Source organism: Phyllostomus discolor, chromosome 3 (genome assembly GCF_004126475.2).
Source record: "Phyllostomus discolor isolate MPI-MPIP mPhyDis1 chromosome 3, mPhyDis1.pri.v3, whole genome shotgun sequence".
In the NCBI taxonomy this organism is placed as follows: Eukaryota; Metazoa; Chordata; class Mammalia; order Chiroptera; family Phyllostomidae; genus Phyllostomus; species Phyllostomus discolor.
The window spans coordinates 63170349-63314527 of NC_040905.2; the positions used below are offsets into that span (position 1 = coordinate 63170349).

The following is a 144179-nucleotide window of genomic DNA, read 5'->3' on the forward strand; positions in this document are numbered from 1 at the left end:
TGTTTGCTTGGACTATCTCTTTCCATCTTTTCATTTTCACTCTGTGCAGATGTTTTTTTTTTCTGAGGTAGGTCTCTTGGAGACAGCATATATGCAGGTCATGTTTTCTTATCCATTCAACTACCCTATGTTTTTTGATTGGAGTATTTAACATTTACATTTAAGGTTTTTATGCATAGGTACTTATTCACTACCATTTTTCCCTTTGTATCTGTGTTTCTCTCTCCCTCCCTCCCCCCCACTGCTCTCTCTCTCTCTCCCCATCTCATCCAAGTACTAACCAGGCCCAACCTGCTTAGCTTGCGAAATTGGGCAAGTTCAGGGCGGTATGGCAGTAGACATCTCTGTCAATTTCTCTTTCTTTTTCTTCATCTTCTTAAAGCAGTCCATTTAGCATCTCTTGCAATGCTGGTTTGGTGAAGACATATTCTTTCAGCCTTTTTTCTTTTGCCTGGGAAGCTCCTTATTTCAACTTCTGTTTTAAATAAGAGTCCTTCTGGGTAGAGTAGCTGGTTGCAGGCTTTTGCTTTTCATCACTTGGAATATTTCTTGCCATTGTCCTCTGACTTATAGTGTTTCTGCTGAGTAATCAGCTATAGCCTTGTCAGGACTCCCTTTATGTTACTAGTTGTTTCTCCTTTGCTGCCTTTAATATTCTTTCCTTGTCTTTAAATTCTGCCATTTGTACTATGATCTCTCTTAAAGTGTGCCTCTTTGGATTTATCTTGATTGAGACACTCTGTGCTTCCTGGACTTGCATGACATTTTCTCTCATCATGATAAGGAAGTTTTCTGTCATTACTTTTTCAAACAAGTTTTATATGCCTTGCTCCTATTCTTCTTTTGGTAGTCCTATGATATGAATATTGTTACATTTCATTTTGTCCAGCAGTGCCCTTAAACCCTCTTCATTCTTTTTGAGTCATTTTTGTTTTTGTGGCTTTGTCTGGGAATTTTTTCTTCCTTGTGTTCCACCTTGCTGATTTAATCCTCTGCTTCATCTAGCCTGCTTTTAATTCTTTCTACTGTGTTCTTCACTTCAGAAATTGTTTTCTTCATTTCCTCCTGGTTTTTATTGATAGTGTCTACATCCTTTTTCATGCTGATGTGTTCTCAGTAATTTCTTTGTAGCTTGCCTGTAATTCTTTGCAGTTCTCACTTAACTCATTGAGTTTCCTTATAACCATTATTTTGAACTCAATGTCTGATAGTTTACTTTCCTCTATTTCATTTAGCACTCTTTCTGTGATTCCTCCTTTTCTTTCAATTGAGGGGTATTTCTGTCTTCCCATTTTCAATGACTTTTCTTGTTTGTTTCTGCCTCTTAGATTGATGTGCTTTGACTCCCTGTCTTTGTGGTGTGAATGTCTGTGGTAGGAGACCTGTGGGATTAGTGGTGCAGTCTCCTCGATCTCCTGAACTTGATGCTCTTAAGATGGCCCTTATGCCCTTTATGTTGGCTCTCTGGGTGTAATTGAGTTTTGATTGTTGTTGGGCCATTCTTTGGTGGGTCCTTTCCTCCAGCTGGTTGACTGACAGTCAGTTCACCCACTATGTTTTCTATGCTCTTCTGCAGGTGCTGCCAGAACAAAACCACAAGCCCAGGAAACTGCTCACACCTGCAAAAATAACACCCACCCATAATAACATTATTAACAGCAAATCAGCCACTATTAAAAAGGGTACAAAGAGATTAAGACTATTATAAGAAAGGACAAATGAATATGAGATGACTAACCAAAAGAAAAATGATTTTGAGAGGGTAGAGTGAGGATCAATAATAAGAGTAGGGAGTTGGGACAAAGTGAAGAGAGAGAGTAAATTTTACATCATAAATAAAAAAGGGAGGAAAGAAGGCAGAATGGAGCAAGAAAAGGGAAGCATATAGTATTAGGTTTAAACAGAAATTTAAAAAATATAGTGAGAGAGAAAGAAAAAATAAGTAAATAAAAAAATAGAAACCAAATTGGAGAAAATATCCACCAAGCATTATCAATAACAAATGAGCAGATTAATATAGTTGGGATATGAATAAGAAGGAAAAAAGAAAAAGCTTAAGAGATATCTAGAGGAAGGAGAAGTAATTTTGAGATGACAGGGACAGAAGGAATACTAAGAGTGAGGATTGAAAACCAGGCTAAGGCAAGGAAAAATTAAAATTTGAGGCAAAAAGAAGAAAGGGCAAGAGGAAGGCAAAGTGGAGTAGGAGATGGGAATGGTAACATTTGAGATTTAAAATACCAAAATAGTGAAGATCTAGAGATAAAACTGAGGAAATGCAACAACAACCATCCTATCCACAACCAAGGATCAGAGGTTGATAAAGGTGGAGAGAGAACTAGGGTATTTTAAGATTGGGAAAAAAATGTGAGATGACCAATGACAAGAAAAATGGATTTGAGGACTGGAAGTAGGAGAAATAGAAAGAGTGCAGAATGAAAAGAAGTCATAGCAAGAGAGAAAACAAAATTTAAAACAAAAATAAGAAGAGGGAAAAAGAAGGTTAAATGGGAAAAGTGAAGGGAGGAGCAAAAGATGAGATTTGAAATAAACTATAATATAAAAACTAGTGCCCTAATAGGCACAAACTTGAAAGACAAGAAATGAAAGTTAAAAAGCTATGCAGGAAAGAAAATACCTCAAATGAAGTATGAAGAACATGCTGGATTTCATCTTGGTAACATCCAGTATTTACCACTGTTTTTTCTTTCTTGATCTTCCTCTGGTGATGTCAGATGGTGTCCCAGTCTGGCCTTAGGCAGCCTGTTCCAGACTACCTGGGATCCACAGTCTATGGCTGTCTGCTTCACTTGTAATCTAGTCACTCGTATTTAGCAATCAGGTCTAAGCATCACAGCCTGGGGCAGAGTAATTTCTGTGGGTGGGGCTACTACTTCTCTTCAGGTTGATGCAAATTGGAGGGGAGTGGTCTGCCTGAGCAAAAGGTCTACCTGAACAAGAAGGTGAAATCATTCAGCACCAGAATCTTGGCAGCTGCTTTCTGAATTCTCTCCCCAAAGCCACCAACCCCAGCCTCTCCTCGAGTGTCTCTAGTCCACTCTGCTCCCTTTTTGCTGGAGCCCAGGGTAAATGGCTGCAAAAGAAACTTTATATGTTGGCCCTCTAAAAGACTCTCTATGTCTCCAGCTGTCTCTCTATGGCAGAGAGAAACCCTGCTGCTTTTCCAGTTGGATGTTATCTTTATTCCTTCCTGGCTCTGGTGCTGTATGCTAGGGAGCCCAGCTTGGGGTTTAGACCCCACACTTCTTGGGGGAACCCTCCCCTGCCCACTGAAATATTTCTCCAGCACTTCAGCTGCCATCCATAGGAGCTCAGCCAGCCCTCTCATGTCTCCTTCACATTCCCTACCAGTCTCACTGTGATGAAGCTGTTTCTTCTGTCTGTCCTTGGTTATAAGTTTTCTCTCCAGCTAGTGTTCAGTTGGCTATTCAAGATGATCTCTCTATAATTTAGTTGTAATTTTAGATTGGTCCTGGGAGGAGGTTAGTCTAGCTTCAACTTAGTCCTCCACCATCTTGGATCTCCTTGCTTCCTGAAATCTCAATCATATTAAACTCATGTCTTCAAGTCATAAGGAAGAAAGGTGAAAAGGAGTGTGAAAGACTGGGTATGTGGGGCAGAAGCAAATGTATATTTTATATCCTAATATTTTAATAGATGGTAACAGATTATTTTTCTGAAAGGGGTGTTAATTTACTTTCCTCTTACCTTTATATCCTGTACTTGTTAGTAATAAATGTTAATTTCTTATATCTAGTAATACTTTCCATGGTAAAATATAGTTTCCCTAGATATTTATATAGCTATGCCACTAATTTGTCTTGATTGTTTTCTGTTTGATAAATCTTTTTGTATCCTGTTTCTTTGAATTTTTCTGTATCCTTTATTTTCAGATGAGTCTTTTATACAGACTAGACCTGAATTTTGTTTCCTATTAGATTCCCCATCTTGGGCAGGTTGGGCTTTGTCATCTGCCCCTTCAACCCCCACCCCCAAACCACCCTTAAAGGCATAAAAACTGAAGCTTCAGGTGCCTTCAAGGTGAATGTTGATTTCAGCCTCTGCTTACCCCTCAGGGTTCCTGCATTCACTTCATTTTTGATCCATGAGTATTTCTTCGTTACTTTCAAGAACATCAGTGCAGTAAAGCAATTTAAAATATTATGTATCCTACATTTTTATTTTTAGCAAGAAGGTCAGCCAGGGTACCTAGTCTAGCATATTCTCAAAGGTCATAATAATTTATTTTCCAATCTGCAAATGCCTAACACTTTTACACATGAGGCTCCTTAGTACGGACATTTGTTAGTTGTATTGACTGTGTCGTATTGATTTCTCATAAATGAGGTTGTGGGATGCCTAACACTGTATCATACTTAGGAAGCTAGCAGTATAAACAGATGGTGTTTTCAGAACTTAAATCAGGAAAATTTTCCAATATTCATAGGGAGAAGTGGTTTAGAAAGTCTGAGAAATGCAGACTTAACTAACACGATAGAAAAACATTTCTATGCCTCAATTACTTCTGCAAACTTTACTTTTCAGCTATCACTTCAAGAGCTTATACTAATCTGTTCTTCTTTTCCCAGGTCTTCATCTTTTACCCTGCTCCTACATAAAGTCAAAACACTGGTTTCCTATTATCAGTAGATGACTCATTAGTTTTCATGTTTAGGTTTTTAGCCACATAATTTCCATCCTTCAAAGTCCATGCCTCCTTCTGTTGAACTATTCCATATTTCTTTCTTTGAATATAACATTTCAGGTTTGTGCCTCTACAAAGAATTCTTATGTTAATACAACCTAGCCTGCCCCTTAGTCATCCAAAGAAGACTTCAGTTATAAGTACAAACCTCATTTTAAAGTAGGCAGAATAAACCGTTTAAGACTTAGGAGATACAAAAGAAATTATTTAAGTTTTGAAACCTTATTCACCTTTAAAATTGGTTTCCAGTAAACTGAGTGTGAAAATTCTCATTCCTTTTTAATATGATGAGTTGGAATTGAGAAAAGGTTAAATAAAACATTCTAAAAATTTAAATAGAGAAAGAGGTAGGGTGGGGAGAGGGGAACTTTTTCTAAAACAGAAACAATGGTCTCCATGCTATAAGACTGTTAGCATATAATCTTATTTTCTTTCTATTCATACCTGGAACTATGGAACCAAATACTAAAAGCAGGAATCTTACAAGACCAAACAGAACTTTTTAGGTGATAAGTGGTAAACAGACAATGATAAAGATCAAAGAAAAGGTCAGGTCTGAAACAACTATGCACAATCTCTGTGAACCTGACAGGTTCCACAGGAGCCAGACCTTCTGTCCTGGGTAAGTTAATTCAGCTCACACTGAGGGACTCAATTTGGGTCACTGAAGCAATAAGAGAGGATGGATAGCATTTAAAAGTTTGCATTTTTTTTTGTCCTAAGTTGTGCCCTATCTGTATGTAGATGATAGTCATGATGCGACTGATCAAAGCCCTGTTTAAAGTGTAATGTTCTCTATTCTAGGAAAGCCATTACCAAATAAGAAAAACACATTATTCTCCTAGTTTCAGATCATTGTTTCTTTGTGAATCCTACCTGTTTGTGTTTTAAGGCAAGGGGAATATACTGTTAGCTCCACTATATCACTTGAAGACCAAGGAGAAATACCACTTGAGCTGTTGGCCTTGCAAATCCAAATCTAAAAAGTTCTATATAAAACAATAATAATAATAAAGCCTCATAGATTTTGTTTCAAATACATTTTTCCTTATCCAGTTGCCTTTTATTCTATCATTATTACAGATCATTCCTTTGGGCTAAAGAAGTAAAATATTAAATTATAACTCATTTGTCATGCTTTAGTGTGACTTAAAAAAATTAATAGTTATTTCTTCACAGCTAGTTGAGAAAAGGGCCCTAAGGAGAGAGAGAGGACCCTGAAGCTGGGGGAGAGGATTGGGGTAGGGCTGGGGTGTGGCATGGATTCTGGAGTGAGGACACTACCCCCAAAATTACTGGTTGGATAGGAAGATCTGGAGGGTAGTATCTGCCCCTTATTCTAGGGTGTTGAATACAGGTGACCTTTGACAAATATTTGTTGGCTGTATGATGCAGCACCTAGAAATGAGGGAGGAAAATTGAAAAAATGGGACCTAAGAGAACTTGGAGATAAGCCTACTTGGCAACTTTGCCTCAGGCTGGTCCTGCTGGTACATGATTGTGTGCTTCTGTGGCATGTATTATGCATTATGTGTATATCCCATGAGCTTGTCCTTTTTGGTCCAATGTACTGTAAGTGCCTTAAAAGCAAAACTTCAGTCCTGTTTTTGTTGCTGTTGTTGTTCTCTTTGGTGCTCTGTACACCGCAGGCACATCACAAATGCTACTGACTGACTGACAGCCTGTGCTGGCAGCTATCAGCCAGAGGGAGGAAAAAAGCATCTGAGTCAGCCCAGCATCAGCCAAGAATCACAGCCAAGTGTAATTTTCTGCATAAATATTGCAGGACCTTCTCGTGCTAAAAAACAAATAAGAACCTGAAGGACATAATTTACGGGAATGAACCTTAGACTCTATTTCAGCATAGATGTAAGAAATAAAAGGAGATAAAAACTGAATCAGTATCTTCAGGAGCATAAACATCTCCTTAGAAAAAACAAGTCAATCAAAAATTCCAGTTAGATATCATTTCTAAAAATAACTGTTATATCTTCTGTCTTTTATAGAAGAGGGCCGATGATTGGTTCCCATGGCTGAAGCAGGGCCCAGCATCCCTGCCCTTTCCTGGCCTAGCTGGACCTGTTGAACACAGGGTTCATGCATCTAGTCAGCACCAAAAACTTGGTTTTCTCAGGGCATCATTATTTTAAATAATCAGGTTGGAATATGTCAGCATTGTATAAATTTGTTCATTCTTGCATTATACTTTGTGAGTCTAAACTTTTTTACATGTAATCCACATGGTACTAAAGTTTACAGTTCACATTTAAAAGTAATAGCAAATATATTTTTAATGCTTATTTTGTGCCAGTCTCCTTAAAAGACTTTTAGTGTGTACATTCCTCTTTTCCTCACAATAATCTTAAGGATGGAGTGCTTGTCTTTAGTTTATAAAAGAAAAAAGAAAGCCCAGGGAGATTAAACAATTTGCCCAGTCACAGAAGCAATGGTTTTAATATATTCAGAGTTGTGCACCTGTAATTGTGGTCAATTTTAGAATATTTTTCATCACCTTAACAAGAAACCCTGTACCCATTAATAGTCACTTCCCATTCCCTCCATCCCTTCAGTTCTAGGCAACCACTATTTCTGTCTCTGTAAATTTGCCTGGTCTGGACATTTCGTATAAATGGACTACTCCCATATATGGTCTTCTGTAACTGGCTTCTTTGATGAATGTTTGTGTTGTTTGATGAACATTTGTTTTGGCTATTATAAATAGTACTGCTATGAACATTATTGTACAAGTTTTTGTGTGGACAGAAATTTTTAATTCTTTGGGTATATACCTAAGAGTGGAATTGCTGGATCTAACCGCAACTCCGTTTAGCCTTTAGAGGAACTGCCAGACTATTTCCAGCACAGTGATACCATTTTAAATTCCCACCAGCAGTGTATAAAGGTTCCAATTTCTTTATGTCTTTGCCAACAGTTATTAGTCTCTAGCTTTTTTATTCTAGCCATCCTATGCCTGTGCCTACCTATACCGTCAAGTGGTACGTCATTGTGGTTTTGATTTGCATTTCCCTCATGGTTCATGATATTGAACATCTTTTCATGTGTTTATTGGCCATTTGTATATTTTGTTTGCAGAAATGTCTATTCTGATCCTTTGTCCATTTTAATTGGATTATTTGTTTTTAATCATTAAATTGTAGGAATTCTTTAAGTATTCTAGATATAAATCTCTTGTCATTCTGTAGGCTGTTTTTTCACTTCTTGATGTTATACATGAAAATCAAATCTTTCTAGATGCTTATCTTCAACCTTATTTCTTTTAGAAGATGCTGCTGTGACAAGTTTAATTGTGTTTACACAAAATTCATATGTCGAAGTTGTAATCCCCAGCATCTAGCCAAGAGATGCCTGAACATGCATCTTTCCCTGGTGCCTTCAGAGGGAAGGCCCTGCTGACACCTTGATCTTGAGTTCTAGCTTCCAGGACTATGAGACAAAAATTTCTGTTGCTTAAGCCACTCAAATTGTGATTGTTTTTTTTTGTTTTTGTTATTGTTTTTTACAGCAGCCATAGTAAACTAATGCAAATGCCTAAGATTTATTTTTCCATTTTAGTAGTTACTTTCAGGTCAAAGTTCAAGGTTTAATAATATACCATTTTTCTTGTAATCCTAGTTATATTGATCAATTATATGAAAAATTGCATTGAATTTGGCTCTATTTTTACTTTTCTTGTACAGTGGCTTAGGCTTTAAAAATATTATCAAAATATTATTAAAATACGAGTGTTTATAACTTTTAGTGAACATTTAGATTGCGTACCTGATATTTTGTCTGCTTAACCCCCTTTTACCCTTCTGAATAAGAAACATGATTTTGTCTAATTCCTTCTGCCCCGCCACCCCATGTGAAATTCAGGAACTGATTTTAAACTCAGCACTCCTAAACTGCTTTGTCTAAGAAACTGATCATGGTAAACTTGTTTTCATTTCCAGTGATTTGCTTAGAAATAAGCAAAGTACAGTTTTGGCAAGTAAAACCTAAAGAGAATTCTAATGGGGCATTTCTGAGAAAAGTTTCCTTGCTCTTAAGAAAGACAAATCAGAGAAAAGTTCCTTCTTCCTCCCTTGATGCAGCCTGTTCGAGCTCACAGCACTCAGTCTTTCAGAAAATTGCTCACAGAGTGGACAGAGCAACAAGGTGAGTTTTTTGTAAGGTTAGAGAGCTGTGACTAAAGACTGCCTTATCTATGGGCTTGTTATGTGAGATGATACATTTCCTTCTTATTTAAAGTAGTTTGTTAGCATTTTGTTTCTGTGTTCCAAAGCAGCTGAACTCATATAGAAGTGTTCTTTCTTGATAACCTTTTGCTTTATGTGGCTGAGTCTTTTTTTACTAATGTCTAAGCTATATAAGAACTCTGTTGGATAATTATTCTATTGTTGTTGTTTTTTTAGTGCTTTAAACATTGCCTAATTTGGTATAATTTCAAACATCACTCACTGATGCTGAGCATGTATGCTGCAAGAGGGTTACCAGGGTAATGAGATGCTGACTCCTTTCGTTCTTGGGATGGCTGAGTAGAGTCTAGAGTAGCTGGAAACCTCATAATGATCATCTTGTCCTGGCAGCAAACAGCATCCTCCATTTATTTAAGAGTCCTGAACAAATATTTTCAAATGTATATACTGAATTAATGTATAATTTAGTGCTTATTTCAAAATAATTAGAAAGAACATTTAATACTGCTAAACCTAAAGTTGACATGGAATATCAATAAATTAAGTTGGAATTTCAATTAAATCATTAATGGAATAGCTTTCTAGTGGCCTGAAGTTAGCCATATTTCTCTTCCCAGATCATAGTTAGCCATATCCCTTTCACAGATCATTTTTATTTCCCTGTGGAAACAGGGAAGCAACAGAAAATTTCAGGGCACTGGTTTAGAACAGAGGCCACCTGAGTCCCAGCCCCAGTCTGCCGCTGGACTGTGAATAAATCTTCTAACTTTTCCAGATTTCAGTTCCTCATCTGTTAAACTGAGGCTTGGATTAAAGATCCAGGCCATATGCAAGTGCTTTACTTTGATTTAAAAAAAAAAAAGTTCTTATATTCATTGATTAGCAAGTTTGTTGCTTCTTTATAAATAAAGGCTATTTGTTAGTTAGGGAGCTTGCATTTTTCTTTTTGCTATTTGTTACATTATTCTTAGCCTTCCAGTTTCTTTCTTTTCAAGTGTTAAATGGTAGAAAGCAAGGATTCTGAAATAGTAATGGGTATAGCAGATAATGTCACACTATCTCCTCTGATAATGAGTAGCAACTTCTTGGCAGTTTAAAGTATTTATGCCCTTAAACTAAAGAGGAAGTTCTGTGTGGGAGGCTAGAAAGAGGTTCAAGACTGAAACATCATGGGTTTCAGCAGTGAATGTGTGAAATTGTGTTCCCTCACTGAGGCTTTATAATGGTATTCCCCCTAAAAAAAATAAATCCAGAATAAAACAAAACACAATTCCTTATTCTTTTGAGGGCAGGTAGGATACGGAAACACTTTGGGTTTGCATACTTTTATCTCCAATCCAAAACCAGAATTCTTTAAATCTTTAAATCGTTCTTAATGACTCTCTCTCTCTTCTTCTCCCCACCTCACCCCATGTAGGAATGGGGGGTGGGGGGTGGGAGGCAAGAGTCTGGCAAAGAGAGAATAAAGAAATTATTTGTCTCTTTGTCAAAGAAATCTCAGAAAGACATGATAACCCATCTATTAGTGCCACGGTGAAACATTTTTACCACAAGTCTCTGCAGAAATGAAATATTTAAGACAAAACACAAGATAATGTGTTTCACACTTAAAAGCATAATAGACTCGAACTTACAGGTGAGGTGAGGGGATTTAACAAGCTGTGGAGTTTTAAATATCTCTGATCCTAAGTACTTAGGTTGCAAAAATAACTCCAAAGGGACCTGACATGTCCTAAAATATAGGGAAGAGCCTCTTATCTAAGCAATACAATGTGCAGGGTTCTTTTAACGAAATCCAGTCCTGCATAAAATATCTGAACACTGATGTACCAGCTGAGGTTCACTTCCTATTTTTGGTTAAGTTTCCTGGGGTGAGGGTAAGGGGACAGTCTAAAGGCTCTGATTATTTTTATTTAACAGTGAGGGGAAGAGCAGCTTTGAGGTATATGATACAGACACCTTTCCTGAACTGATCATATGCACACCATTTAATATAGAATAAGACAGATGATCTTTGGAAGGGTGTTCAACATTGCAAGTTAACTGGAACTCTAAATACTATTGCATCTATTCCCATGTTCGTTCAAAAATTTATTGCAGTTATCTGGGGATTAGGAAGACAATCCTTGAAAAAGATAATGACTGTGCCTTTATGCAGCTTGCATTCTTGAGAGGGAGTTTGATAATAATAAAGCAACAAAAGAAAACATTGTTTTAGAGAGTGATGAGTACTCTAAGAAAATTAAGCAGTAGTCCATGTTTGTGCTTATTTTCGATTGTGTGGTCAGGAAAGGGCTCTCTAGAGTTGACATTTGAGTTGAGACCTAAATGACAAGAAGGAACCAGCAGGCACATTACCAGTCAGAAGGAACAGAGCTTTGCATGAGGAATGTGCTTGGATGGAACTTGGCTACTTCCAGGATCTCCAAGAAGCCCTTTGTGGCCAAAGCCATGATCACGTGTAGGAGATGAGGTCCCCAGAATTAGGTAGAGTTTCTTTTTTATTCTAAGCGTGATTGTTGTCCATTGGAGGTTTTAAAGTGGAGTGGGAAGTGTGTAATTTAACACAATCGACATTTACTGTATAACATTGCACTTGAGTTTTACTTCTTTTAAATATAATTTCTAATTCCCATGCGGGTCAAACGACACCTCTGTTGCTCCCTGTTTGCCCAGGCTGTTTTGCACTCACCGGCTTGTTTGCAACCAACGCCCTGCACCCCGCTGTTGACAGCCTCTGAGGAGCCTGTGACAGTTGGCAGGCACAATGAGGCACAGCGTAAGCCAAATTGCGGCAGCGGCCAGGGATGCAGAGCAGAGAGAGTGGGAGAGAGGCAAAGGCTGCGGTCTGGAAGGGCTGCGGCCTTCACTGTGAAAGTGGCAGCGGCAGTATGCACACTGAGCAAGGGATGAGGCAGTCAGCCCAGATGAGCCTCCCACGGGGCTCACGGGGCCCCTAGTTGCTCCATCCCCTTGGTTTGCCAGGACTGCCCAGATTTGACATCGGAAACAATGGTGGCAAGGGGCTGGAGGCAAAGGCGCCAGGGCTGGGGTGGGGGTGGCAGGCCTGGTTAATGGAGCTTCTCAGCCTAGGCCGAGGACTCTAGCGGTGGCACCCCTCAGAGCCGCAGGTGTTGATTTAGGGCTGGCTCCCGCTAGTCTTCTGATCACATTCTGTGGTGCCCAAGGCCTCTGGTTTATCCAGCGCCGGGTTTTGTGATTCGCCGGCCTGTAGAGGCTGCGCCGGAACTGCCAGCCTGAGGATAGGTTCCCTGGGGCGCCTCCGCCGGCCTTCAGTCTCTTGGGGTACGCCCACTTGGGACCATTCTGTTGTGGGCCAGCAGCTCAGCGGAGACTGTCCACAGCGCCACCTCTTTCGAGTCTTGGTGAAGTGAGCGCCCAAAGCCGTTCTCCAGTTCGGGAGTGAACCTTCACCCGCAGGCTCCTGCTCTGCCTCCAGATCTCGGCTACAGTGGCACCTTTCAGCAAGTCCTGTCTTCACCAAATCACCCGAATTAGCACCCCACTGACTCTCCATCACATCACCCCGATTTAATGCTCAGTGGAGCAGCTATTTCAGCCTCGCGTGTCTTCTACGCTTGTTTATTGCCTGCTTCCGGAATGTCTGCTTCTCGGAGCAACGACTGTGTTTTTCCACTGCGGTGCTGAGTTCTGGGTGCCTAGGATCGTGCTGGTCAGGACTCAGTAGGCCCTCACCTTTGCTGACCGTGAGCCTGAAGAGACTGACAGGCTGGCTTTCCAGACGGGGGTGTGGCTTGTTTACACCCCGCCCATGGGCTCCGCCATCTGCTCCAATCCGCTTCAACCCTTCCTCTCCCCTAGTTGGCTTCTGGCCTTGCGAAACATTTTCCTCTTTCTACCCTTACATTTTCTGCAGCTGTCGAGAAAACCCGGAACGGTGGAGCCACAGAGCTGCGGAGCGGCGCGGTCCCTAGCAGCACCTCCCTAACATCTCCCGTTGGCCACGCTGGGCATGCTCAGTCTGCAGGGCCGCTTCAGCCCTCCGCGTAGCAAGCTGGGGCGCTCCGGCTGCAAGGAGCAGTGGCGGGGGGAAAATGGAGCCCTTCACCAGTGGTGAGTGGGCAGCCAGAGGGCCCGGGACGGAGCTCTCTGGATCCCAGAGGACTGTGGGCAGTCGTAACCCGAGGGGTCGGGATACAGTTGTTCCCACCGAGGGTTTTCTGAGAGGGTTTGGGGGTGGGGAGATGGGACTGGGGGAGGCAGCTGGGAGGCTCCAGGGCAGGGGTCCGGCAGAGCCCAATGCTGGGCCGGGGGGCTGGCGTGAAGGTCATGACAGCCGTCTTCCAGGGTGGGGATGGGAGGCTTCGGGTGCGGCTGGATCCGATTCTCCGCTCCGTGGCCAGGTGGGCAAACGGCAAAGTTTGGGCTGCTGTACCCAGAGGGGGGGAAGTGGGAAAGTTGGCAGCAGGTTTTGCCCCGAATAAGGTGGTGTGCGTCACGGCCTCTGCCCAGCTAACTTCGGTGCTGCGCTGGGAGCTGTCCCCCTGTCCTTCAGCGAGTTGCAGGCGTGACTTTTCCTAAGGGGACGGGTTGGGTTAGGGAGCTTGCGGGTTCATTTAGGGGAAAGAAGGGAAACTTGGGGAGAAAGGCTTGCCTCCCCCCTGCTCAGCCCGAGGAGGTGCTTGCCCCCATCGCCACTCTCACGTCTGTCGCTGAGGCGCTGCGCAGGGCGTTCAAGCTTCCTTTCCTCGGCTCCGATAACATAGTTTTCGGTGGAAGGCTCATTAGATATGGAGGGTCCGTCACGGTGATATCACAATGCGACTTGAGCGGAGAGTCAGAGTCGAGTCAGAGCCTGCGGGATATCCTACAACAGTCTCAGCCCGGTACTGAATGCAGAGAATAAATCCCGCCCTAATTAAAACGGTGGCTTTTGTTTGGAACAGAAGTGCCAGAGTTACAGTATAAGGGTGAGATGCCTAACCATTTTTGCGGCGTTGGTTATATGGATTCTGTTTTGGGATAGAAAGTAGGAAAGCCATCAAGGGATAATTCATACTTAAATAGAGAATTCATTTTCTAGTTGACGTGCTTTCCTGCTCGCGGTCGGTTACTTCAGGTAGTTTGTCATGTTAATAGAAGACAAGTCTACCGCTGTTTGGGTGGGTCATGGTCACCCAAGAGACAGAGACATTGACCGCTATACATCTGAAACACCATCCTCACTTTGTTGTATGTTGTGCTTCATTCATGGGCTTGCGAACTACTCATTATATTCTTCCTGTTTCTACTTCAGAATGCTTTATTCTACTGCCATCTTCCTGTCTGTACTGTTTAATCAGGCTTAATGATGGCAACTGTAATTCCAAATCTTCTCATTCAGGTTCTATTTGTAATCACAAAGGCTCTAAGAAGAGTCTGGTAGAGTTACTAAGACAATTATGGAAGAGTGGGACAGAAAAGAACCTCGAAGACCATCTAGTACTTTAGTGTAATATATGTTTAATACAGATCGTTAAATCCTTTCATATGACTCTTTGAAGGCTTTTTCTTTGTTCTAAGTAGAATGCTTGGAGCGTCCATCTTTCTAGGATGTTAAATATGAAATTTCTTTTAAATTAAAAAAAAGTTTCCACAGCAAGGCCAAGTCATCCATTTGGTCAAGAGCCTGGCTAGCTGATTTTGTGAACCGGTGCCTACAGAATGAAAGTACGTTCTCAAGTCTTAAAATTGGAGCCTTTTCTTCTCTCTTAGAACATGTTCCCCTAGATATGAATGTTTACAAATTACTACATTTGGGAAGGCAGTAGAAAAGTCCTACAGATGAGAACAAAAAAGAAGCAAACCTTCAACTTTCATGTAGGAAATTGGATTTATAATCCTTTCCTGTCTTCCAGATTTTCACTGCGTGCTAGAGATAGTTTGGCAATGCATCATTTTAGTTAATGTAAATCCTTTACCAAGGAGAATAGAAGCTACAATGTTTGAAGTCACAAGAAATGAGCTCCTAGCAATTTGAGGTACTTTTCAAGGTGGACTGTTTTTTGGTTTTTGTTTTTAATTTCAGAAATTTTGAAGGATAACTGTAGAATTCTCGAGTGTTTTCAAATAGGGCATCATTGTACTTAATCCTTTTGAGTACAAAGTATACGTACATTTAATTCTTCTATAGGTCTGGGTGTTCTGGTGCAGAGTATTTCATTATCCATAGAATTTATGATTGCAGGAATTGTCAAGCTTGGTATTGGCTTTTGTTTCAAATTCATGCTCTTTTAGTGAAATCTTCAGTGCTTACACTTTCTCATGTATCCTGTATATGGAAAGAGTTGTGAGAGCTTAACAAAGGCAGTTTTAGATTCAGGACCACATATCTTTCAGTTAAAATCTTGTCAATGGTTTTACCCTGTGCCCTATAAATTTGTAAAGAAGGCAAATTTAGTTTCTATTTTGTCATTTTGGCTTTTAGTACTCATCTATTCCAGTAGGGCTTTCTGTACTTTATTAAAACTTGCTGCTGCCAAGGTTCTTTTTCCTTGCACCCTGCTCTTTGCCCGCTGATAATGTGAACACCCTATGTTAACCTGTCCAGATAACACCTCTATAACCCATTTAATGTACACATTTCCAGAAAAGGCTTATAATCAGGGTCCTTAGTGCCAGGAATTCCTGTTTGGCTCAGGAGATACTTTTGTTTTTGCCCTGGGGAGGGACTGCTATTATGCTGAAGATTGTATATATCTATACTAGTTTTGGATCTTTGGTGAGTTTTTTTTTTTTTTGAGGGGGTGGGGATGGGGGTTAGATGTGCTAGACCAGTACTCAAGAGTTTTAACAGTAACTATTATGTCCTGCTAGGCAGGTAGAGAGAGGTGAAATTAATAGAAAGTAGTATTTATATATTATCAAAAAACAAACACAAAAAGCGGTGGCAACTCTCTAGACCTTTAGATAGATGTACTGTTGTAGATTAGGGCAAGTTATTATTTGATGACTGTCAAGCTTTATTTGTCCTCCCTCGTGCATTCAGGGTTTGGATATTTCAGAGTATTTTAAATTTTTGTTAAGGAATATAAACACCAGAGCTCACCCTCAGAATCTGATTGAGGAGGTCTGAGATTGTTGGGCCTAGGAATATGTGACTTCATTTTGAGGATGTTAGAATTATTCACCAGAAGGTAGCAGATTTAGGATTTGGAGGCATATTGACAGAGAAGGACTTTTTATCCTTATGTGCTGTGTTGAATGTGTGTGTATGTGTATTTTCCCCCTGTGCTTTGTAGGCCTAAAGGGAATCTAGAGGGTAAAAAAGCATTGACATTTGAAGTCCCAAATCCGAAAACATAATTTAAACAGTTAGTCATTTTTTTTCATATGATCAAAGCCCCCAGAAATTTCTTTAGCACTACAACCTAGTGCATAATCAAACAGGAGGACTTTCCTGTCTTACAAAATTATTTTTGTTTTTGTTTTCAAATGCAATCCAATTGAAAGTATTCCCAACTTCCATAATGAGAATCTGGACAACAAACTAGATATTCATGGTTTAAGGCAGTATGAAATTGTGATTTCATCTTTTTATGTTATAAAATAATAATTGTCCTATAGCATACATTTAAAAAAAATTTATCATCATCTATCAAAAATGTGAGCTTACCACATTTTGTTTATATGTTTTACATCCTTTGTTCTATGATAAATTACTACAATGAGAGAAAACCCTTAAGAAATGGAAGATAGGAGTTTTTCTCTCTGATAGAATGTAAGTTAAACTCTGTTTTTAATCCAGCTGTTTTGTTTTTATTTTAGTTAAGGGGAGTAGGAACTATATAGGAATTGAGTGTTAACACTTAGTAATCTAAGGTTGAGGCAATAACTATAAACCAATTAAGTTTTTAACTGGGAAGCAGTGTTTGAAAATTTCTTTGCTTTACACAACCTCTAGAAAAGAGTGTCTTGAAACAAGATAAACAACATAGTTTAGATGCAATTGAAACCAGTGATTATCATTTATCTGTAGATGATCCTTGAGAGCTCAGCCTGAAAGATATATAACCAGAAAGATTGGTTATGAGGAAATTATCATATAAAAATAAGCAAGAGGTGATTTCCTCTTCAGCAATTCAGTCAGATACCATTTTTTGAATGCCTATTACAAAGTAGATTTTCTGCTAAGCACAGTTATACAAATCCCACAAACCTGTCATCCGATAATGCTAATCTCAGTGACAGAAATGAAATGCAAGAATCTAGCTTTGTTCCCATGCTGATATATAGAAGTGAAAAAGTAATAACAGTTTAAGACAGTTTTCTAATTATGAAATAAATGTACAGGGTTGTCTTTATAACCTATTCATATAACATCTGTCACCAAAAAGTTCACATTTCTACTGTAAATATTCCTGTTAGGAAACAACAACATTTTTACCCTCTTTATGAAAGTGTTAGGAAATCTCAGAAGTTGGGATGGAGCTAGGTTAGACCCCTGCTTCCTGGAAGTTGAGGTGAGGAGGATAGTGCAGACAAGTTCTGTAAATTTGTTACCTAACCTCTTGAAAACTGTAGGTGGTTGGAGGTGACGCAAATACTACCAAGCCTTTCCATAACGCTAGTGAAGCAACACGAGAAAGTTTTTTTCTTTTTTAAAAATTTGAATCAATAGACATGTACCTTTTCTGAGAGTTCACAGGAAACAAGGATTGGAAATCTTGAAGCCCTTGTGATAGTACAGTTCCTGTGTATCTAGGGGCTTTTTTAGAGAAGGCTGATCATTGCCCTAGTGTTCCTCTGCAGTTATTGTGACAGTAAGAGTTCCTATGTCAGTGCAAGAGGGATCAGGGTTCCTCTGTAACCTGATTCATTATTCTAATCTGTTTGCAATTATCCTGGGAGGTCCTGTAGGATATGGACTCAAAAGATTTTTAGGAAAAATTGGGACTTAGTAGGACTAATGATGAAGATGAAAGAAATGTAGAGATTTTAGGTAAAGGAGGAAGCTGATAGGCAGAGATTTTCAAAATAGTCATGCCTTGAGCCTTGCAAGTCTGGTTCAGAAAGGAGCCTAGTTTGGAGAATGAGACATTGTTATATGAGATTGAAAGACAGAATCAGAGTTGGAAGGGGGAGGTAGGTGGATCTGGTGGGACAAAATAAATTGAGGGATGAGGGGAATGAATGAGTTGAGATTGGCATTTGGAGGCCCTGGAAGGAGACAGAACACATTTGCCATGAGTTTAATCATACAATGTACTTCTTTCTTGCACAGTCAAAAATTCAATTACTTGTATGTTAGGACTGTTCACTTTCATGAAAGTTTTAAATTTCAAGAAAAAACAGACAAAGAGGACTGTAGAGCCATCGACCTTGTGGTACCATCCTGGTAGTAGTGACTGTTCTTTATTTCCTGGTTTTACTTCACTTTTCTACTGATGCTTATGGTTGAATAATGAGCCAAATAATTTTTTTAACTCCAAGATTAGCATCTAAACTAGAAGGAAACCAGTTCTTTTGCCAAATAAAGAAAATTCAGGCTTCCAAAGGAGTTGAAAAACAATGGAAAATCAAGTTCAACTGCAGAAGATCCTTTGAAGTTCTTTTCCTTTTAAGAGTGTTTTCTTTAATGAAGGTCTTCCTGGGCATCCCTCCCATGTATTTTAAGAATGCAGTCACCAAAACAAAACTCAAGCCAATTGTCTGAATTTCTGTAGGTTGGGGGGCTGGGCAGTCCAGTCTTCTGCAATCCCCCTGTACTTTTGGGGGAGGTCAAGCCAATGATCTGGGATGAAGGGAGTAAAAGGCGTCCTGATGTTTCTGTGGGGAGAGCTTCATAATCTGGGAGAACAGGAGAATGGGAAGTGCAGTGGGAGAACAGGTATCTCTGTGGGTTGGTTGTGCTCCTTTCCTTCCTGAGCCCACGGCGATGATGACCTGAACGGTGTGGTAATGTTTCCCAGACAACTAACTACCCCATGTGTCACAGAGGAACTTTCTGGTGGGCGAGGGGGCTTTGGTTCATAGTATTTCTCACATTTGAAACTTGTAAGATTTAAAATAGTTGTTAGAATATTTATCACCTCAACAGCATTACATTATCCCAAGTTTTTCTTTAGAGGAAGAATGCATGGAAGTTTGGGAGTAATTGAGTAGAGTAAGTAAATGTTTAAAATATCTTTAAGTTGCTTTTGGTCATGTGATTTGAAATCAGAAAGTAGTGTAATCCTTGTCTAGTTTCTTCTTGTTTCATAACTGTTGAAAGGGCCTCAATGGTTAAGTAAGGGAGGCTGCTGTGGCCCTTGGGGCATAGTGAGAGGAACTAGTGTGCCTGATTTATCAAGATCAAGTCCATGAGTTTGAGGTAGTTCCCCCTATAAGTATCAGCAGTAGTTTTTCTGCTTTTAGAACTAAATGCTAAGTACCTAACCAACCCTTTGGACCATTGACATGTCCTTCCAGCATCTGGATAGGGTGACTAGATTAAGAAAACAACTCAGACTAAGCATAGAGTATTTGGGTGTTAGTGGGAATAAGGAATGTATTGCTCTTTAAAACAGCAGCCTCACTTCCATCTGCATCAATCCAGGCTTGTGAGGCTTGGTAAGCTTCCAGTTGGAGGAAGCACACAGAAAAATAATTGAATGTAGAAAAGAGGGTGTAATATGAATGGAGGTTAGATAAGAAATAGGGTATGTTGCGTTAGATACAAATAAGTTACCTTTGTTGGAGTTCAGTTGTCCATTGCAGTTGGCTATATAGTTCTATTTTAATTAATTGCCAATTTGGGAAATACCACAGAAATAAAGACTTGAAGAATTCATGCATAGAAACTTTTCTTGGCACATAATCAAATGACTGTGATGACTGGTAGAAAAAAATGTGGTTACAATCCAGAGTTTTGGATATCATCACTATTTTTTAAAAAGTGGGTTGATGATAAACTGACCCTCTCATTAAGTTTTAAGGTGATGGCAAACTTTTTGCTATAGATTTAAGACTATCATTTACTTGTGTTTTATCAGTCTGATAAATCAGATGGAAAAGTATTTCAGAGAATTATCAGCAGAATAATGTTTTGTTCAAATCTCTCTGAGATCAAGTCTAGCAAATATATTTACTGATTGAAGTACTTTCTAACTCATAAGTATTCTATGTACATTGAAGGGTTCTTAATACATTTCTTTTGCAGATCTCATTCAATGATATTCATTCTCTATTAAATCACTTACAGGTATTCATTATGCCTAATGCCATTTTTCATTTTAAATAAGGGATTATGGTAGATTAAGATTATTTTGAAATTATATTCAGGTAGTTGATGGAATTAAGAATAAACTTTTTAACTTTATATCTTTAAAAGATATTTGCCACTTTGTAGATTTGCTTGAGAGATTAAGGGGCATAAATGTTAGGCATTATTGACAATTTCCATTGCTTTTTATAGCTGACTCTAAGAGATACCATGAGGATCATCTCGGATTGTGGAACCTATGTTATGAAGAATGATTAAAAATATATATATATTGTGAGCTCTGGCTGGTGTAGCTCAGTGGATTGAGTGTGGACTGCAAACCAAAGGATCACTGGCTCACCCAGGCAGGGCACATGCCTGGGTTGCAGGCCAGGTGTCCAGTGGTGGGGGACACACGAGAAGCAACCACACATTGATGTTTCTCTCCTTCTCTTTCTCCCTCCCTTCCCCTCTCTCTAAAAATAAATAAACAAATAAAATCTTTAAACTAAAAAAAAATTGTGAAAAAGTTTGATGTAAATATGAACATTAGGGTAATTAATTTAGCCTAGGAAAGGAAAAGGAAATTGAAAATTAAGCTCAAATAACTTTATTTCCCCTTATGAGGGTGTTGGCTAACTTTTAAATGGCAAAAAAAAAGGCATATCTGATTAATATCATAATATTAATAGGTTAAGGAATACTGTTTGTCTGTATTCTTTAGTCCTTGAAATATTATGTTCCTCTTGTTAACTTGATGCTTTTTAGGTGTCCCCTAGCCAGAAATTTAACTAGAGTGTTTTTCCTGTAGGATCTACGGTGTTTTTGAATACTGGTTGTTCAGAAGAAATAAAGGGTTTTTACTAGAGCTTTGCATATTATTGTAAATTTTATTTTTCTTTTGGCTCTATATTAAGTCCATTGTAGATAACAACCAGAGAAAATAATTACAGAAATATATATATGTATATGTATATATATTTATTTATTAGAAGATATTATACAAAAATGTTTTTAGGAAAGGAATACTTTGAGCTTGATGCTATTTTATTGAAACTAGATAATAGCGGGGTTTAAATCTACTTACGATTTTTTTCTTTATTCCCCCTTTTTTTTGTGTGTTGAATTTCTTCCTTTTTAAATCATGCTAATAGTTTTTCTTAATTTCTTATTTTGTTCACCAAGACTAAACATAGAACAAACCAAAATTAGTTTTCCATGTCTTCTTGGAAAGTCAGTTGGGGTCAGAGAAAAGCATAGAGTGAATATTTTAGTACAAATTTTTCTTGCATACCATTTTAAACTGCTTCAATTAACAGGTATTTATAAAATTTATTTTTGACATGTCCATACTTACCTCTTTTTAAAGATATAATATATTTTTAAAAAGATATCCCCTCAAATAAATATGTTAAAATGTACATTAATTGTATGTAACTTGTGCCAAGCTTTGTTCTTAAAGCTGTAGTACAAATATGAATGCAACATGGCCTCTGTTTTTGAGGAGCTTATAGTCCAGCAGAATTAAGTTTTAAAAAAGGTATATGAACACACAAAATAGTACATTCTCTTAAAAACTGTCAGGCTTCTCTAAGAAGCACAGGTCCCATACTATACCACTTTCCTTAGATACACTTGGTTTTGTACTTTTAGTTTTTTTTTGTTTTGGAGATCTATCCATGATGATGATAGATGTATCGATCTATCTTATTTTTATGACTGCTACGTAGCGTAGCATAATATAAAAGAGTGATTCAGATGGTTACATTCAAATCCTGGCTCCTTACTACTAGGACTGTGCTTCTTATTTAAAGATAATAGCAAGATGTTCTAATATGTTTAGTTAAAAGACTGAAAAAAATATGCACAGAAACTCAAACTTTTATTGTTTTTAGCTGAGGTCTAAGATTCATGGTAGTTTGACATACTGCAGCCATAGTGAGATTTTCAAAATTAGAAAACAAATGGTGTTTCCTACATCTTGTCTACTGAAAGCTTCAGGCCAGTATAGGAGGATTCTTTTCATTTCATATTTATTAACAATGATCAAGTATTTGTAACACTTTCAGGGAAGTGTTGTGTAAGAGTAGAATAGAGGAGCTATTCATTTCTACATTCAATTTGATTCTGGCTTAGATGTGTTTTTCTGGTTCCTTTAAGCAAATGTAATATGCAACACCTCATTCATACAAGTAGAACTTGTTCCAGTCTTAGATTAGGTATTAAATATATTTTGTCTGTTAGTTGGGGTTGAAGTAGTTAGGAATTTAAGACCAAAAGAGGTAGTGTTAACATGAAGATATAGAATAAGGGTACTTCATTAACTGTTAACAAGGCCTGTATTTCATAGGCATCAGGAATGCAAACAAACATGTCTGTGTTTAAGTTTATACCTATTTTGCTATGTTTCCTCACAGGAAGTGTAATAAGGAGCTACTTTTACTAGTGAATTTGTATGTCTGCTAGTGAGCATGACAGCCTTATTTATTATTATTATTTTTACAGAAGGATTGTAACTTGGCAGCAGCTTTTGGCTCTGAGAATCTGTTATGAATCATGGCAATTTAGCTCCTTACCTCTACCCTGCCAGGAGTCTCCAGAACTTTTTTCCCTACAGAGATAATATTTTCAACTTTTGAAACATATCATATAGTGATTTTGACCAAATGGCAAGATGAACTGTCTGTATGGAAGGACTGCATGGGAACAAAGTAGAAGCATTTCTCATCTTGGGCCAGAATTACTCCTAGGAAGACTTAGGGTTGAGAAAAGAGTGTTTTTCCATAGGAGTAAATTATTGGAGTCCACTTTTCTGCCCAGAGATGCTCAAAGAAGCATTAATGATACATTACAAAAGTACAGGTACCACTTTTTAGGACTCCATTTTCTAAATGGTTAACACCACATTTTGAGTTTTATATAAAGAATGTACACGCTTGTTCAGCCAGAGACCATCAATTACACACGACAAATAAAAGCACAGCTCTCTGGTATTTGGTTGCTGTTAGAGTTGCCACCTAACATAGTGTTCCATGTGTATTAGATATTCAATAAATGCTATCTGAAACTAACGTTAATTCACATAGCTCAGAAACATTTAAATAACTATTATTTTGTTTGTTTTCTCTTAATTTAGAGATTTTTCTTTTTTTCCTAAGTAAAGTTGAATTTCAGTGTTTTTTTCTTTTTTCTATAAATTTCTCTATAGCAAAAAGAGTAATTCCAAATCACTTTTTTGGGGGGAATATTTTTATGAGTGTTCATTCATCTTCCCTTTTCACTGAAATGTCTTTTGAGTGCTTGTTGTGTTTCAGACACAGCAAGTGCTTAGTATAAGAAAGATAGTGCGCATAAGACATGGTCTCAGTGTATGAGGGAAAAAAGATGACGGGTAAGGGGAAGCAGTCTCTTACTCAGAAGTGTTTTCAAAATCAAAATTAAAGAATGACCTAACATTTTCCTCCTTCCTTCATTGCTAGAGAGTCGCTGTGCCTTTGAGACCAAAGTGGTGCAGTTAAATCAATTTCTCTTCCAGCAGTACTATAGGGCTTCTGGCTGACCTGGTATGGGGTACTTTTGCTCTTCATTAAGAAGACACAAAACAGTTCTCAAACCAATTAGATTCAACTTTTAAAAAGTAATTTTTTATATCCGAGAATTGATAAGAAGGCATGAGTTGGTCATATATAAGCATTCATGTGGCCTTATGGGAAGAGTACAGGAAGTGAGGCTACATCATTGCTGTCAAGTAGGCAAAGTCATTGAGAGGCAAGATTCTCTATTAGTTTATAAAACAATACTAATGGTATGAGTTGATAAAACAGAATACTAATGGTATGAGCAGGAATGTGAAAGTGTGAAACTAACCAGGATGAAGCAATGTAGATGTTTTTGTCCTAATGTTAATCAAAGGATAAAAATTAAATGACATTTGGAGAAGAACAAAACCAATACAATTCTTTAGTGGCCACATAGCATAAATTATGGTTTTGAACTGTGAAGACATTAATTTAACATCATCTTTCTTTTAAAAAAACCCTCCATTTTCCCCCTTTTACTCAGTATATTTATGGAGTACCTATATGAAAACAATATAGGTAGTGTATTAGTAAGCTCAGGCTTCCATAACATAATACCATGGACTGACCCGGTTGAGTGGTTTGAACAACAGTAATTTTATTTCCTTACATTTTTGGTCTGGAGGTTAAGCATTCAAGATCAAGGTGCGAGGCATGGTTGGTTTCCTGTGAGAGCTCTCTTCCTGGCTTGCAGATGGCCACCTTCTTGATATGACCTCACATGCCTTTCTGCCATGCTTGCAGAGAGAGCTGTGGTGTCTCAGATGCCTCTTGTAAGAACATCAGTCCTATCAGACTTACCCTTATGACCTCATTTAACTGTATTTATGTCCTTAAAGGCCCCATGTCCAAATAGTCACACTGGGGGCTAGTGCTTAGACATGAATTTTTTTTTGGTGGGGGCGGGGCACTCAGTTCAGTCCATAACAGGCAGTCTTCGATTTGGATGATTTGGTTACCTTACAGTAAAGAAGATGTGTATTTTTCATAGAAACAAATCATTGGAGTCCACATTCCTTTCTGAGAATGCTCAAAAGAGTGTATATGGTTAATTTAAGTTCAGTAATTTTTTTTCCTACACCCAGTTTCCTTCCTGCCCAACTAGAGAGTGATTCAGATCTATATTTATTTTTCTTACCTTATGTATTTATATGCTTTTTCAAACAATATCCTGAAACTTCTACACTTGAATAACCTTTTACATGTCAAATAATACTTTAGTGAAAAATAACCTTTTTCCAAACAAAACAATTATTGAAAGGCATTATTTTACATTGTAAAATGTAAATGAAAATGGTAAATAACCTCTTATTAAGAAAATAGTTTTAACCTTGAAGACTGGCTGAAGGAGCATTAGAGATTCTCAGGGTACATTCCACATCTTCATAACTATTACTTTAAACATTTAATCTGCCTTTTACAGGGATTGGAGAGGAATACCTTAGGAGTCCACAGGAAGTAGAAAATGGAACTGTGGAAATTAGGCAGCAGGTTTCTTAAGATAGATCTAGGTCACAGGAGAAGGAAATGTTCTAGCCAGGCATATCTGACAAACCATGTATCAGGTGCCTTGTTATTTGAGGATTCTACAGTTATTTATTTCAGCCCTGGACAGTTCTAAACTAGAGTGGACACACAATTTTAGAATACGCTTTAATTATCTTAAAAATGAGAGTTGGATTTTATTTGTTTTGTGTTTAAACCTCAGAGTTTTCAACCCGCTGCCCCTCTTTCCCAAACCCCCTCCGTCCAACATATACATAATATGAACACATCATTTAACTTCTTAGCCCTTTAGTGGTTTCTTAGACTTACTTTAATTTTAATGAATTAAAGGCCTGCATGGTTTAAGTCAATACTTTTTTTTACTACTTGTCCTGATCTGTGAAGTCCAGAATGAATTAAAACCCTTTGTCCCATGTCTCCCTTTAAAAAAACTAGAACAAACCCTCTTTTTCTTCTTGTGGTATTTGGGTCCACTAATGACTAACATTGATCTACGTAAAACTGTTTTTCCCCTTGAAAAGATATCTGCACCCTCATGTTCATAGCAGCATTATTTATAACAGCCAAGACATGGAAACAACCTAAGTGCCCATCAATGGAATGGATAAAGAAGTTGTGGTACATATGTGCAATGGAATATTACTCAGCCTTAAAAAAAACCAAAAAACAAGGAAATCCTTGCTCTGGCTAGGTGGCTCCATTGGTTGGACTGTCATCCTTCATACCAAAAGGATGCTGGTTCAGTCCCCAGTCAGGGTACATACCTAGGTTGTGGGTTTAATCCATGATGAGGGCACATACTGGAGGCAACTGATCAATGTTTCTCTCTCACATTGATGTTTCTCTCTCTCTCCCTCCCCCCCTCTGCTCCCTTCCTCTCTAAAATCAATAAAAATACCCTTGGGTGAGGACTTTAAAAAAAGAAGAAATCCTACAATTTGTTACAACATGGATGGACCTTGGAGGATTTATGCTAAGTGAAATAAGTCAGAGAAAGACAAGTATTCTATTTGTCTTATATGTGGAATCTAAAAAAACAAAACAAAAAACCCCAAACACTAAAAATCAATAAACACACCAAACACATAGAAAATGAGGACAGATTTGTGGTTACCAGAGGCAGAGTGTGGGGGAGAGGGACAAGATGGTCGAGAGGTAGAAACTTCCAGTTGCAGGATAAATTAGTACTAGTGATGTAATGTACACATGATGACCTTAGTTAACACTGCTGTATGATATATAGTGAAGTTATGGAGCAGATCCTAAGAGTTCTCATCACAAGGAGCAATGTTTTATTGCATCTATCTATATATGAGATGATGGCTGTTAACTAAATGTATCGTGGTAATCATTTCACAATACTCTATGTAAATCAAGCCATATGCTTTATACCTTAAACTTATATAGTGATGTAGGTCAGTTCTAAGTTCAGTTAACTAAATTAATGTACTGTAAAAGTAGGTCATATACCCAACCATCCTAATCCACACATTTAAAGTACCTTGAAATACTAACAGAATTAGTTCTTCACTCTGTTGTTCACAGTAAGTGTCAGGAACACTTTGGAACAGAAGACCATTTATGGTTCCTTTGTGTGAGGTAACAAAAAGCAATTGTGGAACAAAGGCCTGGAGCCTGGCATGTGACATGCAGTAATTGTTCAAATGAATAAGGCTTGCAAATTGGCCTTGGTATAATTAAAATCAGAGTACCTAGGTGTTGTATTTTCCTGGTTCTTAGTTTTCCATTTTCTAAACTTAAAGTCAAAGCAAACAAAATCTACATGTCATCCCTCCCTCCATCCCCATTTCAAGGCAACAACTGTCCTGTTTTCTGTCACTATAGATTAGTTTACGTTCCCTAGAATTTTATATAAATAGAATTAATAGATTTTATATAAATAGAATCATATACTATCTTTTTTGGCCTTTTTTTTCAATCAGTGTAATAATTTTGAGATTTTTCTGTAGATATCAATATTTAGTTTCTTTTAAAATTGCTGAATAATATTCTATTATATAGATATAACATAACTTGTTAATACCTTTTAATAGATATTTGTTTTTGGTTATTATAAATAAAGCTGTTGTGAACATTCAAATATGTCTTTATGTAGACATTAATTTTTGTTTGTCTTGGTTAAATACCTAGGAGTTGATTGGTTGGGTCATCTGGTATCTGTAGTTTTTAACTTTAAGAAACTGCCAAGTTTTCCAAACTGGTTATTTCACGTTTCCATCAGCAGTATTATGCTAGTGCTTCTCCATATCCTTGCCAACACTTGGTATGATTAATCTTTTTCAGAAAAAGATTAATCTCTTAAAATTAATCTTTTTAATTTAAAAATTAAAAATTAATTTTTTTAAATTTTAGCCAGTCTAGTGGGTTCATAGTATCTCAATGTGGTTTTAATTTGCATTTCCCTTGAAGAATACTGATGTTGAGCATCTTTTCATGTTTTGTTTTGTTTTTTTGGTCATTAGTTCATCTTGTTTCATGAGTTGGCTGTTCAGATCTTTTGCCCATATACAGAGTTGTAGGAGTTCTTTAAGTATTCTGCATTTACTTTTACCAAAGATATAAATATATTTGTGTGATATATAACATATGTATTATATAGGGTGAGACAAAAGTAGGCTTACAGTTGTTCATATAGAAAATAATACAATAGTGAATAAATCTTAATACAAGAATAAACTGTTTCATGCACTCACAACTGTAAATCTACTTTTGCCCCACCCTGTATGTATTGTACAAACATATATAATAAGACACACACACACACACACACACACACACACACATTTATTAAAATACTAAAGATGTTGCTCTATGAAGTTCTAGCTTCCAGTTTTCTGTTAAGAAATGCATGGTACTTTTAATTGTTATTACCCTCTATATAATGTATATTTTTTTCTAGCTGGTTTCAGAGTTTTTCTTTACTTTTTTTTTAGTAGTTTATTTGTGTCTTGGTTTGGTTTTCTTTGAGCTTATTCTTTTTTAAAAATATTTTATTTATTTATTTTTATAGAGAGTAGAAAGGAGAAACATCTGATCAGGGGCCTCTTGCATGCCCCCAACTGGGGGCCTGGCCCATAACCCAGACTTGTTCCTTAAGCGGGAACTGAACTGGCAACATTTCAGTCCGCAGGCACTCATTCCACTGAGCCACACCAGCCAGGGCTGGGCTTATTCTTCTGTTAGGTTCATTGAACTGTAAATTTGTATTTTTCACTATATTTGTAGAGTTTTAGACCATAGTTTTTTTCTGGATGATTTTTCTGCCCCAATATTTGCTTACATGCATGTTAGTCTTTTTGATATCAATTAACTTGTTGGTGTTGAGGCACTGCTCCTTTTTTCCCCTCGGTATTTCTTTTCTCCCTGGTATTGATGTTGAGGCACTGTTCCTTTTTTCTCAATCTTTCCTTTCTCTCTTTTATTCAAATTGAATAACTTCTGTTTATCTTTAAGAAATGTGATATTGTGAATCATAATTAAAATTGACCATCAGCTGAACTTACAAACCCCCTGATAAAAAGCTGGCATAAACAGCTGCAGGGTTTTCAGTGAAACAGTGGCTCAGTGAATAAATCTAAACTAAACCTTAAAAATCTCATGCAATATGATTTGCCGTAAACTTTACATTGCTAATTGAAACTTTTTGAGCAAATTTGGTTAAATTCTGGGGTATAGAGTGTCATTTTACTCTGTCAGCTAAGACTGAGCTCTATGTCCAAACATGTGGCAGTGTAGTTATTTTTTTTTGCCAATGATGACCAAATGTTGAAACTGTTCTTTGTAAGAAGATAGTAATGAAATGTGTTAGAAATATTTGCATCAAAAACATTTTAAAAATTAGTAAATAAAGTTTTATCACTTAGCCAGGAAACTCTAATATTAATAATTATACAGATTCTCTCATCCCAAATGTTATATTTTACTGTATTGGGAGGCAGGTAAGTGCTTACTACAGAAGAAAAAAGGAGACAGCATATATTTTTCTCAAAAAATCAGCTATAGCACAACATGAGAAATTTCTCTTAAAATATAATTTTTTCAATCATATCTGCTCTCTGCTTTGTTTGAGATCAAGATGGAACCATGTTGCTTGGTCTTGAACTGTCAGTTTGTTTGTTCCCTGCAATGACATCTATTCTTCTGGTTTGGTCTTGAAGTCTTGAGAATTCATTTTATTATAAAATGTAAAAACTCATTTTTAAATAACATATTAAAGCTCTCTTTGCCCTTTTTAAAGGAAAAGGGCTATCTAAAATAGAGTAATAACTTGTAACATCCTATAGATTTGCTATTTTAATTGATGAACACTTGGACAATGCTAGGATGTTCTATTATCTGAAAAATATTCGTTGAAAAAAAATTGTCTGCCATGGTGCAAGAACAAATGACTTCTCTGAGGTTACTTAACCATTTCCGGCATCTGAGAAAGTAGTTGTTTTCACATCGCCTAACCGAATATAGGTAGAACTAAACTTAGCTAAGTGATTCTGTGGGTAAAACACAGTTTCACTTCCATCTTCCTGTAGAGAAGTTAAAAATTAAAAATTAAAAACAAGAAATCTCCTTGGTTCCAGTTGCTTTTACTAATTAGCTGAAAAACTTCGGACAGAAGTTAATTGTTTTATCTTTAAAATATAAAAGGTTAACATATCTCTTAAAAAGCTTCTAGTTTTCTAAAATAGCAAAAAAATAAAGTTTCCATAAAATGGGCACATATTGTGTTGTATTTGGATAATTTCTTAATCTTAATGAGAAACGGGGAACATCCAGCTTATTGCCCATGATGGAGCAGTAACACAGTGAATGTAACTGAGTAATATCAAGCAGCACCTTTTGAACACCTACCATGCGCCTGGCCAAGAGAGTTGTGGAAACCACAGTGGCAGTGTCTGACACATGGTGGTGGCTGTGTTAACTCTGAGGCCAAACCTCCGTGTAGCTCTTCAGTTCGGACCCTGAAGTGGCTCTGTGACCACCCCAGCTCCAGAGGCTGTGGAGGCGTGAAACATTCGCCTGGCAGGAGGGACCTGGCTTGACACTCCCAGGCTATTTTAAGTCATATCACGTGGTGTTAGAGGGTTTAGCTACTACAGTAAAAAAAATGTAGGTTTGGAACTGGGTTGTGTCACTTACTAGCAAGTTCTTTAACCTCTTACCCTCTCACTTCTTCATCTGTAAAATGTTGTGGGAATTAGATTAAATAAGCTCATACATGTAAAATGCTGATTAGTAATACAGAAAGCTAATAATTATTGAACACTTACTGTGTGATAGGCTCTGTTCTAAATCTTTTACTTGTATCTTATTTCTCACAATTCAATAAGATAGGTACTGTTATCTCCAATTTACAAATGAGCACACTGAGTTTAGAAAGATGAAATAACTTGTTCAAGGTTACACAGGAAATGGCAGAGAATATCTCTGGTTCCAGACATTCTTACATACTCTGCTGTGCTCAGCCCATTGTTAGCTCATGTTAAAGCCCTTAGTGAATGTTGGTTTTTATTATTTTTATTGGTAGTGGTGTCAAAATGGGGGTGGTCATGATGAACTTTGGTTTTACTTTTTTCAGCGTCTAATCTGGTCCTATTCTAGGACCTTAGAGGCAAAGAGCATCCTCACTTCCATGGATGAGGGAGGTAGGAACTGTGGAGTCAAGTACATCAAGGCCTTTAGGCTTTGGAAAAAGGCCCACAGATGCACACAGGAGTTTTTGTATAAAGAATGCAAAGTGTTCTGAATGCCAGGTGTTCTGCTCTCTCCTTATATGTTCGACTTGAAGTCCAAAATAACCATGAGGCCCTGCATGTGTTTCAAAGATTCCACAGAATTGTAGGACTGATATATCTATAATATAATATCACTTTTGTCTTAGGGGTGAATTAGCCTATAAGAATAGTACCTACATCAAAATAAGTATATGTATCAATGATGGATAAATCAGTCATCTGTTGCTGCATAATAAATCACAAAACAATGGGTTAAAACAACCACCATTTACTTTGCCCATGATTTTCTTTAAGTCAGTAATTTGTACTGAACCTGGATGTTTCTTCTGTTGATTTTGCCTGAGGTTACCTGTAGTAGCGATCTTCTGGCAGGTTAACTTGGAGATAGAAGATTTAAGATAGCTTTGCTCACATATCTGACAGTTGGTGCTGGCTGTTGGCTGGGCTCATCTTTCCATGTGGCTCCTCATCCACAAGGAGTCCAGCTCAGATTTCTTCTCACAGGACCCTCAGGTCAGCAAAAGAGAACTAGTGAAAGCTACAAGGACCCTAAGCCTACAATTAGAAATATTTCATCATCACTTCTGCTGTATTCTATTGGTTAAAGCAAATTACAAGGTCAGTATAGATTCAAGGAGTGAAGATAATACACTCCATCTCTTAATAAGTCTCATGGAAGATTGATTAGCAAATTCTATCCTGGTGTCCAGGTCCCTATTTCACTGACCAGGACCATATCTAAGACATGCCAACAGTGTTGATACAGCATCTTGCTGTATATAATGCACACTTTTTTGCCCAAACTTTTGAGGGAAAAATAAGGATGCACATTATACGTGGGTAGCATGTAGCACTAATGTCTAGTGTATAATGTGCTCCCATGTTAAAGCCATGGGTGTGTGTTATACACAGCAAAATATGGGTAATTTTTCATTAATTTCTTTACATCATGAACAGATTAAAACATGATCTGTGTGTGTGTGAGTGTTTCCCTATTACTTAACATATAAAAAGAAAAATAATAAAAACATTCAACATGCCCATAACTTCATTTGGCAGAAATAACCAACATTAACATTTTTATTTACAGCGTGTCCAACTGGACAAATATTTATTTATTTAAAATTTTATAACTTGCCTCTTAATACTATATTTTGAACACCTTTCCATGTTTAAGATGGATGTAAATAATTTTTATGTCTGCACAACATTTTATTGATATGAATATATGTATCCTCTGTTGTTACACATGTAGGTTTTCTTTTTCTTGCTATGTAAACAAAACTGCTGTAAACATTCTGTAATGTGTGTAGATTCTCTTAAGATAAATTCCTCTCACCAAGTTACTTGGTCAAAAGAACTAGGCTTTTGGCATGTATTGTTGAGACATGATTTGAAAAATCCTCTGGTTTAAACTCATCAATGAGTATAATTTTGCAGAGCTAGGCATGTAAGTATCTTAGTAAAATTGTTCTTTAGACACGCACAAGTTAATGTACGCCTTGTGGTTTGTGTTTGGAGGGAATTTGGTATACTCTCTTGACTGTCAGGACAAACTCTTAGATGTGAGCCTTATACATCTGTTTCCCTTTAACATATCTCAAACATGATAATTTTTAAAACTTAGGTAAAAACAGAAACTATAAACATGTCAGCATGTAAACCAAGTTACTGATACCATCTTATTGACTAAAGCTTTTATTTTCCATGTGGGTCCACTGGTTAGAGTTCTACATCTTTCTGCTTGTACATGATATGTGCTGCCCAAGATACACCCATAAATTCTAGGTCCTTTTTTTTTCAAGTGGTTTGAGCTTAGACACCTTGAAGCCTCGGAGCAGAAATCCTTCTAGGACCCCTCTCCCCCAATCTTTTTGCTTTTCTTCCTAATCATTTGGCAGCAGTGTTATTTTGGGGTTTAACTTTGGTAAGGTCTTTCTAATTCATAACCCAGTTTTCATGGACACTCTTCGTTTTTTCTATTTTCTCATTTAATTCAATACTTAATTATTACATGATTACAGTTATAATTTTAACTAGCATAAATTGGTTGGAGAACAGACAACTAATTCTTGGTAAGAACACAACTGCTCTGCTGGGGGCATAAGTGTTTGGACCTTCTAGAGAGTAGCCCTTTAGTTATAGGCATTCACTGGGCACACAGCATTGGAAATGTCTTTCAGAGGAAATGGAGAACATTGGTTAATTTCATGGACATAAGTTAAAAGAAGATCCACATTGTTTATTGAGATAAACAGTTCCTTTACTGAAAAATGACCCCTCTTTTATTATGTTATTCTTGTTTTACAAGTTAAGGTTTGTATTAAACTACAGGTATTTAGTTCTTTCCTTGATTTGGATATTAAATGCTATATTTAAAACATTTCACTCCAGATTCCTATGTGCTACAGCTCTTGTTTTTGTTTGATACGCTCCTTGGTCATTGGCATTTTCTCGTAGAGTGCCCGCCTCCTTTTCCTCTTAAATGTTCTTCTTGGCAGTAAATTTAAAATAATGTGCTTCATAACTACAGCATTAAACTAGCAAGTAGTTTATCTTCTTTGCTTCTTCCTCCCAGCACTGAAATGTTTATTTTTGCTCATAGAAATACAAAACTGCACAGAAAATAGCAGTGGTGATTAGGCACAGTGAATATAATGCAGTGTAGCATTTGAAGATGGTGGAAAATTTATTGACTAAACATTTTAGTTTGGTAAAGTAAAATCAATATCTATGTCATACTGTCCTTTAGGCTGTTTCAACCAGAAAATATTAAGCATTCTATAAATTTAAATTTCCTTCATCCAAATCATAGCTGTCATTTGATACATTTTATTCTGTAAATGCAATTAGAGCAAATGAGCATAGCTTTTATAGTTACACTTAATCCCTAGGTTTATTTTGTTAAGAGTTGTAGTGTCTTCACAATCAAAGCAGCCATTTGACAAATGTGTTAGAAGTCCAATGACTTAAAATGTAAAACCTTAAAATATTAAAATTTCTGTGAAACAGAGTTATCTGAAGTTACCCTGTTTCACACTGGCTGGAGTCCTCCGTGGACACTGCTTGTGCAGATTCTCAAAGACATCAAGAGGCCAGAGTTGTTGCCTGTGTTTTATCACTTGGTATTTATGGCACAGAAGACAAAATGAGGTGTCTGGACTCTTTTCTTTTTTTTTTTAAGATTTTATTTATTTTTTTAGAGAGAGGGGAGGGGAGGAAAAAAGAGTGAGACAGAAACATTGATGTGTGAGAGAAACATCGACTGGTTGTCTCTCTCATACCCCCAACTGGGGACCAAATCTGCAACCCAGGCTTGTGCCCTGACTTGGAATCGAACTGGCAACCTTGCAATTTCATAGCACTCAGGCCACTGAGCCAAACCAGCCAGGGCTAGGCTCTTTTTAATTCATGAATTTATCTACTGATAAGTGCTGTGAGCAACATTTAAGAATCCTCTTTTTAAAAGTTGTGAGGGGGGAAATTGTACTGATGGATCTTAAAGAATAATACTAGTTGTGAAGGGCGAATTGGTACTGATGTATCTTTAAGAGTAATACTAGTGTGCTTGGCTGAGAAGTAAAAGATATGTTTATTTGCTTATGATTTTGAAGCTCCTACCCTAATTACTTATTAACAATAAATTCTGTATTAATGTAGCACTTCATAGTTTGCAGAGTGTTGTGACCCACTTATTTGATGATGATGATCTAAGCAGACAGGGCAGTTATTATCCCCATTTACCAGTGAGAAAACTGAGGTTCCAGTACATACTTAAATGGTAGAGCCAGAATTAGAATCTCCAGGTTTCTGTTTACTACACTGTATGCCTCCTAAACCATAATGGATTTAAATTATTTACTGAATTTGAGAAAAGAAGAGGAAATATATTACAATGTGTGAAGAATCACTGTCCAGGAGAAATGGAATGTAGTGACTCAGAGCCCATAATCATTGAAGTAACTACTAAGCCCTGGCCTACAGCAGGTATTAGAAGGAACTTGGAAACCTCTTAGCATACTAATTCTATCTTATTACAAGCCTCAGTAAACCTGGGGTCAGCCCTTGGAAAGTTTATGAGCAGACATGGAAAATTTTCATTAATTAGTATTTCCTTTTCATGTATTGGGTATTGCTACTTTCACCTTTTCAACATTTATTGCAGGCTTCTTCCCTGCTAGGTACTAAGGATACAAAAAGGAATGACACAAGAGCCGTGGCCTGGAGGGATTAATCTAATTCCAATGTGAAGCAAAATTTATCATTGTAGTTTACTTGTGCAGAAATTCCCTTCCCTATTTGGTAAACTAGGTCTTGAAAAGTTTCTAAAGCCTCTCTCCTTCAGCTTCTAATTCTTTAATAAGCAAAAAGTTACCAGTACTGAAATGTATCCTTGTTCTAGAAAAGTATATGAAGCAACTTTTACAACTCAGTATTTCATCCTAAATGCGAAAGCCTGTGTAAGCATGTAGTATGAACAATTTCATTTTCCAGGTTTGAGAGGCTGCCACTGGAGTGTAGTGTGGAGAGCGGTGACTCATAATTTGGGAATGATTGTTTTGATCTCTCCCAGCAGTTTCTGTAGAACATTGGCAGGGCAGCCAGCATAATTAACACTGCACAATCTAATTATAAACACAACTCTGTGGAAGGTGGCTACAGAGAAGCAAGGCTGTCCTGGATAATTTTCCAACTTGGCAGCATTACTTTAGAATAATGACTAGATAATGTCAAGTTTACTGTAAATCTCGCTTTTCCTAGATTGTCCTGAGTTACCATAGGGAGGAAGGAATATCTGTGGAAGTCTCACTGGGTTATTTTTTTCAGGGCCCATTTAAGCATTTCTTTATTACAGTCCTTCTAACCTTTTCATACTAACACAATAGTTAGGCATCTTAATGTTTAGGGAGAAGAGGGGAAGGGGTCATAGTAGGACCCTTTTTCCAAAAACAGTTGAGTTGCTTTTTAAAAGGTGAAAGAAACTGGGATTTCAAAACATTACATTGGATCAATATAATAAAGAGGGAGAAAAGACAAGCCTTTTGGCTGAGGAGTGAAGATGGTGGGATAAAGGGACAGTGATGAAGTGGACACAGCAGCCACGCATGCTTGAGAGAAACCGAGGAGTTTGCAATATGTGTGTGGTCTCACACTGGTCAGAGGTAGAGCAAGCACTGTGCATCCCTGGAGGATTTGGGGAAATGGGGTTTAGAACCAAGGACTGATTTAGTTAGTTTATATATAGGTTTGGTCATCGGGTCACTGAGATTCAGAACCAAAGTGCTCTAGCTATGGAGAATGGTTCATATAATTGTAACCTGAATAATTATAACCTGTTCATATAATTATAACCTAAACATTTATAACCCGATTGGGCAGTATGGTTGTATTTGGGCAGAATGAACCTCAGAGTTGTGATTACCCTAAATGAAGTAGGTGCTTTAAGTCAAATGCCCAAAATGAGGCAGAAATAGATGATTTAGGTAAAGTTTTTTGACTAAAATATTTTTAAAAAAGTATTCACTGATGATCTGTTTATTGATTTTAGAGAGAGAAGGCGGGGGGGAGGGGGGGATGGGGAGAGAGAAACACATCCACGTGAGAAGCATTGATTGCTTGCTTCCCAACCAGGGATTGAACCTGAAACCTAAGTACGTGCCAACAGGGAATTGAACCCACAACCTTTTGGTGTACAGGATGATGCTCCAACCAACTGAGACACTGGCCAGGGTTTAAGAATACTTCCTTACTTTTGAAGAGATTGTAAGAGGTTTCAGAGAACTCTAATTCATTTTGAAAACTTAGATTTATAAAAAAAATTTCCGCAGGTTTTTATGGGTTGACCAAAAAGTTTGTATTTTTTCCCATGAAATAAAAGACACATTTTTTCATTTTCACCAGTAAGTTTATTTATTGATTTTGATACTTTTAGTATGTCAGCTATCTCCCATGTGGTACAACATTGATTATTCTCAATGTCTTTATTTAATCACTGTCAACTTCAACTGGTCTGTCTGACCATGGAGCATCACCATACACTGAGAAATCTCCAGCACAAAATGTTGCAAACTACTTTTGACACATTTGATGAGTCAGCACCGTCTCCATATACTGCACAAATCTTTTTTTCGTGTGTTTCAGTTGCATTTTTACCTTTCTTGAAATAATAAAGCATAATATGCTGAAAATGTTGCTTATTTTCTTCCATCTTCAATATTAAAATTGCTACACAAAAATCAATTTTTTTAATGCACACTGATGTAACAACCAACACACTACAATCTAACAAAATTATTTCAGATGAAGATAAAGACAACTAAGTTCTACTAGAACCATCTTACAGGAAAAAAAAAAAAAACAAGAACAGTTGGGCCAACCCAGTATTGAGTAGGGAGAGAACATGCATTTTCTGAATTTGGATATAACTATAATTATCACTAGCTAAGTGATTTTATGTTTGTCAGATATTCTTGAAAGAGGATAGAGGTAAGACTGTTGGGCTTCTTAAAGAGGATCTCTGTAGCCCAGGATTGAATTCTGATTTGTCTCTTTAATGAACTTAACTAGACTTTTGAGGAGACGTGAACAATTGTTCTTGGAGGTCTGCCAGGACTTGATATTGTGGATTGTTAGGCCAGTTTCTAGAATATGATTTGGAGTCAATGACACTGCTTTCCTGACCTCCTGCAGCTTTTTTTGATTTGTTAATTTTCTGTTATTTCTCTGTTTCATTAATTTCTGTTTTGTTTTTTATTATTTCTTCTACTTACTTAGGTTTAATTTGATATTCTTTTCTAGACTTTTAAGGTGGAAACTTCTATCATTTATCTTAAAACTTTTTTTAATATGTACACTTGAAGCAGTAAATTTCTCTCAAATTTAGATATGTTATATATTTTATTATTAGTTATTTTAAATATTTTCTAAATCCCTCATGGTTTATTCTTTGATCGTGGATTATTTAGAAGTTTATTTTCCATTTGCAAATATCTGTATATTTAAATAATTCACTATTATTGGTCTTTTAATTATTTCCATTGTGATCAGAGACATAGTCTCTAAAAAAGCTAGTTTAGTCTTTTGAAATGTATTGAGATTTATATTATAGCTCAAAATATAATCATATTAATGAATGTTTTATATGTCTTCTGCAGTTGTTTGGTGAATGTTCTATAAATGTCATTTAGGCCAAGTTGGTTGATAGTATTGTTCAGGTATTCTATGGCTATACTTATTTGTTGTCTACTTGTATTATCAATTATGAAGAGAAAGATCATACAATCTTTAATTATGGTTGTATATGTTTCTGTTTTTCTCTTGAGTTTTATCATTTTCTGTTTTATGAATTTTGAAGCTCTCTTATTAGGTACATACTTTTTTAAGATTGGTGTCTTATCCTGGTGAATTTCTTCTTTTATCATTACAAAATTTCATTCAACTTTGTTAACCTATTTATACATTTAAATTTAAAATGTATCTCTTAAAGACAGTGTATAGTTGAGTTTTGCTTTTTTAAATCCAATATGGTAATCTCCACCCTTTAGTTGGAATATTTAATCTACTTAGTTAATATAATTATTTATGTAGTTGGATTTAAGCCTGCCATTTTGCCATTGCTTTCATTTGTCCCTTTAGTTTTTGTTCTCTGTTTCTCTATTAATCCTTATTTTTGGGTTTATTGGTATTTTTTAATACTTCATTTTAATTCTTCTATTGGCCTCTTAGTTATACATCTTTTAAATTACTTTTTCATTAATTATTATATGACTAATGATATATATTCTTAACTTATTAAAATCTGCTTATAATCACTATTGTACCACTTCACATTTTACGCTTGACTCTTCTTACTTTTTTCTTCTGATTTTCCCTTCTCAATTTACAAATATAATTTAATATAATTCCCCTTATTCACCCTTTCCATGCTCTGTGTTCTTGTTGTTAATGTATTTTATCTTTACATGTTAAACACAGCTAACATGTTATTCTTGCTTTAAAGAGATAGTTTTATAGTCTTTTAAAGATGTTTTAAGAAGAATAAAGAACATAAACTTTTATTTATAACAACTTATTCATCATTTCTAATATTCTTCTATCCTTCCTGAAGTTCTGAATTTTTGTCTGGTATCATTCTTCTCCAGTCTGAAGAACCTCCTTCACCATTTTTTATAGTGTTCATCTGCTTGACATGAATTCTGTCAGCTTTCATTTATTTAAAAGTGTCCTTATCTTGTTTTTTAAAGGGTAATTTCACTGGATATAAAATTCTGAGTTGACAATCTTTTTTTCTCCCAGCACCTCAAAAATATTGTCTGTCATCTTCTAGACCCAGTTGTGATGAGAAGCTTTTACATTTATTTTTCTCTTTGATATAACATTGTCCTCAGGTTTCTTTAAAGATTTTCTCTTTACTTTTGATCTTTAGTAGTTTGAGCATGTTGTAGGTAGGTATGGCTTTCTTTGTATTTATTGTTTTTGAAACTTGGATGAGTTTTTTTTGATCTGGTAAATAGTGTTTTCATCAAACTTAATAAAATTTTAACTTATTTTTTCATCTTCTTATGTATGTGGTAGATATCTAATATTGTCCCACAAATCCCTGATGCTGTGTTCATTTTCCTTCAATCCTTTTTTTCATTTTTTATCATTCTATTACAGTTGTCCCAGTTTTGCCCCCTTGCTCTCCCCTACCACCTCCAGCCCCATCCCCCAGCTCCAACAGTCAATCCCCACCCTGTTGTCCATGTCCATGGGTCATTTACACTTGTTCTTTAACTAAACCCTTCCCCTTCTTTCCCTCCTTGTCCACTGCCCCTTCCTCTCTGGTAACTGTCAGTCTGTTCCTTGTTCCCATGCCTCTGGCTATATTTCTTGCTTGTTTGTTTTGTTCATTAGGTTCCTGTTATAGGTGGGATTGTATGGTATTTGTCTTTTGCCACCTGGCTTATTTCATTTAGCTTAATGCTCTCCAGTTCCAGCTATACTGTTGCATTAGGTAGGAGTTCCTTCTTTTTTTCTGCTGCATGGTATTCCATTGTGTAAAGGTGCCATAGTTTTTGATCCACTCCTTTACTGATGGGCACTTAGGCTGCTTCCAGCACGTGGTTATTGTAAGTAATGCTGCTGCGAACATAGGGGTACATAGGTTCTTATGAATTGGTGTTTTAGGATTCTTATGGTATATTTCCAGCAGTGGAATTGCTGGGTCAATGGCAGTTTTGTTTATAGTTTTTTGAGGAATTTCCATACTGTTTCCCACAATGGCTGCACCAGTCCACATTCCCACTAACAGTGCACTAGGGTTCCCTTTTCTCTGCATCCTCCATCATGGCCAGGGCTTGTTCTTTGTTGATTAGTTAATGATGGCCATTCTGACCAGCATGAGGTGGTATCTCATTGTGGTTTTAATTTGCATTTCTAATGGCTAATGATGTTGAACATCCTTTCATATGTCTGTGGTCCCTCTGTATGTCCTCCTTGGAAAAGTGTCTGTTCAGATCCTTAGCCCATTTTTTAATTGGATTTTTGTCTTCCTGGTGTTGAATTATTTGAGTTCTTTATATATTTTGGAGATCAAACCTTGTCCAAGGTATCATTGGCAAATATGTTTTCTCATAGGGTTGATTCCCTTTTCATTTTGATGATGTTTTCTATAGTTGTGCAGAAGCTTTTAAATTTGATGTTGTCCCATTTGTTTATTCTTTTCTTTATTTCCCTTGCCCTAGAGGATGTATTGGCAAAACTATTGCTGTGTGGGATATCTGAATTTTACTGCCTTCATTTTCCTCTAGGACTTTTATGGTGTCACAGCTTATGTTTAAGTCTTTTATCCATTTTGAGTTTATTCTGGTATATGGTGTGAGTTCAGGGTCTAATTTCATTTTTTTTTTACACATACCATTCCAGATCTCCCAAAACCATTTGTTGAAGAGGCTATTTTTACCCCATTCTATCCTCCTGCCCGCCTTGTGAAATATTAATTAACCATAGAGACATGGGTTCATTTCTTGATCCTCTATTCTGTTCCATTGATCTATATGTCTGTTCTTATGCCACTATCAGACTTTTGATTACAGTGGCCTTGCAGTATAGTTTGATATCAGGTATGGTGTTCCCTCCTACTTTGTTGTTTTTCAAAACTGCTGAGGCTATTTGGGATCATTTTTGGTTCCCAATAAATTTTTGAAATATTTGTTCTAAATTTGTGAAATATTTCATTGGTATATTAATAGGGATTTCATTGAATCTATAAATTGCTTTGGGTACTGTGGACACTTTAATGATGTTAATTTTTCTAATCCATAAACAGGGTATATGCTTCTACATATTTGTGTCTTTCTTAATTTCTTTAATGTTCTATAGTTTTCTGTGTACAGGTCTTTTACTTCCTTGGTTAACCTTATTCCTAGGTACTTTGTCTTGTTGCTATAGTAAATCGATTTTTTCCCTAGTTTCTCTTTCTGATATTTCATTGCTGGTATACAAAAATGCCTTTGATTTCTGAATATAGACTTTGTATCTTACTATTTCCCCAAATTCACTTATTAGGTTGAGTAGTTTTTTTGTGGAACCTATAGAGTTTTCTGTGTACACTATCATGTCATCTGCAAACAATTACAGTTTGGCTTCCTCCTTTCCAGTTTGGATACCTTTTATCTTTTTCTTGTTTCATCACCGTGGCTAGAACTTCCATCACTATGTTGAATGAAAGTGGTGAAAGCAGACAATGTTGTCTTGCTCCTGACCTTTGGGGTAAAGCTTTTAGTTTTTCCCATTGAGTATGATGTTGGCTTTAGATTTCTCGTATATGGCCATTACTATGTTGAGGTGTGCTCCCTCTATTCTGACTTTGCTGAGTGTTTTTATCATAAATGGGTGCTATACTTTATGAAATGCTTTTCCAGCATCTATTGATATGATCATGTGATATTTATATTTCACTTTATTTATGTGGTGCATTATGTTTATTGATTTGCAGATGTTATACCATCCTTGGATCCCTTGGATGAATCCCACCTCATCACGGTGTTTGATCTTTTCAGTGTGTTGCTGGATCTGGTTTGCCAATATTTTGTGGAGGATTTTACCATCTATGTTGATCAGCAATATTGGCCTAGAGTTTTCTTTCTTTGTTGTGTCTTTACCTGGTTTTGAAATTAGGATAATCCTGGTCTCCTAAAACAGTTTTGGGAGTCTTCCCTCTTCTTGTATTTTTTGGCATAGTTTGACAAGGATAGGAGTTAGCTCTTCCCTAAATATTTGGTAAAATTCATCTGGAAAGCCATTCCATCCAGGCCTTTTGTGTGCCAGAAGTATTTTTATTTACTGCTTCAATTTCAGCAGATGTTATCAGTCTGTTCGGGCTCTCTGCATCTTCTTCATTCAGTTTGGAAGATTATATGTTTCTAGAAACTTGTCCATTTTCCCCAGGTTGTCAAATTTCTTGGCATATAGTGTGTTGTAGTAATTTCTTACCATCTTATGTATGTCTGTGGTATCAGTTGTAGTCTCCTCTTTCATATCTGGTTTATTTATTTGGGACCTTTTTTTTTCTTGATGGGTCTGGTTAAAGGCTTATTGATTACATTTATCATCTCAAAGAACCAGCTGCTAGATTTATTGATCATTTGAATTGTTCTTTTAGTCCCCATGTTGTTTAATTCTGCTCTGATTTTGATCATTTCCTTCCTTCTGCTCCCTTTGGGCTTTGCATGTTGTTCTTCCTCTAGTTCTTATACATGTAGGGTTAGGTTGTTTATTTGAGAATTTTCTGTCTTTTTTAGGTAGGCCTGTACTGTTAGGAACTTCTCTCTCAGGACTACCTTCTCTGTGTCTCATAGGTTTTAGGCTGTTGTGTGTTCATTTTCATTTGTTTCCAGAAACTTTCTGATTTCTTCTTTGATCTCATTGTTAACCTATTCATTATTTAATAGCATGTTGTTCAGTCTCCATGAATTTGAATGTTTTGGGGTTTTTTCCTTGAAATTGGTTTCTAGTTTCAAGTCATTGTGATCTGAAAAGATGCTTGGTATGATTTCAATTTTCTTGAATTAGTTGAGGCTTGTTCTGTAGCATACTACGTGGTCTATCTTTGAAAATGTCCCACATGCATTCAAAAAGAATGTATATTTTGCTTTTTTTGGGATAAAAGTTTCTGTATATAGGGATTAAATCCATTTGATCTAGAGCATTGTTCAATGCCACCATTTCCTTTTAGATGCTTTGCTTCAAAGTCTATCCACTGTTGACAAAAGGGTGTTAAAATCCCCTACAATGATTGTGTTGCTACTGATATCTTTCTTGAAGTCCTCAAAGATTTTCCTTATATATTTGGGTGCTCCTATGTTGGGTGCATATGTTTTTAAAGGTTATATCTTTTTGATGGATTGTTCCCTTAAGTATCATATAGTGTCTTTCTTTGTATTTTATTATTGCCTTTGTTTTGAAATATATTTCATCTGATGTAAGCATTACTATCCAACCTTTTATTCAAGTCTGTTTGCTTGGAATATTTTTTTGCATCCCTTCACTTTCAGTCTATGTAGATCTTTTTTTCTGAGGTAGGTCCCTTGGAGACACCATATATGCAGGTCATGTTTTCTTATCCATTCAGCTACCTTACGTCTTTTGATTGGAGCATTTATTCCATTTACATTTAAGGTTTTATTGATAGGTACTTATTCATTGCTGTTTTTCCCTTTGTGCCTCTGTTTTTTTTTTTCTCTTTCTTTGTCTCAATCTCTTTCTCTTTTTCTTTATTTTTTTAAAGTAGTCCCTTTAGCATCTGTTGCAATGCTGGTTTAGTGGAGATGTATTCTTTCAACCTTTTTTTTTTTTTTTTTTGCCTGGGAAGCTCCTTATTTCATCTTCTATTTTAAATGAGATCCTTTCTGGGTAGAGTAGTATTGGCTGAAGGCTTTTGCTTTTCATTACTTGGAATATTTCTTGCCATTCTTTTCTGGTTTATAGTGTTTCTGTTGAGTAATCAGCTGATAGCCTTGTCAGGTATTCTTCCCCTTCTGGTATTCCTATGATACAGATATTATTATGTTTCATATTGTCCAGCAGTCCCCTTAAGCCCTTTCATTTTTTTTTTTTGAGTCCTTTTCATTTTTGTGGCTCTTTTTGGGAATTTTTTTCTTCCTTGTGTTCCAGCTTGCTGATTTAATCCTCTGCCTCATCTAATCTGCTTTTAATTCTTTCTACTGTGCTCTTCATTTCAGAAATTGTTTTCTTCATTTCCTCCTGGCTTGTATTGTCAGTTTCTATGTCCTTTTTCATGCTGATGTAGTTCACAGTAAGCTACAGTTCCTTGTAGCTTCCCTATAGTTCTTTGTAGTTCTCACTTAGCTCATTGAGCTTCCTTATAGCCATTATTTAACTCAATGTCTGATAGTTTACTTTCCTCTATTTCATTTAGCACTCTTTCTTGTGATTCCTCATTTCCTTTTGATTGGGGGATGTTTCATTGTCTCCTCATTTTTTGTGACTCTTCTTGTTTATTTCTCTTCTTAGATTGATCTGCTTTTACTGCCTGTCTTCATGATGTGATCTTCTGTGGTAGGAGACTTGTGCAATTCAGTGGTGCAATTTCCTTGATCTCCTCAACTTGATGCTCTTGAGATAGCCCTTATACCCTTTATGTTGGCTCTCTGTGTGTAATTGGGATTTGATTTTTGTTGGGCTATTCTTTGGTGGGTCCTTCCCTCCTGCTTGCTGACTGAGTGTCACTCCAGCCACCATATCTTGTATGCTGCTGTGCAGGTACTGACAGAACATAGCCACACAGCCCAGGAAACAAATTCACTCCTTCAAAAATCCTTACCCACGATCATAACATGAACAGCAGGTGAGCACTATTAATAAGGGTGTGAAGAAATTAAGACTATTATAAGAAAGGAAAAATGAATATGAGGTGACTAAAAGAAAAATGATTTTGAGAGGGTAGAGAGAGAAGCAATAGTGAGAGTAGGGAATTGGGACAGGGCAAAGAAAGTAAATTTTACATCATAAATAAAAAAGGGAGGAAAGAAGGTGGAATGGAGCAAGAGAAAGGAAGTGTATAGAAATTTAAAAACATATAGTGAGAGAGAAAGAAAGGAAAATAAATAAATAGGTAGATAGATAGATAGATAGATAGAATAGGAACCAAATTAAAGAAAGATCCACCACAGCACCATCAATAACAAATGAGCAAAAATTAATATAGTTGGGATGGGACTGAAAGGAAAAAGAAAGAGAGAAAAGCTTAAGATTTGTCTAGAAGAAAGAGAAGTGATTTTGAGATGACAGGGGCAGAAGGAATACTAAGAGTGAGGATTGAAAACCAGGCTAAAGCAGGGAAAAAGTAAAATTTGAGACGGAAGGGCAAGAGGAAGGCAAAATGGAGTAGGAGACGGGAATGGTAACATTTGAGATTTAAAATACCAAAATAGTGAAGATCTAGAGATGAAACTGAGGAAATGCAACAACAACCATCCTATCCACAACCAAGGATCAAAGGTTGATAAAGGAGGAGAGAGAGCTAGAGTACTTTAAATTTGGGGGAAAAAATGTGAGATGACCAATGACACGAAAAATGGATTTGAGGACTGGAGGTAGGAGAAATAGAAAGAGTGAAGAATGGAAATAATTCTCTCATCATAGCAAGAGAGAAAACAAAATTTAAAACAAAAGAAGAGGAAAGAAGGTTAAATGAGAAAAGTGAAGGGAGGGGCAAAATATGAGATTTGAAATCAAATATAATATAAAAGCTAGTACCCTAATAGGCACAAACTTGAAAGACAAGAAATGAAAGTTAAAAAGCTATGCAGGAAAGAAAATACCTCAAATGAAGTATGAAGAACATGCTGGATTTCATCTTGGTAACATCCAGTATTTACCACTGTTTTTTCTTTCTTGATCTTCCTCTGGTGATGTCAGATGGTGTCCCAGTCTGGCCTTAGGCAGCCTGTTCCTGACTACCTGGGATCCAAAATCTATGGCTGGCTGCTTCAGTTGTTAATCTAGTCACTCTGTATTCAGCAGTCAGGCCTGAGCATCACAGGCTGGGGCAGAATAATTCCTGAGGGCGGGGCTATTGCTTCTCCTTAGGCTGATGCAAATTGGAGGGGAGTGGTCTGCCTCAGCAAAAGGTCTTCCTGAGAAAAGGTGAAATTCAGCACCAGGATCCTGGCAGCTGCTCTCTGAATTCTCTCCCAAAGCCACCAACCCCACTGTCTCCTCAAGTGTCTCTAGTCCACTCTGCTGCCCCCTTTGTTATTGCTCAAGATAAGTGGCTGGAAATGAAATTTTATGTGTTGGCCTTTTATAGGACTCTCTGTGTCTCCAGCTGTCTGTCCCTGGCAGAGAGAAACCCTGCTGCTTTTCACAGCTAGACATTATCTGGGCTCTTTCCTGGCTCTGGTGCTGTATGCTAGGGAGCCCAGCTTGGGTTTTAGACCCCTTATTTCCTAGCAGAACCCCCCCATTCCACCGTCACTGAAATATTCCTCCAGGACTTCAGCTGCCATCCATGGGGGCCCAGCCAGCCCTCTCAAAACTCCTCCACACTCCCTACCAGTCTCATTGTGGTGAAGATGTTTTTCTGTCTGTTCTTGGTTATAAGTCTTCTTTCCAGCTAGTGTTCAGTTGATTATTCAAGATGATCTCTCTACAATTTAGTTTTAAGCTCTACAATTTCAGATTCTTTGGGAGGAGGTTAGTGAAGCTTCCACCTATTCCTCTGCTATTTTGGATCCCCATGCTTCCTGAAATCTTAATTTCAATAAACTCATGTCTTCAAGTCTTAAGGAGGAAGGGTGAAAAGGATTATGAAAGACTGGGTTTGTAGGGTGGAAGCAAATGTACATTTTCTATCCCAATATTTTAATAGATGGTACCAGATTATTTTTCTGAAAGGGGGTATTAATTTACTTTCCTCTTACCTTTATATCCTGTACTTGTTTGTAACAAATGTTAATCTCTCATGTCTAGTAATACTTTCCATAGTAAATTAGTTTCCCTAAATATTTATATTGCCATGCCATTTGTTTTTCTTTTGTTTTCTGCTTGATAAATCTTTTTGTGCCCTGTTTTTTTGAAATTTTCTGTATCTTTTATTTTCAGATGAGTCTTTTATACAGACTATACAGACCTGAATTTTGTTTTCTATTATATTCCCCATCTTGGGCAGGTTGGGCTTTGTCATCTGCCCCCTCTCCACCTCTAGCTGCTCTCAAAGGCATAAAAACTGAAGCTTCAGGTGCCCTCAAGGTGAATGTTGATTTCAGCCTCTCCTTACCCCTCAGGGTTCCTGCATTCACTTCATTTTTGATCCATGAGTATTCCTTAGTTACTTTCAAGAACATCAGTACATTAAAGCAATTTAAAATATTATGTATCCTACATTTTTATTTTTAGCAAGAAGGTCAGCCAGGGTACCTAGTCTAGCATATTCTCAGAGGTCATAATAATTTATTTTCCAATCTGCAAATGCCTAACACTTTTACACATGAGGCTCCTTAGTACGGACATTTGTTAGTTGTATTGACTGTGTCGTATTGATTTCTCATAAATGAGGTTGTGGGATGCTTAACACTGTATCATACTTAGGAAGCTAGTAGTATAAACAGATGGTGTTTTCAGAACTTAAAACAGGAAAATTTTCCAATATTCATAGGGAGAAGTGGTTTAGAAAGTCTGAGAAATGTAGACTTAACAAGATAGAAAAACATTTCTATGTCTCAGTCACTTCTGCAAACTTTACTTTTCAGCTATCACTTCAAGAGCTTATACTAATTTTTTTTTCTTTTCCTAAGTCCTCATCTTTTACCCTGCTCCTACATAAAGTCAAAACACTGGTTTTCTATTATCAGTAGATGACTCATTAATTCTCATGTTTAGGTTTTTAGCCACATAATTTCCATGCTTCAAAGTCCATGCCTCCTTCTGTTGAATTATTCCATATTTCTTTCTTTGAATATAACATTTCAGGTTTATGCCTCTATAAGGAATTCTTATGTTAAATACAACTTAGCATGCCCCTTAGTCATCCAAAGAAGACTTCAGTTATAAGTACAAACCTCATTTTAAAGTAGGTAGAATAAACTGTCTAAGACTTAGGTGATACAAAAGATATTATTTAATTTTTAAAAACTTATTCCCCTTTAAAATTGGTTTCTAGTAAACTGAGCTTGAAAATTCTCACTCATTTTTAATATGATGAACTGCAGTTGAGAAAAGAGTAGATAAAACATTCTAAAGTTTAAATAAAGAGGTAGGATGGAGAAGAGGGAACTTTTTCTGAAACAAAACGTTTTCTCCCTGGCATAAGGGTTTCACTTACTCCTCTGCTATCTCGATCCCCCTTTTTCCTTTTTGTTTCTAAAATTGGTATTTGCTAGTGATCTGTCAAGTTCTTAGAGTCTTCTGGTATTTCCAATCTACTAAGTCTATTCAGTGATTTTTTAAAAAAATTTTACTTATTGAAACTTTCAGTCCTAGAAATTTCAATTTTTTGCTTCCCTTTGTTTTTTTTTGTCATTTTAGTTTCTTATCTGAGATTCCCATCTGTTCTCATATTCTCTTTAGTTGTTGTTATTGTTGTGTAAACACATTTTCCTTTATTCTTTGAGACATATATATAATAGCTGCTCTAAAGTTTTACTAAATGCAATATCTAGGTCAACTTAAATCCTGTTTCTAATGACTTAGTTTTTCCCTGTATGTCACATTTTCGTGTTTTGTTGAATGTATTCATTTTTATTATGTACTGGACAGTGTTGAAGATCCATTTTTGAGATGCTCAATTTAAGAAAAAAATTCTTTGTAGAGTGTTCACTGTTGTTTTAGTAGGCAGTTTAGTTCCTGGCTGATCACCTTGTGTAAACTTGGTTTTATATTTTGCTAGGGCAGGTCTGTGGATGACACAAAGTTTTTTTCTTAGGCCCTTTTAACATAGCATGTCTCATCCTTCAAATTCTGTAACCTGTATGAGTTTTATTAGAGCTTGGTTTTAGACTTTGTCAGTGTGGGTCTAGAGTAAGCCTTATTCTTGGGCGTTCTTTTGTTCCTAAAGTGCAATCTTTCTATTGTTTCACATAGATGCCTAGAGTGCTAATGAGTTGTCTTTGTTCAGACTGGGTGAGACTGCCAATATATCCTTATGCTGCTTGACTTCTAGTATTTCTATTCTATATGAACCTTATTACAGCCACCCTTTGTGTGTCTCATGTAGTCCAGCATTGGTTAAGGACTTTCAAGAAGCCCTTGTACAAACTTTTATGGCCTCCCTCTGCACCGTTCCCTCCACTCTGGTGCCCTGTCTGCCTACCAGCCCTGCTCAGTTGCAGTCCAGTTCACTGTAGTACAATTAGGAAATTGTCCTTAGACAGAGAACCTTGAAGAAATGTGAACTCACCTTTTCCTTCTCTCAGAGCTGACATTCGTATCTTGTGTGTTATCCAGAACCTCAAAATAGTGCATTATTTTAATAGTTGTTTACAAGAGGATGAAACGCTTGGAACCTGTTTCTCTGTCATATTGGAAGTGCAAGTCTCCCACAGCATTTTTATATGTATTGAAGTGAATTACAGTGGTTTCATAAAAGGGAAAATTCTACCTTAGTCTCTCATAACTAAAGAAGGTATAGTGAGCTCGTGGTGCTTATGAACTGAGTCATTTCTCTTGGATCTTCCTGCCTCTGACCCCCAGTCATCCATTTACTTTACTCTTTTTCTCTTCACATGGGAAGAGAGGGGAACAGAAGATAGAAAGACCATACTTGGATCTTGTATCCTGGGTTATATCATGAATATTAAATTGAGCCTATCAACTGGAAAATAAATGTGGTTTGTGAAAAAGTACTGTACTTTAGGGGTGAAAGCAGGAATGCCTGCAAGACTTCCTGTGTTTGTGTTTTATGACATTGCTTATACATTGAGATTTAAGGAAATATGATATGCCAGGAAAAGGGGCTGCTTAGAACATCTTCAAAACTTGTACTCTCTAATGACTGCCTTTCAGATTCTGGTGACTTTACATGAGCATTGGGATTGGGGATGGGTAAAGAATTATTTGTCAGAATAGAGCTGTTCAAAATGTCACTCATTTTGTTCTAAATTCTAGTCTTTTTTAAGCTGAAACATCTTTAAAATAAAATCTCTTTTTTTGTGGAAGAGGATCATTTTATTTGATAATTGGCCATCATTTCAGAAATTTAATGAAGTTTCTGTTTGGAAATAATCTAGAAGATTTAAATACTGTTTTAGACTTGGAGTTTTTAGCTCTATTTAAATGTGTCATAGAGGCCTCAGAAGAATAATCTTTTATTTGTAGAGCCCAATTTGGTTTCTGTATTACCTAATTGAATACAGTGAATCTTGTATCTGCCCAAGAAGCCTTATTTTGATTAAGCCTATTCTTTAAAAATGTTTGGTTTGTTGACCTGGAAATATACCCCATTTCATTTTCTCAGAAAAGTGTGATGGTAGTCTGAAGGGATTAAAGTCTGTGGGAAGTTTCTTCCTTTTAATTTGAGTTGTTTACCATGTTTGCCAAAGCTTTACTTTTTGTCATATTATTAAAATTGAACTCTTGAGCGAATCACTTACTCTCTTGCAGCACCCTGTATGCATTTTCCCCTTAGGTTTTCATCACATCCTCCCTATATTTAACCCTGGATCCACCATTTTCTTTCTCTACTTTAAAAATGTTTCATTTATTTATTTATTTTAATTGTGATAAAATATTTATAACATTCTTTCTCTTCTTCTAGTCCTGGGCTGGTAAACACTGCTAAAAACATTTATGGAGACTGGTGATATGACATATTCCACTGGGCTTATTACCAAACTTCTCAGCCATGCTTTGTCCTTTGTCCACCCTTCCCTGGTTCTCTCCTGTAGCATCTGTTCTTATTTTTCTCTTCAAGTCACCTATGCCTTCCCTAAAACTGCCTTTGGCTCTGGGCAGATGGGTTGCTTCCTCTGTCACAGAGAACATGGAGGCCATCTGCTGTTTACACCCTTAGCTTTCCATTTGAATACATGCCTCTCTATTTTCGCCTCCTGTTCTTGGAGGCTTGGAGGAAGAGCGTGCTTAGATCCCATAAAGGTTCGTCTCTCTGTTGGAATTCTTGTGATGTCTCCCTGTCCCTCTGAGATACAGCATTTCCTCTGGTCTACTTCTCCACCTCCATGTTTTGTTGTTGTTTTCCTTCCTCACATAAATACACACTTAAGTTGTTCTCATCTTAAACACAGACAAAAAAAATGGATTTAACTCTTCACTGTGCCATGTTTTCTTTCAGTTTGATCCTATGCCTTTCTCTTGACACAAAACTATGTACCTTGAAAGAAGAGTCTATAGCCCTTGCCTTCCCTTCTTTCTTTCCATTCTTTCTTTGGACCACTGAAGTCAGGCTTCTGTTCTCATTACTCCATTGAACGCACCTCATAAAAGTCACTGGCTCCCTAGTTGTCAAATCCAGTGGCCTCTTTAGACTTCATTTACTTGGTCTTCCTAAGACAGTGATTTTCAACATTTTTCCTCTCGTGGCACACATAAACTAATTACTAACATTCTGTAGCACACCAAAACATACGTTTTTTTGTTGGTCTGATAGGAAAAAATAGGTATAATTTTTATTCATTCACAGTGGATGATTGTTGTTTTGTTGGCTATTGTCATTTTTTCATTTGACAATCTAAGGGAAAAGAGATCAGTGCCCCTGACTTAGTCAGGTATTGCATGTTTTAAAAATTTTTGTGGCACACCAGTTGGAAATTCTAAGACATTAAATGCTGACCACATCCTTCTTCTTGAAAACCTTCTTTTGCTTTCAGGGTTTCCTTTGTCCCTGATTTTTCTACCTCTAGTACCTTTTATTTATTCTTCTTTGCTGCCCCTCTTCCTCTGTGCACCTCTTTAATGCTGATGCTCTCTGACTCTTATGTCCCATATTGTCACACTCATCTGCATAATTTTAATTATCGCATAATTAAAACTACATGAAAATTCCAAAATCTGAATCTTTCACCCATATCCCTCTTTTGAGTTCAGACCAACATAATATAATCCTTTTAACAGGCCTACAAAATAGTAATGTTTTCCACATTTATAGGTAAGGAAATTGAAACTAACTAAGGCATGTTTGGTAACCTGTTTGAGATCAAGTGGCCAATGGAAGAGCCACAATTTTAACCTCTGTCTAAAGTTAGGCCTTTAATTTTATAATATGCTATTAATCAAATATCTTCACCTGGCTATCTGACAGATATTAAATATGTCATGTCCCACACCAAATGCCATCTCATAACTCCATTCTTACTATCCCCTTCCAAAGTAAAACAAGAGCAATAACATGAAAACCTATATTCTCGATCTTACTGAATGGCATTCCTTCTTTTAGTTATCTAAGCCAGAACTGTTGAGAGAATTCACGTAGCCTTTCCTCTATACTTCCCCTGTCTCTCTACCCTACAGGCTCATACAGCCCAAGCTGGCATCACATGGTTCCTATACATTTTTCTTCTTTAACATGACTTATAATCATTCCCTCCTTTCTACTTCTACTGCTACTGTGACAGTTGAGAACTTTATGTTGACCCGGATGGCCATTATTGTGACATTCCAACCCATTGCTTCTCATATTGTCTGAGATGAAGAATTAACATTTATTGTTTTTCTTTTTTAATTTTTAATACGTTGCAGAAATGTTGTAGGAATATAAAAATGAATTATTGGCAAACTGAAATGAAAAAAAGACATGCAAAATATAAGTGCCATTTTAAATTCAATAGACATAAAATACTGTGAAATTGCTATAGTAGTTTTCAAACACTAGTTTTATATGTGTATCTTGCTGCAGGTAGCAAACGGTTTGTGGATCAGCACTGGTCCATAGACAGCACTGAGGGGCACCAGTTCATGTGTCTGATGAAAAGAAATGTCTGCAGTTTTTCTCAGATTTAACCACATGGGCCTGTTAGTTAAAACTTAAATATTTTAACTAGGACCTTCTTTGCTTTTGGCTTATATTTAGTCTGTATATGTGGATTTAAGGGGTTTTAGAAAATTTCCTGTTCCTTTAGGATCTCTTCTTTCAATATGAATAAATCCTATGTGAGCAAGGGGTAGTCATGTGTCACATTACAACTTAGTGCTAAAACCGAAGTACACTGATTTAAGAATCTGAAGTGACATTTTCTTAAATAGACTTGAAATGCAGTCTTCATGGGCTGCCTGTAATAAAAGTGATTTTCCCTGGTTTGATATATTTAACTTGATGTGATGGAACACACATACACACATTTGTATCTAACGGGCAGTAAAATAAAGCAGATGGGTTGATGTGTTTCATTTCTGAAAGATTAAAATTCTGTATACATATTAATCTGACTGGGTGATAAATAATAAAAGCTATCTGGATTTTGGTAGGTATCTGGCTAAGCCCTTGTCAAAGATTTGAAGTTAATGAATTGCAGACAAGAGATGCTAAAATGGTCAGATTGTATTTTACCCCTTGGCTTTCAACAGGGAGTGGCTTAGGAACCTAAAAACACAAAAATGAAGTTCTAGAGGGATGGATGAATTCAGGGATGGGAATGCTGTAAATAAATATTAAGCTGAAATGAATCATGCCTAGAGTTAGTTTAGAAATTTATTAGATAAAACTATACTGCTCAGACCTCATTATTGTCTGTATCAGGTCTGATGCAGAAAAAAGCACATGGGCCAATGCCTAAGAGAACATAATTTTCCCATATGAGATTTTTAAAAAGTCATAGAAGGTCTTTTAAACATTTTTAAATGAAAAAGCAAATTAAACAACTAATTGACAGCATTTCCAGGTACTAAACAACTACCACACACAGAAAATTTCTAACCACTAAGTATTCATTAAAAGTTTATTTTTTTAAGTTCAATTACAGTAATATTTTCTCAATTAATTAAGTAAATGACCCCTGAACACAATTAACTAAAAAAACAAAACAAAACAAAAAAACTTTGTCACAAGAGGTTGGGGCACTCTAAGAGGTTTAGGAGACTAAATTCCCAAAGCAGGATGTCATAACTAGCAACCTTCTTCCGTTTCCAGATCATTCACAGCAGATGGAGAGATGGCAACTTGCTAAACCCACACCTAGAAAGTGATTAAAAGTTTTATTCAAAGAAAACTTGAAACTAGCATACCTTTAATGAAATTCAGGATGGAGAGTAGGTAGGAAACCACAACCTAATTGGGGTCTCTGTGCTCCCCAAATCAAAAAAAGTTGAGATAAAGTGAAAGAAAATGTATTTTTGAAAGTTAATAAAGAAAAAAAATAAATACCGTTTCTTAATTTGCATTGTAGCAAGTTAAGCTGAGTCACAGAATAACAGATGCTTGCCAGGTAGACTGGGATGGAAGGGAGAAATGATGACATTGCAGGCGAAGGGAACAGAGAGGAAAGAAGGCATGTGGGGGATAATGTGAAATAGCAGCCTGGTTGTTCTCAGAATAGAAAGCAGTTTGGATGGCAGGAGTGAGCGCAGGAATGGAGTGTCTGGTGTGTAGCTGGAGAAGGCTGAAAGCAGTGCTTCTCAAATTTAGGGAAACATAAATCACCCGAGGATTTGTTAAAATTCAAGTGCAGGGAAGGGACTTGAGAATCCACTCTTCCAAGAAGCTGCAATGTGTTACAGATGCTCTGGTCCACATACCACATTTTGATTAGCAAGACTATAAATTTTATCTTAATATTTATTGATACTTTGTTTCATGGATTGAGTTACCACTATTCAGTTACTTAGTGTTTGTTGAATAACAAGCGTTTCTGTTATTGCTGTGACATAACAGAAGTGGCATTTCTGTTAAACTAGACATTAAGTAATTTTAGTCAGTTTTGCTCTGCTGATGGAGAAATAATACCCTTAGCAATTCCATTGCCAAGTGCAAAAGAAATGAATAATTTAGATACAAGCCCTCACCCTGTATTGAATTAGTTGAGTAGGGGGATGCAACATAATAATGGAAAGAATCTGAAATTTGATAACAGATTTTTAGAACTGAGCTCCAGTCTCAGTTTTGTGACTAAATAATTGTGACTTTATGAAGATAAATTAGCCCTTCTTTCTGTTTATTTTTCTCTCATCTGAAATAGTTATAATACTTGCCACTTTGTGGAATTGTTGTGAGAGTTAGAAATGACATGTATGAAGTACCTTGTAGGGAAAGGTAAGTGGGGATTTCAATTATCAAACTTTTGAGCTACATTAAATCTAAAAATATATGATTCTTTAAATAAAGAACATCGAATGATCTGATTCTAGCAGTTACTGATCTATGTGTGATTATTGGCCCATCTACTTTTTGAGTCTTCCATTCTCAGCCACTCTTAGCAAGTTGGAGAGTGTGGTTTTTGTAGATTATAAAAGCTCCCACCTCTACCCAGCCCCAAGATCTACTTATACTCATGGTGTATGTAAGTAATACGGTTGTTAGAGAGGGGTTTATGTTGTACTTCTGAATGTTCTGGAAGCATGAAAAAACAGATTGGATTGTAGCTTTACCTGATTTCACAGTTCATTTATCTTATTTTCAGTATTTCTTAACTATGGAAATTTTCTATATAATTTGCCACTTTCAGTTTGCTATGGAACAGGAACATCCCTCTTCTAGGGAAAAGAATTACTCAGCCTGTGGCTTGGCCATTGTTTAAGCCTGTAAAGGGCTTACCAGTTTGTGATCCTCCTTAGCAAGAATGGGACTCAGAGGAGAGACCCACAGAGGCCCTAAAAGCAGAAATTCTTTTAAATCTGGGGTTCTGGTAGAACCAGAAGTGGGACACAGACCATTGGTGGGCACATCTCTTTGATCTTACTGACTCCTTCCCCAGCAGGTACAGGCGCAGCCAGAGGCAGGCCAAGGCAGGGCTCTCTAAAGCCCAGGACAAGGGTCCAGGCTGTTGGGCAGGAGTATATTAAGGAACTTATTGTTTAACCTCTTTTTGTTTAATACTAGTCCATTTATTTAGCTTTCTTGTTTCATGGCTGTAGTATATATTTATTTGTGCCTGAGTTTTTAACAGATACGAGAAAATTATAGCATCTTATTTAATTCAGTATCTCTGAGATGGAAGTAAGTCTTAGTGTTAAAAAAATTCTTATATTAAATGTGGTCTCACTAGTAGACATTTCATTATGAGCTTTTCTTCCTAATTCTGTACCTTGTCCTTATGTTTCGGTTTTTTAGATCGGCTTCCGCTCCCTAGGAATATGATTGAAAACAGCATGTTTGAGGAAGAGCCAGATGTGGTGGATTTAGCCAAAGAGCCTTGTTTACATCCTTTAGAACCTGATGAGGTGGAATATGAGCCTCGGGGTTCACGACTGCTGGTGCGGGGTCTTGGTGAGCATGAGTTGGATGAGGACGAAGAGGATTGTGAGTCATCTGCCAAGCTGCTGGGCATGTCCTTCATGAACAGAAGCTCAGGCCTTCGGACCAGTGCAACTGGCTACAGGCAGAGCCCAGATGGGACTTGTTCAGTACCCTCAGCGAGAACCATGGTGGTCTGTGCTTTTGTCATTCTGGTTGCTGTTTCTGTAATCATGGTGATTTATCTACTGCCCAGATGTACCTTTACCAAAGAAGGCTGCCATAAGAAAAACCAGTCAATGAAACTTATTCAGCCAATTGCAAGAAATGGGAAGTTATTTCCATGGGCACAATTCAGGCTTCCCACTGCCATTATGCCACTTCGCTATGAACTTAACCTACACCCAAACCTAACCTCAAAGACAGTTAGGGGTTCTGTGACAATTTCACTTCAGGCTCTTCAGGCCACATGGAATATCATTCTTCACAGCACGGGCCAAAATATTTCAAGAGTGACCTTTATGTCAGCAGTTTCAAGCCAAGACAAACAAGTTGAGGTCCTGGAATATCCATTTCATGAACAAATCGCCATTGTTGCCCCAGAAACCCTTCTTGAGGGACACAATTATACCTTGAAGATAGAGTACTCAGCAAATATGTCGAATTCTTACTATGGGTTTTATGGTATCTCCTACACAGATGAAAGCAATAAGAAAAAGTATGTAACTCTCTTAAATGATTCTGTTTCTTTGCTCTGGGACAACTTCTGCAATGTGGACTTCCTTGACCACACAAGAGACATTAACTGCAATTCTTTAAATTTTAGGATGTTATGTGTGAAAGAGGAGAATGGTGATTTGGAAGAATGTACTTCTCTCTTATCAAAACCTTGAATATATATTACATATCATGGTGGGGGTAGGGGTATGCAGATGGAAGGAAATAGATAAAGATTTTGTCTATTACAATCTCCATCACAAAAACTTATGTTATTTTGAGTTTTTTTATCTTACAAGATAAATCTAGTTTTTTTCTGTCACCTTACAAGAGATCTATGAGAAGCAGAGTAGAAAAGAGTATGAATAATTCTTTAAGACCTATTTTTCTAATGTATGGAACTTTTAGGAGGTGCTTAGTGAGATAAAAAAGAGGGTGTGAAGGTGTTTTATGCTTACTGAAATCATTTGTAGTATCTTTAATCTTTGCTGATTTATTATTTTTAATGCCCCTGCTATTTTGAATTTCTGACAGAAAAAAATTTAAAATCTAGGAGAGACTTGGTTTTTAAAAAGAGTGACTCAAAACATAAAAGCGTTCAGCTCCCTATTTAGACCGTATATTTTGTACTTTAATCTCAGCATTCATAGCATGTAATTTAAATCACGGGAAAGATGCAATGCATACTACATACTCTTAATAACAATAATGTTAATTCTCTTGTGTGCACAAAGTCCTTGTTAGGTCTGCCTAACGCAGTTGGAGCATTCTCTCATATTTCTTTGTAAACCAATATGTGAATTACTGATGCCATTTGGCTAATGTATTGAGAAAAATAGAAATGAGTATTTTAAATCTATTTGAGGATGTTTTTTAAATCCTTCTTAAATAGAAAGACAAAAGTAGGATCTGTGGTTCTATTTAGATAAGTACTTTTTCTCTTTATGTAATACTTGAAAACTAAATGGTTTGCCGACTCTTCGTAAGATCTGACATTAAAAGTAAATTTATAATTGCAGTGATAGCTTGGATTGCTTGGCTTTAGTTCTCATTCCATAATCTCTCTCATCTCTAAGAATTACAGAATATACATAAAAACAATATTTTTAGTATGCAAACAAACCTTTAAGACAATTCCTTTGTCATATCTTCCAACCAGATTACTGCCCTTGGGGTCCCTTGTGCCTGCTACTACATAATGGGAGGAATAGTGTTATGTAGCAGAGTAATGTGATTTTTGGTATGGTCATTTGTTATGGTCTGGATTGAGTTGTGGAAAAAATGCTAGAAAAATGGAAGATGGTTCCTTAAAATTAAATAGAATATTAAAAAACCTGTATTTTAAAATCTTAAAATAAACTTCTGAAACTTTGCTGTTAAAAAGTATATATAAATTCATTAACTTACTTGGTTAGGTAAAATGAGTACCTCACAAGAATGTGTATCTGGATGGGAAACAAAAATTTAGAAGATTATTTATACCTTTGAAGATGTCCGAATGCTATAATTCAGAGCAGCTTTTTGGCTTTCTCCCACTTTTAATTTTGCTTAGTTATTAGAGAAGTTTTTGTACTTCTTTACCCTTTGGGGTATAATAAAAATAAATATTTAAACAAGTAGGTAAAGTAATTAAGGGATAGATTTCTTATTGACTGGAAAATCAGAATATATGTAAATGCCAAATGTGTATTGACATTGCTTGTAGTAAAGGAAAGTTACTCATGTCATGTAAGAGGTAAAGGTAGTTAGTAAATCCAGAAATTGTTGATGGTAGATTTAGGTTCTAGATAAAAAAACTGATATTTACTAGGTGCTCAATAACTATTGGATGAATTTGCATTTTTTTTTTTAGATACTTTGCAGCAACTCAATTTGAACCCCTAGCAGCAAGATCTGTTTTTCCTTGTTTTGATGAACCAGCATTTAAAGCCACATTTATTATCAGGATCATGAGAGAGGAGCAACACACTGCTTTATCAAATATGCCTAAGGTACCGTTCTGACCCTTGTTTATAAAATCTTTCTTTCTTTGTTGTGAAGACTTGAATTTCTCTTTGCTGTACTGTTGAGAATGAGTAAATTCTTATGCATTTTTATTTTTTCTTAAAATACATAAATAAAAGTTAAAATGTATGTTGGAATCAACTGGGAAGTCAGCCTGAGGAGCACTTGAGGAAAGAGAATGGCCTGCTGAGTGTGGAATGTGAGGGCAGGAAATATGAGGTGTGTGCTGTGCACTAAAGATGTATAAAATATTAATACTACGAATGAGTACTGAAGATCAAAGTGATATTTTATGAGATATGGTGAATTTGCTATTCAAAGTAGTTGAAAGTCATGAATCATTATTGACCTTGATGTTTTATTGGTTATTTAAAAAGTCTTGGATGTGGGCTGTACATGGGAGGCAGTGAGTGCGTAACCAAGCAGAATTGTTTTTTTTGCTAAACGGAGCTTAGGGGATTCTTTTTTTGACACCTGAGGGGCAGTGTGCAGTCTGATAGGAGCCTCTCAGAACCCATGTGTCTAGGGGAGAGGAGTAGCCACATTCAGCAGACTATGGAGTGAACCCTTGCAGGCAAGAGAGGACATGGTCTGTCCTTTAACAGGGACGTTACTTCAATAGCTGCACTCCCAACCATACTCATCACCTTAATCTTCCTCTAAAAGAGACAGAATGCCTATTTGCCTTGTATCCCAAAATATATTGGAATTCATGGTCAGAAAATCCTATAAGATTGCTTGTATTCCCTTATCTTTTGCCTACTACAGACTTCTCTAATGACTGTGATGCCATTAAACATTGGGGTCACAGCTGTTACCTTTGAAGCCATTTCAGATCATTTGGTATGATATCCCAGCTTTAGCTCCTTCTTCTGTGAGTATATTTGTAGCATTAGAGAGGAGCACTGACTGCTATATAATAAGGAAGGATTTGGGTTTTGGTGGTGTTTTAAAAGCGAGAAACAGAGCTAATGTTGCTTACTGTCTCCAACTTCCATTTACCTAAAGCCATCTTTTGAGACTAAAAACTCATTAGGGATTTTCACTGTAATTAATATATCCTTATGGTGAAGGATGGTGGAACAGACTGAGACAAAGGCCCATGCTCTGTTAAGAAACTAGTGTTGAGAGAGCCCTGGCTGGTGTGGCTCTATGAATCGAGTGCTAGCCTACGAACCAAAGGGCTGCAGGTCAGGTCCCTATTTGGGGGTGCATGAGAGGCAACCACACACTGATGTTTCTCTCTCTCTCTATCTCCCTCCCTTTTCTCTATAAATAAATAAAATCTTTTTAAAAAGAACCTGGTGCTGAGAGATTAAAACAGGCCAACATCTTTACTACTTATTTCCTATTTGAATTTTCAGTTTCTCAGTTTGTCACTGTCATTTATTCCCATAATTATAGAATTGTCATCTTTTCCCCTTTGCTTGTAGAAGTCATCAGTCACTATGAAAGATGGACTTATTCAGGATGAGTTTTTTGAAAGCGTGAAGATGAGCACTTACTTGGTTGCTTTCATTGTGGGAGAGATGAAGAATCTGACTCAGGACATAAATGGAACCCTGGTATGTGGTAGTATTTGTCCAAAAGAGAGTGAGAGAATTTCTTTAATGATTTCTGGTAACTGCTTTATGGAGGAAAACAAGCTTTTGGATTGCAGCTCTGTTATTTTTATGCCACACCTCTTACTTTTTGCTTAGTTGTTATTTACTGTTATTAATTGAATATCTTAAAGTCAATAATTTTTAAGTGTCTTTTCATTTTACTTTTATAAGTAAGTTCCGGTAAGACAACATATGGGGTTGGCAAAAGCAGGTTTACAGTTTTTCATATGGTAAATGTTACAATAATTAATGAATGATAAAACAGGGACTAAACTCTGTGTTGCATATACTTACAACTATATGTATAATAAAGCTTCTAGAAATGTGTTGTACACCATGGAAGTCACTAGGTTAATGTGACTTGATTCAAATTAAAATTAGAAGACACTGCCATAGCTGAATAAGATGTTTTTTTCATTTATGCCTCCCTACAACAATTTGCATCCATACATGAACAAAAATACCTTTGTGTAAGCTGTGGGATCCAGCACCACATGCCATGGGACATGGAGGAATCTTGCCCACCTATGCATCAGCTATTAAACATGCAGACTTTGTTCCTGGCTGTGGACCCTGTAATGGTCTGTGGACCCCCGGGACTGTAGTTTGCGAGCATATGAAAAACACTCTATTAGACAACTGATTTTCAACCTTTTTCATCTCACGACACATATAAACTAATTACTAAAATTCTGTGGCACACCAAAAAACATATTTTTTGCCAATCTGTCAAAAAATAGGTATAATTTTTATTCATTCATACTGGGTGGCTATTGTTGTGTTATCTGTTGTCACTTTTTTATTTGATGATCTAAGGGAAAAAAGGTCGGTGTCCCTGACTAAGTAGTCAGGTGTTGCATGTTTTAAAAATTCTTGTGGTACGCCTTTTGAAAATCACTGTCTTAGACAATTGCCCCTAGATAAGAGATCCTGAATAGAAGTCCAGATTTCCAGCAGAAAAGTTCTAGCATACTACTGGAGGGAAAAGAAAACAGCATGAGTTTGTATGTATTGGAGAGGTCAGTTAGTAAAAACTGGAGGAGATTACTGCTACTTCAGATGCAAAAACAGCTAGGCAGTACTTCAAAGAACATGAAAAAAATCTAGAAAACATGACCTCACCAAAGTACAATAACTAACCTTCTAGTAACCTGTCCTCAAGACATGGAGATCTATGATTTACCCAGTGAAGATGTCAAAATAGCTGCTTTAAGAAAATTTAAAGAACTATAAGAAAACACAAAAGATGATTCAATGAAATTAGAAAATAACACACAAAAAAAGGCAGAAGTTTAACAAAGCTATAGAAATAATAAAAAAGAACCAAACAAATTCTGGGGCAGACAAATACAGTTAATGAAATGGAAAAAATATGCAATAGAGAGCATTGATATCAGAATGCATCAAGCAGAAGAAAAAATTGGTGTGTTAGAAAATAGGAAGTTTGATATCCTGTCAGAGGAGAACGAAGAAAGAGGCATGACAAAACTGAAGAATGCCTGTGTGATATGGGATCATTAAATGAAACAATTTGTGAACAAATGGAGTTTCAGAATGAGAACAGAGGGAGAAGGGCACAGAAAGACAATTTAAAGAACTAATGGCTGAGAATTTCCCCAAACCGGGGAGAGATTTGGATACCCAAGTTCATGAAGCTCATAGATTCAGTTTAAAGGTATCCTCTCCAAGACACATTGTAATAAACATGCCAAAAAAATCAAAGAGAATCTTAAAAGCAGAAAAATAAAAGAAACATGTAATTTACATGTTTCTCACCAGAACCATAGAGGCCAGGAGAGTAGAATGATCTGTCCAAAGTGCTAAAAGAAATAGAACTGCAACCAAGAATACTCTTTCCAGCAAAGTTATCCTTCAGAAATGAAGGAGATAAAGACTTTCCCACACATATAAAAGTTGAGGGAGTCCATTAGCTCTGTCTTATAAGAAATGCTAAAAGGACTGCTTCCAGCTGAAATGGAAGGATACTGATTAGTAACATGAAAGCAAATGAAAATATACAACACATCAGTTAAGTATATAGTAAAATTTAGAATAATACTGTAATATGGGATGCATCAAAAGGATTTTTAAGAGGGATGTTTGGAGTGATAAATGCCTTCATTAAGATAAAAGAAAGATCTCGAATGACCAACTTGACTTTATACCTCTCAGAACTAGAAAAAAAGAGAATAAACTAAACCCAAAATTAGCAGAAGGAAGAAAATAAAGATCAGAGCAGAATTAAGTGAAAAATATGTGCCAGAGAAAACAAAGAAAATACCAAGAAAACTAAGAGCTGTGTTTTGGAAAGATAAACAAAATTGATAGCCTTTAGCCAGACTAAGAAAAAAGGACTCAAAATCAGCAATGAATGAGGAAACATTCAACTGATACCACAGAAAATGCAAAGGATCGTAAGAGACTACTGTGAATGATTATAGGCCAACAGTTTGTATAACCTAAAAGAAATGAATAAATTCCTAGAAACATAGAAACTACCAAAAACGAATCATGAAGACATAAAAAATCTAAACAATAGTAATGAATAAAGAGATTGAATCAGTAATCAAAAACTTCCCAACAAAGAAAAGCTTAGAGTCAGATGGTTTCTCTAGTGATATCCACCACATATTAAAAAAAAAGTCAGTCTCAAACTCTTTCAAAAAATTGAAATGGAGGGAACACTTATTTTGCAAGGTCAACTTTACCTTGATACCAAAGCCAGGTAAGGACAATATGAGAATCTATAGGTCAATATCCCTGGTGAATATAGATACATTAGATGTCTGTGCATGAAATTCTCAGTGAAATATTAACATACTAACTTTCTACAGCACTTAGAAAGGATTATACACCATAATCAAATAGAATTTATTCCTGGGATACAACATATACAAATCAGTAAATGTGTTAGATCAAACTAGTAGAATGAAAGGTAAATATCATGTGATCACTTTAATAGATGCAGAAAAAGCATTTTACAAAATGCAGCTTCCCTTTATGGTAAAAATTATCAACAAATTTGTTGTACCTCAACATAATAAAGTCCATATATGAGAAGCCTGCAGCTAACATCATATTCAACAATGAAAGGTTGGAAGCTTTTGCTCTTAATACTAGGAACAGAACAAGGGTGCCCCTCTGATCACTCTTACTCAAGATGGTGCTGGAAGAATAGATAGAATGATTAAGCAAGAAAAAGAAATCAAAGACATTCAGATCAGAAAGGATGAAGTGAAATTGTCTTTATTTGCAGAAGATATGATCTTATATATAGAAAATCCTAAAGATTCCACTAAAAAACTGTTTGAACTCATCAACAAATTCAATAATATTGCAGGATATAAAATTAATATATAGAAATCAGTTCCATTTCTATACATCAACAGTGAAATATCTGAAAAAGAAATAAAAAAAACCATTCCATTCACAATAGTATCAAAAAAACAGTATAATATTGAAGAATTTAACCAAGGAGGTAAAATCTGTATGCTGGGAACTATAAGATTTTGATGAAAGACATTGAAGAATAAACAAGTAAATAGAGAGATGACCCTTGTTTATGGATGGGAAAAATGAATACTGCTAAAATGTCTATACTACCCAAAGCCATCTATAGATTCAGTGCAATCTCTATCAAAAATCCAATCGAATTTTTATAGAAGTAGGAAAAAATCCTAAAACTTGTGTGAAACTACACAAGACTTTGAATAGCCGAAGCAATTTTGAGAAAGATGAGCAAAGCTGGAGGCATCACACTTCCTTATTTCAAACTATACTACAAAAGTATAGTAATCAAAACAGTATGTATAGCCATCAAAAGAGTATGTTACTGGTACAAAAATGGACACAGACCAATTGAACAGAATCAAGAGCTGAGAAAAGAAAACCCACATATTATGGCAAACTAATATTTGACAAGGGAGTACAGACCACTCAGTGGGGAAAGGATAGTTTCTTCAGGTATTGGTTTACCAATACCTGGTTTATCTGGGAAAACCAGATAATCACAAGCAGAAGAATGAAATTGGACCTTTCTCTTAACACCACTCACAAAAATTAATTTGAAATGAATTTAAGAGATTAAACATAAGATCTTAAACTGTAAAACTCCTAGGAATAGCACAGGGAAATAGCTTTTTGACATTGGTCTTAGCAACAATTTTTGTGTATGATACTAAAAGTACAAGCAACAAAAGCAAAGGTAAAGAGTACTACATCAAACTAAACAGCTTCCGTACAACAAAAGAAACAAAATTAAAGGAAAACCTACAGAGTGGGAAGAAATATGTGCAAATCATATATATATATAATAAGGGGTTATTATCCAAAATGCATAAAGAACTCATACAACTCCATAGCAAAAGTAAACAAACAAACAATACAATTTAAAAATGGGCAGAGGAACTGAACCAACATTTTTCCAAAGAAGATATACAAATGACCAACAGGTACATGAAACATCACTAAGCTCTAGAGAAATGCAAGTCAAATCCTCAATATAAATCCTCAGGTGAGATTTCACCTCACTCCTGCCAGAATGACTATCTCAAAAAGGCAAGAGTTGAAAGTTGGCGAGGATGTGGAGAAAAGGGAACCCTTGTGCACTATTGGTGGGAATGTAAAGTGATACAGCCACTATGGAAAACAGTATGGATATTCCTCAAAAAATTTGTTTAGAAAGTTAAACTACCATATGATCCAGCAATTCTAACTCTGGGTATATACCCAAAGGAAATGTGATCGGGAATTCAAAGAGATATCTGCACTCCCTTGTTCACTGCAGTATTATTCACAGTAGCCAAGATACAGAAATAACCTGAGTGTCTTGTCCATGAATGAATGGATAAGGCAGATGTGGTATATATGTACTTGTGGGGGGGCTCCACCCTCAGGGTGCCCCCAGCCACCATGGATGAGAATAAGTCCACCAAGACATGATCTGCTTGGGGAGGAAAGGTGTCCAATCTCTCAAAGAAGAAAGGCTGGAGCCTTTTCCTCAATGGGCTTTTATTGGGTTCAGTTTGCACAGGAATACAGGTAAAGCTCATTGATCATTGTCAGGCAGTAAGGATCAAACAATAGATAACATACAAAGAACTATGAGGGCTTATTCTGAGTCAGGGTCAGTTAGCTAAAGGGCCATAAAACTTTGGGAAACAAACTCATTTCATGCTTGGACCGTTATCAGAAAATTGAGAGCATTCTTAGCAAAGCAGGTTTCACAGGATTTTATGCATTCTTTCTTAGGCCTGATCGCCTGGGGAACCCACCCTTTCCAGCACAGGGCTGTACCCACCTCTGATGGTTTTAGGCTATGTCAGGCAGGGGAAGTAAGGAAGCCAAGAGATGAGGAGACTTCTTGTAGACAGAATGAGGACTCAGGCTATGTCAAAGCCGAAGGGCAAGGGTCCATCACCCCCTTTCTTCATAGCCCCCCAAGTCCTTTCCTGAGGGGTCCTTTCCTGAGGGATCCTTTCATGACTGTGCCTGTCTTAGGTCCTCCCTCCCTTGAGGAATCTTACCTTTCATTGGCTAACAGGTCAGGCTCGGGGCCAAGCAGGGTGAAGTAAAGGGGGTATAGGTGATGCCCCTGCCAGGGAGATAAGCTTTGTTTCCTTAGTGGCTTATGATCCCAAGGTCTCTCACTCAGCCTTAGCCATGGGGGGTTATAGCTTCTGAAACCAGGCAGGGTGGTTCCCAATATGTACTATGGGATATTAGTCAGCCATGAGAAAGAAGGAAATTCTTCCATTTACAACATGGATGGAGTCTGAGGGCATTATGCTAAATTACATAAATCAAAAAGAGAAAGACAGACTGTATAATGTCACTTATATATGGAATCCAAAAAAGCCAAACTCATGGAAATAAAGAGTAGAATGGTGGTTTCGAGGCTGGGGATTGGGGGAAATTGGAAAATGTTGGTCAAAAGGTAGACATTTGCAGTTACAAGATGAGTATGTTCTAGGGACCTAATGTACAGGATGGTGATCATAATTAACAATACTGTATTATATATATGAAAGTTGCTTAGAAAGTAGATCTTAAATGTTCTCACCACAAAACAAAAAAAAATGTTAACTAGGTGCCATGATGGAAGTGTTAACTAATGGTACTGCGGAAGGCATTTCACAATATATAAGTTTATCAAATCAACACATTATACATCTTAAATTTATACATTATTATATGTTAATTATATCATTAAAGCTGAAAAATTAAATTTAAAATTCACTTCCTCAATCTCAGTAGCCACATTTTAGTGTTTTAGTGGCTAACATATTGGATATCACCAATACTGAATATTTCCATCAATGCAGAAAATTTTATTGACAGCCAGTACTAAATCTACAACATTGTGCAGACTTAAAAGATAGTATAAACATGTAGTTAGAAGAAATGCTCCAGGTTATGAAAATTGAATCTTCCTTTTTTAACAAGCAAATTCAGATTCAGTTTTCTTTTAATCTGAGAGTAGTAAGATTGTTTAAGGACCTTGTGTATCTGTAATTTGTCAAAATTGATTATTTGTTCTAATTACTATCCTCTGCTCTTCTTTGTCATTAGTGACTATCTATAAATGATTTTTGTTTGGATTTTACATTAATTTTACAGTAGAGACCTAATAAAGCTAATATCTTCACATAGTGACAATATAGAAGAAAATAGACCTTTTAAAGCTAATAATGATTATCCTTTATGATAGAAATGTAATGGAATTCTTTTTCTTCATATTTTTCTTCAAGTCTAAACCAAACAATTTTTCAAAATCCATTCAAAAGGATATTAAGATTGGTTTAGTCTTAAAAAATTCAATTCCTCTTCAACTATTGCAACACAAATTTAGACCTTGATTTAGATGTTGCAGCTTGATAAAATCTAAAAAGCTCAATCTGCAAAGTTAGGTGTGCTGCTTCAAGACCTGGTTGGTTGAATACCCAACTACCCTCTTTCACTGAAGCATTTCCTTCTTTCCACAGCTGGGGTTAGTTGTTCCCTCTGATCTTTATAGCATTTTAGTTATATCTCTGTTGTAGTTCTTACAAGTTTTTGATATAAAAGCACTGCACTTTTTATTGTGTTCCAAAATGTATGCAGACTTGTCCCCCCCCCCTTTAGTCCCTGCCTCCCTCCCTGCCTCCCTTTCTTCCTCCCTCTGTCCCCTATTCCATCCATCTCTCTCTTTCTCTCAACTGCTATGTTGGCTTCTTACTGCCTGTAGGATTACATTCAAATTCATCATTCTGATATTCAAGATTCTCTTCTAAATTAGGCTGTATTTCCAATTGGTAAATAGTATTGAGAGAGAGGAGTTTCAGATGACATTTGTTTCTTTTTATTTACATGTATTAGGAAGCAACATGGTTTAGCATAGACTGTGGAGTCTACCTGGATTTAAATCTCTCCTTTACAGTTTACTAGCCATGTGCCCTTGGCAGACTGCTGGTAATCCTCTCTAAACCTCACCTTCCACAATCCTAGTACTGTTTTGCCTGCCCTCTCAAAGTTTAAATTTTTTACTTCCTGTAAAGTGTTCAGTACCTTGCAGATAGTAATACACATACACACACAGGGAAAATACAGTCTCTTTTTTTGTATATGCAAACATATCATAAACTCCTTATATGTGCATAAATATAAATTATCTTTATTATTCTTAATGCTATCCAGTAAAAAAAATTAGCACTATACCAATAAACAATTATTTTATCTCTTTGTAGGAAATGGAGAAGAATCTAACATGCAGTTATTCTCTTTGAAGGCAGCTTACACACTCATTCATAAATATATTTTCATTTTATAAACCAAATGAGGGGTAGGCATTAGCTCCATGTTGTTGATGAAGAAACAGTGTGTCAGAGAAGTTTAGTAGGCGACCCAAGATTATATAGCCAGTAAGCAATAGTCAGAATTGTACTGTCTACTACAATATGCTGCTTCTTATACCAAATGACATAAATAACTTCTGTAGGTATGGTGACCAGAAATTCAGACTTGGAGTCTAACAAAGGATTTTTGTTATGCTAAAATGTGGTAGTCTCTAGGATGTTTTCTCTTTTGTAATATTTGGCATTAGGTCTATTTCACAAGATTCAAGAAGGGGGTATGGCTTCACTTACTAATCAATCTTACCAAACAACTAAAAATGTCAGAGTTTACTTTAGATTATTAAACATGTCATGTTCAGTGGTAAAGACTACATTGTCAAAGGCCTAAAGAAAAAGGAACATTTATTTTATTATTTCTGCCCATTCTTCAGTGTTCTTTAAACTTTTCCCTGACTTTAAGGTGTCAGAATTACCTAGAAAATTCCAGGCCAGTTTTCAAATACACTGTAATACACAGTTTTCAAATAATCTGTTTTTTTCTTGAGGTTTTTGTTTTACTTTTCCCATTGCCTGATTTTTGTTTTTACCATAGATGGATCTAATTAGTAGAATCAGAATCCAGTGGTGATTAGTCAGATGTGGACTATTTAACATTCAAACAGAACCTTCAACAGTATTATCTATATAAAGTTATAATTTTAATTTATTCATATTCAATCATGAACATAGTTTAGTTCCAAGTTTCTACTAACAACATTTCTATGTCAATTTTCTCTTCACTAACCAGGGATATTATTCATAATTTATATCATTCTCTTAAAGTCCCATCTAATCAATTGTTCTGGATAGGTCTGATGCTGTTGGGGGATTTTTTTGTTTGTTTTATTTTAGGAATGTATGCTTTTTTGTGTGTTCAGCTGTCAGTTTACAAAAGCCGGTGCTTTGAAGGAGCAGGCTATGTTATTACCTTTTGGGTGGGGAATGAGGTTTAGTTTTATTTTTGCTTTTGTTTTATCTAGTTTTTGCTTCTATTAAATTAAGGAACAGATTAAGTTAAACCTAACAAATCTGTTACTCTTCAGTCTTACAGAACCCTTTGTCTGAGTCTTTAGTTGTATCTTTCAGAATTCCTCCTAAGGTCTTAGCAAGAGATCTTGCAAGAAAAGTTTAAGACTGTTAAGTGTTAAGACCCCAGTGTTAGTTGAGTTCCATTTAGCAGTGTTTAGAGTGCTCTTATCAAGACCAGAATGCTGGTCAAGGCTTTCCTCCTTAAATTAGAATGCTCTCTTTGTTCCTTACTGCTCCTGTTGTTCGCAAAACAAGTTTGATAACAGTTATAACAACCAGATGATTTATCTCTAGTGAAAACTCATAGCACCCATTTTTTAAAATTATATTTTATTGATTAGGCCATTACAGTCGTTCTCATTTTTCTCCCTTTGCCTCCCCCTCCTAGCACCTCCTATTCCCTCAGGCAATCCTCCCACCATTGTTCATGTCAGTGGGTCATGAGTACATTGGCTACTCCATTTCCTATAGGGTACTTTACATCCCCTTGGCTATTCTGTAACTGCCTATCTGTACTTCTTAATCTTCTCACCTCTTCACCAATTCTCCCCCTTGCCCCTCCCACCTGGCAACATTCAGGTAACTAACTTCTTTTCTTTTGCTTTTAAGAGTCTCTCTTTACCTTTAACCTTTGGACTTTTAATAATGTGTCTTGGAGTAGGCCTCTTTGCATCCATCATAATTGTGTGTCTCTGCTTTCTGGATTTGCATGTCTGTTTCCTTCACCAAATTAGGGAAGTTTTCTTTCACTGTTTTTTCAGATAATTTAATTTCTTGCTCTTTCTCTTCTTCTCCTGGCACCCCTATGAGGCAAATGTTGGACTTCTTAAAGTTTTCCCAGAGGCTGTTTATACTATCCTTGTTATTTTTGGATTCTTTTTTTCTTCTTGTTGTTCTAATTGGGGTTTTTTTGCTTCCTTATGTTCCTAATCACTGATTTGTTTTTGGCTTCATCTATACTACTATTGCTTTCCTGTAAATTGTTCTTTATTTCATTTAGTATGTCCTTCATTTCTGACTGGGTCTTTTTTTTATGCTGCTGAGGTCCTCACTAATTTCCTTGAGCATACTTATAACTACTTTTTTGAACTCTGCGTCTGATAGATTGCTTATCTGCTTTTAGTTTAGCTCTTTTTCTGGAGTTTTGATCTGTTCTTTCATTTGAGCCATGTTTCTTTGTCTCCTTCTTTTGGCAGCCTACCTGTGTTTGCGTCTATGTATTAGGTAGTGCTGCTTTGACTCCATGTCTTGGTAGTGTGGCCTAATGTAGTAGATGTCCTGTAGGGTCCAGTGGCAAAGCCTCCCTTATCACCCAAGCTGGGTACTCAAGGAATGCCCTTTGTGTGGGCTGAGTCTACCCTCCTCTTGTAGTTGAGCCTTGGTTGCCATTGTCAGATCAATGGGAGGGATTTACCCAGGCCAGTCAGTTGCAAGGACTGACTATGGCCACTAACCACCAACCTCCACCTTCCATGGAGGATCAGCTGTGCAGAGGCAGGGTGGTGGTGCTCCGACATGGCCTGTGTCTGTAGCTATTCATTGAGTACCCCGCCCTGGGGATTCCTGGGTGGTACAGACCAAGGTCGGCCCCCACTTGTGTTTTGCCTGAGGTACACTCCCTGAGCTGTAAGGCAATCTGAGATGGCTGCTACTTGTGCTTGGAGAAATTCCCAGGTAAAGCCAAGCTGTGAATATAATCTGGTTGTCACTATAGGGCTCACTGAAACCAGCTATTTCTTTATGATAGAATTTGGGAGCCAAGACCAGCAATTCTTATGGAAAAGCAGCTTGGGTGGGCTCATAAGTTGGGTGCAATAGATCCTCTGTGGATCTCCAAGGTGGATCATACAGTGTTAGCCAGGTTGATGGAGTCTCAGATATGGTACCAGCTTACCGACTCTATGGGGAGAGGGCTCAGCAAAGAGACAATGGCCTCTGCTCACCCTGATGCCAGACACTTGGGTCTCTCCCCATACACCACTGGTGCCCTTCAAGTTGCCACATCAGTTCTGGAGCTCAGAGGGAGCGAGTCTGAGTAGGTGAGTCCATGTATGGGTTCCCCAAGAGGAATTGCTGGGGGTTTCAGCAGCCTCCTCCACTGACTCAGTCCCCACTGGTTTTCACAGAAGTTGTGGGGACTAATCTTCCTGACCCTGCACTCCTGGGTTGAGGGGCCTGGTGTGTGTCTTGGACTTCTCACTCCCAAAGTATCCCTCTCAAATTTTTATCCTCATGGGCGTGGGTCTGCATCCGCACCCTTCCTACCAATCTGGATGGAGGTGATTTCTTCAATTTCATGGTTGTCAGACTTCCCATTCAGCTCAATTTCTGACATTCCTGAGTGACATTTGTTCTGTATTTTAGTTGTAATTTTGACTGTGTGAACAGACAAGCCATGGCTGCCTGTGTCGCCATTTTAAAGTTATTTTTCACACCCATTCTTTTGAGGAAAAAGAAAAGAAGTAGAGGAAAGAGAAAATACCAAATTACCTTTTCCCTTAATTACTGTATTGCAGAAATGGGAGTAAGTGGATTTTTTGGTCGGATTTCAGTTTTATATAAACTTCTTTTTCCCCTTTTACTTCTCCTCCAAGGAAAGGTGCTTTTTACATACAGTGATGAAAGTGGCCAAATTATGTGCCTGGCAAAAGGATGTTTGAGGAGAAACCTGGGTGATATGGGTGGTTTCTTTTTTTTTTTTTTTTTTTTTTAAGATTTCATTTATTTATTTTTAGAGAGTGGGTAAGGGATAAAGACGGAGGGAGAGAACTTCCATGCGAGGGAGAAACATTGCCCAGTTGACTCTCACACACCCACAACCAGGACTGAACCCACAACCCAGGCATGTGCTCTGACAGAAACTGAACCGGCAACCCTTAGTCTTTTGGAACAATGCCCAACCAACTGAGCCACACTGGTCAGGGCAGGTGATGTTTCTATTGGGATAACATCTTTAGATAATTGCATCAATTATAACATACACATAAAATATGTATGTTTGGAAAAAACAGGCAGAGATAACAAAGACATCTCAAATTGTAAATGACCTTGGTATAGCATTTATAATGACAGATTTTAAAAGAATTCAGACTATTTTTTTTTTAGTGATAACACTGATTTCTTCAGAGGGGGAAAGATGCAGGGAGTGCACATGTTGGCAGCACGAGCCTGAGTTCCCTTGCAGGTGGTGACTGAATTCCGTAAGCTGTGGTCACAGCCATGTATCAAGGGCTGCAGATGGTACAGTGCTGGGCTGGTGAAGTACACTTGTCCACAAACTGCCAGAGACTTTATTTCTTCTACAGTTACTTTAGAATGCAACTTATTTTTAATTGGCTACCTCTAGTTCTAGACATTTCATTCTTCTAGTAACTGTTGCCACACATGTCTTAGTCACACATATTTTGCCCACTTCTGATGGGACTCTGGTAGTAATGATAATAACTACCATTTATTGAACCCTTGCATTGTGTCAGGTACTATTCTAAGTTCCATAAATGTACTAGCTCATTTAACCACCACAGCTGTCCTGTGAGGCTAGGAGCTACTTTTATCACCATTTTATAGATGAGGAGACTGAAGTTAGCCTGCCCAAAGTCACACAACTAGCAGTGTTTTGAGTCTGACACTCTGACTACACAGCCTGCACATTTAGTTTTGTTGTTTGTTTAGTTTAAAATGTTATTTTTTACATTTAACTTTGATGCCATGTTTCCTCCATGTCTCTGTAATTAATGCATATGTTCTATAGACTAAAGCCCCACATGAAGGCAGTTATGACTAAAATCTATTTGATCTCTTAGAAATTGTTGACAGTTTTTCAGTCCTTTAATGGGAGACTAAAATTAATTTAAAGTGAGAGTCCACCAAAGTATTTTGTCCAAATGATGATGAATTATTTAGTGTCTCCATTTCCTACTTTCTGAAATCTTTATTTTAAAATTTTCATTTTCTGCTATGTCTTGTCCACATCCCATTTTCCAGGTGAGTATAGAGGGTTTTTTTAATCAATTAAAAAACAATAAACATTGCTTTTTAAAACCCGTTTTAACATGACTGTTTAAACTTTGCCTTTTCGAAACTTATTGGATAAGAAATTTACAGTTAGTCACATTGTATGTGTTTAACTTACACACTTGGAAAATAGAGAAGGCAAGTCTTTGCTGGTGTGGCTCAGCTGATTGCAGTGTCATCCCATACACCAAAAGGTCGTGAGTTCAATTCCACGTCAGGTGGGAAGTTCAATCCCCAGTTGGGGTGCATATGAGAAGACAACCAATCAATGTTTTTCTCTCTTCTCTCTGTCTCTCCTCCCTTCTCCTTTCTCCCTCCCTCCCTTTCTTTCTAAAAGCAATGAAAAAAGAAAAAGAGAAAGAATAACAATTTAAATAATGTGGGTGATTGCATCTGCTATCCCCCTGAGTGAGCTTGTGCCCTGGAGTGAATGGGTAATGGGGACTTGAATTTATCATCCCATTACGCTGACTTTAGTGAGTATGCTGCTCACTGAGTGTTTCATTCTGCTGGGTATGATTACTTTTTGATACAATATGGTCTGTAAAAACAAGCCAACAACTGGGGGGAAAAAAGCAAGCTCTCCCAAGGCTGGAAGAAAAACCAGCTGTGCCATGCTTACTGAAGGAGAATGTGTTGGTCTCTAGTAGGTTTTTCCAGGGTACTTTTCCAAATGTGCAATTTCTGCCTTATGTGTGTAAGTAACTCCCTCTTAATACATGATTCCTCTGTACTGAGTACCTGCCCAATGTCGGGCACTATGACAAGTGCCAAAAGAATGAAGATTTGGAACGGTATTGATAGCTCATAATCAAAGCAGGGCAACTGGAGGTAATGGAGAGAAAAACAAAGAATGTTGTAAAATTTAATTGGCAAATGCATAAAAATTGCTATAATATCACCCAAAATAGTTTATTTTGGATGTTATAATAACTTTAAAAACAGGAATGATCAAGTGTTTTTTTTAACACTGTTGTATATATGGAAGTGACTTGCTAAGCTCAGCAGGTGCTAAAAGAACTATAAGCAAGAGTTTTTGCCCTGAAAAAATCTTTTGGCTCTATGCATTTCTTACATATGCTAATCTTGACCGTGTTCACCTGAATATCATGACATTTTAGTTATGCCTGCCTTACATCACACATGATGTTTTCTTCTAGGTTTCTATATATTCTGTTCCAGAAAAGATTGGTCAAGTTCACCATGCCTTGGAAACAACTGTGAAGCTTTTTGAATTTTTTCAAAACTACTTTGAAATTCAATACCCACTTAAGAAATTGGGTAAGAATCAAACAGTGCCTCTGATTTTTATTACTATTGTTTTGCAAACATTTTTTAAAAATAACTCTTGCCAAAGTTGTTATAAAAGAAAACTAAGAAATACTTAATGATTTAAAAATTGTTTGTATTTAAGATCATCTAGATTTCTTAAATGTATCTGAATGTGAAGCTTATAACACTTAGCAGTTTATAGGGTTACTACAAAAGTGCTGTGTAAGTGGGAACTTGCTTCGGGCTCAGTCTGGAGTTTAACTCATTCTAACTTCATGAGAAATTTCTGACTCAGATAATGAGAACTGAGTAATGGAAGCTCTGAGTAATGAAGCTGCTTCTAGAACAAAGAGAGTTGCCACTGCACACTGTGAAGGAATTAGGTGTCTCTTTGTTTTCTGAGGAATAGAGTAGCAGTGACTCTACAGGGGTTTCATCAGGTCTTCCCCAGCTGACCTATGGGTGAGCAGCATGCAGGGTTAGAGTAAGGCAGGTCCCATTCATTGGGGGTATAAAATGAACTCACTGCCTCCTGATCACTGCCACAGTGATAAAGCAATGGGTAAAATATTTTTATTTAACCAGGGAGTATCTTAAATGAGGGAAAGTTAATTGTTTTTTCCTGTTATATCCAGATTTGGTGGCTATTCCTGACTTTGAAGCAGGAGCAATGGAAAATTGGGGTTTAATTACCTTCCAAGAAAAGACACTTCTGTATGACAATAATACTTCTTCAATGGCGGATAGAAAACTAGTTACTAAAATCATCGCTCATGAGCTGTCCCATCAGGTATTAGCCACCAAGGCTGTTATATCTCATACCTGTGGTCTGTTTCATATCCTAGAGTATAGAATCAGTTTACATGCAAATAATAATTCATCTTTTTCTTATAGTATTGTTTCGTAATAAAACAAAGCTTTTGAACTCAACTTCAGATGAAAGTGCTGTCTAATGTCTGTATAGGACTTTATAGTTTATAAAGCATTTTCACATGTATTATCTCACTTTTCATAACTGCTGTAAGGTAAGTGATAATCCCATTTTACAGATGTGGAAACAAGACTCAGCTTAAGTGAATAACTTGCTCACAGTCACACAGGTACTAAGTGGAAGCACTAGGCCTTAAAGAAGCACTATCTCATCAAGATCTCTCTCTCTTCTCCCCCCAATAATACACGGCTATTTTGCCTCTGACTAATTCCGGCTGCTCAGTGTACCTTTGCGGGGGCAAAATCTTTTCCTAAGTTGTACTCTCACAACTCTTGGACTGTAATTGTCATAACTAGATTTATTTTTTCCTCTCCTGCTAGAACTGTATTTTTTTTTTATTACTTTTAGAGGGGGAGAGTACTCTTTGCATGACATGGAGGAAAAAAAAAAGAAAATTACACAGGTACATGAAGCCCCTCCTGCCTTTCCCAACACATTGCCTCTCTTGTGTCCTTGATAAGGTGCTTCTCGTGCTGGGTGCAGTTCAGAGGTGCCGTGGCGGTGGGAGGACACAGAAGAAGGGTAGTACACGCTCTGGGCAGTTCACTCCCTGTCCCACACTCACCCTGCACACAACTGTGTAGCCCTTGTGAAGACTTCACGACAAGCTGGCATATGAAGCACATGCTTATTTACTCTAAGAGTGTTAGGTGTGTAGAAGAGGTGTCTCTTAGGTGATTTCCTCCAGGTCTATTATATCTGGGGCCTCCATTACTACTGGGGAGTATTTCTCCATTACTTCTTTTTTAGGATGTACAGATCATCTTCATTTGAAACAGGTTTTAGGATAGTATCTTTGAAAAATATGTTCTGGTAATTCTCAAAAATGTTTTGTGTCAGTATCTAGTAACCTTATCATTTTGCTGCTGGTCTGAGTCAAGCCCTGGGCCACACTGACTGCTGCACACCCTGTCACCACACTTTGTTTTAGGGAAGGTTGAGATACACTTTTTAGGAGAGTCCCCTCTCTTTTTTTCCCCTTCTTACTTCCTCACAGAAGAAGGCATTTAAGATCTTTTTGATTTTACTTATTTACATGCAGGCCAACTTTCTTAAGGAATGTTGTTTGAGTTATGTCTTGAATTATGTGAGTACTGTCCTCAGCATGGGCAACTGAGGAGCAATGTGAAGTGTGGGCTCTCAGACTGCAGGAAAATCTGTCACATAGAAATTTACTTTTTAGTTGCTATGGATGGTTATAGATCAATGGAGAATCATCTTACTAACTTGGTATTAAGAGCTAGAAGAATTTTATTATCTAGGAAATCTCATTTTTAATGAGGTGTCTAAAAACTTTTTTTAACCTAGTGTATAATGTATGTTACTTTGATAAATATGCTAATTGTATCTCTTATTTTTTTTCCATTCAATTAGGGTAAAATGTTAAAATTTATTTTACTTTTAAAGTAAATTTATACAGCTTTTGCAAGTGTTTAATTTGAATGTTGTTTAACTATAATGATTATTTTAAAGTAATTGTCATCTAGTTATAGGTGATTAATCTAAAAATTCAATTGTTAGAAAATTCTTGAGAATGCAAATATTGTGTTGGTTAGTAGATTGTTTTTTCCCCACAGTGGTTTGGTAACCTGGTAACAATGCAGTGGTGGGATGATCTGTGGCTAAATGAAGGGTTGGCTACTTTCATGGAGTATTTCTCTTTGGAAAAACTATTCAGTGAGCTGTCCAGTGTGAGTACAATGTTTGTCAGGTCTACTGTGAATGCCGGGTGGGGGGGGGGGGGAGTCAAATTATATTTGGCATGTATCTTTATGCATTTGCAATAAAGAAAATGATTCTAGAAAGAAACGGTAAAATTGGCCCCTGTTACTTGTTGTACCTCTTGAAATTTGACAATGAAAATTATGCCTTTATTTAATTATATATTTCATTGAAAGGTGAAAGTATGTGAAATTATTTTACACTTTGTAAACATTTGTTGTTAGGGAGAGCTTTTTAAATTGATTTGCTACATCTTATTTTTAATTGTTGTGATTCTTCTGCTTGAAGAAATTTAGATATAGTTGAAAAGCCTTTTTGCAAAACAATACATTTTATCCTATGCATAAAGAAAGAAAAAATTAAGATATTCTGTGGCAATGCTGTTATCACTCTGATCATGCTTACAAAGGTGATGTATAAGTTGATACAAACAAATAATTTACCCTATTTAGATACAAACCACATTTTGTTCTTGTTCAAAGACTTGAAACAGCATTCTGTTATAGAGAACATAAGGTCACTATGTTACTGGGCTGTATGGAGGTGATCCCTACCCTTAGAGATATTTGGACACACCAGGATAGGCCATGACACACACTGTCAAATAATTCACGCAACAGGTGGGAAAGCATAAAGATCCCTTTGAACCCTAAAATGCTGTGACTTTCTATAAAATGTCCTGGCTATATGACCCAAAACTGCTTTAAAATAGGAGTTCTTTTAGAGTTTTCAGTTTGAAATTTTTGTGTAGGTACTGCTCAAAAATTTCAAGTGGTATAGAAGTAACTTATTTTTGGCTAGTGAACTAAACAAGATCCTTTAAATCTGTGTATGTACCTTAATTAAGCAGTGAGATTCGCAGTTTCACCACTTGGTGGTGCCCAGAATGTTTAAAAGCTTCTAATATACTGGTGGAGCTCATCTGCTGAACTCTCAAAGAATTCTTTCTGTTTAACAGTGATATTTTATTTCAAATGAACTTCAGCTAAAGGAAATATGCATTTCTTAATAGAAAAGCTGGACATGTACAATAAATTAGCTTAAGAACCAGTTATTATTTTTGTTTTTTAATTTCAGAGTTTTAAAATATATGCTAACCTTTTCATACTATGTTGAATATCAAGATTTGGCATTTGGTTGCTTTAATAACAGAATCTTATTCTGTTCCTTACGTTGTTTAGGAAACACTTTTTTATGTGGCCAAGAGGTCATCATTTTACTTTTAAAATTAATAAACATTCATAAATGTCACATTCTTCCTGTGTGTTCAAAAGCTTATGTTCTGAAGTTTATTGAATCTGGTTATTTTTTAATAATGTCCTTAAGCAGTAGTATAATTTATATAAATAATTACTATACTTGCCTTTGCCTTTGATACTGCTCATGATTTCCTAATCTGTTTAATTTTTTACTAGTATGAAGATTTCTTAGATTCTCAATTTAAAACCATGAAGAAAGATTCCTTGAATTCATCTCCTCCAATATCGTTGTCTGTTCAGTCTTCACAACAGATTGAAGAAATGTTTAATTTTCTTTCCTATTTTAAGGTATTGCTATACACAATTGTACCTGGAATAGCTTTTAAATTAATTTTATATGTGAACAAGCTGCATGGTTTAGATTATTTTAAAGGTTGTTATTATTTAAAGTATTATTTTTAGGTATCCTGTTAAAATTTAAGATGCTTGCTTCTATTTAAATCTTGGTCTTAACTTTTTCTGGATTATTTTTTTTTCTCTGTTTCTGGTTTAAGTTCTCTGACTTCTGGGCAGTTAACTAGATGTTATAGCAATATAGTTTTTAAAGTTGCTTCACTCTTTAGATCTATTGGTAGTATATGTACAGGGAGGGTGTTAAGCAAGCCCTTGGCTGTGCTATTCAGAATCAGGGTAAATTCCAAAGTCAGAATTTTCTGAACAAGTAAGCAAACAGGTATTTTAATAATTGAAGATTAGGAGATTCCAAGATGTCTGTCGAGTAGGTGGAAGCTACACTCAGCTCCTTCTGGCACCAAACCAGACTTACAGCTAAACTATGGAATAATCAACCTGAATAACTAGCTGAAGGACAGCTGAACAGCAGTGTTATAACCAAGGATTTACAGAAGAAGCCACATAGAGACTGGTAAGAAGGACAGAGATGCAGGGAGGGCTGGCCCCTGCACCCACGTGTGGTAGCTGAGAAGCTGGAGGGTTCTCTCAATTCCAAAAGTGCCCCCCCCACCACTGCCCCGAGGAATGTGGAGTCTCATCCTCAGGCCAGGCTTCCCAACCTGAAGCATCACATCTGGGAAGAGGAACCTGCAGATAAAACCCTACTTCCCCAGCCTTCCACAGACAACAATATGGTGATTGCCAGAGAGAAAGGGGGTGGGGGAAGGGGAAGGAAGACAAAAAGGGTAGTGGAAAGAGACTTGAATTTGTGTGGTGTGTGCATGATGCAGTATGCAGATGATCTGTTATAGAGTTGTACACTTGAAATCTATAGGTTTTATTAACCAATGTCACCCCAATAAATTAAATAATTTTTAAAAATGAATTAAAGATTAGATTTCAAGAACAGAAACACAGACTCCAGGTTTGGAGGTGAATCAAAAACAGAGAATAAAAACCTGACTGAGATCATCATAGGTCAGAAGAACACAGCTATTAGTGCCACTCACATTTGTGTTGGGAAGGAGGGGTGAATATTATATGTCTTCTTTGCCTCCTTTGTCTTGTGGGTATTAGATTAGTTGATTAATAAATTGTTTTCCTGTGTTAGAGAAGAAAATACATGAAATAAGTGAGATATAGTCCACATTTTTAATGGGAATGTTGTAGCAGAGAGGGAAAGTCGGTATTGCAAGGTAGAAAAAGAAATGTTGGGAAAGAATGAGTACTCAAATTTATCATGTAACACCATAAAGAGCAATAGGTAGTAAATTCAGTTAATGTGTATATGGTAATTTTAATGACTTAACATTGATAAATTTTTACCAGAATTGAAATTTATTTAAAAAACCATTTGAGTGCTTACTGTGTACTAGTCATTGTTAGTAATTGTAGTTGAATTTTTCAGTTTCCCCCTCAGCTAACATACAGTTTAGAAGAAAAAATAAATACATATCTGTAGCAGATGTAGGAAGTGATATAAATTGGTTTTGGAGATGGATAAATATGATTTCTATTTCAAATCAGGAAGGGCTTCACTGAGGAAGTGGTCATTTTAAGATTGGGAATGATGATGTGTGCATCAGTGAATATAGTGTGACCTTAATAGGTGCATGCCTTATTCTAAATGTTAATGTATATTTACTACCCTGTATGACACAGACTCTGGCCCACAGTGTCTGCAGTGTTATGGCTGAGATGAGAGAAATTCACATGGACTACCAAGTCCTGTGTAGGAAAGGGGACAGCATGGCCACCCTCTCAAGGGGAGAGCATGCCAAGCTTTGCGTTGACTGGCTTTTATTGGCTTTAATTTGCATAGGAATATAGGGTGTGTATGTAAAGCTCATCCATCATTGTCAGGCAGTAATGATCAAATAGATAACATTCAAAGAACTATGCAGGCTTATTTTGAGTCAGGTTCAAATAGCTAAAGGGCCGTAAAACTTTGGGGAAACAAACTCATTTTATGCTTGGACCCTTATCATTTAAATGGAAGGTATTAGCAAAGCAGGTTTCAAAGAATTTTATACATTCTTTCTTAGGCCTGATTGCCCCAGGGGTCGCCCCTTCCCAGAATAGGGCCACACCCACCTCTGGCATTGTTTCAGGCTTTGGTCGAGCAGGGAAAGTAAGACAGCCAAGAGATTAGGAGACTTCTTGCAGACAGAATGAGGACTCAGGCTATGTCAAAGCCAAAGGGCAAGGGTGCATCACCCCCTTTCTTCATAGCCTCATGGCCGTACCTGACTTAGGTCATCCCTCCCTTGAAGAATCTTACCTGCCATTGGCTAACCAGTCATGCACTGGGGGCCAGGCAGGGTGAAGTAAAGTGGGAAGAGGCAGTGCTCCTGCCAGGGAGATAAGCTTTGTGGCTTACGGTCCCAAGGCCTCTCACTCAGCCTTAGCCATGGTGGGGTTACAGCTTCTGAAACCAGGCAGGGCAGTTCCCAACACCTATACATCCATCAGTTCTAAACATTGGAAGTGACTCTGCAGGAAGAAGAGATCTTTGTTACTTTAGCAACATGATATACTAAAATTGGAAATTAATGTACTCCCTACTAGAGAGACTTTTGAGAGCTCTTCTAATTTGTTGTCCTCAGCAGAGTGCCCATGAATTGAACTGGTACTTTAAACATTGAGGATAAGAGTGGGGATGCCACATAAAATTTGGCATGTTTTTCTATTAAAAATATATTTACAATCACTTAGCTTTTTAACACTAACAGTGAAACAGCAAGTAACTGATAGACCACACAAAATGTCTCATAGTAGAAGTAGTGTGCATGGTGATCTACTTCATTCATTCTTTTGAGATCTTTTAAAATAATTTTTAAGACAATTTTAACATAGTCCATGTCTAGTTAATGGGACTAAATAACAGTGTATTATAACTAGATTCTATATATGAAAGTATATGCTTAGACTGATTGTATTTTGAATTTTAGATTCTCAATTTTACAAATCTATTATATTCTATTATTTACCTCTCTTTCTTACTTTTTTTTTTTAATAGGGAGCTTCTCTTTTGTTGATGCTAAAAACTTTTCTTACTGAAGATGTATTTCAACGTTCTCTTGTCCTTTACCTGCATAATCATAGTTATGCATCCACTCAAAACAATGATCTGTGGGATAGTTTTAATGAGGTAAGTGACCTGAATATTTTATTTAGCTCTAAAAATAAGAAGACAGGGACTCTATTTATGTTTTTCTCAAGTATATCCCCTATATAAATAAGCTGTGGTACCAAAGATAGTTATTTAAGAAAGAGAGGGATGGAGCTTAGGATAAATACTTATCCTAAGCAAAAAATTAAAAGAATTAAAAATTCTTTTTTAAAGAGCAAAGAATTAAAAATCAAGAAATGCAAGTACTAGTCTTAATTGTTGAAGGATTGTGTATGGCCTTGTGTAATCATTTTTATTCAATACTTTAATCTCTATTCTTACTCTGTAGGAAAGTTGTCTTTTCCAAATTAGTGTATATACTATATTTTCATCTTTTTCAAATGAATATTTTTTATTTTTATGATTTTGCAACTTTTCTACCTCTCATTCATGATTTTTTTTCTGTACTCTGCCCTGTGAATCCTGTCTTTTGGAGCCATTTTGTCTAGAGAGGATGATACATCACAAGCTGGCTGTCCTTGGCCGCATACTGCCCTTCCATCACATTGCTATTGGATTTTGTTATGTTTGCAAATATTCTAATAAGCAGTGCAGTTAGGTACATGTTTTGTTTCACAGCAGTGCATGAACCTAGCCTGCATTGTGCATGTATACTAACTGCATGTCCTTATAAGTATTTGAGTCTTTTTTACCCCGATCTAGATAAAGTTCTTAATGCTTAGAAGATCACAGACATATTTGGAAATTGATGAAAGTTCTGGACATACTCCCCAGAAAAAATCACATAATGCAAAACATCACACTGTTTCAAAGTCATATGGACCCTGTTTAAGAACTTGGCTCTGGATGTTTTTTGTATACTCTTTCTGCTGCTTTGCCTTATCTGAACCTGGTATTTTGTAGCTGTTAACCCTTTGCCCAAAAGGCACACCTTTGCTATTCTCTGAGCTCTCTTTGAGAAGAGGGATTAGTCCTTATTACCTAAGAGTTGTTTCCAAATCACTGTTTTTCTTCTTATCATACAGTAGTATTTCAATCAAAAGCTACGCTATTTACTTTATACTTGTTATATTATCTCCCGACACGTAGAGTATATTTCTTCCTCCCTCACTGACTTCAACTTTTGTATCATCATGTTTTCCTATCCCAACCTAGACCCTAATATTATCCTCAGGTTTTTTAGCATACACATCAAACTATGCACTGTCCTCTTCATTTCACTTCTGCCTCAAAGACCCAAAAGTGCCTTGCTTTGGAGCAAGCTTGTTTTCTTCTCAACTCCTTGCCCAGAACTAAATAGATCTGGGCCATGAGAAGTGTTAGATTTAATAATCACAATGCATTTGGGAAAATTCGCTCCATCCTTTTCTGCTTTAAATGAATAGGAGTATGGTGATTGAGGTAAGGCCTACCATAGTGCAGTGATATTGTCAAACACTTTAAATACTTGATGATTTTAGTTGCTTACAAATCAAATCCATATGTAATCTAAAAAAATAATTTGAATCATAAGTTTAAGTCACCTTCTTTAAAGAGATAGTTCTTCAAAAAAATTGCTTCTTCATCGATATAAGATGTTTCAGGCGTAGTGGGCTTTAGAGGATCTGTGAACCTCTGACACTGGATTTTTGTAGATAAATTTATGTAATTATCTGGGGAAGAGGGTCTGGACCATCAGAATAGTTCACCACTGTTCTCTAGGGAGACTTAAAGTCAAGGCAACCGACCTATTTATATTTCCTCCTCTTCCTCCTCCTCCTCCTTCTTCCCCTTCTTCTTTTCTTCTCCTCCTCCTCCTTCTTCTTCTCCTTCTTCTCCTTCCCCTTCTCCTTCCTCTTCTTCTTCTTCCCCTTCTTCTCCTCCTTCTTCTTCCTTCCTCTTCTTCTTCTTTCTTCTTTCTTTTTTCTTCTTTCTTCTTCTTCTTCTTCTTCTTTTTTTCTTTTCTTCTTCTTTCTTCTTCTGCTGTTTCCTGGCATTTCCACAGCGTTAGTTCTTTAAAAGAAGAACTTTAACATTATGAAAACTGAGGGTCTGGAGAACAGAGAAATCTAGACTCAGCTGATTCACAGGAGTAAGTCCCAGTGCTTCTGACTCAAGACTCCACATTATTATTCACGTGGTCAGTGCTAGTACTGTGACCTGAAAGGGCGCTACTCCTCCTCAGGGGTTTTAATGAACACTCAGTTGGTAATATCTGCTGGTTTTTCAACCGCACTTCTCTCTCTTTAGTTGTTACTTAGTTCTCTTCCAGGTTACTTGTCTTTTAGCAATCACTTATTTACCTACCTTAGAAATGTACATCCAACTCAGCATTCCAGCTTCTTTTTTCTATTAACATTAAGTGTAGCCTTCATAGAATGTGGTAGGGAAAGAGGGAAAGATACAAACTGTAATAAACTGTTTACCTTCAAGCAAAAATAACTTATCCTTTTATTTGTAGGTCACAAACAAAACACTAGATGTGAAGCAAATGATGAAAACTTGGACCCTGAAGAAAGGATTCCCTTTAGTGACTGTGCAAAGGAAAGGAATGGCGCTCCTTGTACAACAGGAACCATTCTCTTTGAACACGAAGTCTGAAATCCCACCCTCAGATGCAAGGTGCATGCCTTTCTCTCCCTGCTGCCTCTTTTGTACCCTCAAGTTAAAGTACTCTGAAATGTTTTGTAATCATAGATTCTTATAAAACCTCTAACAAGATTATCTTGTTCTGGAAATACCTTGAAAATTTTCACCTTCCTGCCACTCCCCCCCCAAAAAAACTCTAAAAATGAAAAAAGAAAAAAAATGACAAATTATATGTAAATGACTGAAATATTGGAAAGCGTGATAATCTTTCAATATTTTCTTTTTATAGCCATCTGTGGCATATTCCACTCTCCTTTGTCGCTGAGGGAAGAAATTATTCAAAATATCGATTGGTATCATTTCTGGACAAGAAATCAGGTTTGACTTAACACTTTTCTGATAAGAAATTGGAAAGAACGTATTTTTAAACCATCTGACCAAGCAGCAGGAAGGAGTTTACACTTTTCAGTGTGCACACTCTGTGAGCTGGTTTTCTGAGTCACCTACACATGATGTGACTAACGTGAGATTGCGTCTGTGTGTCATGCATAAAATTGGTCTTTCATAGTCATGTGACATAAGGTATGAAAAGTTTCATTGGAAAGTACCAGCAGTCCTGTTAGAAAATAACAAATGCTGTATTTTTTTGTACCCTAAATAAATACTTTATGTTAGTAAGAAGTAGAGCAGCTTCTTAAAGTCAGCTCTGCTGACTGCTTTCTGGGGGTAGGCTGGGGCAATGGCATTTTGAGAAACACCCTAGATGATTCTTATGCGTAATAAAGTTTGATGCATGACCTAGGTAAATAATTACTATAAAATGTCCTGTAGACATAGTATACATTTTTTGGTAATGAACAAAATGGGACAAGAAATCATGATTGCAATGAGGGGGATCGTAAAATGTAGCTTACCCACAACGAGTCTATAAAAGCAATTGAAATGTAGTTTCTGACCATCTGTGAAATACCTCTGTGAATACCACACTATGTATCCTCTTAATTTGCATCCTGAAAGAACATAACGCTTCTGGGTTCTGCAGGAACCATTAGTGATACTCTACATTTAGGGAAAGGGAAAATTTCTTGTTTGAATTTGGATATGGTGTTCAATCCTGTATTTTTGAGAGTGCAGTATAGCTTAGTGGTTAAGGGAACAAATGTTGGAGCCAGATTGCCTGGTTCCATGGTATGAGTTTAGGGGAGTTATGTGACCTCTCTGAGCCTCATTCCCCCAGCTATGGAATGGAGATAGTAGCTATAGTTACTTCATAGAGTTATGGTGAGCATGAGTTCATTTACATGAAACACCTAGAACATCACCTGGCATATGTTGTATCCTAGATAAATATTTAACCCTATATAAGGGTTAGCTACTATTATTGGTTATTATTTTAAAAATACTTTAAATATCTTATAGCTACTCTACAGAAAATCTAGAAAAAGAGCAAATCTTATCAGCCTGTGACAACTACTCTCATGATTATTTCTTAGTCATTTCAAAGTACCTTTTACTTAGTTGATGTCATTGTGTACATGTGATTTTTGTATGTCATTTTTAAAAAATCATACATATAGTGATTGACTTAACCTTTCCTTATTGAACACTTGATTCACTATATGTCTTTAGGGGGAAAAAAAGCCTTAATAAAAATTTGGGCTCTTAAAGTGTTTTTGTTATTTTTCATAGGAATGCTTCTCAAAATGACGACTCTTAACCTTTTGTGATTTAATACATATTTCTAAGTTATGCTTCTGTTGTGTGATAACAATTTATAGTGCCAGTTGAAACATATGAGCATACCAATTGCATTGCAGTTTAAACTAGAGTGGAATGTGACAAGAATAATCTCATTATTTAGAAACCCTAAGAACAGTTGATAATGCTTGTTGAATCTAACATAGCTGGAAGTGCTGCCTTCTTTAATGAAAACAAAACCACATACTTGAAGTGGGCCCTGGAAGGATAGTCTCTGACCTAAGGGACAACAAATAATTTCATCTCCCTGTTTAAAAGAAACCAGTGAGGATTTTTTATAAACCTCCTGATAGTCTATAAGTTTTGGGTGGTATTAGAAGTAATTGGATAATAAGATATCTGCTTTTATTAGTCCTTTACTTTTTAGCTCAGTTTACATGTGAGCTTTTTATTCCTTGAGGTTCACAGCCCAAAGTCTAGCTCATGTTTTCCTATTAAAACTTTTTTTTTTCTAAACCCTTACCTGGTATTCTGTTTCCACTGCTCAAAAATTGAGCAACTCAAACACACTCCTCCCCTGGCCTCTGGGTGGCTTTTGTTTATGCTGCTTTCTCTCCTGGAAGGACACTGTTGTCTGTCCACTCCCCCCACACACCCCAGCTGCCACCCCCCGCCTCATGCCACCACCACTCCCTTGATTTACTGCTGTCGATTCTTCAGATCTCAGATCACTGCCCGCTTCAGGAAGCCTTCCCTCACCCCATGGCAAGTTAGATGCCCTGCTTGTGTGCTTTAATAACATTCTCTGCTTCTCTACTTGTAGTACACTTTAAGTACTTTTTCGCATAGCTCTGTCCTCACGTTAGATAGGTCCCCTATTGAAGGCAGATATCATGGCTATACGAATTACTTTTGCAACCTTAGCACCAGGTAGGTGCAAGAATAATTATTGGATAAATAAATATTGTCTATAATGAAGTGACTCAATTGCAAATCTCATTGTAAAAAGTTCCAGGAAAAGAGCATTCAAAGCCTGATGAAATGATGTCTTCTGTTTCCTTTCATTTCAAAATATTCTTAGTTAAGGAGAATATACACAACGCACTGTGATATAATTGGTTTAATTTAGAGCTGGAACTGAGGCACTATATGGTGAAAGCAGTGACTGTTAGTCCTTCTCCTCAGCTGTGTTACTTCTCTTGCTGCTGCTGCTCTTTTCATTCCTGGCAGTCCGAGTTTTGAGAGTCCACACTGTAAACGCTTTGTCCGCACAAAAAGTGATGGACCCTAGGGACAGATGGCTCTTCTTGGTTCTTGATGCTCCAGTGAGAATCACTCTTATTTTAATTTTTTTGGTTCTCTTAAGGAATGTAGCATAGGCAGTGACTACAGAGGCTTATTGTATGTCATATGACTTCAGTGTAGGGTGTTATCTTGGTAGTTTGTTTAATTATAGTATATTTCCATGTGTTCTAGGGTTGTTGGGTTAGTCCATTAGTTCAATCAAATATAGAAGTTATATTTGGTTAATATCTTTGTCACTTTTCCCCACATACATGAATTTTAACCAAGTAGTAGTTGTACAAAGAAGGGCTGAACGAGACCATTTTTTTCAAGCTACATATTGAGGAAGTTATACTAAAAAAGTGAGTGTCTCCCTCTCCCTTTTCTTCTTCCTTTCCCCGCTCCTCTGTCTGTCTCAATCCATATTGCACTCAGACCTAAGCTCTTTAACTATAGAAAAATTTTATATTGAATCTTAACTTGAAACATTCATGTTTCTGAAAGGATATCACTGTGCCAGAAATATTTCCCTGAAACTAAAAGACATGTCATTGGAGTGAAAGGCAATTGGAAAAAAGAAGGAGGAAAATCGTAGTATTAAGATATTTATCATGTGCCATTCTCTGCTCTTGCCTTTCTCCCCCCTAATAAAATAAAGGAGAAGCGAGGGGTATTGCAGAAAGGAATGCTTTTGAGCAACAGTGGATGCAGTTCAACTGTATGCCTCAGGCTAGTCCTCTGGAGCAAACTATTCAGGAAATTTTTAACTTTGTAGTAAAAACATGATTTTTGTTTCTGTGCTTTAATATTTCTTTATAAAACAGTAGTTGATTTTCATAACTCACTGACAAATGGCTTTATGAAATCAATATTAGATTACTTCATCTGGGCTTCTGCCATTTAAGATTGGAGTTGCTCACTCTTTTTAACTACTCAATGGATTGTGAAAACTCAACCGTTAATCTGTTAATGATTATAATAAATTAAAAACACGTAAGAATAGCCTCATCCACATTTGAACTGCAAGGATGTATTGACGTCCCTTGTGAGCAAAGCCATTATGTTTTGATACCTGTGGTTTTAAGGGTCTCTATTCTGGATCATTCAGAAGACCTGAAAGAGACTAATATGCTGACTCTTTAAGTGATAACTCTCCTCTCCGTGCTGTTGGCTGTGCTGCTTTATATTTCTGTCATCGAGATGACAGTAATAATATCAAGTACATTCCCAGCTGTGTTTCTGCTCTCTACCATCTGGACTTGGATAGGTTTATGACATGGCAAGTTGCTTGCTTATCAGCCAAGATACTATGTATTTCAGTATTTTCTTGCATCTATCCAGTGGGCAAATGGCCACACTTATCATTGCTTGCCCCCTTTTATGGGAGAGAGAGATTTGGAGCTACTCAGTCCTTCCCAAGATCCTCTTGGTAAAAGATCTGTAGGAAATTGTGTTTGGTGACCTTGAGAGTATTGATCTTTTTGCATTAGCTAATGATAAAGTTAATTTCATTAGTCATAGGTTTGTTTAAAAGGTCTCCAACTTAGAGTAGATAATGTTGCCATTACAGTTATTCCTTAGAACTGCATTCTGCTCCAGAAAAAGGAATAGACCATATTAATATTATTATTTTTTCTCACCTATTGCTATATCAGCAATAAAACAGAAATTAGTATGGATTTTTTAAAATTTAATATTCACTCTATATTTTTTCCATTACTATTTAGTCTCCTTATAACTCCCTCCCCTCAGCAATCACCACACTGTTGTCCATGTCAATGAGTTCTTTCCCCTTTTTGCTAAATCCCTCCACCTCCTCATCTTCCCCACTAGTTGTCATCCTGCTCTCCAAGTCTATCCCCATTTTCCTTTAGTACAGAATTTTTAAATGAAAAATACTTTATCTTATATGCCATGTTAAGACATGATCAGACTGTCTTTTCCATTTAAAATATCTTTTGTACTTCCAGTAGAATTAGGGTAAATAAAGTGTTAAAGCATCTGGTAAATTTTAATAATTTGTGCTTTTGAAGTTGACAGACCTGAAGACTTCAGATATTCAAGGGTTTAAATGTGTTTCTAAAACCTTCACACAGAATTATTATGATAATGAACATTGTAGAACAGTCTAAATGTTTCCAAATAGGAGATCGATTAAACTGTGGTAGGTCTTGAAATAGAATATTATAAAGATATTTGAGCCCTGGCTGGTGTAGCTCAGTGGACTGTGTGTGGGCTTGCAAGCCAAAGGGTTGCCAGTCGATTCCCAGTCAGGGCACATGCCTGGGTTACAGGCCAGGTCACCACTAGGGGGCATGTGAAAGGCAACCACACATTGATGTTTCTCTCCCTGTCTTTCTCCCTCCCTTCCCCTCTACCTGAAAATAAATAAATAAATTCTTTTAAAAGGGAGGGAGAGAGAGAGAGAGAGCACAAGTGAGCAACATAAATGTACGGTTGCTGGGGGTTATGGCCTGCAACCCAGGCATGTACCCTGGCTGGGAATCGAACCTGCAACACTTTGGTTCATAGCCCACACTCAATCCACTGAGCTACGCCAGCCAGGGTGAAAAAAATTATATTTTTAAAAAATATATATTTGAACAATGCATGTGAAAACAATGGAAAAATGTCAGGGGTTGGAGTCTGATAGGTGAAAAAGCAATATAAAAATGCATGCATATATGTAGATCTGTTGTATGGAGTATTACATCAACTACCAGTAAATTGTATATCAGAACAATCTTGGCAGGAAATATACCCCAAAGTGCTATTATTGTCTGAATTTAGATTATTTTTCTTATCTCTCTACTCCTCTTTCTTTTATGATTTTAAAAATTAGTATTCTTTAAAGTAGGGAAGAAAACTTATATATATTTACAAGCCTTATTTAGATACCTTGAAACCATTTACCATGATACGGTTATTTTGTTAATTCATCCATTAATTACCCAAGTATTTTTTGAGTACTAGAAATATTGTTCTGGGCACCGAGAGAGTGACAGTGAAAAAAATAGTTCATGGAGCAGATATTCTAATAAACAGTAAACCTTAAGATGCTTAGAAGCATACCCTTAACTATTATATTAAATTCATGTCTTTGCTACCAAATTTAAAGGACATTTCTTGATTAGTAATTTTAAAGATTTTAACATTCACTATGTATATTTTGTAGTCAACTTTTGTAGTAATATGTCTTTATAGCCATGTATTTTGTACCTTATTAATTTAAAATTAATTGAAATTATTCCATAGAAATTTTTAACAGTTCTCTCAGCATTTATATATGTCCTGGTGGGGGCCTAAAAAGTACATATCACTTTTCTATTATTTTAACTCAATTATTTTTTAAAAGATTTTGTTTATTTATTTTTAGAGAGAGGGGGAGGGAAGGAGAAAGAGAGGGAGAGAAACATCAGTGTGTGGTTGCCTCTCACACATTCCCCACTGGGGATCTGGCCTGCAACCCAGGCATGTGCCCTGACTGGGAATCGAACCGGTGACCCTTTGTTTCACAACCTGTGCTCAATCCACTGAGTTCCACTGGCCAGGACCAATTATTTTTTATTTGTGCCCAATGAGACATTAACTCTTCCCTGATGTTTTGCTACTTTTGAATTATGTAACTTTTCTAAATGGCTTTATCTGTTCTTCCTTTGCTAACATAGAAACAAAGGTGGAGATGGAACACATTTTATCTAGTTTTCTTAGGTGGTATTCCCTGCTGCCCCATGCTACACGCATTTTCCCTTTCTCCCTGCTTCTCCTTTCTAGCCACTGAACTTGGGAGCCAGTTCCGTGTGTAGACAGACACTATGTATACTTTCTTTCTGGATCTTGAATACTCTCTACCTGGCTAACATATTTTGAGGTCTCAGCTTAGCTGTCATTTCTTCCAGGAAACCTCTCTTAAGTTTCCCTAGAGGATGAGCATTTCTTCTATGTACTTCCAAGGAATATCATCAATAGCATTTATATGAATTCTATATGTTAGACTGTAAGATCTGTGAGAGAAGGAACATAACTACCTTGTTTACCACTAAATAAATAATTGTTAACTGAATGAGTAGTAACTTTTGTTGATGTGAAAATAACTGCACTGAAGGCAGAGATTTGGTTTCTTAATAGAATAATAAAATATATGTATAAAATATACCAAATTAATTTTGAAACAAAGCATTCGTTTAATATTTTTTCTTGCCCTATTCTCCTCTCCTTCTCTCTCTCTCATTTTTGGTCTGTATTAGATGTCATCAATCTTACAGAAGAAGTGCAGTGGATCAAAGTCAATACAAACATGAGTGGCTATTATATTGTACATTATGCAGATGAGGACTGGGATGCACTCATCAAACAGCTGAAAATAAATCCTTACGTCCTGAGTGACAAAGATCGGGCAAACCTCATCAACAACATCTTTCAGCTTGCAGGGTACAGTATGCTTGGCTTTGTTTTGTTTGTTTGTTTGTTTGTTTTTTAACAAGTGATATTGAGAAAAAGAACATTTTAGAAAAACAGTTCAAAAGAAGTAGCATGTATTGCCTGTAAGGTATAATTCATTTTGGAGGAACTGGAAAATGTAAGAAATACTCCATGCCTTCAGGGACTTTGTAGTTTATATGGAAACCTAAGCTACAAATATTGAAGGGTTAAATAACAAGGTATTATTTAAATACCATCTCAAGTATGTAGATGCCAACAAGCAGACTCATATTTGCTGAATACATTGATAGTTCTGACTTTGTTTTATTTCATGAGAGAATTCTTTTCAAGCAGCACTTGGTTTAAGTGTGATGCTTAGTGCTTACTCATTGGTTTGAGGAACATCTCTGATATCTAGAGCCTCCTTATTTGAGTACTGCTTGCCTCCCCCCTCACCAATGCATTACAGAATCCCAAAGCCAAGAATGTCAGTGAACTTGTGTGTGTAGGTATCTTTGGAATAGGAAGATTACCAGCTTAGGTTGTTAATGGGTCAAGAGACACAAAGAATATTCAAAAGTGTTCCATCTGACTATTCTTGACCTTCCTATCTAGGTTGTTTTTTAATGAAATTACCTTATATCGTCTCAGTCATCATTGTTATGATTTCTATTAAAAACCTTATTTTTAAAACGTACTCACCATAAATTCACAGTAGACCTCACTTTAACAAGTTTGACAAGCAAATTCCCATATAAACAAATAATTTTTTTGTGATTCAAATCCTCTTTATGCTACCTGTCTCATCTGGTAAATATAAGTAATTTAATAAATAAATAAAATTAGTACTTTTCATCTTTTATTACCTAAGATATTGCAATACTTTACCTGAGTCAGTAGCAATTCACAGGTGACATAGAATAAAAACAGAGCAATTGTTTATCTTTTTTCTGAAATGTATCTTTAACCTTGGGTCACACACATGAACTTAATTAAAGGTAATAATATTTAGTCTAACTTTACAGAATGACACTCTAAGCTTAAGTTTTAGGTCTTCAAGACTCACCATCTGGCCATACAATTTCTCTCTCAGCATGCCTAGAGTTCATTGGCCTTTCTCAGCATGTTTACTTTTTCTGTTCTTTTACCCTTTAGCCTAGGCAAAGTGCCTCTTCGGAGGGCCTTCAATTTGATTGGTTATCTTGGAAATGAGACCTCCACCGCACCCATCACTGAAGCCCTGTTGCAGACAGGCCTCATCTATGACCTCCTTGAAAAACTGGGGTATATGGATCTGGCCTCAAGAGTGGTGGTAAGTCTGCCTTTTGCCAGCTTCTCTGTTACTTGCTTTTAATATAGTTATTCATAATGTTGTTCAGCAGTAATAGGCTGAAAAAGCAACTAGTTAAATTCCATTTTCTTTGCTTTTCTAGAAATCTTTACTTTGAACCAAAACATCATTGCTTAACATGAAGAGCTGATAAAGGCTTAGCATGATGTGGTCTCACGTGAATATCAAAATATAGACTTCTTATACTGCTATCACATGAAAAGTTTTCTTTTAAATCCTGGTTTATTTTTATATAATAAATGCTTTAAATGGGCCTTTTGCAAAGTAGTTCTCCCTGTTAATATTCCAATGGTCAATATAAAATGACAGCCATGTTTGTATTGAGAATATTGTTTAGGAGTCCTTACTGATAGTCTGTCTTATGGATGCCAATGCTGGTGGGTCTGTTTCTCAGCAAGGCTTTGAGGGAGGCTTTGTAGTGGAGATTGTTTTACCTTTTTTAAAGCCAGTTGCTTGATCTTAATAGTGAACAACTGTTTCTAGACCCTTTCAGTGTTAAACCATTGACTGAGTCATTAAAAGCTTGGGAGGGAGCAATGAATCTTTGGTATTATCCAATTCTCTGAATCTGCCCATTCTAACAACAGGGTTTGCTTTGTAAACTAGTCAGGTTTTCCAGAGACCAAGCAAAAGACAGGTTTCAGGAAAAGGAAGTATTAGACCAGGAATTAGAAAAGGCCTTTTAGAGTTTTAGTGTCCTCACTGGTAAAAGGAAGGGGTTGGATTATGTAACTTTTTTTAACCATCTTTTTTCTACCACTCCTACTGTGCATCCTACTCTGCATCCCATGTGATAAAGTCTTAACACCTGCATGATTCTCAGTGGGGGGAGGGGATGTAGGGCAGGAGGGCCATATGGTGCTTGAAAAGCACCCTTCCTCACAAGTTTCTTATCTGACCCCAAAGGAGCCACCCTCATCCCTACCCATAAGTAAGATGCTTAAGTTAGAAGATTTCTGCGGTCTGTTCTAATTGATGGGTTTTTATCATTCTTCTATTTTTATAAGGCTTTAACCCCCAGCCTTAATAAAAACCAGCACCAGAAACAAGTACATGTCAGTGTTTATTATGTTCTGTACACCATCCTGAGTACTTAATGATGATTACCCTGTTTAATACTCACACAAGCCCAAATAGATATTTCTGCCCTCATTACATATATGAGGAGACTAAATAACTTCCCCAAGTCACTTACCTAGTTGATTATAAAGCTGAGATTGAAACCTATATTCATTTTACTTCAAAGCCTGTTCTTTGTGCTGTGTTGCTATATTTTTAATATATTTTATTGATTATGCTATTACAGTTGTCCCATTTCCCCCTTTCACTCCCCTCCACCTGGCACACCCTCTCCTACCCACATTTCCCCCTTTAATTCATGCCCATGTGTTATAAGTCCTTTAGCTTCTACACTTCCTATACTATTCTTGCCCTCCGCCTGTCTATTTTCTACCTACCATGTATGCTACTTATTCTCTGTGCCTTTTCCCCCTCTCTTCTCCTCCCGCTCCCCTATTGCTAACCCTCCATGTGATCTCCATTTCTGTGGTTCTGTTCCTGTTCTAGTTGATTGCTTAGTTTGTTTTTGTTTTTGTTTTAGGTATGGTTGTTAATAATTGTGAGTTTGCTCTCATTTTACTATACACATTTTTTATCTTCTTTTTCTTAGATAAGTCCCTTTAACATTTTATAAAATAAGGGCTTGGTGATGATGAACTCCTTTAACTTGACCTTATCTGAAAAGCACTTTATCTGCCCTTCCATTCTAAATGAAAGCTTTGCTTGATAGAGCAATCTTGGATATAGGTCCTTGCCTTTCATGACTTGGAATACTTCTTTACAGCCCTTTCTTGCCTGTTAGGTCTCTTGAGAAATCAGCTGACAGTCTGATGGGAACTCCTTTATAGGTAACTGTCCCCTTTTCTCTTGCTGCTTCTAGGATTCTCTCCTTCATTTTTACCTCGGCTAATGTAATTATGATGTGCCTTGGTGTGTTCCTCCTTGGGTCCAACTTCTTTGGGACTCTCTGAGCTTCCTGGACTTCCTGGAAGTCTATTTCTTTTGCCAGATTGGGGAAGTTCTCTTTTATTATTTGTTCAAATAAGTTTTCCACTTGTTGCTCTTCCTCTTCCCCCTCTGGTACCCCTATAATTCAGATGTTGGAACATTTAAAGATGTCCTGGAGATTCTTAAGCTTCTCCTCATTTTTGGGAATTCTTATTTCTTCATTCTTTTCTGTTTGGTTGTTTCTTTCTTCCTTCTGGTCCACTCTATTGATTTGAGTCCCAATTTCCTTTCCATCACCATTGGTTCCCTGTGCATTTTCTTTCGTTTCACTTAGCATAGCCTTTATTTTTTCATCTCATTTGTGACCAAATTCAACCAATTCTGTGAGCATCCTGATCACCAGTGCTTTGAACCGTGCATCTGATAGGTTGGCTATCTCTTGGTTGCTTAAAAGTATTGGCTTTGAGGCTTTGATTTGTACTTCCATTTGAGCCTTTTTTTTTTTTTTTTAAATTTGGTCATGCCTGTTACGTAGTGAGGAGAAGAGCCTTGGGTGTTCTCCAGGATGGGGCAATTTAGTCACTGGGTTGTGACATTGTATGTGGGGGCGGGGTCCGAGAGGAAACAATGTCACTTGCTCCTCTCTCCATCAGATTTCAGTACCTTCTGCCGCTTCCCCCAAGCTAACTGGGCCTTTCTAGTGCTAATTCCCATGTGGGTGGGCTTGTGTACATTCTAGGACCCTGTTGGTCTCTCCAATACACTCTCCTGTGAGGCTGGGAGTCTCTTCCTGCGCCTCAACCACCACGGGTATTTTCAATCGGTGTCCTGAGGTTCTGTTTCCCAGTGCTGGGACCCTGGGTTGCACGGTCTGTCTCACTGCCCAATTTCTCCTGGTTTGTCTGCATGCAAATGTGGCCCAGACAGCCAGGTGCTTTGCGCGAAGTGCCTCGCTTCACAGTCGCCACCTCACTGGGTCTGCCAGCTGCTTGTGCGCCCAGGGTCCGACTGCTGTGGTCTTGCGCTCAGGGTGCCTTATGTGCCCAGGATGCGTTATGCATCTGGTGCCACAGCTTTTTGTGCCACGACCCCTCTCTGCCTGGCTGCCCAATTCTGCCTTCCTGCCGGTCGGGATGAATGTGTATATTTTAACTCGGTTGTCCGACTTCCATACAGTTCAATTTTCTGTCAGATCTGGTTGTTATCTTGTTTCTAAATTGTTGCTGACCTTATTTTGGTTGTGCAAGGAGGCACAGTGTGTCTACCTATGCCTCCATCTTGGCCGAAAGTTTTGTGTTGCTATATTTTAAACTAATTTGTATTCTAACACTGTCATCTTTCCAATGATACCTTTCTGTTGGGAAAATCAAAGACTTTTCTTTCTTGCTATCATTTCTTCCTTTTTTAAACTGAGATTTTTTTAAATTAAAAGGACTTGAAAAGCTTGTAGACCATGTGTTTAAGGTTTAAAATCACAGACCCACCTCTAGTTACTTACTTGGAAATGAAGTTTTCAAGTTACTACATGAGATTTCTTTTATATCCAAAATGTTAGCAACAGTGTTTTTTTGAGTATCGATGTACACTTCCAAGAAGTATGCAAATAACTTATTGATCTCTTTAGGGCAAACTTAGAATCCAACATAGACTTTCTACTGATAATATATTAAAGGAATTGGCCATTTGTTAGTTCAGCTACGGTAGATGGACATTTGGGTTATTTGGAGTTTGGAGCTATTACAAATAATGTTGCTGTAAATATTCTTATATATGTCTTTGGTGAATTTCTATGGGATATATGTCTGAAGGTGGAATTTCCAAGTCATTACATATGCATCACTAATACTGTACTACCAAATCGTTTTTCGAAGTTAGTTATATCAATTTAACACTCCATCAGCAGTGTTTGAGAATTCAAGTTCTGTTCTGGATCTATTTTTTGCCAGTACTTAGTATTAATAGCAAACCTTTTTTCTTTTAGCTTTTTTGATGTGTGTATCATAGTATTGCAAGATTGGCTTTAATTTGCACTTCCCTAAAGTGAAGATGAATTCCTTTTTGATATTTCTATTGACCACTGGGTGTTCTCTTTTGTACCCAAGTCTTTCAGTGTCAGCCTTTTTCTTATTGATTTGTAAGAGTTCCTTATATATTCTATGTTCGAGTCCTTTGTTGATCATGTGTATTTACAAATATCTTGTCCTACTCCAGCTTGCTTTTTTATTCTATATGATTTTTAAATTAGCATAAATTCTTAGTTTTAAGGTCTGAAATTTGTTTGGCCCAAGATATTCTCTTGTGTTTTTCTTTGAAAACTATTGTTTTATCTTTTATATTTAGATTTATGATCCCTCTGAAATTGCTTTTTGCATATGGTGTGAGGTAGGCATAAATATTAATTTATTTTCAATATAGATATCTAATTGATCCTATACCAGTATACATCATTATATACATATTTGTTTACTTTGGGGGTTATTAGTACCATATAAAATCAATATGGGGTAGCATATTATTTTCCTATGGCCTCCATAATAAATTATTACAAACTTAGTCTCTTAAAACAACAGAACTTTGTTCTCTTACAGTTCTGGAAGCCTTAATTAAGGTGTTGTAGGGGTAGGGTTGGTTTCTACTGACAGAGAATCTGCTCCATGTGTCTCTCTTAGCTTCAGGGGGTTGCTAGCACTCCTTGGCATTCCTTGGTTTGTAGTTGCATTACTACAGTCTCTGCCTTCGTCTTCACGTGGCATTCTTCCTGTGTTTCTTTGTCCAAGTTTCCTCTTTTAAGGGCACTAGTCATTGGATTTGGGCCCTCCATATTCCAGTATGACCTCATCTTAACTTGTTTACATCTGCAAAAGTCCTATTTCCAAATAAGGTCACATTCGAATAAGGTCCCAGTCAGACATGAATTTATGGGGGGATACTATTCAACCCAGTATAGGTAGCAATATTAGTATACATCATTCACTCCAGTAATAAGGAATAGTGTTGGTACTGAATATGCCCTGAGGGGACGCAGAATATCTGTCTACTTGGGAGCTCCACAGCTAGTTAAATTTCGCAGTGGCAGAAGCCACTCTGCCTCCGCCTCTCTCCATTAACTGTGTTGAGTTTCAGTGTCAGGAAGCACTCGGTAACCTACCTTAAGCTATCCCTGTGCCGAGAATATACAGGCGAAACACAATTTGAGGAGTTAAACCTTTTGAATATTTTCCTACTATGGCACACAAGTAGCTCTCCATCTTCATTCCAGGTGGTGATTTCCAGTTGGCTGGGCAGGGATGTGTTTATTAAGAATGCACTTCAGGGTGAGGTCCAGGGGCCTAGTGGTTAGATAGCAAGTATAGAGGCTGACAGAGGCTTAGTATGTGATGGAAGAACACAGGTCCTTTTACTGCTGGAGACCCTCATAAACTTGATTGTTAGTTAAAAGTCAGCCTAGCTGCAGTTCACCAAGAGTGAAAAATTGTCTCTTTAAAATTCTAGTTTTAGGGAATTTTGGTAGCATTGAAAGTCTCAAAATATGAAGTCTGACCTACTATAGTTGGAGGTTGGAATGATAGACATTTCTGAGTCCTTGGATCTAACCCTCAAACAGTATTTATGGTTAAGACTGGTGTCTAATTCTTTATGCCAAAGGTGTCAAACTCATTTTCACCCCAGGCCACATCAGCCTCGCAGTTGCCTTCAAAGGACCGAATGTAATTTTAGGACTGTATAAATGTAACTACTGTTTAATAGTTAGGCAAGAGCTTGGCACTGCCACCGGGTAGAAACAAGTTCTGAGTCACAGAAAACAAGGTGGAGGGCCGGATTTGTCCTGTGGGCCTTGTGTTTGCCAGTTGTGCTTTCTCCAGAAAGCACAAGTCACCAGACTTGGTGTCACTTGGTGACAGTCTCCATTGTCACCAGAGCACTGTGTACATTTATTGGTCATTTGTTGTATAGGCTGCACGTACCTATGTAACACACACCTGTGTATCACATTTTGATTCTGTGGTGTTCTGGTGGGTAGTGTCTGGAGGCACATTTGAGTTGTGTCATATTGTTCACATATGATGTTAACATCTGATCCCAGCCATATTCCTGTCTCATGACTTATAAATCTGTCATTCTTTTACTTATGAGGGGTTGGTGGGACAAGCCTTTTGAAATAAAAGCTGACACTTTACATTTAAGAAATTCAGTTGACCCAAGAAAGAACTCCCTGGGCATATCACTGCAAAAGTAAAGTAGTAAGTCAAGGTGTAATACATAAGTGCGAGCGTCTTTCCATGTTTTGCTTTTAAAATCATTTTGTTTGTTGTTGTATTCTATTGCATATCCAATGTTTGTAGCTTGTATGACCCTATTTGAATGTCACTGTAGGAAAAAATTCAAAAGGTTTGACTCCTTGAATTGTGTTTAGCATCAATATATGTCCTCTCCTCACTTGACATTTTTATTCTATGAACTCAAAGAGGATGGGATTCTATTGTTCAGTGAGTTTAAATTTCAGAAATTAATTTAGACCCATGAAAAAAATAAATTTAATTTTATGTGTAAAAGGCAAAGGTGATTTGATTCCTTGCTATGATTTATTAATATTAAAAATATAACCTGGATTACTTATAAAATGATATTTTATATCAGCAGACTTTTTTTTAAGATTTTTTAAATTTACTTATTATTTTTAGGGAGGGAAGGGAGGGGTGAGAGAGAGAGAGAGAGAGAGAGAGAGAGAAACATTAATGTGCGGTTGCTGGGAGTTATGGCCTGCAACCCAGGAATGTACCCTGACTGGGAATCGAACCTGGGACACTTTGGTTCCCAGCCCACGCTCAATCCACTGAGCTACCCAGCCAGGGGACATTTTTAAAGAATTATTTTTTAAAGCAAAATACTTTATTACTTTATCATTTGAAATATATTTATTTATTTTCTATTTTTTAAAAATATTTTATTTCTTTGTTTATTGAGAGAGGTCAAGAGAGGGAGAGAAATATCACTGTGTGGTTGCCTCTCGCACATCCCCTACTGGGGAATGGGCCCTGACTAGGAATTGAACCTGTGACCCTTTGGTTCTCAGGCTGCTGCTCAATCCACTGAGCCATACCAGCCAGGGCCTGAAATATATTTAAAATCAACTCTTTGGGGATTTTCTCTTGACTGTTCGGTGTGCAGGGAATAACTAGTGAAATTTGACCCTGTAATTCCAGTGTAGTAACTATTCAGGAACTAGCCTTAGCATCTTCAAACGTCAGGTTCCTCTAGCCTCTAGTGCTTTGAAGGGCCTTCCCGCCCCCTTCCTTTCTTTCTTTTCCTTTTTTTACACTGACCTCTTTATGTTCTAGTTAATTCTAAAGGAGCAATGCCATTTTTCTCCACTGAGCTTTTTAAAATAGTATTTCAAGCATGTGACTTTTTTTCTCTCATTCCTCTTTTGTTTATGTTTGACAGTTATGAGTAGCTTTTAAATTTCTTGTATGCTTCACTCACTTGGGATGGTGTGCTATCATGATGCCATGGAGGAGGTCAGGCCAGTGGAGACAGCGTGCACCAAAGCAGTCATGTGCATCCAATAGGACCTCCTGCGTTGCTTTATGTTCCTTGCAGTATCAATCGGCATGGCCACTATTTTTCCACCTCACATCCTCCCGATGACTCACGAGCTTACTCTCACATTCCACACAGTGTCTGTTCTCTATTTTATTCTTTTTGAAGCAAACAAACAAAAGTGAGTTAACCTGTCATCACAAACTTTGAGTCGTCCTTGCACAGATGTTTTTTTCCATTCTCATGGTCAGATCCATGGATTTATTCAGAGAAGGTCTTCTGAGAAAATCGCTTCACAATTTAAAAATCACTGACCAGTATTCATTTTAGGTATTGACAGTGGTATTGACTCTGTAAGAATATAATGCTCTGTGAAGAACTTGAACTAATTTTTCAGGGTTGAGAGTTTTTGTATCTGGCCATCTGTGGCACTTGTCTGCTTGAGATGAGACATGATAAGGGTGATGCTGTGGAAGGAGCACTGGGGGGAAGAAGTGCCCCTGTGCTGAGAACTCTGCAGGCGGGTGTGCCTGCAAATATTTTTCATTTTGATTCTCCTTATAACTGTGAAGGTTTTCTAAAACATACCTATAAGCATTTTTATTTAAAAAATTTTGTTCCTTTTAGTGGCATTCACAGATGCATATTTTATGTGATTTTTTTTAATCCCATGTGTTCCCACCCCTTCCCATGCACCACAGCTGGCAATATGGAAATACTTCCATATCCTATTAACAGCTTTTACACTTTTGTTGTGGGGAGAAATGAAAAAGAAATAAGATATTTGTTGATTTCTTAATACCTTAAGTATACATTTAAGAATGACATTTTATTCAGAAGTAAGAATGGACTGAACAGTGGATGATATTACTGAATGTCTGTTAATTTTTTTTAAGTGTGATAAGTTGTTACGGTTATGCAGAAGAATCTCCTTATTTCTGGGAGTTGCATGTTAGAGTATTTATAATTGAAATATCATGATATCTGTAAGTTACTTTCATATGGTTCAGCTAAAACCATTAAAAATTATGTGTGTTATAAACATAGAAACAAAGTAAATGTAAGCATATTAAAAAAAAGTAAGTCTAGTATATGGGTGTACATTGTACCATTCTTGTAGCTATTCTGTACATTCAGAATTTTTAAATAACAAGTTGGGGTTAGAAGAAATAACTATAAACAACTTAATTGCCCATAGTCTTTGTTTCTTCACTAATTAATTTGTTACAGCATCAAACTAGTTGCTATTTTAAATATTTCTTTAATTCAGAAACATTTAAACATCTATTCATGAGTAAAGAACTTTATTTTTCTGTCACTGCCTTTTGGATTTATGGATTCTAAAGTCATGAGGTCAGGAAGTTCCAGCTTCCTTCTAGGATGATACTTCAGAGCAGGAAAACAACTTCTAGCTGAGTACACACAGAAGAAAGGTCCCCCGCTGCACAGAAATCATTAATTCTTTGTGTTACATCATTAAAAGTCTTTCTTGGCTATAGCGGCCTTTTGTATAACCTTTGTATTGAATGGTTCATCCCAGCTGTATGTGGGCAGTTGATATTTAATGAGTCATAGCTTGTCACCTCTCCCTTTTCTCTGCTTTGGTAAATGTTGGGGAAAAGAGATCTAGTTTCCCTGATTTTTTCTGGTTGTCCTAATTATTTTCCATTATATTCCATTTTATCTCTCTAGACCAGGGTATTTCAATTGCTTCAAAACCAAATTCAAAAACAAACTTGGACTGATGAGGGCAACACATCTGCTCGAGAGCTGCGGTCAGCCTTGCTGGAATTTGCTTGCACCCACAGCCTGGGGAACTGCAGCACTGTCGCCCAGAAGCTGTTTGATGATTGGGTGGCATCCAACGGAACTCAAAGGTGATGTGTGCTTCTACTCAAATGGACTCTCTTCTTCTTTACTCCATATCACGTACTAAAACCAGGGTCTCCTCATCCTGGGTCAGAAATGTAAAACTGAGTACTAATGTATGTGAACTCTAGGTACTTATATTCTCAAATAAGATTTTTTTTAAAAAATATAAATATATTTATATTTTTTAAAAAATATAAATATTACCAAAAAATATATTTTATATATTTATATGGTAAAATATAACATAAAATTTATTATCTTAATAATTCTTAAGTGTTCAGTTCAGTAGTATAAGTATACTCACATTATTGTTCAACAAATCTCCAGAACTTTATCTTGCAAAACTGAAATTTTTTACCCAAACAACTCCCCACCAATTCCCTCTCTCCATCCCCTGGAAAACTCCATTCCACTTTCTATTTTATGAATTTTTCTACCCTAAATACCTTATATATGTGCAATCATACAGTATTTGTCTTTCCTTGACTAGCTTCTTTCACTTAACAAAATATTCTCAAGGTTCATTCACATTGTAGTGTGTGTCCGAGTTTCCTTTCTTTTTAAGGCAGAATAGTCAATCCATTGTATGCAGTATACACCATGTTTTGCTTATTCATTCATCCACTGATAGACATTTGGGTGCTTGCACCTTTTGGCTCTTCCAAATAATGCTGCTATGAACATGGGTGTACAAATATCTTTTTGAAAGCTTTCTTTGAGTTATTTCAGACATATACCTAGAAGCAGGAGTTGCTGGATCATATGTAGTTCTGTTTTAAAGTTTTTGAGGCTCTGCCACACTGTTCCTCACAGCGGCTGCACCATTTTACAGTCCCACTAGCAGTGCACATGGGTTCCTTCCAATTTCTCCTCACCCTCACCAACACTTGTTATTTTCTGGGGTTTTTTTATATCAACCATCCTAATGGGTATGAGGTGTCAAAAAGTCTCTTTTAATTTAGGAATAAAACAGCAAGTGGAGTTAGCAATTAGTAGAAATATTTTGATGAAGTTTGGTTCTCTCTAGATCCCTATGGGGCATTATGGCAAAGTACTCAAGCATCAGATAAAGTGATCGTAATCATGGCAGAAAACTGTGCTTCTTCCCCTCTTCTCATCCCTCTCTTCATATTTCTACTATGGCACCTACCACACTGTATTATACCATATATACTTACTGTTCTGTATTTTGTGGTAGCCTGTGAGTTCATAGAGGCTGAGACTGTGTCTCTTTCTTCTCCTCTCTGTCACCCGGCCATTTGCCTGCCTGCTTCTTCATGGATGCTCAGTGAATAATTGTTGTGTTAAATTGAATTGATATTCCTCACAGTCTCACCAACTAGGAAAGTAGGAGCCACTACAGTAATCATTTTCTTTGCTATAAGTTAGTTGCAAAATAGACTCTTCCACTGTGCTGCTCTGCTCTGGTCCCAGAAACATCACCACTAGTCATTTCCTCGCCCTTTATATTCAGAGGATTTACTTGTTCTCATATTTGACCACCTCTCTTACAGCCTACCTACTGATGTCATGACTGCTGTGTTCAAAGTTGGAGCAAAATCTGAGACAGGCTGGCAATTCCTCTTAAGCAAGTATGTCTCCATAGGCTCTGAAGCAGAGAAGAATAAAATACTTGAAGCTCTTGCCAGCTCAGAGGATGTACGGAAACTTCACTGGTATGAAACTACCCGAGGAATATGACATATAGAAACCAAAAGTATAACAGTACTGTGCTCCAAGGGTGGGGAGCTCATTTTTCTCTGGGATCTTCCTTTTTCCCCTTGTACTCACAGGCCACCTTCATGTGAATTTGTGAGACATTTCCTTTTGAATATTCAGCTGATGAAGGCCTGCGAATGGGGGTTTCCCATGGGGAGAGAAGGGCAGTGTACGGGGCCTCCTGACTGGAAGGACAGCCAGTAGCAGGGTAGAGGAGCTCTGGGAGCCAAGGGAGATAAGGAAGTACCTTGAGAGTCAGCACTGGGAAGGATAGAGGGAGGAGTTTGGGTGTCATTGCTTCTCTTGTATACTTTTGCCCAGATAAATCCTAGTGGAGTCCCAGAGATGTCCTCAGCACCTGCCCAGGTCTGCCTTCCAAAGGATGCCCTGTAAATAATCATTTTCTTTAGGGTAGCAGCCAGCCCCAGACCCAAGCAAATGGAGGGAAGTTTTTGTTTCAAGTTAGTAATAATTTTGATTTCAACTGACAGCACCCTAATAAATTCCCATTATAAGGTATTTAAAAAATACCTAAGAAAATGTAATAAAATGTGGAAGTATCTCTCATATGATCCTTTACTTCCATTCTTATTCTGTCTGTTAACAATGTCAATCCTGGTCTCTATATTTATATATAACAACATAGGTTTATACTACACCCAGGGTTTTGTGACTGTCCTTTTAGCGAATTGGATCAGTCTTTAAGATTTGCCATGTCAGTTCATAAAGCCTACTGCATTTGTTTTTCTGGCTGTATAGTATTCCTTCGTATGGCTCTATCAGAATTTATTAAACCCATCACATCATGATGAGCACTTGGGTTTTTCTTTTTATTAAAAATGTTGCTGCATTCTTTAGGGGGTATGTGTTTTCCTACCATACACAGATTTAATAGCACAGTAGATACGAACTGCTTATGTTTAAATGCACTTTAGTTTTTACTAGCAGTGTAACCTGGGCATTTACTAACCTCCTCAGTTTCTTAAACTGTAAAGTAAGGATAGGTAATAATAATAATTACCTATTTTAACCACTGTTGTGCTTGCAGTTTAGAACATTACCTAGTACATACGAAGTACCAATAAATAATAATATCCTGAAGTATACTTTTATTTTCACATTATTTAAACAGCTCAGTTTTTAAGAGTAATAATATACCTGCCTACTCACATCAAATAAGATTTTTAACAGAAAAAATTACTCTTCAGAATTATAAATTCTACCAGAATCTATTTCTCAAATTCCTTACTCTGTCAAGAACTATTTATTATTATGTGAAAGTATTTTGAGGTACTTATTGCTGAGCTCTTACTTCATTTTAAAAAAAATGACATTTTCAATCTATTGCTCAATCTTATACTAACCCAAAATTTATATCTCTTGAATTGCTACAGAGCTTTAATTAGGAGACCAGTACTAATGTAAGTTCAGTCATCACTTCATCATGAATAATTATTTTGGAAGCTAAATCTGCTTTGCTTTTCAGGTTAATGAAAACCAGCCTCAGTGGAGATATCATCCGAACTCAAGAGCTGTCATTTATCATTAGAACAGTGGGCCGAGGCTTTTCTGGAAACTTACTGGCGTGGGATTTTGTCAAAGAGAACTGGGATAAGCTTGTACAGAAGTAAGTTTCTCAGAGAATTATTAGCTTTTGGTATTTGTAGTCTCTGCATTTGAAAACCAGTCCCAATTTCGTATTGGTTCGCAGTAGTTATGATTTGCTTTGAGAGGAAAAATGCTGCAGTGACATTTAACTGAAACACTCAGAAATTTTTACATGTGTAAACATAATTTCCATAATGTGAATCACATAACTGGTGTTCCAGTTGAGTACTAACCAAGCCTAACTGTGCTTCGCTCCAGGTCACTTAGTTTAGCATGGCCGTGGGCTCTTTCAGAATAGCCATTTAGTTATGTGTGTTGAAGAATGCCTCTCCAGTGCCAAGGAATCAGTTAACTCACACCCAGGTAGATAGCACATGAAGGGTTTTTTTCTTTTAAAACAATAATTAAATTTCTGGATGTTTGATGTGATTTTTGGGTAGATCAAATGGATTAATAATTTATGTCAATATCCCTAACTCTTGCCTTTTTCCACCCACCTTTCCTTACCACTGGCGGTAAGTGCGTGCAGAACTCCTGTTACTGAGCTGCAGCTCCCAGCAGCCGGACTCGGCTCTTCCTTTGCTACATGTAGCTTACAGCAAAGCATTTCCTCTGCAGTCAGGAACATAGCTTACCAACAGCTGCTTCATTTTTATTTATTTATTTTTGCTCTTTTTGACCTTGTATTTGTGTTTCTTCAGGTTCCATCTGGGTTCCTATACCATACAAAATATTGTTGCTGGATCAACTCACCTGTTTTCAACAAAGGCACATTTGTCGGAGGTTGGTTGTATAAAATGCTAATAAGAGAGGTGGGGTATCCCTGTCCTCTCAGGATGCTCAGTTTAAGTCAGGTGGTGGCTTTTCCTTTCCCTCCTCTGCCTTGTTCAACGTTAATGATTCTGCACTGAGGCTACTTCTAAGGGTGGACGTATAGCAATGAGCAAAAACTCTGATGAGGAAAAATTCTGATTCCATTCTCAACAACACCCTCTTGTCTTCCTGGTGCAAGTATTTTTTTAAATTAAAGCCAATATATGCCAAGTTTATTTTTAAGTGCTAATGGAATAGTTTTGAAGAATGCCACTCCAAGGGTAAAATTGGGCACCGAGCCTAGCTTTAGAGTCTATCTCATTTGCTGTTACTTGGCTATTTTATTTTTTATATTTAATTTGAAAAATTAATCCTTGTGGGAGTAAGGAGAATACATTTTAAAAATTACTTCAGATTTCATCATACTTGATCAGTAACTTGATATAAATACCTCAGATATTAAAATACTCTTCTCTACTTCTTTCAGGATATCAGCAAAGCCATCACTAAATGAAAGTCTATTTGGAAAGGCTAGTCAGAGTTACCTGAGATTTGTTGTTATTTTCCTCTATTGAAATGTTTCTCTGCAACTTACAGGTCCAGGCATTCTTTGAAAAACAGTCAGAGGCAACCTTTCGGCTTCGTTGTGTCCAGGAAGCTTTGGAAATCATTCAGTTGAATATCCAGTGGATGGAGAAGAACCTTGAAACTCTGACGTGGTGGCTGTAGCATGCAAAACTGCACCTCATTTTGTCATCCCTCAGAGAGCTTGTTAACTTGGGCTCTGTTTGTTAACTTTTGCAAAAGCCAAGGCAAAGCCAAGGATTGCTGCTGAGTTGTTTGCACTCTTAGGAGTTCTAGTTAGCTCAGGGCCCATCTGTATTTTTCATCAGTCTTTCCTGAAATGTCATTGGGTAGTATGTAGTTATTTATTACAAAATTATATTCGCCTATATGCCAATCATCTACAAAAACAATGATTAATTTTTCTACTTTGAAGATACACAAATGAGGAATAAAATCTGTTTTGGAATTCTATTCTATTGCTCGGTATCTGTAAAGTATTGACCCAGTGAACAAGGAAAAATCTACTACGGCAGCCACCATCTTTGCAGGCTGCTGGTTTGTGAGCCATTTGTTGCTTCTTATTGATAGATGTTATTTGAATGTGGTAACAGCTTTAAAAAGTATGACAGTGAAATCAATGAAGCATGCAACTATAGAGGACTAATCTCAGGTGTGCAGATCTACTTTGATTTGGGGTTTTCATTAATCCTTTATTTCTTGGAAAATTCTTAAATAAGATCTGTAACTATTATATTTTTTCTGCAGAATAGCCAGGTGCTACAGAATTTTTAAATTTTTGTTATATCGAGAAGCTAAAAAGGCCAAAAGATTCAATTTTCCCAATATTTAACACTTTCTTTTTCATCTTTCGGGAAAATGTTTCAAACTAAGTTAGCTTTAATTATAATTATTGTATTCATAAATTTCAATATTCTCCAAATCTGTACACTGTAGTACTCCCTGCCATAGATATACTTTATGTTATAAATAAGTATTTCCACAGTTACGGCAAACATTTTGTTAGTACTGGTATCTTTTATCATGACTTTATCACTGTTACTAAGAACACAGGTTGTTTTAGTTGCCTTTTGGCATGAAAGACTACAGACACTTTCTCTCTGAATCATACTCATGGATGGATTTTCATTTTATATAATAGAGTAGTACATTAGAAACATTTTAAGGTAGGGCCTTTGAGAAATTGAACATTTTTATTTGAAGTTCACCATAGTACCTTAAGGAATAAAGAGAATGTGAGATACAGGTACCTTGATTCAGGTTTAATATGGTGGACTTTGAATTTTTTTCTACTCTCAGATACAGAACTTTTCTTTAGTTGAAAATTCATAGTTTTATTTTATCATGGCCAAACTAACAGACTAAAAGGAATGGCCAAGGGAGGGAGGGAGAGAAGGGAAGGAAGAGAAGGGAAGGGAAGAAGGAAAAGGAAGGAAAAGGAAAGGGAAGGAGAAAGAAATCCAAAACTGTATGGCATTTTTATTCCTTCTAAAGGGGAAATACTGTACTTGAATTTGTTGAGCTGTGCAGACTTATACCTACATTGTTGCATTTCTTAAATTTTTAGGAGAAAAGCTTTCTTCCTAATAATTCTTATACTTTATATTTTGTTTGACAACATCTTCTATGTACAAAAAAGACTAAGTGATCATTTGCAAACACTTAAAAACACTCCACAGAATCAGACTATGGGAAAGGTCAGCTTTTTTATTCTGCAAGTATAAAGTGAAAATATGTGGGATTGTGTATAAAATTATATTTTATTTTATGAAAGTATTTTTATATCACAAAGTTTAAAAGGCTGGCAAACTAAAAGATAGCCTTCTTTACTCCCTAGTATGTTTTTGCCCAATTTTATCTTTTCTAAACATTTATCTGTCTGTTTTAGAGTAAAAAATATGATATCGTGAGAATCATGGAATCATCTAAAGATATCTTATTGAAACCGGGGTGATTATAGGTCTTTATTCCTCTTGTGCTTCAGTAAATGAATGATAATTTAGTTGATAATGGAAGTTAGTGAGTTTTTATATTTTTAGAGTGGGGAAAAATAATAAACTTTTGAGGGATATTTTTTGTTGCTGGTTTTTTACCATACTATATTACTGGATTCCACTTTGATACAGAGTTTAAATTTTGCTACTTCTCCAAATCAGTTAAGATACTTCAGTTTTAATCCCCCATCTTTACATTGCTCCTGTAACATGTTAACTGTGCAAAATGGCAAATCTTGTCTTGAATTATATCATTTTTTCCTCTGTGTGTGTGTGTGTGTGTGTGTGTGTGTGTGTGTGTGGTAGGGGGTATTATTATAAATAAAAGCTTGTCTAAACTTTGGCTAAAAAAGAATTAACTCATAATCCATTGCAAGATATCTTTGTATTCAAAAGCCATTCATTCCCATGAGACTGGATCATACTATTTGTAGTTTTGTTTGTGAGCCTCACTTCAGATTATTTGCACTTTAGCAAGTCTCACCTCAAATTTTCCCACAGAATCCCGTAGTTTTTAATGTTGTACCAACCCATTATATGATGCTTCTAAAAATTAACCTAAACGAGGAATATAAGGTTAAGTAATAGATAAAACATGTAGTATAATAAGTTTAATTACAGCTTTTGAAGATTTTTTCCCCAAAACTTTGTCTTAGCAACTGTATTTCTGAGACTTCATATAGATTAAAGCACAGCAGCCAGTCACAGTATGCTTTTTATATAAGCATGTAGGTCCATGACACAATTAAGTACTTGTTTGACAAGTATTATGTCACTGCAGAGAGACAATCTACTTGAATGTAATATAAAAGACATAGCACAGTAGATACTTAGGTAGAACACCTAAGGGTATTCTACCCTTAGGAAGGGTAGAATAGGAAATCTGGAATTGTGGGACACAAACTTACGCTTTGCAGATCTTAAAGACCATATGAAAGTAGGAATCTAAGGAGTCCAGTTTGTTCTGTTAATATCAAGTGATTGGATATAGTAAACTGCAAAGAGTGCCCACCTCCATCTTAATTTTTTATGTAAATCTAATCAAGAAATTGTGTTCTTTGTTGTTGCTTCAGTGTTCATGAACTTTCTTATGGTCACAGTTTCCACGTAGTTCTAATATTCTTTGCCATTCGTTTTCTTCATTTAATTGTACTTTAGCCATTGTGGGCAAAAAGAGCTGGCAGAAGAGCCCTGGGTGTGTGGAGGACGTCTGCCACATCCGTCTGACTGGGTACAGAGTAGAGTCCTTTCGGAATATTGGAAATTAAGAGAAGAAAGTTAAGTGTTGGGAGTGTCATTAATGATTAGCCTAGTACCAAGTTAGATTTTAAAAGAGTCTACTCAGACAAGCACCTGGATAGTCTACAGTCAGATTGCTGAATGTTCACATGATTCCCTTGAGTTTCTCGGGGCTTCGGGGAAGGTGTGTATTGTCACCAAGGATGGCAGTTCCTGGGCTGAGTTTACAAAACGAGACCTGAATTTTCTGACTATGATGTAGCTCTTCTTCTCCCCTTGCCTTTGTTTTTATTGGAATTAACTCTCTTTTTAAAGAGCTTCCCCCTACCCCCATTTGTATTTTTTAAAAATAATGTATATAATTTTGCTGTTTTTTGCATTCTTTTATTTTGTGCTTCATTCTCTCTCTGCATTGGCAAGTACGTACCAAATGTAAAGTGGAGGTCCAAAAGTATGATAAATCTCCTCTTCTCCTTTTCCCTTATTGCCAGCATGGGCAATAGCTAGTAGAATAGTTGATTGATTTCTTTCAGTGGCTATTTGGGGGTATATACTTTAAAAATGTACATAGAGTTTTTGATGTGTTTTTATATTCTTTCATTCTGTATATTTTGTCCTGATGAACAGTGAAATATTGTCCACAACAGTCTCTTCTGCCTTCCCGTATTGTCTGTGTGAGCAACAGCTGTAGAGGCTTTTATTTCCTTTTTTGGAAGGAGGTTGTGGCATTGAGAGGAGAGCAGAGTATGTTCTTTGAAAAAAATGTGTATAAGTGTGTTCACCGCTTTTTTGTAGATGTTGTTTCATTTTTGTATTTTATTCATCATTCATGGACATGCGGATATCTAGTGAACCATGGAGGTCCATGAGTATGACAGATGTCCCATTTACCTTTATTGCCTGCATGGACAATTCCTATTAGGGTGGTTGTTGCTGTCATTTGGATCTAGTCTTATGGGTAGAGGAAGATCAGTATCATTCTTTCAAATGTACATGAATGTTATGCTGCTTATTTATATTTCATTTTATATGTGTTCTTTTGCATGTGTGCATAAGTGCTTAATGAAAATTGAGGCCCAGAGAATGACAGATTTCCTCTTTTCCTCATTGCTTCTTTGGACAATAGCTGATAGAATAGTTTCTTTTGTTTTGTTTTGTGCTATAGGAGAGAATGGAGCATGTACGTAATGTATATAAATAAATTTGCTACTACTTTGTATTACTAATTCATTTCGTGCTGTGTCCTTCTCATAGGATGTTTAAGTACGTAATGAGACATGGAGGTCCGGATGTATGACAATCTCCTCTGGTCCCCTTCCCTTATTGCCTGTGTGGGCAATGGGTAGTAGTGTAGTTATTGGAGTGGGTTGGGGGAGGGGTGGTCAGGGACAGGCAGGAAGGGATGTGTACTTACTGTATATATCTGTTTTTACTACTGTGTTGTATTATTGCATTGGGTGCCCAGACTGGAAGGTACCTAATGAAACCTGGAGGTCTGGATGGATGACAATCCCCTCCTCTCCCCTTCCCTTTTGCCAGAGTAGGCAGTAGCTATGAGAACACTTTATTACTTTCAGGGTTCTTTCGTGGGTATTGGGGTAAACACTGTACTTTTTACTTTCTTATTATAATATTTCATTAGCACCCAGTCCTTCACTCGGACATGTAGGTTGCTAATGAACCATGGGGTTCTGGATATATAGCGATCCCCTTTCTCCCTTTCCCTTTTTATCTCTGTAGGCAATAATTTTAAAGCAGTTGGGGCTTTTTGGAGGTTTTTTGTGGGGGTTGCTGGAAGGAACTAAGGGCAGGATATACCCTTTTTAAATTGTATATGCAGTGTTTGTTATTATGTTGTGTTATTCCTTTCTGTACTGTGTCCCTTACCTGGACGTGTAGGTACCAAATGAGACATGGAGGTCCGAATGTATGAAAATCTCCACTTTCCCCCTTTCCTTATTGCCTCTGTGGGCAATAGTTTCAGAGTAGTGTAGCTTATTTTTTTTACTCTACCACTCCCTCCCCTAGGAGGGTGGTAATAAGTACTTTTAAAAATGCATATAAATATTTTTGCTTTTTTCTCTTATTTCATTTTGTACCTAGACTTTTCCATGGACACTTAGGTACATGGTGAAAATTAAAGCTCATCCTATGAAAAAGATCTCCTCCCCTTCCCTATTGACTGTCTAGGCAGAGACCCAGATCCAGGGGTGTGGTAAATCTTTTCTCCCGTACCCTGCAGCCTGTGTCCATGGACTTAGTATGAGAATACTGAAGGGCTCAGGGTGTGTTTGTTTGTTTGTGGAGGCTTCCAATGGGGAATTGGGTTTTTAGGTAAGATATGTAGTTTTTAAATTGTATATAAATGTTTTGCCTCTTTTTGTTGCTCACTTTATTTTGAATATATTTCTTTGCATGACTATTTAGATATTTTGTGAAAATTGAGATTGATTCTATGAAATATCTCCCCTACTCCCCTTCCCTCATTGCCTGGTGGGCAATGGTAGAAGAATAGATGTTTGGTTGCTTTTTTTGGAGGGGTAGAAGTGTGGGGGAGGTCTGGGCATGTGTACTTGTGTGGGGTGTGGGTGTGTATATTTTTTAATGTGTATAAATGTTTGCTACATTTGTGTATTATTTAATTTAGTGCTCAGTCCTTTGGTGGGATTTGTAAGGACATAATGAAACATGGAGGTCCAGACCCATGATAGCTGTCCTCTGCTCCCCTTTCCTCACTGCCTGCATAGACAGTAGTTTTATAATTTCAGTTTGTTTTTTAGGGGCTAGGATTATTTGGGTGGGTAGGGCTAGGGGGAAAGGGCAGGGTAGGGACTTTAAATATGTATATTTTTTATACCTGGTCCTTTGCGTGGGTGTGTAGGTACGAATGAAAACCGAGGGTCAGTGTATGACAGATCTCCCCTCTGCCCTGCCCCTATTGCCTGTGCAGGCATATCGATGACTAGAATAGTTGCGTGTTGTTTACTGGCTTGTTTGTTGTAGAGGGATTTATATTTTTAGCAGGGAAATATTTTTAATGAATATAAACATGTTTTCATTTCTTTGTGAGTGCATTTGTATTTAGTCCAGTGCATGGCTATATGGGGATATAATGAAAATTGAGTTTCATAAACTGACAGATCATTTCTTCCTCTCCCACATTTTTCCTGTTTTAGCAGTAGCTAGTACAGTTGTTGTTTTGTGGTTAGTTTGTTTTATTCTCTAGCATATATACCTATAAAGATGTAAATACGCACACATAATTGGCTTCTTTTTTTATTGTTTTCCTTTACTTCTTAGTGTCTTGCAGAGCTCTGAATGTATCTAACAAAAATAAAGTCCCACTGAACCCCTGCCACCTGACTTGAAGGTGTAGCATGGTGGTGGCGTCACTAACAGTGGGGGGCATGTAGCCAGGAAGGTGGGAGGAGACCCTGGGATATGGCTGAGCTGTGATAGCTAATAAGACCCAGCTTTTCCTAGATTGGTTCAAACTGAATGAAATGGTGGGAAGGGGCCTGTACTTTGGAAATTCCAGAAAGGCAAGAGGACAATCCTACGTAAAAGTATGTTACGTACAAAAGTATGTTTAAAGTTTGTTGTTGATTAATCTTTCAGTGATTGGTAAGCCAATAAAAGTCCCTTGAGAGTAGTTTCTTTTGAGGCCTGGAATTCTGCTTCTTCCATAGAAGTCTATTGCAGTCTCATCCATGGCATATTCTTGCATACCTGGTAAAAATTATTTTGATTTTTGGAATAAACCTTTTGAGTTATTGCCATGGTTCTAGTGAATGACAAAGTGGGGCCAAAAACTAATCCAAAATGAATTTGGGAGACAAGCCCTTCAATCTTTCAACACCCACATATGATAGGGCAAATAGGTCCTTTCTTACCCAAAGCTCTTCTGTGTGGCTACCTCTCCCTCCTCAGTTCTCCGCTAGCTGGACCATTCCTATTTTTTTCCCCCTTTTTTCTTCAGTGCCTGCACCGTTAAATGTTATTTTTAAGTGCACTAAAAAATGTAAGCCATTGTTGCCTCATTAGCTGGATGTTTCTGCATATATTTCATACATCCAGGCCTGCACGTTTGCTTTCAGCATTCTCAAATCATGCATCACATGGACTGTTCCATCCACCGCAGAGAAAATGTTGAGACTCCACATTTGTCTATGTTAAAGAAAAGGCATGTGTAAAATCCATCCTTCCGGCCCTCTCTTCCTCCCTTCCTTTCTTCCTCCCTTGCTTTCTTCCTTGGAGCATCCTTTGTTGGTTCTGCAATTTATAATGAATCCAGTGCTGAAGGTTTGCCATATTATTATTACTTTATTAAGAAACATTGAATGATAGGACTCCTAGAAAATTTGTGGAGATGTTATTTACCATATCAAACCCTCAGGTTCTTGTGTTGAAAATTCAGTCTATACTTTGCTGTTACTTATACCTGCTGCTGTAGAAAAAAAATGAGTTTATTCATGACACTTTTAGCTTTGATCATAAATAAAAGAGAAGGGGGCACCTTTTTAGAGTTAGTCATGGTAGTCAGTGATATTTCTGAACAGTTTTTAATTTAAAATACTTCAAAGAAAGTGGAGGTCATGGCTTAACTGAATGAAATGCTCCAGAAGTTGAACTGTGTAAACCACCAGTACAATAATACACCCATGTATGCGTGTGTGTGTATGAAATGAGAATCACATTCTAATTGGAGCATTAAACAACAAACTCACATTGAGACAAAACTTAGTCTTACAGCTGTCTTGACTCAAGCCAAGTGTTCTGTGTTGCTGTGAAGTCTCTTTCAAACACTTTGAAAAGTAATTACTTGGAAACTTGTAAAAGTATTACATTTTTGTATTTAAACACCTATAGAGATATCCAATTTCTTGAAACTGAGCTTGTGGGTGGAATTCTAAATTTATATAAACAATATGTCTTTTGTGGAAGATTTTGAAAATAATATGTGTGTATATATGACATTATATATGCAAATTGTACTGTGTCACATAAAGGGAAAAGACTTATTTTTCTTTATATTTCTGATACCTTGTTTGGCATATGACGAGCACTGACTGAAAGGCATGTGTAACTGCAAGCACTGTTGCTTTTTTTGTGTGAGATGAAAATAAAAGTATTTAAATATAAAAATCATGTGGACTATTTGGATGAAAAAATTTTACATACAGGGGTAAGCAAAGGAAGTTTACAATTGTGAGTATGCAAAACAGTTCATTTTTGTATTTATTAATTATTGTGTTATTGTATTATTATTATTTTCTCATCCTTACTTATGATTTATCTTTTAGGTAATGATGGCTGGTAATTTAACCTACTTTTGCCCACCCCTATATATAAAGTGGTATGAGATTACAAGCTCTACCAGGACTACAGCCATACTTCATTGTCTTTAATAACTTGTCTCATACCTCATCAGGACCCCAGTAGCCTTATTGCACATTAACTCAAGGTTTCCTGAACTCACACTGTTGACGTTTTGGGCTGTCCCATGCATTGTGAGATGATTAGCAGCATCCCTGGCCTCTAATGCAAATAGCAACTAGATGCCAATAGCAACTCTCTAACCCCCAGTAGGCAACCAAAATGTCTCCAGACCTTGCCAAATGTGCCCTGGAGTGGGCGGTGGGGATCAAAGCTTTCAGTAGATGCACAGGGCAGGGGGCTCAGTAACAGATGGATTCCATCTAGGGCAAATTACTTACTTTTTATTTAAATACGTAATCTTCATTACATTTTTTCCATTATCATTTAGTCCCCTTTTACCCCCTCCTCACAGCAATCACCACCCTGTTCCTGTTGTCCATGTCCATGAGTCCTTTTTCTTTTTTGCTCAGTCCCTTCCCCTACTCCCCTCCCCTCCCCTCCCACCACTAGCTGTCATCTGTTCTCCATCTATGAGTCTGTCTGTTTTGCCTGTTAGTTCAGTTTGTTCATTAGATTCCACATATGAAATCATATGGTATTTTCCTTTCTCTCACTGGCTTATTTCACTTAGCATAATGTTCTCCAGGTCCATCCATACTGTTGCAAAGGGTGAAATTTTCCTTTTTACAGCCAAGTAGAACTCCATTGTGTAAGTGTGCCATAGTTGTTTTATCCACTCATCTACTAATGGACACTTGGGCTACTTCCATATCTTGGCTATTGTAAATAATGCTGCAATGAACATTGAGGTGCTTATGTTCTTTCAAATTAGTGTTTTGCTTCCTTCAGACATAGTCCCAGAAGTGGGATTGCTAGGTCAAAAGGCAGATCCATTTTTAATTTTTTGAGGTATCTCCACACTGCTTTCCACAGTGGCTGCACCAGTCAGCATTCCCACCAACAGTACAAAAGGGTTCCCTTTCTCCATATCCTTACCAGCATTTGTTGTTTGTTGATTTATTGATGATAGCCATTCTGACAGCTGTGAGATGGTATCTCATTGTGGTTTGTATTTGCATTTCTCTGATGATTAGTGATGTTGAGCATCTTTTCATATGTCTACTGGCCATCTGAGAGGACATAGATGTCCTCTTAGAAGTGTCTATTCAGGTCCTTTGCCCATTTTTTAATTGGGTTGTTTGTTTTTTTGGTGTTGAATTTTGTTAGTACTTTATTAACTTTGGATATCAACCCCTTATCAGATGCATCAATGAATATATTCTCCCACTCTGTAGGTTGCCTTTTTATTTTGTTGACGATTTATTTTGCTATGCAAAATCTTTTTAGGCTGATGAAGTCCCATTTGTTTATTTTTCTTTTGTTTCTCTTGCCTGGGGAGATATATCCAATAAAAAAATTTCTACAAGCACTGTCCAAATTTTGGCTGCCTAGGATTTTTTCTTGGATTTTTATGGTTTCAGTTCTAACATTTAATTCTTTGTTCCATTTTGAATTTATTAGCTTGTGTGTGGTGTAAGAAGGTGGTCATGTTTCATTTTTCTGCACATAACTGTCCAATTTTCCCAACACCATTAATTCAATAACGTATCTTTAGCCCATTGTATGTTCTTGCTTCCTGTGTTGAATATTAATGGACTATAAATGGTGGGTTTATTTCTGGGCTCTCCATTCTGTTCTACTAATCTATGTGTCTGTTTTTATTCCACTACTGGGCTGTTTTGATTACTATGACTTTGTAGTGTAGTTTGGTATTAGGTAGCAGGATTCCTTCAACTTTGTTCTTCTTCCTCATGATTGTTGTTACTATGTGGAGCCTTTCGTGGTTCCATATAAAATTTCGAATTACTTGTTCTACTTCTGTGAGATATGTCATTGGAATCTTGATAGGAATTGTATTGAATCTGTAGATTGCTTTGGGTAATATAGACATTTTAATGATGTTGATTCATCCTATCCATGAACATATCCACTTATTGGACTCTTCTTCAATTTATTTCTCCAGTGTCTTATAATTTTCCAAGTACAGGTCTTTTACATCCGTGGTTAGGTTTATCCCTAGGTATTTTATTCGTATTGAAACGATCATGAATGGCATTGTTTTCTTAATTTCCCTTTCTGTTAGTTCATAATTGGCATATAAAGATGCAACTGATTTATGGATATTAATTTTGTATCCTGCTACTTTGTTGAATTCATTTATTAGTTCTAGTAGTTTCTTGGTGGAATCTTTGGAGTTCTCCAAATACAGCATAATGTCATCTGCAAATAAAGACAGTTTTACTTCTTCCTTTCCAATTTGGATGCCTTTTATTTCTTCTTTTTGTCTGATTACTGTGGCTAGGACTTCCAGTACTATGTTGAATAAGAGAAGTGAAAGCAGACATCTGTGTCTTTTTCCTGATCTTAAGGGGAATGCTGTAGTTTTTGCTCATTCAGTATGATGTTGTCTGTGGGCTTGTCGTACATGGCCTTTATTACATTGAGGTATGTTCCCTCCATTCCCACTTTGCTGAGAGTTTTTATCATAATTCGGTGCTGGATTTTAACAAGAGCTTTTTCTGCATCTATTGATATAATCATGTAGTTTTTACCCTTCATTTTGTTTGTGTGGTATATTACATTTATTGATTTGTGAATGTTGTGCCATCCTTGCATTCCTGGAATAAATCCCACTTGATCATGGTGTATGATCTTTTTGATGCATTGCTGTATTCAGCTTGCTAATATTTTGTTAAGGATTTTAGCACTATATTTATCAGTGATATTGGCCTATAATCTCCTTTCTTTGTAGTGTCTTTTCTGATTTTGGAATTGAGATAATGCTGTCCTCATATAACGAGTTTGTGAGCTTTCCCTCTCTTGAATTTTATGAAATAGTTTGAGAAGGACATGTGTTAATTCTTCTCAGAAAATTTACCTGTGAAGCCATCTGGTCCAGGGCTTTGTTTGTTAGGAGTTCTTTTATTACTGCTTCAATGTCATTAGATGTAGTCTGTCCATTCAGATTCTCTGATTCTTCCTGATTAATTTTTTTAAGATTGTATGTTTGTAGGAATTTATCCATTTCATCCAGGTTGTCCAGTTTGTTGGCATGTAATTGCTCATAATATTGTTTTAGAATCCTTTGTATTTTTTTCATGTCAGTTGTTATTTCTCCTCTTTCAATTCCAATATTTATTTGGGTCCTTTCTCTTTTTTTCTTGATGAGTCTGGTTAAAAGTTTGTCAATCTCGCTTGTCTTTTCAAAGAACCAGCTCATGGATTCATTGATCTTTTGTATTGCTTTTTTAGACTCTAATTCATTTACTTCTGCTCTGGTCTTAATAATTGCCTTCCTTCTACTTGTTTTGGACTTTGTTTGTTGTTCCTTTAAGTGTGAAGTTAGAGTCTTTATTTGAGCTTTTTCTTGTTTTTGAGATAGGCCTGTAATGTTATGAATTTCCCTCTTAAGATTGCTTTCCCAGTGTCCTACAGATTTTGGATTTTTGTGTCCTGATTTTCATTTATTTCAAGGTGTCTGTTGATTTCTTCCTTGCTCTCATTGTTGATCCATTTGTTATTTTTAATAACATGTTATTTAGCTTCCATGTGTTTGCATGTTTTTCAGTGTTCTTCTTGTGATTGAGTTCTAGCTCCATAACACTGTGGTCAGGGAAGATGCTTGGTAAGATTTCTTAAATTTATTGAGACTTGTTTTGTGCCCTACCATGTGTCCTATCCTAGAAGATGTTCCACATGCACTTGAAAAATAAGTATATTTTGCTGCTTTGGTGGTAAAATGCTCCAAAAATATCAATTAAATTGATTTGATCTAGTGTGTCATTTAATGCTGCTGTCTCCTTACTGATTTTCTGCCTAGTAGATCCACCCATTGAAGTCAATGGGGTGTTAAAATTCTCAACTATGACTGTATTTCTATTTATCTCTCCCTTTATGTCCATCAAGATTTGCATTACATATTTAGGTGCTCCTATGTTGGGTGCATAATGTTTACTAGGGTTATATCCTCTTATTGGAGTGTTCCCTTAATTGTTATGTAATGTTCTTTGTTTCTAACTGTAGCCTTGGTTTTAAAGTATATTTTGTCAGAAATAAGTACTGCTACCCTAGCTTCTTTTTCTTTTCCATTTGCATGAAATATCTTTTTCTAACCCTTTACAGATATGTATGTAGTGCCAGTTTATTGTTAGACCGTATTCCTCTGTGTTTTTTTTTCTTTTTCTTTCTCTTCTTCTTAAAGCAAGTTGTTACAGTATTGGTTGAGTGTTAACAAACTCCTTTGGCTTTTTCTTGTCTGGGAAGCTTCTTATTTCTTTTTCTTTTAAGATTTTATTTATCTTTATTTTTAGACAGAGTGGAAGGGATGAAGAAAGAGAGGGAGAGAAACATCAATGTGTGGTTGCCTCTCATGTGCCTCCTATTGGGGACCTGGTCTGCAACCCAGTCATGTGCCCTGACTGGGAATCAAGCCAGTGACCTTTGGTTAGCAGTTTGGTACTCAATCTATTGAGCCACACCAGCCAGCGCAGAAACTCCTTATTTCTCCTTCGATTTAAAATGATAGCCTTGCCAGGTAAAGTAGTCTTGGTTGTAGGTCTTTGCTTTTCATCACCTTCAATATTTCACACCACTCCCTTCTAGCCTGAAATGTTTTTGTTGAGTAATCAGATGACAGTCTAATTGGTGTTCCCCTGTAGATAACTGCCTGCTTTTCTCTTGTGGCTTTTAGGATCCTCTCCTTGTGCTTTAGCCTCATCATTTAAATCATGATGTGTGTCAGTGTAGGCCTCTTTGGGTCCAACTTGTTTTAGTTTGTATGTATCTTTCTATCTGAGATGAGTCTCTTGGAGGCAACATATATATGGGCCTTATATTTTTATCCATTCAGCTACTCTACATCTTTGGTTGGAGCATTTTAAACCATTACATATAAGGTGATTATTGATGGTTACCTATCTTAGTGCCATTTTATTGTTAGATTGTTTTCTTCTGTGACCTTTCTTCTTCTTCTTCTCCTTCTCCTCCTCCTCCTCATCCTCCTCCTCCTCCTCCTCCTCCTCCTCCTCCTCCTCCTCCTCCTCCTTCTTCTTCTAGCAAGCCTGTTAACATTTGTTGCAGTACTGGTTTAGTATTAACAAACTCCTTTGGCTTTTTCTTCTCCGGGAAGCTCCTTATTTCTCCTCTGATTTTTATGATACTGTTGCTGGGTAAAGTAGCCTTGGTTGTAGGTCCTTGCTTTTAATCACCTCAAATATTTCACACCACTCCCTTCTGGCCTGAAATGTTTCTGTTGAGTAATCAGATGACAGTCTAATTGGTATTCCCCTGTAGATAACTGCCTGCTTTTCCCTTGATTCTCTCCTTGTCTTTTAGCCTTGTCATTTAAATTATGATGTGTGTCAGTTTAGGTCTTTTTGGGTCCAACTTGATTGGAACTTTCTGAGCTACCTGGACTTGTGTGACTTTTTCCTTCACCAGATTAGGGAAGTCTTCAGTCATTATTCCTTCAAATAGGTTCTCAATCCCTTGTTCCCTCTCTTCTCCTTCAGGTATTCCCATGATGTGCGTGTTGTTATGCTTCATGTTTTCCAAGATGTTTCTAAAACTCTCCTCATTTTTTTTTTAAATTCTACTTTTCTTTTTGCTGCTCTGCCTGATTATTTTTTTTCTACCTTGTCTTCCAAATCACTGATTTGATCCTATGCTTCATATAACCTACTGTTTTCTTTCTAGTGTATTATTTATCTCAGATATTGCTTTTATTCCTAAGTGGTCCTTTTTTATGGTTCCCATGTCCTTTTCCATGCTGTTTTGTATCCTTATAATCATTACTCTAAACTCTCTATCTCATAAATTGCTTACTTTCACTTCATTTAGTTCAACTGGAAATTCTCTGTTCTTTCATTTGGGGTTTGTTTCTTTTACTTCCCATTTTTGGCTGTTTTGTATTTTCTTCCTCAGATTTTAAACTAATCAGCCATTAAACTGATCAGTTGTGAATCAAATCAATCTGTAATCAGCAGTCAGGCTTAAGCACCACAGGGTGGGGCAGAGTAATTCCTAGGGGTGAAGCTATTGCTTCCCCTCATGCTGATGCCATTCAGAGAGGAGTGCTTTGCCTGACAGAGATGGCTTCTGCAATATGGGGAATGACTCAGCACAGGAATCCTGAGAGCTGTTCCCTTAGTTTGCTCCCCAGAGCCACCAACCCCAGACTTTCCTCAAACATCTCTAGTCCACTCTGCCCTCCCTTTGCCGGCACCCACAGTAAGTGGCTGCAAATGTTTCTTTAGCTCTCTCTCCCTGGCTGACAGAACCCCTGCTGCTTTTCACAGCTGGATATTATCTGGATTCCTTTCTGGCTCTGGTTTGTAGGCTGGGGAGCCCAGGTTGGGGTTTATACCTCACACTTCTCCCTCCAGCCGCTGCCTGTGGGAGCCCAGCCAGCCTTCTCACAGCTCCTCTGCATTCTCTACCAGTCGTGTTGTGGTGAAGTGTTTTCTTCTGTCTGTCCTTGGATATAAGGCTTTTCTCTAGCTACTGTTCAGTTGGCTAATTAAGATGATTTCTCTACAGTTTAGTTGTAATTCCAGGTTGGTCCTGGAAGGAAGTTAGTCTAGCTTCCATTTACTCCTCTGCCATCTTGGATCTTTGTTTAAATTTTAGATACTTCTTATTCATGAATATCAGCAGTAAACAATTGAAGTAAACCACTATAAATGTAGAGAACACTATGATTCCAATGGACTTTTGGCATGGAGAGTAATAAGACATTTTCTATTATTTTCAAAATCATTTTTAGCATTCATGACACAGAAGAGGAGACCTGGTTATATTTTCTTTTTGCTTCACTTCACTTTTTACCATAAAAGCCCCCCCACCCCTTCAAAACACACACAAAAGCATTGGCATCCAGTGCTTATTAACATTTGTGTGCAAGTTGAATAGTCGACTTACATGCTATACAGGAGAGTTATTACCAGACAGAAAAAAATATATACTTTTAAATGATGATTACAGTTCACTGGATCCAGCAACTGGAGATATATTTCCAATACTTAATGCATGCTCTTCACTCTTATTTTCCCTCACGGATGGACATTTGGTCAACTGGCCAAAGTCCAGTTGAGGGTAAATGCACTTTGGGGACTCCTGTGACTTCTATCATTGGCTGAGCTGCATTATAATGAGGACTTTTGCTTATGTATAATTTTCATTCTTAGTTTGCATTCATTTTTATCATGGGAAGACATAATGAAACAACAGTATGAAAGAACCTAATGGGGTTATCAGCATCTGTGTTGCTGCCCAAGTTGAACTGTTGATGAGGAGGCAGCACCTCGAGGCCATAGTTTGAAGCCAGGGGACACACAAGACGCCAACCAGCTTAGGAAAGGCTGTTCAGGGAAGTCATCATGCTGCTTATTCAAGTGTCATTTGAGTACAATTTATGTGTGGGGAATTGGAAGCCCTTGTGTCCTGTGCTTTCTTACAGCGTTGCTCTTCCTGAAAATGTGGCAAAAGAGACCCTTCGGTGCTTCTGGAGGGGTGCAAATGTGGGCCCTGTGGGTTTAGTGGCTGTTTATGTCTCATTTTCCTTCCTTCCCATGCCTTTATAATTTTTAATTTGAGCAAAAATATTGAAATGTTACTATTATCCACATGGTAACAGAAGATAACCATTTCTAGAAGTTTAAAGCACTTGAAAGGCTGTGGAGCATAGATGGGCATCAATCAGGACTGTGATTTCTGATTCACACATTTTCACTTTTTACTTATTTCCTACTAGCCTTAGTTTCCTCTATTAATAAAACAGGGATACTAGCTACCTTTCAGGGAGGGTCATTAGCATTAACTAAAATAACCAGCAAAGTACCTAGCACAATTCCTGGTGCAGATGTAGGAAATACCAACTACCAGCTGCTTTCTGAGAGATGTGGATGTTAATACCCTCAGTTACAGATGGAAAAGAGCTTTTAAAATTAGAGAAGCTTATATAGCTTGCCAGTTAGGACATTAGAAAAATAACTGTAGCTAATCCTTTTTTTATATATTTAAGCCTTAAATTTTGCAAAGATTTTGTTTGAGAGGCACTGTAGTATATTAGAAAAAACACAAAGCTACATAGGTTTTGTAATTGAAATAATATCTTGACTGTCACTGCATTTGGTTAATTATAAATAAGTATGAAATAAAAATCTGACTTGACTAATCAATCGGCAATGGGGGAATATCTATTTTGCAGTAAAAACATGAGGAACAGGTATCTGGGAAAGCAGACTTCACAGGTGCTCAGCAGATACTCCTTTTCCTTTCTCTCAGTTTATTTGCCTGAAATATGCAAAAAATTCCAAGCATGTCCAAGTCTCAATTCTAGCTAGAAAACACTGTATACAACCTAAGAGCATAATACGGAAAAACTGGCCACAGGCAGGATCTCTCTTTGTGCAGGAAGGAGCCTTCCATGTGACCTAGTCTAACCCCCTCGTTTTACTGAGAAAGTAAGGGTGCCAGAGGTTATACCATTGCTAAGACTCCAAGATAAAACATGTTAAATACGTATGTGTGTTAGCATCAGAAACAATTTGTATCACCTTTGAGACTAATGATGTGCAGTTACCTGCAGGAGACTGTTTCCTCCGAGACAAGAATATTAGAATTTACTATTGAAAGTGGTGTTTCATTATTTTAATGTGGACTGTGGAGTTAAATTAAACTATCCTAACATTTAACTTTTAAACTTGATGATATGAATGATCTGATATGATATGAATGATATGATATGAATGATATAATAATCCCCGAGAGTAGCCTTTTTGCATGTTTAAACTAAGTAGGTGGTATTGAAGTAACCACTCTCAGGTGAAAGATACTGATGTCAGGGAGATTCAGACAGATTTATTTCACCCCCAAATAGGGCATCATGAAAGAGGGAGGATTGGCTCACTTGTAAGTAATGTGCTGTAATGGTTGATGAACTGGGTGGAAATTCAGCAACCACACATATAAGGTGAAAATGTGCCGTTTTTCCAAAGTGGTTTGAAGTCAGCCTGAGATGGGCCCTCTGTCCTCAGGTAAGCCATAGAGTCCCACACCGTGGGCACAGACTGCCATCCTTTCTTACTTCTGAACAGAAAAGTGGTTGAAAGTCACAGAGGGGACAGTAGGAGAGGGAAGTTCCTCTCGCATGCTACAACAAACAACTTCATTCTCACCTGATACTTCTCTTCCACAGAACCTTTCCTTTTATCTCACCGTTTCTGGGGACTCTGTTCACCTACCTATTTTATCCAAAGTGTCATGTGTAGGCACACACAGGCCTTGATGACTGCTCATTGTTGCTCCTAGACATTCCCCTGAACTTGAAATGTCTCCTGTGTGGCATTCTGCCTCAGCAGCTACATCCCGATGCACATGGCCAAGTGCTTCTGGAACTCAGTGAGACTAATGGCCCATAGTTAGCAATTGGCCCCACGATTTAGGGGACCGATCTGTGGCCTTTTGCTTTTGGACACACTCCTTGGAGTTTCACCCCTTACTCCAGGCAGCTTATCGACTGTTCATTTCAAAGAAACACATTGTTCTCATAAAAAGAAACTATGTACCTCTTTAGATTGGCAACCACTTCCCTCCTAACTATGTTTTTCTAAGCTAATATGAAAATTGGCTTATAATATCTGAGCACATCCTGGCTTTGGGTGAGAGAAAACAGCCATAAATTGAACCGGTAGAAGAAGGAAGCCAGGCCACACTTTTTAAATGTTTTTCATGGGTCATTCATTCAATAAATATTTGCAATCCTCCAGTACGCACCAGGCCCTGTGCTAGGTGGGTACGTGAGGCCCAACTCTGTAATGTGAGCAGCTGGCTCCAGCTGGGAGAATGCCGCCTGGGTTTTATAAACACTGCCTGCGTGGTGGGTGGTAGATCGTTGAGGGCATTGGTTTATGAGGAACAGAAGTAAAGGGTGTCACAGTGGGAGGTTGTAAGCTATGAGGCTGGTCATGCTGCAGCCACTTCCTAACAGCAACTGCCTTGAGTGGGCTGGGGTGAGTGACACTCATTCCCCAGCCAGAATACTCCGTCTGCTCATTTGGGTGTGCAGCACAACATGAGAAATGGAGGCCTTGCAGCAGATGCTGCTTAAACACCCACACATTATACCTTATGTCACTGATTGGGAATTAGGGTGCTTTTGATCTGAGTAGCAACAGGTATTCCTTTCTAAGGGTGTTCTCAGTGAATGACAAGAGGCAAGAAGCTAATTTACTTCCTGTAAAGCGATCTGATTCAGGCAGCCTTGAAATCCCCAATGACCAGGGAGGGAATCAGGTTGTCCTGAGCAAGACTTGCTCCAGCAGGAGCTCTGGAAGGTGGCGCTTTTCCAGGGCAGCCAGGAGACTCCCCAAAAGGAAGCAGTACATGGGCTTGTTGAAAGCCACCTTATCCCAGGAGTTGCAAAGTACTACCAGGTCCCTGCAGGCGAGGAATCTTCCCTAGGATCTGTGGAACAGGGTCCTCATGGGTTTGGCAGGAAGAGTGCCAGCCCTTACCGCTGTTCCTTAGTCACCTCACTGAATTAGCCCATGAGTCTGCTCACCCCATACTGAGACTGAAGTCCTGACCATGGGTTTGCCATGAAATGAAGTTTCAAGTGACATAACCCCAAGTGTACAGAAGAGAACTGCAGCTCAGGCTCCTCTGCCTCCAGCTGCTCTAGGAAATTGTCCTTTTACTCTTTACCAGGCCCAGCTCTGCAAGTGGTTGGCAGAAAAACACAGAAGGGGCATTAGACCAGACAAATAAGATGGATGGGTGTGTAAGGGTATTGGGCCCTGGACTTCTGTGGGAGAAGGCGTCTGACAAACATTCTCTCTGTGATGTTGGCAGCTCCAGTCTTCACAAGTGTTTGTTCAAGGTAATGACACTCTGAGGCAGGTCTGCTCCATGATTTAGCATACTGAACCTATTGAAGATCCATACATACTACTGGTATGCTGTGAAGGACCCTCATGAGAGAGCAGGAAGCATCCTGGTGCAGTGGAGACGCTCCCTTGCTTCATGCAGGCCAGCCAGTAACTGGGGATGAGGAGGACAGAAGTAGGTGGATCAGGCTTCTAACATCTTAAATGTATGGAGGCACCGAGTCCCTCAAATCCTTGTCCCATTGGTGACTGTTGATAAGAAACATTTCAGGACCTAGCAAAACAGTGGAAGCAGAGGACATAGAAAAGGAAACTACAAAACAATATCATGTAAATATTGGTGCAAAAACCTTCAACTAAATACTAGCACACTCAATCTAAAAATATATATAAAGTTGGATTTATCTCAGGAATGCAAGGTTGGGTTAATACAAAAAATCAATTTATATAACATCATATCAACAAAATATCATAGAATAAAAAGTAAAAACATGATCATACCAGATGCAGAAAAATATCTGATTAAAAAAATATACTTTCATGATAAAACACACAACAAAGTAGGAATAGAGGAGAACTTTCTCAAGCTGCTAGAGAGCATGTAGGAGAAACCTATAGCTAATATCATCACACCTAATGGTGAATATTGGAAAATGTCCTCCTAAGACAAAGATTTCTATGTGCACTACCCGTATGCAGTCTTGTACAGGGGTTCTAGTAGTATGAGTTGTTAAGAGTAAAATAAAGCAAAATAGTAGTAAAAGGTACTGAGATTAGAAAAGAATAAGTAAAACTATATTTTCAGAAGATATGATCTTATATAGAGAAAACACAAAGTAGCAAAAAAAAAGCCAAAAACAAAATACAAAATACTACTAGAACTAATAAGTGAGTGTAAAAGATGTAGAAATGAGATCAATACTCCCCAAACTCAATTGTGTTTCTAAACACTAATAATGAACAATCCAAAAATGAAATTAAGAAGTGAATTTCGTACACAATACCATAAAAAATTAAAATACTTAGGAATAAATTCAAACACAAAAGTTCAAGATTTGTACACTGAAAACTATAAAACATTGTTGAAATAAATTAAAGAAAACCTCAATAAATGGAAAGGCACCTGTGCTCATGGACTAAAACACTCAGTAGTACTAAAGATGTCAATATTCTCCAGATTGATCTGGAGGTTTAATATAATTTCTATCAGAATGCCAGCTGGCTTTTTTTTTTGGTAGAAATTGATAAGCTGCTTCTAAAATTCCATGGATACTGAAGGAACATAGAATAGCCAAAATAATCTTGAAAGTAGAACAAAGTTGGAGGACTCACATTACACAATTTCAGAACCTACTACAAAGCTACAGTGATCAAGCCACTTTGGTGTAAGTACAAGGACAGACATACAAATCAGTGGGCTAGAACTGAGAGTCTGGAAATAAACCCGTGCATTCACAGCCAGCTGATTTCTGACAAGAGTGCCAAGACAATTCAAGCCAGGGGACGGGGAGGGGGCTAGTCTTGTCAACAGAAGGTACTATGACAAGTGGAGAGCCACATGCAAAAGAATGAAATGACACTACTACTCATACCATATGCAAAATTAATAATTAATCAAAATGAATTAAAGGGCTAAATGTAAACTCTTAGAATAAGCATAGGTTTAAACTTTTGTGATCTGTATTAGGCAATGATCCTTTAAGATAGAGTGACCCAATAGAGTAACAAGGGTCCTTAAACGTGGAAGAAGACAGAGAGGAGACCAGAGTGATGCCAGGTGAGCAAGACTCCACTTGCCTTTGCTGGTTTTGAAGGCGGAGGAGGGGACCACAGCCAATGTGTGTGGGGGTGTCTCTAGAAGCCAGAAAACAAAGGAAGGGCACTTAACGGAAACCTCCAGAAAGGACTGCAGCCCTGACAGGCTTTCCTTAACCTGGTGGAACCCATGTCAGACTTCTGGACCGTAGAACAGTAGGATAATGATGTTGTAGGTTTAAACTACCGAAGTTTGTGGTGATTTGTTATAGTAGTGGCTGCAAAATAATCTGTGAATGTAGTTAGAAAAACTGGATGTAATCATTCGCTAAGAAACTGGCGACTACAAATCCTGTAATTTTGACCTCTGAGTGAGGAGCTCTAAGCTTCAGACAAGTTTTTACAAATGCAAATAGTTATTTGGCAACAAGAAAAATAAACAGTTTCAGAAGCAACCAGCTGGAGATTAGAATCACCAACATCTCTTCTTCCAGACTGTCTCTTGGAACACACTTACCTTTTTTTTTGGTCTTAACTACATTACTAAAAAAATTTTTAAAGGTCCAGAGAGTAATTCAAAAGATATGTAGAACTCATCACTCATGATAATTTTCTCAAAAGTGGGAAATTCATTGGGTGATGAACACTGGAGAAGCAATGGCTTGCAGAGAGTCCCTGAGGAAAGGTGGTGTCTAAACCAGCAGGGATGCACGTCTCGTGGCACAGACAGATTTGAAACTTTTTTAAGAAAAATTTACATACAGTCCTGCACACACAATTTAGCATTTGTTTTTATTGGTTTTACAGCCACCCTGACATTTATAAATTCAGATTAGAAGCACCTGATCTGAATGGATATTTTCATGATGTTGTATTGGATTATCTTGAGGGATCAGTTCCCTAGAAAACATTCATGTGACTGAGCAAAAGTGAGCACAAGAAATAATGTTTTCTTTATTTTAGTTTACCAAGGAACTAGGTTTTCTTCAAAGGGCTTACACTTTTTGTTTAGTCATCAACAGACATAAATCCAATACTTAGCAGGGAAGGGATGTGGGCTCTTAACTCCTGTGATGTGAGCGTTGTGGGAATGTCTTCGCCAGTCACACAGCTCTCAAGTGTCACCTTCGACAGAGGCTTCATGGAGAAGTCCACTGTGAGAAATGTGGCAGGAGAAGCTCCAAAATCATAGTAAGGTACAAGGGGGTGAAAGTGAGTGAAAATTTTGGGATTTCCTCCACTTTTTCAAAAACATTCATGCTTTTAGTGTATTGGTTTGGTTTTTAATTCAATTCATGGAGATTTATTAACAGGAAACTACAAATGAAAACAGAACAGTGTCCGTAGAGCAGGTGGGGAGATGCAGTGGTTAAGGCTGCCCATGCCGGCAGCTGTCAAGGGCGCACCTCGGGGGCTGCTGGGACGGACACGCAGCAGGGTTCCTTGGATTCAGTATTAAATCCAGGGCAGCTGCTGTTATTGCAATTATTCCAAAGTGCTTGCATACTGATAGGATTCTCACAAGCCTAGATTTTTTTATTTTCAATGTGATCTGAGAGGTAGATTAATATATTTTCTCCTCCTGCTTTTTTTTTTTTTTAAACAAATGAGGGAACAAAGACCCAGTTAGGTTAAATGATTTGCTAAGTCTTGCAAAAAGAACTAGAATTCCATTCTTTGGTTTCATAAAACAAAACTTGGTACTTTTTAAAAAATATTTTTTTTCTCAGTACTGTGGTCCTCATGGTTGATTGCTTTATTAATCAACAGCAGTTTTCCATCTGTGTCAAAAGAACTGATGGACTTCGCTATGAGTGAGAATTATCTGTGCCCATGCATGGGAGCATTCAGCGAAAAGGCAAATAAAGACCAACAGATCTTTCAAATAGCTCTTATAATTCCTGTGTTAAGTACTTACTTTTTTCAGTCTGTTCACGACAGGTCAACCATGGAAACAAATAAGCTAAGCTGTGAAAACTTAGAAGAAAGGAATATAGAACATATAGCTACAGAAATATCAAACACCTAACCTGGTCAGGTAGTATAGTTGGTTGAAGCGTGGTCTATACACCAAATGTTGTGGGTTCAATCCCTGGTCAAGGGCATCGGGATTGGGGTAGGGGTGCAACCAATCAACCAATCAATGTTTCTTTCTCACATCAATATTTTTGTCTCTCTCTTTTCCCCCTTCCTCTCTCTCTCTAAAAAAGTCATTAAGCGTACCCTCAGATAAGGATTAAAAAAAAAGAAATCAAGTACCTGTGGGATGTGTTCTAGGCACTTTGGAACAGCCCCTCATTGGGAGAACCATGAAATAAATACAAGAACATCACTTCACAGCCTGTGAAAGAGGTAAGGGACAGACTGGTGTTTTCCCTTTGTGGATGCTCACGCAACATAGAAACCTTATTTTGGTTTTCTCTCAGTGAAAGCATGAGTTGTTTCAGGAACATGAAATGGAGGAGAAAGAAGATGGAACCAGGAAGTGGCTTGAGACAACACAGAGCACAATTCTAGGAGCTCCCAGTCAGCAGTGAGATGGAGAATCAGAAATCCAGCTGGGAGTCAGGTTATGGTTTGTCCATGTCAGAGCGACCACACAACTAAGATATTATACCTTCTGCTGTTATATTTATGACCTCTCCTCTAAACTAACTGGTGTTTGCCACTCAGTTTTTTTTTCCAGGAAACAATAATTGACTTTGGATACAAAATATGTTACAGAAAAGTGATCATTTTTTCAATGAGCTCTCCCTAAAGAGAATAGTATACAAATTGGCTATTATATTTCAAGCAAAAGACTGAAAGTGTCAACCCCCCCATCCTCACCAATCTTTAAATGTGGCATACCTGATAAAAGTTAAACAAGGGAAAGGGTATCCCCTGAGTATTGATACAAAATTTCTTATTACTGTTTAGTTCTGAGTATGTTCTGATTTCCCTTGACTTCTGTGATCTGTGACTTATTTAAATATGAGTTTTCTTTTTAATTTTTGTAAGTATGAGACTTTTTTGTTATTTCATTACTGATTTCTCATTTAATTGCATGGGGGTCAGAGAATGCAATCTATGTGACATCAGTTCTCTGTCATGTGTTGAATTTTACATATAGCTGAGTACATGTTCCATATGTACTTGAAAAGCAAAGTCCAAACAGTTGAAAATTCAGTTCCAGAGAGAATTAGTGAATTCTTCTTCAAGGCACTTGGGTGCTTTTCTAGCCTTAGGTCACTCTAAAATTAATTCTCAGTGATAGTATGGAATTGCTCTATAAACCCAAATGAGAGCCACTTCGTGATGCAGATTCTTGGGGACTTTTTTTCTTGATTCATCCAGTAGCACGTTATAAAATTTCTTTGCTGTTGAAGGGGATCAGGATATGCCAGCCCCAACTGCGCAATTTAGTATGCTGATTATTTGGAGCAGAAGGCAAGTAAGAGACAGTACCTGTGAGAACTCTCTTCTCCCTGCTTTTCTGCCTCAGAGCAAGCCACGAATCCACCTCCTCTACTGTACCCAGGTGAGGAGAGCGGCCCTCATCAATGAGAACACAGAGCCTGCACAAGAGTCTGATAAACAAAGTAACCTTTACTAAAGTAACCTTTACTTCCATTAGTTCCCCCTGCATGTTTCCTAGTCACTTTCTCACAAAGTATTGGCCCTAGGACCCTGAAACCCCCTTTTCTTTGTCTAGTCACTTCTTTACATTTTTTTTGTCCTTTGTTAAAATGGAACATAAGTCTCTAACTGCTTCTTTGAGTTTTCCTTTCTTTTCTGTAAAGGATCCTGTGCACATAAAATATATGTGTGTATATATATTATATGTATTTATATATTGTAATATATATTATGTAATATATAAACACTATATATCATATATTATATATTTATATAAAAATACCAATAAAATGTGAATGCTTTTTTCTCCTGTTAACTTATTTTCAGTTTGGTTCACATGCCTCATTCACTGAACCTACAATTCAGTTACTCCCTTCCTGGGAAGAGTGTGGTCCATCTTGTAGCTCTTCTGGCTTAAAAAAACACACACCTCTCATGTCCCCATTTAACAAAATGTACTATCCCCTCATTTCTAGATGTTGGCTCAGTTTTTTATTTTTTATTTTGGAAAGCATCGTGAATACCAAACCAAACATTCGACAGGCAGAACGTGGCCCATGATGTTGTGTGAGACCTACAGAATAAATGGTTTAACTCTCAATTTTTCACCTTGAGGTCATTTTATTGAAATTGTAAACATACATGGTTTTCATTTAGAAACTTAAAATGATTTAGTAAGTCGGAGCAAATTTTTTTTTTCTGACATAAGAATGTCTGAACATCTCAGTTTTCTAAGGAATCCAGCCATTTCTCGATAGAGAGCAAGGGTTACAATATCAGCTAAGCCTGGAGGGAGTGAAGTCACCTGATGCTCTGCTAGCAGAGAGAGTCTGTCTCCCTGTTAGCACAACAAGGAAATCCTGGTGATTAACAAGACATGATTTGCATAAAACATCATATTCTTGCCTTAGGAACACATACATCTATGTGCAGGGAATATCAAATACTGATCATTTCTCTATGAAGTCCAAATGTCCACAGGATTTTCACCTCATAATACGTTAGAGTGTAAAAGTCCCCAAGAGCAACACAGATTTGCAGAAGAAAAAAGCCTGCCCTGCCTTGGCTCCTCCCAGCGCTGCGTGTGTGGCTGGAATCAGCACCCTGCTCAGGCTGGTCAGGGGTTGCTTTCCGGTGCTGGCCTCCCCAGTGAGCCAGGTAATCTGAGCCCCAGCCCTCTGCCTGGCCGTGCAGCCATAAGGAAGCCATTCCTTTCTCCTGGAGGTAATGCACATCAACCCGGCAGGGCCACATGTTCAAAGGCCGGCTCAGCCTTCTGCATGGGGTGACTCAGCCTGCTAGGAGCCCTTTGAAATGCCAGGGCAGCCTGCAGCCTCGAGGAGCAGGCACTCAGCCGTGAGACAGCTGGAACCCATTAGGGTTGGCAATTTTTGCCCAAGGGACCAGAGTGCCTTTACATGTGCAGGGCCAAGGACTTGGCTCACACTTGACTGGTATTTGTAAATGCTTAAGGGAATTTCAGGCAAAGGAGGTGAGCCTGTCCCCAAGGTCCTGTTTCATGCCTGAGCAACCTGCCTGTGGAAGTAATTATAGGTGCCGTGCTGATGGGCTCCCTGTCAATTTAAAGACACTTGATTGTATCAGGAATTGTCCACATAGTACAGAGTCATTCTGTAAAAATCCCCATGAAGGCAAACTGTCTGAACACAGGGAAAGGATCTAAATCATAACAATGGTGTGATTTTCCTCCTATTATTATTTTTAACATAATAACCATCATTACATACTACCTGGTCAGTGTTTAGAATAAAAAATACAGGACATAGTTCTGAGGGCAGTTTATGCTGATAATTTTCCATTCACTTAAAAATGCATGCATAGTTGTAATGAAATCATCCTTAAGCTGTAAGTTTATCTAAATGCAAAAAATTATTTTTAAATGTAAATCAATAGCAAATATGATTTACGAGTATGATTAAATTCTATCCAAGATAGCTATAGGAAAAACTTGAATATGAAACAACATATTTTCTTCTGCAGAGACAAGGTGTGGGCACAGAGCCAGGAACCGGGAGCCAGCATGCTGGCCCAGTTCTGCGGGGCGCTTGCTGCGAACAAGGGCCAACGAGCAGTCAGGTGGCAGAACTGCCGTGCCCGTGTTCCATTCTGGAGACTGATGGCACACATTATCCCTGATTGGAAATCTCAGGTTAAGGAAGCTGAACGCTACATTTTCCCATATTCCTTTGCCATCATGACTTCTAAAGGGAAAGAGGTTTCAGCAATTTGTTGCATTTGTGCAAGATTGAGTCCAGAACTGAGTGAAGTCAGGAGAGAGGCAGTGGGGCATGAGGCCCCAATTTTAGCTAGTCCAGATGGAGCGAATACAGAATGACTTTGAAGCCGAGAGCTCTGGTGATGACTTGCAGTCCCTGGGTTTACAACAGGGCAGGGTGTTCCTGGGGTGCACGATTGCAGAGGCAGCTTCTGGATTCCTAGCTCTCAAGTGAGGCATTATGGTCCTGGGGCCGGCAGTCATCCTAACTGCTCTCGGATTGCAGCTGGGGCAACAGGTCAGTTCTGTAGTGTTATTTGGAAAGTCATTCCCGAAAGCCCTGCTTAGAGTCTGTTCTTCTAGCTATTCCCATGATTCCCTGAGTTATATCCCTTTCTGGTGAAGTAACTGGAATGGTTTTTCTTACCTCCAGCCTAAACCTTATTGGTACACTGTGGCTCTCCCTGCTGGAAATGTCACTCTAAGCAGCGATGTCCAAACTTTTGGCTTCCCTGGGCCACACTGGAAGAAGAAGAGTTGTCATGGGCTACACATGAAATACATAAACACTAATGAAAACTGATAAGAAAAAAACAGAAAAGGTTTTAAGTAAATTTACAATTTTGTGTTGGGCCACATTCATAGCCATCCTGGGTTGCATGCGGCCATGGGCCACGGGGCGGACACCACTGAAATTATGATCCGATAATGGGGGAGATATACTCATGCCCTTTGCCCATGACATACCCAGCTTTTGCTGGTAGGTGTTACTTGTTCCCCTACATTCTTTTTTTTTAATTTTATTTATTTATTTTTAGAGAGGGAAGGGTGGGAGAGAGAGAGAGAGAGAGAGAGAGAGAGAGAGAGAGAGAGAGAGAGAGAAACATCAATGTGCGGTTGCTGGGGGTCATGGCCTGCAACCCAGGCGTGTACCCTGTCTGGGAATCGAACCTGCGACACTTTGGTTCACAGCCCATGCTCAATCCACTGAGTTATGCCAGCCAGGGTCCCCTATATTCTTTAGTAGTAAATATTTTTCATAGTCCATGAGCTCTCCCCTCTGGCCAAGGTGCCATGTCTCTCTGAAGAGCAGCTCAGCCTCCTCCAAGGCAGGGCCAAGAATTAAAATGGCACATTCTTGTTCACTTCAGTGCTCTACACAGTGCCTGGCAGAACGAGCTGTTGGAAATTTGTAAGAGATTGATATATAATAAGTGGCAGACGGTTTGGAGCTTTGCAATGTTTTGCAGCTTCGTGTGACATTGGTTTGACTCCATGTGTCATGGCTACCTTTCACAGATTTCCGTTGCCTGTGGACATGATGATTCCCAAATCTCAAATGACAGTTTCTTCTACTGCTAAAGAGCCTCCTCTTGCAACCTAGCTGTCCTTGAATGTTAAAGAAGGCAAAGCTGTGCTGTTAATTACTTAAAGTTTTGACTTGTAAAATTATATTTAACAAGAGATTTGAAATAAATTCTCATTACTATCATTTTGGGATACTTCATTAAAATTACTTGTGACCTACTGAGAAATGCAGCCAACTATCATCCATCAGAAACATCAGTCACTGATGGTGCTAAGCCTCACAGGAACGGTTTGTGTGTGGGCACCTTGGCCAGAGCCCCCTGTCCAGGCGTTCCTTGTTTGAGTCTCGGGCGGGGTTGTGGGTCTAGTGGTGAATTTAATGGTGGTGAATTTAATTCCTGCCCTCCAGGATTCCTCACAATCTAGTTAGCGGCTTCCAAGCAGAAAGAGTCTGAGAATTTCTGGCTCTAACTCTTTATAAGGATTTTCGGGATTTTTCTTCAAATCATGCTTTCTTTTCCACATCCAGACCTAAATTCTCCGTAGGCTATGATAAATTACTTTCTCCTCCTGTTTATTTTATTTTATTTTATTTTTTGTGGGGGTGAGGGGGGATAAACTAGCACATATTTAAGCTATTCTACAATGTTAATTGACCCTAAAAATGCTACAACTTGAAATCTATGCTTCCCTCAAGGTTAGTTGAGGTTTTCCCCACATAATGTCCTTTTTTTCTCCACAAGCTGCTTCTTATATAAAGGAGACTGACACCCGCGGATGCTCTGAGGTTGACATCCTGTTGTTCAGTGACCTGCTTGCCAACGTGAACCACTGCTCGAAGCAACTGGGAGAAGCACTGCATGCTCTGAGAGAAAACTTGAAGCAAACTTCCCATGGGAACAGGCCTGGGGCAATGTGTTTCTGTGAATTCTTCTAGTCCACAGGTAGAAAAGACTGCTAACGGGAATCCTTAGCACAGAACAAAAAGAGCATTATTGAGTAATAATTACTTGTGTATGCTAACATTAAATTCTTGGGAGAAAACTGGAGGAAGTTGCCCCAGAGGCATTTTTTAAAAGGCTTCTAGCTACACTTCCAATGAAATTTCATGAATCTGAGATCTTATGATTTAAGGACTAATTATGTGTTCTCCAAAGCACCTTTATTTAATTTCCATCCCCTCAGCTGAAATCTGACCCAGAGGAATGCAAACAGGAAGGGGTGGGAAAGGTGCCTATAAGTACAAGAATCTCGGAGACACATTTGTCCGATAAACATTCCCTTCCGTGGTGTCCTGGGGCCTCTTGCTGATGTGACTTTGCTGACATTATACACAATGTCTCTTTGCCCCCAGATGTTGAACTAATCAGGATGTTTTTTTGGTGAGATCTGAAAAGAAAGAAAGAAAAGAAAAATCCTCGACATGTTGTTATTTATTTCCTTATTTCACTTTTACATCCCCTGATATTTTTTCCATCTAGTGAGTTGTGGGTGAATAAAAAATGCAAATAACTGTGTTGTAAAGTGAATACAACATTTTTCTTGAGAAAAACAGACCAAGCTGTGTGGCACTTTAATTCTAAAATAAGATCAGTGTTTTAAAACAATGTCCCAAACTGTTTATTAATTTAAATAAAAGATTCATTACTGAGCCCTTGCTTCAACTAAGTATAGAGGACCAGCTTGAACGTGTCTTTTAATGAAAAACACTACCTTCAGGACCAGCAAACACCTACTAAATTGTGGTAGTTAGTGAGAGACGTCAGATGAACGGCATGATGGTGACTGTAATGAAGCACATTGGGGTGGGAGAGGCAAAGGGGGAAATGATGGAGTTTCACATATGATTGCACTTTGGACAGGGAGAGACCACCTTTAAGAAAAAGGACAAAAAAAAAGAAATGGGAGAATGTGTTTTTCATTTTTACCCTTTTCTTCTTCCAAGTTTTCCCCATTAAATTTCTAAACTATAGGGTACGTTATACCTTTGTTATTATTATTTATCAAAACAGGATAGTTAATGTACTCTAAACGCACATTAAATATAAGGGTTAGGCATACCCTTTCCACAGTGGCCTTATTTGGAACCAAAATCTTTGTTCTTCATTGTTATGTCGTTTTTCTATACTTCCTGCCCACCCAGCTTCAAAGAGCCTTATAGATGTGCACTTCCTAACTCCTTTTCCCCTTCCTTGTATCTGTGGCACCCTTCTGGGAGAAAACTGGCTGGAAATTTTTGATTTTTTTAGATTTTAGAACGCATTTCGAAGTAGAACTCATGAAAAATAACAGTGCTGAAAACCTGGGTCCATTTACTTTAATTGTTCCTGACTGAAAAGAAGTAAACTCATACTCTAACCTGTGCTCCTTCTATTCTTTCAACTCATTAAATAATGTAATTGAGAAAACCTTTAAAGTTGAACGGAATTCCCAGATAACCAAAATCCTTTTCTCTGCACCTAATAAATGTTCGTTTTCCTTTTCTCTGCCTCTGAGTGATTTTTCAAGGGGCTAATGGCTTTAATTCAGCTCAGAATGTATGTTACCCCCTATACATTTTGGTGAATGGCTCCTGCGGCAAAAAAGAAAACAGAATGTATATGCAGAAGAATGAGGCTTCAAGGCAAACCGAGGGGGGAGGACTGAAGTCAGAAAAAGAGGCAGATTGTCCAGGGTTTTTTTTTTTGTACTGGTATCTTTACGCAGCAGCTGTCTTTTCTGGCTGTTCTCTCCACTACTTAGAGCAACCAGGATTACACCGTGATTCATTTGAAGGGAAGATTGAATTAAATATGGAAAAGAAGCAGATATGTGAGCCTGACAGTTGGTTTTGACTCCCACCCACTGAGAGAGTAAAGAAGTTTATTGTTTCAATTGATACCTGGTTTTTGGTGATATATTGTTTGTTGCTGTTATTTTTAAAGCTATTCAGTTTCTTTATTTTGAAGGATGGGTGTGAGAAAAGCCTTTCTTTTCCTTTGGAACTACTCCATGTCTTACCCTACCAGTAACAGCAACTGTTCTGTGTCATTTTCTGAGGGCTGCTTCTGAATGAAATCTCTAGACACTTGCTCAACAAGCCCAGGTACTGGGAGTCATTTCCATGCCAGCAGCCCTGTGCTCCCCTCTTTACACACAGTGTGTCTGCTACTGAAAACCGCAGTGGGAAAGCACATGCTGGGCTTCGAAGGAGACAGTGCTGTGAATATGTGCAATACTTGTAACAGTTATGATTATGATGGGGATTTCTGTCCATTATCTCTTATTGCTTTGAGTTAGAGGTTTTAAAAACAAGAGTCTCTCTGTTTCTTTATATTATCATGTCAGATAGTCTTAATGCTCACCTGTGATAAATAGTCCTAATCTTACAGCCACATTCAGTTGTCCTGATAAGACATGGATAAAACACATCCATAGACTAGAATGACGAGAAACAGGAAGAGGCGAATAAAGTCACCTGAGGACTCATGACCAAGCACTGCCCCACTTCCACTTGTAAAAATAACAAAAATATTTTGGGATACTCATTGGACAGCAAGGTTCATGTACGTTAGCCTAGCATAGTGCTGACATGCTCATTAACTTTGACCCATTCTATAAGCGGCCTGAACTCCCAAGCTGATTCAATAGCCATTCAAGCCCTTTGGTATCCACAAGAGTAAACCTCACCCTCCTAGGGCATGTCTCCCAAATACACAGTTGCTGTGTTGAACATAACAAAATCTGCCTCTCAATTGTGACAGGAATGGTGGCCTGCTGATGTACTTAACTCCTCCTCATGCTCCCTGACTGAGAGAAGGATATACTTGCAAGGAAAGTAAGCTGAGGTAATTTAATAATGATTTAATGTATTCCTTTTGGAGCCAATTAGAACTTCAGTCATTTTTTGAATGACATCTATTGACTTTTGTATTATAGTTCACTAATTCTCTCTTCTGCTATATCTAATCTTCCATTAAATTTCTCTATACATTCCTTAAATTCAATTATTATACTTTTTAGTTCTAGAATTTCCATTCAATTCTTTTTATATGTATAGAAAACCAACTCCAATTTAATTTTTCATCTTTTGGTCTATCTTGACCACCTATTTCTCTGTTCTATTGAACATTTTAAACAGTTAAAACACTTATCTTCTTATGTCAGTATTTGGATTACCTACGAGATCTGCTTCTATAGTTTGTTTTATCTCTTCCTTTTAAATCTTATAGGGTTGTCTCTTAGAATCCCTCACGATTTTTAAAGATTAAAACCAGGGCAGTGTGCATTAAAAAAAAAGATGCCTCAGCAGCTGTTTTCTTTTCCCAGACAGGCTCTACCCCTCCCCTCACCAAATGGACAGAATAAGAGCTTATTACCCAAGTCACACCCCATACCCATTAAATAAAAATGTCTATGTTATTTCAATATTCAGCAAAATTGGGAAGTGATTATTATGGACTGCTTTGTTCACTGAGGACTTTCTCCTAACCTTTGAGCCCTAATTTATATTACCTAAGCCTAGCAAAACTCAACAATTTCTTTTAACTCTCCAAGATATTGTGCTTTATTTCTTAACCATATTTGTCTCAAGCATCTTCAGTATTCAGCAAATGTTTTCAGGGAAAAGCAGGTCATATTTCAGGTTCAATCATCTATACTTCCCTTTTTTACCAGGATCATGGCCTCCAAATCTTTAACTGCTTCAGTCTTATGAGTGTGACAAAGTTCTGCTGGTTTCTTTAACACTAGAAGCTTCTCTTTGCCCTCCCCACAAAAGTTCATATTTTCAGCCTCTTGTCTATTCCTGAAATCAGCATATGTCCCCCAGGAAAATGCAGCAGAATAACAGTCCACTTTTTCAAGAACTGCTGCCCCCATCACTTACTAAATCTTGATCTTTCTAGCCTCAGCAACTCTGCACTCTAAAATACATACGTAGCTTTGTAAATCCCATTTTCTAGTTGTTCTGTGTGAGCGTTGATCTGCTATAGACTACTCCACTTCACCAGAAGTAGAAGTCTATTTATTGATTTATTTATTTTACTTTGTCTTTATTGTTGACAGTATTACAGTTGTCCCCATTTTTCCCCTTTGCCCACCTCCACTCAGGCCTCACCCCCCCTTCCCTCTGGCCATAACCACACTGTTGTCTGTGTCCGTGGGTTATCCATACACGTTCTTTCACTAATCCCTTCACCTTCTCTCATCCAGTCCCTCCCCCCACCCTGCTCCCACAGCTGTCAGTTGGTTCCATGTATCCATGCCTCTGTTTCTATTTGTTTTTGTTTTATTTTATTTTTATTGTTGTTCAATTATAATTGTCTCAATTTTCCCCCCATTGATCCACATTATTGCTCATTTCTATTTTGTTTGTTGGTTTATTTTGTTCATCAGATTTCACATATAAGTGAGATCATGTGGTATTTGTCTTTCACTGGCATACTTCACTTGTTTAAAATATTTTCCTTAATCATATTTGTGATTAATAGTACCTTGTGCCACAATTCATATTTAAATATAATTCATTTAAAAATTATTCATGAACTGCATACTATGTGACAGATACTAGGGGCAGAGCAATGAGCAAAGCAAACACAGCTGCTGCTCTTGAGCACTTAACACTGCAGTGTGAGAGAAATAAGCACACAGTGTAACACCAAGTGGCAATTAAATGCTGTGAAGAAAGGTAAAGCAGAGTAAAAGGACAGGGAATAGGGAGGGTGCTTTGGCTTTAAAGGGTGGCCAGGAAAGGCCAAAGGTGTAGCAGAGAACTGAATAAAGCCAGAAATAAATCCATGTGAATTATCAGAGGTATGTGTATTCCAGCCATAGAAACAGCAACTGCAGAGATTGTGAGAAGAGAATGCTCCTGGAATGTTTACGAAATAGCCAGGGGTAAAGTGGGGCAAGAATAAGGAGAGGGACAGTTGAACATCATCCAGTGCTCTCCTTTCTCCTCTTTCTATTAGCTATCGTACCATGTCATGTTGCTTTCTTAAGGATTCTAGTGGGGAAGAGAGCACTGTTGTCTTTATCATTCAACTTTTTAGGTACTGGAAGTCTCCATAGTCATTCTTTTGAGGTCATGGCCTACTAGGATGTCCTGGGGCCTACCCCTCCACAGGTAAGATTTGTTTTGTTTCACAGGAAGCCTTTAACATGGGGCCCATTTAATGTGTATTTATAGAGGACTGTCTACATCCAGACACTGTACTGAGCTGGGCATACTGAACCAGGCTGCTCGGAGTAGTGTTTAGGAGTCACTTTACTTTTCTGCAGCCCATAGACACCATGCATCCTTGTGCCATCAATTATATAATTTGAGAACTATGATCAAGCATAAACTATGTGTCCAGTATAATGGAGTGGACTTAAAGAGCACAAAAGAAGCATGGACTTGGCCAGCAAGGAGCTTCTTATAGTAGGAATCCCAACCTGACCCTAAGTTGAGTTTGCACCAGGATTCAGCCACAACTTGGAGGATAGTCAGGAGGGTAAATGAGTCTCCTCTAATAGAAAAGACAGGTTAGAAACAAAGCTTTAGTCCCAACTCAGTAGATCAGTGTTTAATATCCAGCACCAGTGAACTCATGCCTCTGTCTTTGGGAGAAAGATTTCAAAAATATTGAGTAAAAATGAGAAGACCTATTTTCTGGATTCTAAGGCAGCCAGAACTCAGATTTGCACAGTTTTGCTGTCCGAGTGGCAGAGAGCAATTCTGGTGTTGCTGTATGAGCAGGAAAAGGGCCTGGAGGGTCCGAGCAGCCAAAGGGACCGCCCTCACTCTAAACTGAGAAGACACATGAGCAGGCCTCTTTGATGCCTCTTGGATGATGGTCTTAATCCCCTGGCATTGGAAGGAGCAGTCGTGCCTTTGGTAGGCATGGCTATCACTGGTGGCATTACCATTTTTGGTAGGACCATCAATGCTTTTGGGTAGCAACAGCCACAGAAGACATCAAACACAGTACCATGGAGCAGGGGAAGAGGCTAAGGGCAGATACCATTTCATACAGAAAAAAAGAGTCTTCAAGCACACGTGAGATAGTCCCTGGGGGTATCTCAAGTAGGGGAGGAATTTGAGGGAGCTGGAATGCCTAAAAGAGTGGGAAGTGACAAGGATAGTCATAGAATGACATTGTTGGGGTCATTCTGATGTTACTGTTATCCCTAAGATGTGTGGTATCTGGAGCGAGACATAAAATATAAAATCTAATCATAATTATTAAAAGGGGAGTAAAGTATCTTCATTTTAGGTGAGAAAACAAATGTTTGTGTGCCCCCAAATTCATAATGTTAAGCCCTAGTACCCCAAATGTGATGGTACTAGAAGGTGTGGTCTTTGGAGGTAATTAGGTTTAGACTACAATAGGAGGGTGGGGCCCATGATGGGATCAATGCCCTTATAAAAAGAGGAAGAGACACCACTCTTCCGGTGTCTCTTCTTGGCTAAGTGAGGACACCACAAGAAGACAGCCATCTATAAGCTAGGAATAAGGCTCTCCCCAGGAACGGAATCTACCAGTGCCTTGACTTCAGACATTGTGGCCCCCAGAACTGTGAGAAAATAAATTTTTTATTTTTTAAGCCCCCTGGTTTATGGTACTGTGCTATAGTAGCCCATGCAGAGGCCACATGGCTAAGAGATTTATATAGAACTAAATGTATTCTCTGGAAACTTGGGTCCAAGTGTAGGCTTCTGTGGATTTAAAACCCTGGAAATCCCATAGAAACTTGTGAGCCAACCCATGACCAGCTTTCTTGCTCTAGCTTAACTCTAGGTATTAAGTATTTTCACGGACCTATTCATTAATTTATTCCATTCAATCACTATCTCTGGAATATCTACTATATATGCCATTAAATACTTATAATGGATTAAGTAGGAAATCAGGATTTTTTTGCTTTGGGGGGGCTCACATTTGGTAGAGGAGAGATTTGTGA

At 37.5% G+C, this 144179-nt stretch overlaps 1 protein-coding gene across 1 annotated transcript; it reads left to right on the forward strand.

The window, feature by feature from the left end:
- Positions 1-12850: 12850 nt before the first annotated feature.
- On the forward strand, positions 12851-116156 carry LOC114496094 (leucyl and cystinyl aminopeptidase). The gene is made up of 19 exons (XM_028511364.2): positions 12851-13020; positions 56179-57019; positions 58871-59009; positions 60456-60587; positions 74701-74821; positions 75448-75602; positions 77381-77494; positions 78941-79072; positions 82197-82328; positions 84751-84911; positions 85168-85256; positions 92108-92291; positions 93438-93594; positions 102874-103058; positions 104568-104729; positions 106259-106399; positions 107082-107163; positions 107791-110606; positions 110637-116156. The coding sequence occupies exons 1-18, from the start codon at positions 13002-13004 to the stop codon at positions 107920-107922; spliced, it is 3078 nt and encodes a 1025-aa protein (XP_028367165.1). The 5' UTR covers positions 12851-13001; the 3' UTR covers positions 107923-110606; positions 110637-116156.
- The last annotated feature ends 28023 nt before the right edge of the window (positions 116157-144179 follow it).

Bases quoted from the DNA above. Each gene is read 5' to 3' on its own strand.
- LOC114496094 (XM_028511364.2), top strand. The intron at 85,257-92,107 runs GTTTGACTTAAC...GGTCTGTATTAG, and splicing joins ATTTCTGGACAAGAAATCAG to ATGTCATCAATCTTACAGAA. The intron at 106,400-107,081 runs GTAAGTTTCTCA...GTGTTTCTTCAG, and splicing joins TGGGATAAGCTTGTACAGAA to GTTCCATCTGGGTTCCTATA.